The sequence below is a fragment of the Electrona antarctica genome (genome assembly GCF_951216825.1).
Source record: "Electrona antarctica genome assembly, chromosome: 1".
In the NCBI taxonomy this organism is placed as follows: Eukaryota; Metazoa; Chordata; class Actinopteri; order Myctophiformes; family Myctophidae; genus Electrona; species Electrona antarctica.
This window is the reverse complement of record NC_136806.1, coordinates 5,235,347-5,379,525: the sequence shown is the minus strand read 5'-3', so window position 1 is coordinate 5,379,525 and position 144,179 is coordinate 5,235,347. Positions and strand designations below refer to the sequence as shown.

Below are 144,179 nucleotides of genomic sequence, written 5' to 3'. Positions count from 1 at the left end.
GGCATGGACACTTTCAAAGAAATTAGAGAAACTGTTGGATGGCGCTTACACCCGCCTTCTAATGAGAGCAAAATCTCTAGCTTGGAATAGCCACCCATCGACTAATCTAATATATGGCAACCTTCCCCGTGTTCCTTCACTAGTCCGATCCAGAAGAACACAGTTTGCCGGCCACTGCTACAGAGCTGACAATGAGGTTATATCTTCCCTTCTCTGGAATCCTGCCTCAAAGCAGACCAGAGGTAGAAAACTGTCGCTCCCTGATGTCATCGCTAGGGACACATGCATCAGTAAGCAGGAACTGGGGATGGCAATGAAGGACCGGAAAGTCTGACGTGGCATTGTGAAATCCATGATCTCGACCGCGGTCGAAAGAATTATGAATACATTTTTACTTTACTTTTACATTTTAATGGACAATTTACTTTCTGGGCAAGACCTGTTGAGCATGACTACATGCTTGATGGGCAAGTGCCTCTGAGACCACCTGTGTCAACCCTTGTGTCGGCTGTTAATCCTCTTCCATTATGGATGTGTCCATTTGCTAATTATTGCAATAAGATGGATTTTCTTCTACGGGTATTTCTTTCCACTAATATTGAGATGGCAAAGCATGGAATTCATGACATTTCTCTCATCTGGGAACTAAAGAGTCCAGCAATGTAATAGCCTCGGTCCCAGGCTCACTTAACTGCGAAAAAGAAGAGCCTGGTCACAACCTAAGGCAGAGAAGCTATCGAAAGGCGGGACTTCCGCCGTGTAACCCCCCCCCCCCCCCCCCCCAATCGCAGCGTTGTGTTCCCGAAAATGTATTCCCGCTGAAATGATCATTGGGTGGGGACTAGTAAACACAGCCGCACCGCGTGACGTAGTTATCTTACACGCAACACTTCCGCCACTTCCGATGATAGTCTTTCCAGCGTAGTTCTTGGCCAGGGTGGCAATGTAATGATAAACAGGAGGAGACAAAGCTCCACCATAGGAAAGTATAAATACTTTAGTTTACCATTCAGTATTTCGACTTATGTATGGTGGGGCTGTGTGGAACGAAGCTCACAATCTACTTTAGGTATACAAAAAATATATAAAAATGTACCTTTATAATTATTTGATCGGCCCAAAACATTGTGTTTATTGTCATGATTTGTCACAAGAGTTGGCTTTGTCCGACTTTAAATAAATACTTTTTGAAAAGTCTATGGGGAAAGTTAATGGGGAATTCTCTTCCGGGCCTGCGATGGGGGCGGGACTGCGACGCTCTATAGGGTTCGTCTAGCTCAGAGGTTCTCAAAGCAGAATCACTTGAGTTTTCAGCCTACTACAAAATGTCTCTCAACATGACGCGTCGGGAGCTTGTAGATCGGCTAATTTTGGTGAACGCCAAAATAAAGATGCTGGTGGTTATTTGTTAAACAGCCAAGTATAAAAGTTATTTTCAAAGTTATTTTCCTAATGGAAACACATTCTCTATATATTTTCCTCGTGACATTGTATCTTAGGGGGAAAGATTTACATCATTTGACATAAATGTAAAGTTCTGTCAATTCAATTTAATTCAGGGCTGCCGTGGATTAGTGTTGACTTCGTCGACTAAAACTAACAAAACATGTTCGGCGACTAAAACGAAGTAAAAACAAACTAAGCTATGATGAAACTAAGACTAAATATACTGACAATTTTGTCAACAAATATAAACTAGATTCAAATGAGAGGGACTAGTGGGGAAGAGATCCAGTAGAAGACTAAAGTCATTTTATGTTTGGTTGCATGCTGAAAATAGCAGATCTTTGCACTAGGGCCGGCTAGGGGATACAGACAGTTTGCACTAGGGCCTATAGGGGATACAGACAGTTTGCACTAGGGCCTATAGGGGATACAGACAGTTTGCACTAGGGCCTATAGGGGACACAGACAGTTTGCACTAGGGCCTATAGGGGATACAGACAGTTTGCACTAGGGCCTATAGGGGATACAGACAGTTTGCACTAGGGCCTATAGGGGATACAGACAGTTTGCACTAGGGCCGGCTAGGGGATACAGACAGTTTGCACTAGGGCCGGCTAGGGGATACAGACAGTTTGCACTAGGGCCTATAGGGGACACAGACAGTTTGCACTAGGGCCGCTAGGGGATACAGACAGTTTGCACTAGGGCCGGCTAGGGGATACAGACAGTTTGCACTAGGGCCGGCTAGGGGATACCCTAGCCGGCCTAGACCTAGACCTATGTGTTGGAAAATAACCATCTTTGTTGTTATTAGTCAAGCGGACACCATATTTTTGTGTGTTTCTGAGGATGATGTGGGTCATATTTAAGAATATAATGGTAGCAACCAACCAAATCCTGTTCTGCTACTTACCCCTATGTGTCAAGATACTCCATGACCAATTTCAGACCACCATGTCTATTTATGTAATTTTAGTGAATTAATATTTGCCTTTACACAATTTCGCCAGAGCCATATACCTAAAAGGGGGTTTTGAGGTAGGTGGGACATTTTGACAACTTTTTATCATAACTCATCATTTTCAGCACATTTTTTCCAATAAGAAAACACTGATTAGAAGTATAATTCCGGGGGGTGCATGATACCCCCTTCCAGTGACTAGACTAATAGGGGATACAGACAGTTTGCACTAGGGCCTATAGGGGATACAGACAGTTTGCACTAGGGCCTATAGGGGACACAGACAGTTTGCACTAGGGCCTATAGGGGACACAGACAGTTTGCACTAGGGCCGGCTAGGGGATACAGACAGTTTGCACTAGGGCCTATAGGGGATACAGACAGTTTGCACTAGGGCCTATAGGGGACACAGACAGTTTGCACTAGGGCCTATAGGGGATACAGACAGTTTGCACTAGGGCCTATAGGGGACACAGACAGTTTGCACTAGGGCCGCTAGGGGATACAGACAGTTTGCACTAGGACCGGCTAGGGGACACAGACAGTTTGCACTAGGGCCTATAGGGGATACAGACAGTTTGCACTAGGGCCTATAGGGGATACAGACAGTTTGCACTAGGGCCTATAGGGGATACAGACAGTTTGCACTAGGGCCTATAGGGGACACAGACAGTTTGCACTAGGACCGGCTAGGGGATACAGACAGTTTGCACTAGGGCCGCTAGGGGATACAGACAGTTTGCACTAGGGCCTATAGGGGATACAGACAGTTTGCACTAGGGCCGGCTAGGGGATACAGACAGTTTGCACTAGGGCCTATAGGGGATACAGACAGTTTGCACTAGGGCCTATAGGGGACACAGACAGTTTGCACTAGGGCCTATAGGGGATACAGACAGTTTGCACTAGGGCCTATAGGGGATACAGACAGTTTGCACTAGGGCCTATAGGGGACACAGACAGTTTGCACTAGGGCCTATAGGGGACACAGACAGTTAACACACTTCAGACATTCTCTGCAGACGTTTAAACTCTGCACAAGGACTTAACAGAACCGTGGATCTACTAGAGCGGTGACCGTTGGGCACTGGTCTACTTGGAACGATGCAAGTTGGAAGTGCATGCCGCACCCACTTATTATGTCTGTGTGCCTTCTGTGCCCATATATGGAGTTATTTGTCAGGCATGCCCAAATATGGAGTCTTGTCAGAACATATTGACCCTCATTTATCAACCGTGCGTACGCCAAAATATGGGTGTACGCCGAAATTACCGCAATTTTCGGCATTTACGATTTGCGCCAACGTTTGATTTTGATCTTGTGCCAAGACAAAACTCACGTCTGGTCGGGAGCTGTCGTACGCTTTGTCCTCACCTGTTTTTCTGTCGTAGAACAGCGGAGCAGCATTGTTTGACCAGCTGAGAGGCTGTCACAGGCATCGAAACATATGTATTCACTCCTAAAATGTTTATATAAAACTGTATGTATATGGGCTAAATGTAAAAAAGAAAAAAAAAGTAAAGGAATACATCAACGATGTGTCTTTGTGTCATATGAAATTAGTAGGAGATTTCCAACTTTACAAGCAAGCAATTAAAATCGCGCTTTTAAAAACAATGTTGCAAGTTAGATGCGTAAGCCATTTAAACAGTGTTTTGCATGATGAGCGCATACATGCGAGGATTTGGGCTGTCTGTGCTGAAATATTTCCATGACGGGACGTTGGAGATTATAGTACAGCGCTGCAGCTGCGGAGAGTCCCAACATGGGTAGCCTACTGTAGCCTAATCTACAGCAGGCCGATGTCTTTCTGGAGTTACAGTATGTGCAATCTCCTCCTCGTTTAATAAACCCGACGCGTCGCTCGAATGCCAAATGTGTCGTGCCAGCGCAAGTGGGAACGCATCGGAGATAGTATAGGCTAACCCAGCCTGCAGCCCACCACCACCACCACCACTACTGTCCAGTGCATGCCACATGACATGAGGCTACGGTTTTGGCTTCAATATTCATATAATTGATTTGACAGTTGACAGCCCAACCACTGCAGCGACTGCGAGGCAATTTAAATCGTCGAACGTGCTGGTCAGTTGATCACGGTGTCACGGACGGACCACAGTGATAGAGAGAGACAGGGCTCCGTTCTTTTGGCAAATCTAGAACTTCCTGCCAGAGAGCTAGCAAATTTAAGACATCCGGTTGCTTTCAGAATAAAAGCGTAGTTAATTAAATAATTATTACATTACATTATTAGTATTGTTATTACATTACAGTTATTGTGAAGACACACATTATGTTTCTGTGTAAAAATAAGTAATTAAATAACGTAAAAAAGTTATCTAAATGGATAAATGCCCAAGTCCATGCACTGGAGTGCCCAAGTCCATTCACTGGAGTGCATGGACTTTATAAAGTGGACACTGGACAAAAATCCCTGCTATGTATCGACTAGTGTGACATACGCACATGTCCGGGGAGACCTCCTCTACAACACCACACTGTCCGCTAAGCACCAGAGGTGTAAATATTTAATTGGCACACCATACAGCGAGGTGAAAGGTCAAAAAACATCCCATTTCCAGACTAAAGTCAACTAAAGTGGACACTGGACAAAAATCCCTGCTATGTATCGACTAGTGTGACATACGCACATGTCCGTGGAGACCTCCTCTACAACACCACACTGTCCGCTAAGCAGCAGAGGTGTAAAACAAAAATTGGCACGCCATACAGCGAGGTGAAAGGTCAAAAACTATCCCATTTCCAGACTAAAGTCAACTAAAGTGGACACTGGACAAAAATCCCTGCTATGTATCGACTAGTGTGACATACGCACATGTCCGGGGAGACCTCCTCTACAACACCACACTGTCCGCTAAGCAGCAGAGGTGTAAAACAAAAATTGGCACGCCATACAGCGAGGTGAATCATAAAAAAATGTCCCATTTCCAGACTAAAGTCAACTAAAGTGGACACTGGACAAAAATCCCTGCTATGTATCGACTAGTGTGACATACGCACATGTCCGTGGAGACCTCCTCTACAACACCACACTGTCCGCTAAGCAGCAGAGGTGTAAAAAATTAATTGGCACACCATACAGCGAGGTGAAAGGTCAAAAAATATCCCATTTCCAGACTAAAGTCAACTAAAGTGGACACTGGACAAAAATCCCTGCTATGTATCGACTAGTGTGACATACGCACATGTCCGTGGAGACCTCCTCTACAACACCACACTGTCCGCTAAGCAGCAGAGGTGTAAAATAAAAATTGGCACGCCATACAGCGAGGTGAAAGGTCAAAAACTATCCCATTTCCAGACTAAAGTCAACTAAAGTGGACACTGGACAAAAATCCCTGCTATGTATCGACTAGTGTGTCATACGCACATGTCCGTGGAGACCTCCTCTACAACACCACACTGTCCGCTAAGCAGCAGAGGTGTAAAACAAAAATTGGCACGCCATACAGCGAGGTGAAAGGTCAAAAACTATCCCATTTCCAGACTAAAGTCAACTAAAGTGGACACTGGACAAAAATCCCTGCTATGTATCGACTAGTGTGACATACGCACATGTCCGGGGAGACCTCCTCTACAACACCACACTGTCCGCTAAGCAGCAGAGGTGTAAAACAAAAATTGGCACGCCATACAGCGAGGTGAATCATAAAAAAATGTCCCATTTCCAGACTAAAGTCAACTAAAGTGGACACTGGACAAAAATCCCTGCTATGTATCGACTAGTGTGACATACGCACATGTCTGGGGAGACCTCCTCTACAACACCACACTGTCCGCTAAGCAGCAGAGGTGTAAAACAAAAATTGGCACGCCATACAGCGAGGTGAAAGGTCAAAAACTATCCCATTTCCAGACTAAAGTCAACTAAAGTGGACACTGGACAAAAATCCCTGCTATGTATCGACTAGTGTGACATACGCACATGTCCGGGGAGACCTCCTCTACAACACCACACTGTCCGCTAAGCAGCAGAGGTGTAAAACAAAAATTGGCACGCCATACAGCGAGGTGAATCATAAAAAAATGTCCCATTTCCAGACTAAAGTCAACTAAAGTGGACACTGGACAAAAATCCCTGCTATGTATCGACTAGTGTGACATACGCACATGTCCGTGGAGACCTCCTCTACAACACCACACTGTCCGCTAAGCAGCAGAGGTGTAAAAAATTAATTGGCACACCATACAGCGAGGTGAAAGGTCAAAAAATATCCCATTTCCAGACTAAAGTCAACTAAAGTGGACACTGGACAAAAATCCCTGCTATGTATCGACTAGTGTGACATACGCACATGTCCGTGGAGACCTCCTCTACAACACCACACTGTCCGCTAAGCAGCAGAGGTGTAAAACAAAAATTGGCACGCCATACAGCGAGGTGAAAGGTCAAAAACTATCCCATTTCCAGACTAAAGTCAACTAAAGTGGACACTGGACAAAAATCCCTGCTATGTATCGACTAGTGTGTCATACGCACATGTCCGTGGAGACCTCCTCTACAACACCACACTGTCCGCTAAGCAGCAGAGGTGTAAAACAAAAATTGGCACGCCATACAGCGAGGTGAAAGGTCAAAAACTATCCCATTTCCAGACTAAAGTCAACTAAAGTGGACACTGGACAAAAATCCCTGCTATGTATCGACTAGTGTGACATACGCACATGTCCGGGGAGACCTCCTCTACAACACCACACTGTCCGCTAAGCAGCAGAGGTGTAAAACAAAAATTGGCACGCCATAAAGCGAGGTGAATCATAAAAAAATGTCCCATTTCCAGACTAAAGTCAACTAAAGTGGACACTGGACAAAAATCCCTGCTATGTATCGACTAGTGTGACATACGCACATGTCTGGGGAGACCTCCTCTACAACACCACACTGTCCGCTAAGCAGCAGAGGTGTAAAACAAAAATTGGCACGCCATACAGCGAGGTGAAACATAAAAAAAATTCCCATTTCCAGACTAAAGTCAACTAAAGTGGACACTGGACAAAAATCCCTGCTATGTATCGACTAGTGTGACATACGCACATGTCCGTGGAGACCTCCTCTACAACACCACACTGTCCGCTAAGCAGCAGAGGTGTAAAACAAAAATTGGCACGCCATACAGCGAGGTGAAACATAAAAAAAATTCCCATTTCCAGACTAAAGTCAACTAAAGTGGACACTGGACAAAAATCCCTGCTATGTATCGACTAGTGTGACATACGCACATGTCCGTGGAGACCTCCTCTACAACACCACACTGTCCGCTAAGCAGCAGAGGTGTAAAAAATTAATTGGCACACCATACAGCGAGGTGAAAGGTCAAAAAACATCCCATTTCCAGACTAAAGTCAACTAAAGTGGACATTGGACAAAAATCCCTGCTATGTATCGACTAGTGTGACATACGCACATGTCCGTGGAGACCTCCTCTACAACACCACACTGTCCGCTAAGCAGCAGAGGTGTAAAACAAAAATTGGCACGCCATACAGCGAGGTGAAAGGTCAAAAACTATCCCATTTCCTGACTAAAGTCAACTAAAGTGGACACTGGACAAAAATCCCTGCTATGTATCGACTAGTGTGACATACGCACATGTCCGTGGAGACCTCCTCTACAACACCACACTGTCCGCTAAGCAGCAGAGGTGTAAAAAATTAATTGGCACACCATACAGCGAGGTGAAAGGTCAAAAAACATCCCATTTCCAGACTAAAGTCAACTAAAGTGGACACTGGACAAAAATCCCTGCTATGTATCGACTAGTGTGACATACGCACATGTCCGTGGAGACCTCCTCTACAACACCACACTGTCCGCTAAGCAGCAGAGGTGTAAAACAAAAATTGGCACGCCATACAGCGAGGTGAAAGGTCAAAAACTATCCCATTTCCAGACTAAAGTCAACTAAAGTGGACACTGGACAAAAATCCCTGCTATGTATCGACTAGTGTGACATACGCACATGTCCGGGGAGACCTCCTCTACAACACCACACTGTCCGCTAAGCAGCAGAGGTGTAAAAAATTAATTGGCACACCATACAGCGAGGTGAAAGGTCAAAAAATATCCCATTTCCAGACTAAAGTCAACTAAAGTGGACACTGGACAAAAATCCCTGCTATGTATCGACTAGTGTGACATACGCACATGTCCGTGGAGACCTCCTCTACAACACCACACTGTCCGCTAAGCAGCAGAGGTGTAAAACAAAAATTGGCACGCTATACAGCGAGGTGAAAGGTCAAAAACTATCCCATTTCCAGACTAAAGTCAACTAAAGTGGACACTGGACAAAAATCCCTGCTATGTATCGACTAGTGTGACATACGCACATGTCCGGGGAGACCTCCTCTACAACACCACACTGTCCGCTAAGCAGCAGAGGTGTAAAAAATTAATTGGCACACCATACAGCGAGGTGAAAGGTAAAAAAACATCCCATTTCCAGACTAAAGTCAACTAAAGTGGACACTGGACAAAAATCCCTGCTATGTATCGACTAGTGTGACATACGCACATGTCCGGGGAGACCTCCTCTACAACACCACACTGTCCGCTAAGCAGCAGAGGTGTAAAACAAAAATTGGCACGCCATACAGCGAGGTGAATCATAAAAAAATGTCCCATTTCCAGACTAAAGTCAACTAAAGTGGACACTGGACAAAAATCCCTGCTATGTATCGACTAGTGTGACATACGCACATGTCCGTGGAGACCTCCTCTACAACACCACACTGTCCGCTAAGCAGCAGAGGTGTAAAAAATTTATTGGCACACCATACAGCGAGGTGAAAGGTAAAAAAACATCCCATTTCCAGACTAAAGTCAACTAAAGTGGACACTGGACAAAAATCCCTGCTATGTATCGACTAGTGTGACATACGCACATGTCCGTGGAGACCTCCTCTACAACACCACACTGTCCGCTAAGCAGCAGAGGTGTAAAACAAAAATTGGCACGCCATACAGCGAGGTGAAAGGTCCAAAAATATCCCATTTCCAGACGAAAGTCAACTAAAGTGGACACTGGACAAAAATCCCTGCTATGTATCGACTAGTGTGTCATACGCACATGTCCGTGGAGACCTCCTCTACAACACCACACTGTCCGCTAAGCAGCAGAGGTGTAAAAAATTAATTGGCACACCATACAGCGAGGTGAAAGGTCAAAAAATATCCCATTTCCAGACTAAAGTCAACTAAAGTGGACACTGGACAAAAATCCCTGCTATGTATCGACTAGTGTGACATACGCACATGTCCGTGGAGACCTCCTCTACAACACCACACTGTCCGCTAAGCAGCAGAGGTGTAAAACAAAAATTGGCACGCCATACAGCGAGGTGAAAGGTCAAAAACTATCCCATTTCCTGACTAAAGTCAACTAAAGTGGACACTGGACAAAAATCCCTGCTATGTATCGACTAGTGTGACATACGCACATGTCCGGGGAGACCTCCTCTACAACACCACACTGTCCGCTAAGCAGCAGAGGTGTAAAACAAAAATTGGCACGCCATACAGCGAGGTGAAACATAAAAAAATGTCCCATTTCCAGACTAAAGTCAACTAAAGTGGACACTGGACAAAAATCCCTGCTATGTATCGACTAGTGTGACATACGCACATGTCTGGGGAGACCTCCTCTACAACACCACACTGTCCGCTAAGCAGCAGAGGTGTAAAACAAAAATTGGCACGCCATACAGCGAGGTGAAACATAAAAAAATGTCCCATTTCCAGACTAAAGTCAACTAAAGTGGACACTGGACAAAAATCCCTGCTATGTATCGACTAGTGTGACATACGCACATGTCCGTGGAGACCTCCTCTACAACACCACACTGTCCGCTAAGCAGCAGAGGTGTAAAACAAAAATTGGCACGCCATACAGCGAGGTGAAATATAAAAAATGTCCCATTTCCAGACTAAAGTCAACTAAAGTGGACACTGGACAAAAATCCCTGCTATGTATCGACTAGTGTGACATACGCACATGTCCGTGGAGACCTCCTCTACAACACCACACTGTCCGCTAAGCAGCAGAGGTGTAAAACATTAATTGGCACACCATACAGCGAGGTGAAAGGTCAAAAAACATCCCATTTCCAGAATAAAGTCAACTAAAGTGGACACTGGACAAAAATCCCTGCTATGTATCGACTAGTGTGACATACGCACATGTCCGTGGAGACCTCCTCTACAACACCACACTGTCCGCTAAGCAGCAGAGGTGTAAAACAAAAATTGGCACGCCATACAGCGAGGTGAAAGGTCAAACACTATCCCATTTCCTGACTAAAGTCAACTAAAGTGGACACTGGACAAAAATCCCTGCTATGTATCGACTAGTGTGACATACGCACATGTCCGTGGAGACCTCCTCTACAACACCACACTGTCCGCTAAGCAGCAGAGGTGTAAAACCAAAATTGGCACCAGGTCAGATGTAAAAAAACTTTAAAAAACGTCCCATTTCCAGACTACAGTGGACTAAAGTGGACGCTGGACAAAAATCCCTGCTATGTTTCGACTAGTGTGACATACGCACGCGTCCGGGGAGACCTCCTCTACAACACCACACTGTCCGCTAAGCAGCAGAGGTGTAAAACAAAAATTGGCACCAGGTCACAGGTAAAAAAACATAAAAAAACTTCCCATTTCCAGACTACAGTAAACTAAAGTGGACGCTGGACAAAAATCCCTGCTATGTTTCGACTAGTGTGACATACGCACGCGTCCGGGGAGACCTCCTCTACAACACCACACTGTCCGCTAAGCAGCAGAGGTGTAAAACAAAAATTGGCCAGCGTCCACTTTAGTCCACTGTAGTCTGGAAATGGGACGTTTTTTTATGTTTTTTTACATGTGACCTGGTGCCAATTTTTGTTTTACACCTCTGCTGCTTAGCGGACAGTGTGGTGTTGTAGAGGAGGTCTCCCCGGACGCGTGCGTATGTCACACTAGTCGAAACATAGCAGAGATTTTTGTCCAGCGTCCACTTTAGTCCACTGTAGTCTGGAAATGGGACGTTTTTTTATGTTTTTTTACCTGTGACCTGGTGCCAATTTTTGTTTTACACCTCTGCTGCTTAGCGGACAGTGTGGTGTTGTAGAGGAGGTCTCGCCGGACGCGTGCGTATGTCATACTAGTCGAAACATAGCAGGGATTTTTGTCCATCGTCCACTTTAGTCCACTGTAGTCTGGAAATGGGAAGTTTTTTTAAGTTTTTTTACATCTGACCTGGTGCCAATTTTTGTTTTACACCTCTGCTGCTTAGCGGACAGTGTGGTGTTGTAGAGGAGGTCTCCCCGGACGCGTGCGTATGTCACACTAGTCGAAACATAGCAGGGATTTTTGTCCAGCGTCCACTTTAGTCCGCTGTAGTCTGGAAATGGGAAGTTTTTTAAAGTTTTTTTACCTGTGACCTGGTGCCAATTTTTGTTTTACACCTCTGCTGCTTAGCGGACAGTGTGGTGTTGTAGAGGAGGTCTCCCCGGACACGTGCGTATGTCACACTAGTCGAAACATAGCAGGGATTTTTGTCCAGCGTCCACTTTAGTCCACTGTAGTCTGGAAATGGGAAGTTTTTTTATGTTTTTTTACCTGTGACCTGGTGCCAATTTTTGTTTTACACCTCTGCTGCTTAGCGGACAGTGTGGTGTTGTAGAGGAGGTCTCCCCGGACGCGTGCATATGTCACACTAGTCGAAACATAGCAGGGATTTTTGTCCAGCGTCCACTTTAGTCCACTGTAGTCTGGAAATGGGAAGTTTTTTTTATGTTTTTTTACCTGTGACCTGGTGCCAATTTTTGTTTTACACCTCTGCTGCTTAGCGGACAGTGTGGTGTTGTAGAGGAGGTCTCCCCGGACGCGTGCGTATGTCACACTAGTCGAAACATAGCAGGGATTTTTGTCCATCGTCCACTTTAGTCCACTGTAGTCTGGAAATGGGAAGTTTTTTTAAGTTTTTTTACATCTGACCTGGTGCCAATTTTTGTTTTACACCTCTGCTGCTTAGCGGACAGTGTGGTGTTGTAGAGGAGGTCTCCCCGGACGCGTGCGTATGTCACACTAGTCGAAACATAGCAGGGATTTTTGTCCAGCGTCCACTTTAGTCCACTGTAGTCTGGAAATGGGAAGTTTTTAAAAGTTTTTTTACCTGTGACCTGGTGCCAATTTTTGTTTTACACCTCTGCTGCTTAGCGGACAGTGTGGTGTTGTAGAGGAGGTCTCCCCGGACGCGTGCATATGTCACACTAGTCGAAACATAGCAGGGATTTTGTCCAGCATCCACTTTATTAAGTCCATGCACTCCAGTGAATGGACTTGGGCACTCCAGTGCATGGACTTGGGCATTTATCCATTTAGATAACTTTTTTACGTTATTGAATTACTTATTTTTACACAGAAACATAATGTGTGTCTTCACAATAACTGTAATGTAATAACAATACTAATAATGTAATGTAATAATTATTTAATTAACCACGCTTTTATTCTGAAAGCAACCGGATGTCTTAAATTTGCTAGCTCTCTGGCAGGAAGTTCTAGATTTGCCAAAAGAACGGAGCCCAAATCTAGTGAGCAAATATAAGACTTCCGGTGGACGATCTCTTCAAAATAAGAGTACCCTCTAGAGTATTGAAAAAAAGTTTAATTTGCACATTAAAACTACAAATGAAGCATTTAAATGATGCTATATGATGCTATAAGACACACATTATGTTTCTGTGTAAAAATAAGTAATTAAATAACGTAAAAAAGTTATCTAAATGGATAAATGCTATTCACTGGAGTGCATGGACTTTATAAAGTGGACACTGGACAAAAATCCCTGCTATGTATCGACTAGTGTGACATACGCACATGTCCGTGGAGACCTCCTCTACAACACCACACTGTCCGCTAAGCAGCAGAGGTGTAAAACAAAAATTGGCACGCCATACAGCGAGGTGAAACATAAAAAGATGTCCCATTTCCAGACTAAAGTCAACTAAAGTGGACACTGGACAAAAATCCCTGCTATGTATCGACTAGTGTGACATACGCACATGTCCGGGGAGACCTCCTCTACAACACCACACTGTCCGCTAAGCAGCAGAGGTGTAAAAAATTAATTGGCACACCATACAGCGAGGTGAAAGGTCAAAAAATATCCCATTTCCAGACTAAAGTCAACTAAAGTGGACACTGGACAAAAATCCCTGCTATGTATCGACTAGTGTGACATACGCACATGTCCGTGGAGACCTCCTCTACAACACCACACTGTCCGCTAAGCAGCAGAGGTGTAAAACAAAAATTGGCACGCCATACAGCGAGGTGAAACATAAAAAGATGTCCCATTTCCAGACTAAAGTCAACTAAAGTGGACACTGGACAAAAATCCCTGCTATGTATCGACTAGTGTGACATACGCACATGTCCGTGGAGACCTCCTCTACAACACCACACTGTCCGCTAAGCAGCAGAGGTGTAAAACAAAAATTGGCACGCCATACAGCGAGGTGAAACATAAAAAATGTCCCATTTCCAGACTAAAGTCAACTAAAGTGGACACTGGACAAAAATCCCTGCTATGTATCGACTAGTGTGACATATACACATGTCCGGGGAGACCTCCTCTACAACACCACACTGTCCGCTAAGCAGCAGAGGTGTAAAACAAAAATTGGCACGCCATACAGCGAGGTGAAACATAAAAAGATGTCCCATTTCCAGACTAAAGTCAACTAAAGTGGACACTGGACAAAAATCCCTGCTATGTATCGACTAGTGTGACATATGCACATGTCCGGGGAGACCTCCTCTACAACACCACACTGTCCGCTAAGCAGCAGAGGTGTAAAACAAAAATTGGCACGCCATACAGCGAGGTGAAACATAAAAAATGTCCCATTTCCAGACTAAAGTCAACTAAAGTGGACACTGGACAAAAGTCCCTGCTATGTATCGACTAGTGTGACATACGCACATGTCCGTGAAGACCTCCTCTACAACACCACACTGTCCGCTAAGCAGCAGAGGTGTAAAACAAAAATTGGCACCAGGTCACAGGTAAAAAAACATAAAAAAACTTCCCATTTCCAGACTACAGTGGACTAAAGTGGACGCTGGACAAAAATCCCTGCTATGTTTCGACTAGTGTGACATACGCACGCGTCCGGGGAGACCTCCTCTACAACACCACACTGTCCGCTAAGCAGCAGAGGTGTAAAACAAAAATTGGCCAGCGTCCACTTTAGTCCACTGTAGTCTGGAAATGGGACGTTTTTTTATGTTTTTTTACCTGTGACCTGGTGCCAATTTTTGTTTTACACCTCTGCTGCTTAGCGGACAGTGTGGTGTTGTAGAGGAGGTCTCCCCGGACGCGTGCGTATGTCACACTAGTCGAAACATAGCAGAGATTTTTGTCCAGCGTCCACTTTAGTCCACTGTAGTCTGGAAATGGGACATTTTTTTATGTTTTTTTACCTGTGACCTGGTGCCAATTTTTGTTTTACACCTCTGCTGCTTAGCGGACAGTGTGGTGTTGTAGAGGAGGTCTCGCCGGACGCGTGCGTATGTCATACTAGTCGAAACATAGCAGGGATTTTTGTCCATCGTCCACTTTAGTCCACTGTAGTCTGGAAATGGGAAGTTTTTGTAAGTTTTTTTACATCTGACCTGGTGCCAATTTTTGTTTTACACCTCTGCTGCTTAGCGGACAGTGTGGTGTTGTAGAGGAGGTCTCCCCGGACGCGTGCGTATGTCACACTAGTCGAAACATAGCAGGGATTTTTGTCCAGCGTCCACTTTAGTCCGCTGTAGTCTGGAAATGGGAAGTTTTTTAAAGTTTTTTTACCTGTGACCTGGTGCCAATTTTTGTTTTACACCTCTGCTGCTTAGCGGACAGTGTGGTGTTGTAGAGGAGGTCTCCCCGGACACGTGCGTATGTCACACTAGTCGAAACATAGCAGGGATTTTTGTCCAGCGTCCACTTTAGTCCACTGTAGTCTGGAAATGGGAAGTTTTTTTATGTTTTTTTACCTGTGACCTGGTGCCAATTTTTGTTTTACACCTCTGCTGCTTAGCGGACAGTGTGGTGTTGTAGAGGAGGTCTCCCCGGACGCGTGCATATGTCACACTAGTCGAAACATAGCAGGGATTTTTGTCCAGCGTCCACTTTAGTCCACTGTAGTCTGGAAATGGGAAGTTTTTTTTATGTTTTTTTACCTGTGACCTGGTGCCAATTTTTGTTTTACACCTCTGCTGCTTAGCGGACAGTGTGGTGTTGTAGAGGAGGTCTCCCCGGACGCGTGCGTATGTCACACTAGTCGAAACATAGCAGGGATTTTTGTCCATCGTCCACTTTAGTCCACTGTAGTCTGGAAATGGGAAGTTTTTTTAAGTTTTTTTACATCTGACCTGGTGCCAATTTTTGTTTTACACCTCTGCTGCTTAGCGGACAGTGTGGTGTTGTAGAGGAGGTCTCCCCGGACGCGTGCGTATGTCACACTAGTCGAAACATAGCAGGGATTTTTGTCCAGCGTCCACTTTAGTCCACTGTAGTCTGGAAATGGGAAGTTTTTAAAAGTTTTTTTACCTGTGACCTGGTGCCAATTTTTGTTTTACACCTCTGCTGCTTAGCGGACAGTGTGGTGTTGTAGAGGAGGTCTCCCCGGACGCGTGCATATGTCACACTAGTCGAAACATAGCAGGGATTTTGTCCAGCATCCACTTTATTAAGTCCATGCACTCCAGTGAATGGACTTGGGCACTCCAGTGCATGGACTTGGGCATTTATCCATTTAGATAACTTTTTTACGTTATTGAATTACTTATTTTTACACAGAAACATAATGTGTGTCTTCACAATAACTGTAATGTAATAACAATACTAATAATGTAATGTAATAATTATTTAATTAACCACGCTTTTATTCTGAAAGCAACCGGATGTCTTAAATTTGCTAGCTCTCTGGCAGGAAATTCTAGATTTGCCAAAAGAACGGAGCCATGATGGCAAGCATAATCTGGTTACATCCGGTTGGACCACATCCTGTTATAGCTATCAGAGTAAAGGCATTACAGCTAACACCACATCTCCCTTTCTAGTAAGCTATAACAGACTGTAACAATTACAGCTCTAACTCAGATAATGCAGAATCTGGAATCCTCTGAAAACCCTTGCATGAAACTGAACACATATATATTTACTCAAAATAGAATAATGCACTCCTAAGGCTTCTCAAGAAAAATAACAAAAATAAACACTGTCAGGCAATATCTGTGGAGGCAAATAGTGTGAACATCAGAACACAAAACATTCAACTTTCATCTTCTTTTTCACATCTTTTCTTTTTCAGGTTATTTTCTCTTTTTTTCACATTTCACATTTGTCAGGTTAGTTTCTCTTTTCTTTTCTTTTTTTTTTTTCAAACAGTTCACAAGTCCAGTCTGTGAGGTTTTCTCACCCTTCTGCCACACCTAGTGGTAGGACCATGTGTGTGTGTATGGACGGGTGTGTGTGCCTTGGGAGCCTGTGTTTGAGGTGACTCGGGGCGGTCTGGATAATCCAGTGTAGGCTCACCTGGTCGGGGTGGTGTGCCTGGTGTTGGTGTGTGAGGTGTGTGTGGAACAGTCTCTGTAAAAGGGACAAGATGGTGTCTATTCCTCCGAATAGTGCCGGTAGGGCCGTCCACAATGTATGAACGTGGAGCTGAGTGGGATGAAACCACAGTGCCTTGAGACTTTGTATCTGTAATCCACACTGGTTGACCTGGAGTGAGTTGACTCAGATCTTTCACACGGTGTCAGTTGTTGAAATTTGCAGTGTCCTTTTCTCTCCTCTCCCTTTCCTTAGTTGCAACGACGGTGCTGTCTGGAAGCTCTGGAGTGAGAAGAGATGGATGCTGGGGCACCGGAGTGCGCAGTCTCCTGCCCATGAGGAGTTGAGCAGGACTGTAGCCATTTGCGAGTGGTTTAGCTCTATAGGCCAACAGAGCCAGATATGGATCTTTAGCCTTCTTTAGCAGCCTTTTCACAGTCTGCACGTGACGTTCCGCCTCTCCGTTACTCTGAGCGAACCTAGGGCTGCTAGTGGTATGAGTGAACCCGTAAGCTGCTGCAAAGTCCTTAAACTCTTGACTGGAGTACTGAGGGCCGTTGTCGCTAAAGAAAATGTCCGGGACTCCGTGCCTAGAGAAGAATGATTTGAGATGCACAATAACATCCTGAGATCGTGTGGGAGTTAGCTTGGCAATCTCTACAAACCTAGAGTAGTAGTCCACTACTAGTAGGTAGGTGTCTTGGTTGAGTGAGAATAAATCGGAACCTACTTTTTGCCATGGTCTCTCTGGGAGCTCTGTGGACATTAATGGCTCCACAGGGTTGGCACGTTCCTTGATGCATGTGTTGCAATTTCTCACCAGCTCGTTCAGTTGGCCGCTCAAGCCAGGCCACCATACAGCCTCTCTGGCCCGCTCTCGGCATCTGGTCATTCCCTGATGTCCCTCGTGTAGTGCGTCGAGGACAGAGTTGCGCATTGCTGTGGGAATAACTAGTCTGGAGCCCTTGAGCAGTAGTCCATTGTGTACTGTAAGTATGGCTCTACTAGGCCAGTAAGCCTTCACTGGACCTGTGAGCTTGCTGCGGTCAGGCCATCTTTTCTGACAGTATGACATGACCTCTGAGCAGACGCTGTCTTCCTGCAGTTGATCTCTCAGTTGTACCATGTATGTCGGGCTGGCAGGCATGCTAGTGACAACTTCATCCACGTAGATGTTTGTGTCTTCCATCAAGTCTCTGTCTGTCAGTTTCGAACTTGGGTTTTGACTGACAGGTGAGCGTGAGAGTGTGTCGGCTGTAAACAGTTCTTTGCCAGGGGTGTGTGAGATAGTGTAACTGTACCTCATAAGTCTGAGTCGGAACCGCTGGATTCTGGGAGGAAGCTCTGTGAGTGCCTTGTGACCCAGCAGGCTGATAAGCGGCTTGTGGTCAGTCTCCATGGCAAAATGTCTCCCAATAAGGAAGTCTCGGAAACGCTCGCACCCCCATGTCAATCCTAGCGCCTCCTTCTCCACCTGGGCGTATCTCTGTTCTGTCTCTGTCATGGAGCGTGATGCGTACGCGACTGGTTTCCAACGCTCTCCCTCCTTCTGTAGGAGGACTGCGCCCAATCCGTATGAAGAGGCATCCGCCGACAGTTTCAGCTCTTTGTTGGGGTCGTACAGTGTCAGCACTGGAGGAGATGTGAGATCATTTTTCAGCTGATCAAATGCTCTCTGTTGTGCACATCCCCAGACCCACTGATTCTTCTTCGAGAGAAGGTCTCTCAACGGCTTGTCTTTCTCAGCTAGACCTGGAATGTACTTTCCCAGCTGGTTTAACATTCCCAGGAAACTGCGAACTTCTCCTGTGTCAGACGGCTCTCTCATGGACATGACAGCCTTGACCTTGTCCGGGTCTGGCTGCACACCGTCAGCTGACAGAATGTGGCCTAAGAACTTGACTTCACTTTTGCCCAGCTCACACTTCTCCATGTTTAGTGTGACCCCGGCTTCCTGGAGTTTGTTGAGGACTGTGTGTAGTCTGATGTCGTGCTCGAGTCGGTCTCCTCCCCATATAAGAACATCATCCATGTGGCATACGACTCCCTGCAGCCCATCGATAATCATAGACATGCGCCGCTGAAAATGTTCTGGGGCCGACGCTATGCCGAAGGGCAGTCTGTTAAAGTAGAAGCGGCCAAATGGGGTTATGAACGTGGTGTACAGTGACGACTCAGGGGACAATGGGATCTGCCAAAATCCTCTGTTAGCATCTAACTTGCTGAAGATCTTCGCCCCTGCCAGAGAACCAATTGTCTGCTCCACTGAAGGCAGTATGTATTTCTCTCTGCAGACCGCTTCGTTGAGGCGGGTGAGGTCGACGCAGATGCGTACTGAGCCGTTTTTTGTAGGCACTGGAACCATGCCTGAACACCAGTCAGTTGGCTCTTCCACTCTGGATATGACTCCCATGTCCTCCATTTTCTTGAGTTCCTCTTTTACTTTGCCTAGTAAAGGGATGGGGACTCGTCTTGGTGTGGCCAGGGAATAAGGATTGGCGTCTGGCCTGAGCTTAATAGTGTATGGCTGCCGCATCATTCCTAAACCCTGACACAATTTTGGGTAGGACTCTTGCATGTCAGACTTGTCTATGCTGTCTGCTCTGTAGACTAGTTTAAGCTTAACACTTGCTGGTCTGCTTAACAAGGCTACATTTAAGTCATTGACAACATAAATATCTTCCTGTATCACTTGCTCTCCTTTGCATAGTGACTCTCTGTACCTGCCTAAAACAGATAGAGGCATGCGACCTGGGCCAAACAGTGGTCTGTCAGGTTTGGCTAACTGTGTGTCGCCCTCTGTAATGGCATAGTAGATCTGGGCTGGGATAACTGAGACATCGGCTCCTGTGTCGATCTTAAATCTGACTATATGGTTTCTCACAGTCAAATCAGCATACCATGGGTCTAAGCCTGCATCTACTGAGCCTAGGAACAAGGGACCGTCAGCATTACGTTCTGTCTCTACAACATGTACTGTTTTGGTAGATCTACATACTTTACTGTAATGGTCTCTCTTTCCACATGTGTGACATGTGACCTCTCTGGCTGGGCACTGTGCTATGGCATGACCAGGGGACTTTCCACATCTGTAGCATGTCTTGCGGTCAGATGATGGATGTGGCTTTGCTGATGATTGCTTTTGGTAATGAGGGGTCTTAGGTGTGAATGGTTTTTGTCTTCTGCCTTTTGTTATAGCATCAATGTCCATTCTACCCCCTCCTCTGAGGTCTGTCTGCTGCCTCTTGATCGCCTCTGACTGTCTTGCCATGTTGACTGCTTTTTCCAGCGTCAAATCCCTGTCTAACTGCATCCTCTCAGCTAGACTGTTGTCTCTCAGCCCCACCACGATGCGATCTCTTATTAACTCGTCGTGGAGTGCTCCGTATGTGCAATGTTCAGCCAGGGCATGCAGTGCAGTAATAAAAACATCAACGGCCTCGTTTGGTTGCTGCACTCTCTGATTAAATCTTGCTCTCTCATATATCACGTTCTTTCTGGGCACAAAGTATGTTTCCAAGGTGGCTCTTACCGAGGTGTACTGCTGTCTTTGTGCGTCGGTTAAATCATGACCGCGCAGGATGTCGTCTGCTTCATCCCCCATGCAGTAGATAAGAGTGTTCGCCTGGTTAGCTTCTGTGCTAAGATTGAGGTTGCTGGCCAGTCGGAATCTCTCGAACCTGCGTATCCACCGTTCCCAATCCTGAGGCTTTGAAAAGTCGAACGCTTCAGGTGGTTGTATGGAGAACGTAGCGCCCGGAGGAGCGTTAGCATTAGCCGGTAGCTGTGGAGGTTGTTGCTGCAGTGCTGCATGTGCAGCCTCGCCGCCGCCGCCTTGAGACATCTCGTCCCTCGCTGACGTTAAACTCTCCTTTTTTTTCGCTCCAAAAGTTGCTCTTTACCGCTGCCCAACTTCTGGCACCATGTGGAAGTATGGGTAATAAGATGCAGACGGTTTATGGCAATGCAATATATTTATTCACATAAGATCTCCGTGTAGCACAACTGGTCTGTTATGATGGCAAGCATAATCTGGTTACATCCGGTTGGACCACATCCTGTTATAGCTATCAGAGTAAAGGCATTACAGCTAACACCACAGTTTCCAGGTCGTATTGCAGTTGTTCATGTCGCAAAAACGAGGGCGAGGCTTGATTTCATAGGGCGTGCCAGATAGATTTCAGCCGTCACATTTATTAACGTCGGAACGAAATTAAGGAAGAAACAGCTGTCTGCGATCACTTTGTAAATGCCGACCCGACGTGGGTGTACTACGAATCCTACACTCGAATTTGGGGCAGATTTTACACTCGATTGATAAATGAGGGCCATTGTGATGCCAGAACAGGCCAGCTCCATATATGGAGAACTAGGACCTCTGTCCAGAGTCTGCAGGGCAGAGGCCGTTCTGGACAACCGTGGGTCCGATCTACTCATGGCCGGGAGCTGCACACCCTGTGGTGGTGTGGAACGTGTGTGGCGAATTTGATTACAGAGGCACGCACGCACGCACACACACACACACACACACACACACACACACACAGACTTGCTGCATGTATAGATAATATAGATGGCAGTGGATTAATTCCCCATATTATAAAAATCACACTTGTGTGGAGTGATCGAGGGGCGCCCACTGTATTCACACCGGCCACATGCTGTCTTACGTCGTCATTTAGTGCCTAAACAAACAATAACAATCCCATAGACTTGGCTGCCATATATAGCGCTTTCATCAAATGTGCTTTTCATAGATCGTTCATTACATTCATCCATTTAATTCACACACACATTCATACACCGATGGCGGAGGAAACCATGCAAGGCACCAACCTGCTCATCGGGAGCAATTAGGGGTTCAGAGTCTTGCTCAAGGACACTTCGACACTAACTCTCGACACTAGCCCACAGGGATCGAACTTGGAACGTCATGGTTTTCCCATCCGGCTGCTCTACCAGCCACTCTATACCCCTGAGCCACTGCTGCCCCGTTGCCCCAGAAACTCTGTGATATGTGTGATGTCACGTGTATGTGATGTCATATGTGTGTGATGTCACAACACAGCCCTGGTCACTATATAAGCTGCCTACATATACGTGTTGAGACAAAAAGAGAGGCAGAAAGACAGAAGTGGAGTGACACACTTAGACAGACATGTTTCACTACACAGTGGTCACTTAGACAGACATGTTTCACTACACAGTGGTCACTTAGACAGACATGTTTCACTACACAGTGGTCAAAAGCGAAGGACCAAGTTTAATCAGTGCTGCCGTAGCGATTGGACATAAAGTTTACGCTTTTTCTCATTACTACAACAGCAGACGTCACATGGGTGTGCACGTCTACAACACAGTGGCTCTACGCTGGACGGAGGTGTGTCCAGTGTCACCTGGAAGAGAAGGTCTTTTTGAGGTTCCATACAGCCGTGTCGGCTACACAGCTGTGCTGCTAGGAGACATCGTATACATCTGGGGAGGGTTGATCGACAAGTTCGACAACATTCTTTATGCATTCGATGTGGACACCCACCGATGGTTCCAGCCCAAGGATTCTGGGACCGTTCCACAGGAGAGGTGGTTCCACTCAGCCTGTGTCTTGGGGAAGGTCATGTTTATCCATGGAGGAAGCCAGCCAGGAAGCAATCTTACTGAATGCTATAATGACATCTGCAAGTTGGACACCGCCACAATGGACTGGACTTTAATTAACACTGGAGGCACTTCACCTGTTTCATCACGATATCACTCTGCCAACATCATCGGGACAAAGATGTTCGTGTTTGGGGGCACAGGGCACTGCCAACGGCACCAGGACAACAACATCAGGTTGGTCTCTGTGTTTGACACAGAGACCAACCTCTGGCTGAGCTCTACCACACAGCTTCTGCCAGAAAGACGCTGGCGGCATTCAGCCTTTGCTTACAACAGAGAACTGTACTTATTTGGTCGGAACCGCCAGAAGGTTGATGATCTGTGGAAATTCAACCCAGAGACCTTCTCCTGGAAGAAGGTTAAGCCCAAGGGGAATGGCCCATTAACGATGGATGGTGGCTTCTGTTGTGTTGTGGGAGATCGCATCGTCTTAAGTCAATACAGTGGCCTGTTCATCTTAGACTTGAGTCCTAGTCTGAAGACATTATGCAAACTAGCAGTTATTCAGTACGGACTGGATCAGTCTGAACTCCCACACGACATCAGGTGGGAACTGGCAGCCATGATGAACAAGAAACCCCAATAATCAAGGTTAGGTCATTTACTGTAGGGGTCAGGGTTAGACCATTCTAACTGGAGGGTCAGGATTATACCATTATAACTGATGGGGTCAGGGTTAGACCATTCTAACTGGAGGGGTCAGGGTTAGACCATTCTAACTGTAGGGGTCAGGGCTAGACCATTATAACTGTAGGGGTCAGGGCTAGACCATTATAACTGTAGGGGTCAGGGTTAGACCATTCTAACTGGAGGGGTCAGGGTTAGACCATTATAACTGTAGGGGTCAGGGTTACACCATTATAACTGTAGGGGTCAGGGTTAGACCATTCTAACTGTAGGGGTCAGGGTTACACCATTATAACTGTAGGGGTCAGGGTTAGACCATTCTAACTGGAGGGGTCAGGGTTAGACCATTCTAACTGTAGGGGTCAGGGTTAGACCATTCTAACTGGAGGGGTCAGGGTTAGACCATTCTAACTGTAGGGGTCAGGGTTAGACCATTATAACTGTAGGGGTCAGGGTTACACCATTATAACTGTAGGGGTCAGGGTTAGGGTTTCTCAACGTTGGTTGACCGAGGTAGGAAATGGTGAAACGGTAAACCACAAATCATGGCGGTCCCGACCCACAGGTTGAGAACCACGAAAAAAAGTAAAGAAAACTATGTCGACTACATTTTTTTCACCAAGGAAAACTAAATAAAACCGAACTAAAAACTAAGCTATGGAGCCTAAAATTAAGACTAAATATATAATATTGAGAATTTCGTCAACAAATAAAAACTAGCCCTAAATGGGCTGGCCCGAGGCCCGGCCAGGCCTTTCTAATTAGCATACATTTTACTCCCTACCCGGCCCGAAAACAATTAATTAGTCAATTAATTAGTGTGTTTATTTGATTCTTATAAAGGCACAAATATGTTATGTATGTCTTTCAAAGTTTAAAGAGAACGGGTTGATGAGTGGCTTTTTTGAGGGGCCCTAGCCCCTCCAATATACAGTTTTAATTTTTGTCTATAGTTCAATGTTTGTTTTGTAAACGCCATTGACAATGATTTACGTCATAATGTAACTCATTACGTCATATTGTCTCTATTGTTAATGGCGTTTAATGTTTGTGTTGGCACCTATTTTTTTTACATCACCATTACATCACCTAATCAACATGAGTTAGACTTTAATATAGGCTAGTGACCATATATTTGTATATGCCACATAGGCTAAATGTGGATATATATGAGCTATACATGACAAATATATTTCCTATAAATCCACATACTGTATAACTATATTCACATATATGAACCTGAATATGGCATCTATGCTATATTTGCCATATATACCGGTAGGGTAATATATTGGCATACTATTTCCTTTCTGTGTGGGGAGTTGGAAAACACCCCTATTTTAAATTAAATGCATTAGACCAGTTGCAATTAGTGCCTCTTGAGTAGATGTTATATTGTACCTTAACATCCAGTCCATGTGTAATGCTAATAAGGGGGACTGCCCCCTTAATAAAATACATCTTTAACAGTTGTGCTAGTTGAGTTTTTGAATGCTATGTTTTAACATTAAACATAAAATAGCAATTCGTCCCATGTTTACTCTGTTGTAGAATCTCCCCCCGCCCCCCCCCCCCCCCCCTCTCTCTCTCTCTCTCTCTCTCTCTCTCTCTCTGAACAGAACTAACGCGTCGCGATGCGCCCCCTCCCCTCTTTTAACTGCCTGCGCTTGCGCGCGCGCGCACACACACACACACACACACACACACACACACACAGGAGCCAACTTTGTCCTGTGCGCTCCGGCACCGTTCCTCAAGCCTCACGCAAGAGACGCACCGTCCGTGACACCACCACGATTATTCATGATTATTCATGTTTCAGGGCTATGGTCTTCCAAGAAAAAATATTTCGAAGCAATGTTTTTTACTACTCTGCTTGGCTCATTTCCATGCGTCACGGCCAGGGACCCTGCTGACGATTTGGGAGCAGTGAGAGCGAGATTCAGATGGACGATGACGCACGGACTATTAAAGGGAAATGGAAATAGGACGACAATGGAAATGTAAAAGAAACATATAGCCAGCCTACTTTGGAATGAAAACAGTTTCGAAAGTGGGTGGGATATTCATATTCAAGGACCAACACAATGTGGGAAAGTGATCGGAGTCGGAGAGGTTAGTTTTATTAATCACATTTCTTCCATGATGTAGCCAATGTTTTGTAATGGCATCATTATTGTGTCAATTATTACTTGCCTAGTGTGATTGGTAGATGTGGGGAATTGGGTAGTTTCAGAGAACCGGAGTCAGTGAGTGTAGGCTACAGGTGCGTGTGATTTCGAATCAAGAAGAGAGGGGCACAGTGGCTGGCTCCTTTCCGGTTTCTTCTCATACGCTGACGGACTCAGCAAGAACTACGGCGTGAGTTCACATTCACAACATAATCTATCGGCATCCTAGCCTTTAATAAACTATATTTAAGTAATATCGTTATGTGTATAACTGAATCCCCTTCTATCGGGCATTGTGTTTATTTGTCCATTTTAGGCTGTACATATGCAAGTTCAGTGGTTGGAGAATTTATCCCGGGCATGGCCGCTTGTACGTCAAAACCAACGACGAGGTGAGCCCTCTTCTCTTGTAAACGAGTGTCATGCTTTTTTGGTTGTCCACTCACTGTTAACACTAACAGTCTTTGTATTGAGTTGTGCTTGACATGTACTGTAATATAGATTATATTAAAGAACCTTACATTAAAAATGTAGCGTAAATACACTGGATTTAGCATAGCCCCAATACGTTCCCTCAGTCCCTCCTCGAACTACGGTCATTCGAACTACAGAATGAGCGTAGGGACCGAGGGAACGTATTGAGGCTAGATTTAGCAGAGATGCTAATTTCCATCCGTAGTCCCTGGACATTAAAGTTGAACACTGAACAAGACATGAGAGGACAGCTGAGCATACAATTGACACCGGGCAATTACTCTTGTCTATTGCCTTTGTTTTAAGTTGACTTTTATGGTAAACTCAAGCAACGTTTGATAGACGTTGGCTTAGTTAGCAGCCAAGAGTGTTAATGAGGGCTAACTAACTGCTCTGAACTGCTAGCTACTTCAAACTGCTGATGCTAACGTATCTGTGTTGGATCAATAGTGGATAACTCACCCCTTTATTACCATGTATAATAAGAATAGATGTAACTATATTTAAGCAATGGATACTTTCTGTTTGGTTCTCGACAGCACAAAAGTAATGATGAGAATTGTAGGTACCACTGGACAGTATTTGTCTAAATTGTCTTTGTTCCAATAAACATGCATTTGCATAAAAGCAAGCAAATCTGCCAGACTGCCACAGTACAATACATTCAGTGATGTTAGTCTGGCCATGCCAGTCTAGTGGTCTCCAGCTAAATGATGGAGAGTTGGTAACCAAATGGACCCTGATTGGCTCTTTAACTCTTGAGAGTGTAAATGAAACCAAATGAACCCGTTATGGGTCCATTTGGTTTCATTTTACGCTCAAGAGTTACATTATTGATTAGGCTGTTAGATCTGCATTACTTAATTAACAAAGTAGAATATAGAAGAATTGTTATTTTGAACAACATTGGAAAAGAGTTATTCTGTTACTGTATGAAATGCAGTGTCCACATTTCTTTAATTTCTTTTTTTAATTTATTATTTTTGGGAGGAGGAGGATGGACCCTTGAGATGCAGCATCTCGTTGGGAGGAGGATGGACCCTTGAGATGCAGCATCTCGTTTTAGAGGGGTCACTACAACATTACATACAGACAGGATGGACCCTTGAGATGCAGCATCTCGTTTTAGAGGGGTCACTACAACATTACATACAGACAGGATGGACCCTTGAGATGCAGCATCTCGTTTTAGAGGGGTCACTACAACATTACATACAGACAGGATGGACCCTTGAGATGCAGCATCTCGTTTTAGAGGGGTCACTACAACATTACATACAGACAGTGGGAGGATGGACCCTTGAGATGCAGCATCTCGTTTTAGAGGGGTCACTACAACATTACATACAGACAGTGGGAGGATGGACCCTTGAGATGCAGCATCTCGTTTTAGAGGGGTCACTACAACATTACATACAGACAGTGGGAGGATGGACCCTTGAGATGCAGCATCTCGTTTTAGAGGGGTCACTACAACATTACATACAGACAGTGGGAGGATGGACCCTTGAGATGCAGCATCTCGTTTTAGAGGGGTCACTACAACATTACATACAGACAGTGGGAGGATGGACCCTTGAGATGCAGCATCTCGTTTTAGAGGGGTCACTACAACATTACATACAGACAGTGGGAGGATGGACCCTTGAGATGCAGCATCTCGTTTTAGAGGGGTCACTACAACATTACATACAGACAGTGGGAGGATGGACCCTTGAGATGCAGCATCTCGTTTTAGAGGGGTCACTACAACATTACATACAGACAGTGGGAGGATGGACCCTTGAGATGCAGCATCTCGTTTTAGAGGGGTCACTACAACATTACATACAGACAGTGGGAGGATGGACCCTTGAGATGCAGCATCTCGTTTTAGAGGCGTCACTACAACATTACATTCAGACAGTGGGAGGATGGACCCTTGAGACGCAGCATCTCGTTTTAGAGGGGTCACTACAACATTACATACAGAAAGTGGGAGGATGGACCCTTGAGATGCAGCATCTCGTTTTAGAGGGGTCACTACAACATTACATACAGACAGTGGGAGGATGGACCCTTGAGATGCAGCATCTCGTTTTAGAGGGGTCACTACAACATTACATACAGACAGTGCAAGTACACGGTACAAAAACACAACATGCAACATAACATACATGTACAGCTAGCTTGCTAACTATCTCCTCCTTCCATCCAGGCATCCCCTCGCAGCTTCCAACACCTTGATGTTTTCTGACTTGGTTTGTATATAGGCCGTGCAATTGATGACGACCATCATTGGCCTTGACACTCCCTCCCTTTCTGCTCTAACCCTGCTCACCATTATCTCCTCCCTCCTAGAGCACCCAGCTGGTCCTGTGTAGTGTCACCATTATCTCCTCCCTCCTAGAGCACCCAGCTGGTCCTGTGTAGTGTCACCATTATCTCCTCCCTCCTAGAGCACCCAGCTGGTCCTGTGTAGTGTCCCCCACCACAATGCACACACTTCTCCTAGCCTTTCTTTACATTCCTCCTCTTCACATTTGTCCTCCACATCTCCTGCTCTTTCATATGGCCTAACCCTACAACACATGTAACTGGGGTACAATCTCTGGGGTAGCACATCTCCTGCTCTTTCATATGGCCTAACCCTACAACACATGTAACTGGGGTACAATCTCTGGGGTAGCACATCTCCTGCTCTTTCATATGGCCTAACCCTACAACACATGTAACTGGGGTACAATCTCTGGGGTAGCACATCTCCTGAAAACGTCGACAAACCGACCCACTCGTTTCCCTTCTCTAGATCTGTACTTTCTTTTTGCCTCACAAACTCCATCAACAATATTCACAAATGCTTGTGACTTTACTGACAATGACACTCCACTTATAACTCCCTTGCTCTGTTTTCCTTCAAGGTGGAAGGTACTCACATGATACTTCCCATATTTATAACTATTCATAGCATCACAAACCTGATCGGCGTTATCACACTAACAAATCACCAGTCCACGCCTAGTTAGACGGCATTTTCAATGATCAGCATGCTCTGGGAAAGTTTGTTGACAGAAAAGTGGGAAGAATCTAATCCTTGAAGATTACTGCATCTCTCTTATCCCAACAATGTATCACTTTCTGAATTGTTTGATCCCATTGTTTGATGCCCTCATCACAAATGTGATGAGGGCATCACATTTGGGCAAGTGGCTATGGACGAATTTAGCAGTGTTCTTCGTGCAAAACTAATGCTTGGAATGGATTCTGATTTTTTTTTTAAAACCCCAGTTTGACATGTCACATGCTACTTAAAGCATAATGAAATTTGGAAAATGTTGCCTTATATACTGTAGGTTGTCTATGATGTGGTCACATATAACTGGCAGACAGACATCGACAACCTTCTCAAACCCGTTACCCTACAGGAATACAAACATTTTACGGTCACCTTAGGTGGTACCAAAATCTGTCTCGGCCTCTAGACTATATCAGAATCATCCTCTGCCGACTGCATTTCAAACCCTCCGTCGCCCTCACCCCACCACGTCTCTAACGTAAACCGTCCTGTAATGTATTCCACAACATTGTATTAAGTAACCATTGTTATTGAAATGGCGTCCACATGTCCATCCATCTTCAACCGCTTGCGTGCACATGCATCTGGTCATAAGTTACTTGTTGTCATGCAGTGCTGTTGTGGTTACATTTCTCTGTTTTCTTCAGAAACGCCATTTCTTCTCGAAGAAATGCGAGGCGTTTTACCGGAGGAGCATCAGCCCCCAAAAGCTCAACTGGACGAAACTGTACAGGAGGAAGTACAGGGCGAACAAGGGCGACAGGAAGGAAGTAAGTTACATGCTGTGCAGCTTATATATTTGCCACAAAGTGTCACAACAATTGAATACAAATCTAAACATGCTGGTCAACATTGAGTTATGTACTATTATTTGGATAATTCACGTCCATGTTTAGCTGTGGGTGGATGGTGTGCATAGTTTTGGTGTGTGTTATGTGCTCTGTTTTTTTATCATGCTTTACAAATCAAAATAACATCTGTGCTAGAGCCGTAAAAATCTTCTCTTATGGGGGGTCCCTGGCATATCTTTTCAAATGGGTGTCCGCTGGCTAATTAGTGTCAATTTTGGGGTCCTTGACATGGAAAAGTTTGGGAACCACTTCTAGTCAATGTAACTGTTTAACCCGATTATAGGTGAGTAACCCAACCCTTTGTTCCTTCTCATCTAGATTGTGCCTATTGACTACATGAGAATTGGCCAGGTAAGCAAATAAATAAATAAGACCAGTCTGAAGCAGGTGGTGCAACAGCACCCCCTATTGGTACTCTAAACATCGGGACATAGTCACATAGGTTGGGACATAGGGACAAAGCTGTTCCTTGGAGTGGTTGCACCACTCAAAAACCAATGAAATTTGTCATTGTCCTCCATAGAATTTCGCCGCCCTTCGGGCGGCTCATCCTAGAGTTACGTTTCAGCACAATATGGGAAGAAGGAAATTGCGGGATTTGACAGACCTACAAGCTCGTAGCGCGGCACTCTGTGCCGCACTATGAGCCGCGCTATGAGCCGCACTATGAGCCGCGCTATGAGCCGCGCTATGAGCCGCGCTATGAGCCGCGCTATGAGCCGCGCTATGAGCCGCGCTATGAGCCGCACTATGAGCTTGTAGATCTGATATTTTTCAATAGCTAAAGTATAACATAATGCTTGGAACTGCTTCACCCTTCAGGTCAGAAAAAGAATTGTCTCACAACTAATCCTTCCAATAATAGACTACGCTGACATTGTTTATCAAAATACTTCTGAAACACACCTCTATCCTCTTAATGTAACGTATAATAACCTCTGCAGATTCATACTAAGGTGTCCTTATATGACCCATCACTGTGTCATGTTTGAGACCCTCAACTGGTTAAATCTCAAATCTAGAAGGCACTTTCATTGGCTCATATTCATCTTCAAATGTATTCATTTTAACTACCCTGAATATTTAAAACAGTATCTGCATCCCTTTAGCTCACCATATAATCTGAGGAACACAGAGTATGCCTACTTCACTGTCCCCTCCAACATCAGGACCTTACCTCATTGTCCCCTCCAACATCAGGACCTTACCTCATTGTCCCCACCAACATTAGGAAAGAAGTCGTTCGACGTGCTTTCAAATACAAAGCTCCGGATGACTGGAACAATCTCCCCAGTTCTCTTAGATCAATCAACTCCTTCAATATCTTTAAAGTCTCTATCCTTACGTATCTTCAAATACCCTGCTCCTGCTTCTGATATGCCTTAGTTTGTTTCTAACATACTAATCTGCAAATATACTGTAATTTGACATCTATGCATGTGCACGTTTGTAATTCTGTATCTATCTCGTTAAAGCCTTTTACTGCATGTGCATACAGTATCTGTAATAGTTTGTTTTTGATTTTTGATTTCTGATTCTTGATCCACTATATGAGTACCTTGATGCATTAAGTGCCTCATTTTCAGGGCGATTAGGTGGGGCGGGAGCGGCCAGCTTGGGAGAGCTTTCTGTTTTGTTTTGTAATGTATGCATGGATGTATCTGTTGTAACGTTTCTGTCTATTGTATTGCTCTGTATTTGCTGTATGTTGTTGGACCCCCTCGAAAAGGAGATGTGACATCTCAAGGGGATATCCTTTCTCAATAAAAGGTTCATATAAACACAAAGGGGTTCCCGCCCAGAATGGATTGAACGCATATAGCAAATCTTTTAAGTAAGTGACCTTTAAGTAAAGTGACAACATTCTTTAATGGTAATGTCTATCAAATATTTTCCTGACAGGATCCGGCAAAGCGGAGGAGGACTAAGAAGAAGCCCGTTCTCCATCCCATGCAGAAGCGGCTGCAGAGGTCGGGCCTACAGGAACAGGAGGCCATCAGGTAAGATTTGTATTGTGAATGTTTTCAATGCTTTATCTTTTTTGGAACATGAACGCCTATAGAGACACACTGGGACTACACATTTAATTTACCACTTAAATGAGTTACCCATAATGTTAACGGTAATAATGTTAACTTCCACTAGTTTTAGTAATCATTTCAGCTATTGGCCCAAAGCAAACATGGGAGAAACACAATGAACAACACAAAAAATACGTTTATTGCACAACTTGGCAGAAATGACCACGTAGATAAACATCATTTTAATGTTAAAAAAAGTTAAAACATTTTTCTTTTTTCTGGGAATTATTTCGGGTACCCCCTGGTCCGCGGACCCCACTTTAGGAACCGCTGCTCTAAGGCACCCGTAGTTCTCGCTCTGCCTTCATATTAGCTTACCGTTCACTGCAGAAAGAATGCCTCGTATCTGCTCATATAGGTCCTCATTCACAAAGGAGAAATACGCCAGTGTAACGGAAGCGTAAACAGATGCGGGAAATTCCGTCCGATCACGCTACGTTGTTTTGCCGTGCAATTCAAAGAGCGGTGTGTACCACAGGTACGCAGGTGTATGTCATAAAGAATGCGAGCGGGTTCCAAATGATCGGAAAATCACCGGATAACTTAATTTGCATTGATCCACGCCCCATTTCACACCATAAAAGGCCTCAAGCATGACTCAGCAGTTTGTGAGATCACCATGGCGGCGAGAATAAAAAAACGAAATTACAATTGAGGTAATGTTAGACGGCGTAGAACGCCACAAAAATATATTATTTTGCAGTGTGAGCAGTGGCTTCACCAATTTCAACAAATCAGATTGTTGGAAAGAAATTACCCAGCAAGTGAACTCCGTCAGTGCTGTGGAGAGGTATGAAATATGAATATAGGCCTACAGCCCGTTCTATTAATTTGATACACGCATGGACCACAAACAAGGCCTTTATAGGGCTTTTATGTATATCATTTGCACCATTGTATTATCGTAGGCCTAGGCTTATTTACAAACCGACACTGTTTATTATTCAATCTATTAAAGGACAGCGAAGGAGGTTAAAAAAAATGGAGTGATTTGAAACTGGATTGCAAGAGGAGGCTGACCAGGCAGCGCCAATCCACCGGAGGGGGCCGGGCGACACACCACCACCTTCGCCCATGGACGAGCGAATCCGTGCCATAATTGGTACCAGTCTACTTTTTTATAGCCATATACCGTTACATTTGTGCATGATTGTTGTTTATTTTCTATATGCCTACCATTAAACGATACACAATTCTTATAGGAGAGGTGTCGTTGTACGGCATCGAAGGCGTGGTGGGGATGGACACCGATGCGCTGGATTTAGACCTCCAGCTGGACACATCTGATGGTATTTAAACTATTAGGCCTATAGGCTTGCATTTAATCAACACATTATAGACTTGAACTGTCCTGCTTCTCCTTTGATATTGAGCACAACACAGGCTACACACACTCGATTCAAGCAGCATTGCTCCATAACTAAATGTAGATTCATATACGATGTTGTTAAATAAGGAAAAAGGCACAATAAATAATTGTAAATAATTTTTAATGATGATCTTATTTTTTTTTAACAGATGATGCTTCCGTGGCGTCCGTGTCCTCGCGGCGCTCCAGTGCCTCCACCACCTCGCAGGAAGCTCGGTGCCGCACTCTGTCCTCGACCACCACCACCACCTCCCAGGCCTCGTCTGCAGGGCCATCCGCTCAGCCTCGGACTCAGCGCTCCACCACCACCTCCCAGGCCTCGTCTGCAGGGCCATCCGCTCAGCCTCGGGCTCAGCGCTCCACCAACACCGGCCCTGCCCCTGCTGCTCGCAGGCCTCCACCAGAAAACGAGGTGCCCTCTACCTCGGCTTCTGCTCCTGGTTCTGCAAGAACCAGAGTTAGGCGAGCCTCGGAGCCTGCCCCCGTGGCTGACCGGGACGCCCGGGTGGAAGTGGTATCAGCCGAGGATACCACTCCACCCACCACTCACTGCAGACCATCAAGAGGAGGAGATGGAGTCCCTCCCCCCCCCTCCCACCACTCACTGCAGACCATCAAGAGGAGGAGGTGGAGTCCCTCCCCCCCCCCCCCCACCCACCACTCACTGCAGACCATCAAGAGGAGGAGGTGGAGTCCCTCCCCCCCTCCCACCACTCACTGCAGACCATCAAGAGGAGGAGATGGAGTCCCTCCCTCAGATGGAGTCCCTCCATGTTCTGTGTTTGTTTATTTTGTTTTTGTTTTTCAGTTTTTAATTAAACTGTTTGTTTGTTTGTTTTTCAAATCAATGTGAGAGCTCATTTGTCAAGTGTTTGACAAGTCCCCCCCCAAAAAATATACCCCCCCCCCCCCCCCCCAGCCATGTTCTGTGTTTGTTTTTGTTTTTCAGTTTTTAATTAAACTGTTTTTTTTCTTCAAATCAATGTGAGAGCTCATTTGTCAAGTGTTTGGAAAACTACACAAGGTTTATCGGCTTACACTATATAATTCTGGTGCAGTACTTAGTTTAGACAGTACTTAGTTTAGACTAGTCATTTGGTTAAACCAGTCATTAGTCCTACAACTACAACCTATCTCAAACCCTCACCCTAACCTCAACCCATGTCTAACCAATGACTAGTCTAAACTAAGTATGCACCCCTATAATTCATGTGTGAAACCTGCTCAAATGTTTAAAAGAAATCCAGACTATATACCGATGAGAATACATTTTCTTGTTAATGGATGCACTCAACTAGACACACTGACCACAATAAGCCCATCTGTTTAATTATTACAAAATGTGATCTCTCAAATGGTTCTATCCAGTTATATCAATTGGTCATTTTAATAAGGTAGTTTGAATGTAAAGCTGAGAATTATGAAGATGCCTAATTTTTAATTAACAGCTTTTTAAGCATTTGTAAAGATAAGACTGACCATGCATTTAGACAAAGTTGAATTATTGGACTCAGTCACTTTGTCAAATATCAATCTATGAAACCCTAAATGGGAGCAGATGAGGACACAGGAAAAAGTAATTAAGAACTAAAAAACAAAACATCGCTAGGATGCAACTGGGACGTATCCTCTGATGTATCCCAAGGTCCTCAGGGTTTCGGGTCTTCCAACATCACTCGGGTGACCCAGCCGGGGTGATCAAGTCCCGACTTACGTCCCCCCAGTAGTTACCCTCGATCAGCCCCTTAGGGAAAAACCAGGGACACACAATCCACTGCTCCAGAACTACTCTGCCGGTACTGGGCGGAGTACTGGCGCGTGGAGGGACTAGGCACTGTGGGTTGACTCCATTCAAAATGAATGTAAGCAGTAACAAAAGAAAGAAAGGTATGTGTTAATGAGTGCAAAGCAGAAAGATTATATAAGTTGGCAGTTAGCCTGACACTGGCTAGGTGAGAAAAGAGATGCATAATTTAATATTTATTTGATTGTTATAAAGGCACAACTATGTTTGTCTTTCAAAGTTTTAAATTCTTTAACATTGGGTGAACCTCATGTGAACCTCTAGTGTTTACTTGGGGTCATTACAAACCTATGTCGGATCACATGCAGTTAATAATCATGATAAATGTGTGCAATTATTTTCTACACGGTCTGTGTCTCATAGGAGGGCTGTGGGCAGTTCAGAAACCATCCTAAAGTGACATCATCGATGGGGAATACAAGCTAATAGAAACTACAGGCTTTCTAGTCCTGAAAATGGAAGCCATGGTTCTCACGATAATGAAAATCTAAACATTTTTGTAAAAAGAAAAATCTGCCTAATGTCACTGGAGGACGGTTTCTAAACTGCCCACAGCCCTCCTATGAGACCGACTGAGTAGTTTTTATCATGATTATTAGTGAGGACCTATTATATGAATATAGGTTGAAAAGTGGTGAAGTGGTCCTTTAATGATATCTGAGGTATCAGTGGTGGGAAGTAACAAAGTACTGTACTGTTTTGAGGTATTTGTACTTTGACAAATATTGTACTTTTACTCCACTACATTTATTCCAGTAGAACTAAAAGAATAAAGCCATTTTATGTTTGGTTGCATGCTGAAAAATAGCAGATCTTTGCACTAGGGCCTATAGGGGACACAGACAGTTTGCACTAGGGCCTATAGGGGACACAGACAGTTTGCACTAGGGCCTATAGGGGACACAGACAGTTTGCACTAGGGCCTATAGGGGACACAGACAGTTTGCACTAGGGCCTATAGGGGACACAGACAGTTTGCACGCTTCAGACATTCTCCGCAAACATTTAAACTCTGCACAAGGACTTAACAGAACCGTGGATCTACTAGAGCGGTGACCGTTGGGCACTGGTCTACTTGGAACGATGCAAGTTGGAAGTGCATGCTGCACCCACTTATTATGTCTGTGTGCCTTCTATGCCCATATATGGAGTTATTTGTCAGGCATGCCCAAATATGCAGATGTCAGAACATATTGTGATGTCAGAACAGGCCAGCTCCATATATGGAGAACTAGGACCTCTGTCCAGAGGCTGCAGGGCAGGCCGTTTGTGGCGGGTCTGCACAACCGTGGGTCCGACCTACTCACGGCCGGGTACAGCACATGCTGTGGTGTGTCTTACGTCATAAGTACTCTATAAACAAACAATAACAATCCCATAGACTTGGCTGCCATATATAGCGCTTTCATCAAATGTGCTTTACATAGATTGTGCATTACATTCATCCATTTAATTCACACACACATTCATACACCGATGGCGGAGGAAACCATGCAAGGCACCAACCTGCTCATCGGGAGCAATTAGGGGTTCAGAGTCTTGCTCAAGGACACTTCGACACTAACTCTGGGGGAGACCCGGATCGAACTGGGAACTTAATGGTTTTCCCATCCAGCTGCTCTACCAGCCACTCTATACCCCTGAGCCACTGCTGCCCCGTTGCCCCAGAAACTCTGTGATATGTGTGATGTCACGTGTATGTGACGTCATATGTGTGTGATGTCACAACGCAGCCCTGGTCACTCTATATAAGCTGCCTACATAGAACAGAAGTGTTGAGACAAAAAGGGAGGCAGACAGACAGAAGTGGAGTGACACACTTAGACAGACATGTTTCACTACACAGTGGTCACTTAGACAGACATGTTTCACTACACAGTGGTCAAAAGACACACTTAGACAGACATGTTTCACTACACAGTGGTCACACTTAGACAGACATGTTTCACTACACAGTGGTCAAAATCGAAGGACCAAGATTAATCGGTGCTGCCGTAGCGATTGGACATAAAGTTTACGCTTTTTCGCATTACTACAACAGCAGCTGTCACATGGGTGTGCACGTCTACAACACAGTGTCTCTACGCTGGACGGAGGTGTGTCCAGTGTCACCTGGAAGAGAAGGTCTTTTTGAGGATCCAAACCGCTGTCAGGGCTACACAGCTGTGCTGGTAGGAGATATCGTATACATCTGGGGAGGGTTCACCGACAAGTTCGACAACATTCTTTATGCATTCGATGTGGACACCCACCGATGGTTCCAGCCCAAGGTTTCTGGGACCGTTCCACAGGAGAGGTGGTTCCACTCAGCCTGTGTCTTGGGGAAGGTCATGTTTATCCATGGAGGAGGCAATCTTACTGAATACTATAATGACATCTGCAAGTTGGACACCGCCACAATGGACTGGACTTTAATTAACACTGGAGGCACTTCACCTGTTTCATCACTATATCACTCTGCCAACATCATCGGGACAAAGATGTTCGTGTTTGGGGGCGAAGGGCGCCACCGACTGCACCAGGACAACAACATCAGGGTGTTTGACACAGAGACCAACCTCTGGCTGAGCACAGCTCCTACCGCACTTCCAGAAAGACGCTGGTGGCATTCAGCCTTTGCCTACAACAGAGAACTGTACTTATTTGGTCGGAACCGCCAGAAGGTTGATGATCTGTGGAAATTCAACCCAGAGACCTTCTCCTGGAAGAAGGTTAAGCCCAAGGGGAATGGCCCGTTAACGATGGAGCATGGCTCCTGTTGTGTTGTAGGAGATCGCATCGTCTTAAGTGAATACAGTGGCCTGTTCATCTTAGACTTGAGTCCTAGTCTGAAGACATTATGCAAACTAGCAGTTATTCAGTACGGACTGGATCAGTCTGAACTCCCACACAACATCAGGTGGGAACTGGCAGCCATGATGAACAAGAACCCCCAATACAAATTTAATTTCTATGCTTAATAAAAGTTTTTTATTAAGCATAGAAGAGGGGTATGGACAGGAGAAAATGCAGTACATATGTTCTATATACATATCTTTTTCTATTTTTGTACATACAATTACAGACAGAAAACAAACAGGACGGTTCTGCTACTACATGAACAGAGTTGTTTTTGAGTTGATTTAAATGGTTGCAAAACTGAAACAAAACATAACAAAACAAAACAAAACAAGACAAGACGAAAACAACCCCACACCCTCCCACTTGGAACTTTGACACCTTCTCCTTTCACCGTATAGGTTTTTTTAGAATAAAATAAATAGTAGTAATAGCCAGCAAGGAAGTGAATGGTGAGATAAGGACTCCATGGTGTTGTAGGAGAGAGTGGCAGAAAGAGATAAGGAGTACTGCTGTTTGTTTTGGAAGTAGATGGGGAGAAAGTCGGAGAAGAATGGAAAGGAATGAGTGGGTTAACTCATCCATCGCCACTAGGGGGCGCCAAAAGGCCCTGACCGCCACCATATATATTTTATTTTATTTTATATATTTTTATTTTTTTCAAAAAAAAAGTCTAAAAAAAAACATTTTTTTTTTTTTTTTACCATGTTATAAAACACGAAAAACACGTCCTTGGCGCTCCAGGACATCATGAAAAAGAAGTTAAATAAGTCCTTGGCGATGGATGAGTAGAGAATGAGGTTGGTGTGCGGAGTAGGAGGGGAACACCTTGGTTTATAACTAATAAAGAAACCCCAATAATCAAGGTTAGGTCATTTACTGTTTAGGGTTCAGGGTTAGACGATTCTAACTGTAGGGGTCAAGGTTAGACCATTCTAACTGTAGGGGTCAGGGTTAGACCATTCTAACTGTAGGGGTCAGGGTTAGACCATTCTAACTGTAGGGGTCAGGGTTAGACCATTCTAACTGTAGGGGTCAGGGTTAGACCATTCTAACTGTAGGGGTCAGGGTTAGACCATTCTAACTGTAGGGGTTAGGGTTTCTCAACGTTGGTTAAACGAGGTAGGAAACGGTGAAACCACAAATCATGGCGGTTCCGACCCACAGGTTGAGAACCACTGAAAAAAAAAGAATAATAACTAAATATAAACGAGGTAAAAACTAAGCGATGGTGACTAAAATGAAGTCACACAGCACACACAACCCTGTTAGCCTACATGTATTTTTCAGAATTAAATGGACACAATTATTATATTTTTTTAATACAGCATGAGATCATATTGACATCGGTAATATCGGTTATCGGCCATAACAGCAATTCATTATATCGATATCGGCCAAAATGTCTCATTGGCACATTCCTACCCTATTTACATTTGGAACATTTGAAAATAGCCAATCTACATCACTAGTGTGAGGTGGGAGATGACTGATGTTGTGCCTTGATCAAGTCCATGCACAACAGGTGCGCAGCCACACCCAGCTCTGAGTCCAGTTCTAGTTTGACTCAGGCCAGGTGTGACTGCTTAAATCAGTCATCCTCCACCTCACAATCAGTTATTTTCAAAAATATAGGCCTATACATTTGAAAACTTGAAATATGGGACCTTCTGCATAATGAGAACTTCTGCTTTAGGTACCTTTTAAGTAGATTTTGATGCCAGTGGGTAATGCACTGATTTGAACTAGAATGTGTGTTTCAGATCACACGGTGACACTGACACTAGTTAGGTAAAGTTAGCTGAAGTTGTGGCAAATCTGCAAAAAAAATGCTTACCACTAGCTTTCTTCACAGATGTGTTCATAAAGGTGTCTACTATCACAGAAACAAATGTTCCAAACGAACTCCCTTGGGAAACTTTGTGACAGCTGCTGAAAGTTGGGGTACAATTATCAACCAATATAAGGCAAAACATGCCATCATACTTTAAGTAGCATGTGACATGTCAAACTAGGGGGTTTTCAAGATTCTGAATCCATTGCAAGCATTAGTTTTGCACAAAAAACACTCCTTTGCCTAAAAATGCCCATAGCCGTCATCACAAATGTGATGAGGTCACACAAGTGGCTATGGCTGAATTTAGCCCAAGGAGTATTTTTGTGCAAAACTCATGCTTGGAATGGATTCAGCATCATGAAAACCCCCTAGTTTGACAAGTCACATGCTACTTAAAGTATAATGAAATTTGGAATTATTTGCCTTATAGGCCTATTGGTTGATAATGGTACCCCAACTTTCAGCAGCTGCCACAAAGTTTTCCAAGGGAGTTGGGTTGGAACACATCTGTGATAGTAGACACCTTTATGAACACATCTGTGAAGAAAGCTAATGGTTTGATTGATTGATTGAAAAATGTATTAATTACAGTACATTTCAAGCACAAACTCAATACAAAGGCTGTTAACTGTGAGTGGACGACCCAATTAAGCATTACACTTGTTTCCAATAGGGTCCACATTGTTCAATTCATCAAAAACATTTAGAGACGTACAAATAGACACTTCTATATAGACAAAGGTAAGCATTTCTTTTGCAGATTTACCTCAACTTAATCTAACTTTACCTAACTTCCCCTACAGGGGTCATCCCTATGTTCCCCAGGTTCTATGTTCCCCACTTACTTCAGTGTTTTGTACTATACAATTGTATGTATAAGTACAGAACAAAGAATGTTTGTTTTTGCCATGGCCAAGAGTCTGAGCAATTATGTTTTAGTTTATTTTATGCCAGTGTTAATTTTTAGTTGGCTAAGACTAGATAGTTTAAGTAGCCTAGGCAGGCCTAAAGTTCAATGGATTGTTCAAAGACTGAGCTTAAATCAGAATTTGCTACTAAAAGTAACACTAAGACTAAGTTGCTAAAATGACTATAGGTTAGGTTTCTGGTTTAGGTTTATTCTAAGTGGGGAACAAAGAACCTTTTTTGCATGATGGGGACCATAGAACCTGGGGAACATAGAACCTGGGGACCATGGAACCTGGGGAACATAGGTACGCTCCCCAGTCCCCACCCACATACTGCCCATTAGTTATTATAGTCTTGCTTCATTCCCTGCAGTGTCATTGAACAGTAACCTGACTCCGCCAGATGGGGCAGCAGAGAGTACACTGGGTTCCCCCCTCACCCAGTGTACTCTCTGCTGCCCCATCTGGCGGAGTCAGGTTAATTGAACAGGGGATTCAAGTGAAAATCCCCCGATAATTCCCAGTAGGTTACTTACCATGCATGAATGCATACAGGAAACATAAGAGATCACTAAACAGCCTTGAATCACAAACATAAGACCCTAATGTCTATAGAAATAGTGTTAACACTGCCTATGAAAGCCTATGTCTATACGAATTATAAACAGAGCAATAATTAATTAGGTTTATGTAATGACATTCATCAAGGTGTTTTGTATTGTTCTTGCAATTAATGTTATAGTTTCTGTAAGAGCCATTATGACCTAATGTTTTGCTGATTGACAGTGTCACTGCAGCTTGGTCAGTGTCTGGGTTGCCAGTGGCAGATGGCAGAGGCTAACAGTTTTCTACTGTGTTCAGGAGGGCTGGTCGCCTGTGTTTGTTACCGTTTCTTTCTTATTATTTTATCTGTATGTTCTATAGGAAAATGACTGCAGAGAATAAAGCAAAGTTAAATTCAACGGACATGTTTTGGAGATCAGTTTGTACTGGCACACGTAAGAACTTCCACCTGGCCGTCGGCAACCAGTAGTGCCATTAAGTATAGGACTTTAGGCACTACATAAGTAGAAAACTACCTCGTTTCAACGGAAGCTGATTTGTTTTATTGGGAAGCAAATCAATTGAACCAGCGGGACGACGTGGCGTGTGTTGGTGGAGTGTGGACAGATGGACACGACAGCAGCTGTGTGCAGCGAATGTGATCTTCTGCAAGGGTGTTCTGCCTGAAGATCAGATGATCATTACAACCCGCACAGAACTATAGGGGTTCTTACCAGGGACATCAGCACAGCGATCTTCTGAAAGCTACTCCTGCTGTCATTGGAGGTGATCGATTGGCGATTGCCACCCGGTCGGAGCCATAGGGGCGCTTACCGGGGGAATTCAGCAGCAGCAGCCAGCACAACAGATCATCTGGGCCGGATTGGACCGCGCCCGGCAGACCCAGATCTTCAACACTGACCAAACATCGATGTGCGGTATGTTCAGCGGCGCAACGCCGACACAAACGGATCCACGCCACAGAAAGTTTTCATTCAGAATCAGAACAATCCTATCTCTCCTACACAACAATCACTACATCATCCTGTTTGTGTTATGTGGGCAGTGGGCATGGAGCAGAGCAATGTCTATGACTGGGGGAAAGGGGCACACCGAAGCTGGCCTTTCCATAGGGGAGAGGCCTGTTTTTGGTTGCCTGTGCATAGGGCATGAAGCCAGAACTTGGACAGGCCCGCATTGGGCGCACTCCTCACAAATACAACCCAAGAGGAAGGAATGGGGATTGGTGGAGATGCCAAACTGCCAAAATCAGAACTTTTTGCATTACATCATCAACTTGTATCTTGCGGCCATACAGGGGCTGGCAACAATGACATGATTACCATCTGTGCTGTTCTGAACAGCTGTTGAACAAGTTGTTGAACATTGAAACCTGTAGGCTTAGGCTACCTATAAGAATCTGCCTTTTGTGTGAAGGTCCAGATTAAAACAATTTGAGTTTTGCAATTATATTTGAGTTTTGAAATGTGCAATTATGAATATCGCCTGTAAAAGTGTATGTATTTGTTTTGTTTTTCATGGCTCTTTGTATTTATGTTTTTAGAATTGCTCTGTTGTTTTTTCACAAGTAGCAATTAGGGGCTGGTGTAAGAGCCATTATGACCTAATGTTTTGCTGATTGACAGTGTCACTGCAGCTTGGTCAGTGTCTGGGCCAGCCCAGGTATTTAACCAGGCTGCTAATCAGGCACAGGTGTTGCCAGTGGCAGACGGCAGAGGCTAACAGTTTTCCACTGTGTTCAGGAGGGCTGGTCCCCTGTGTTTGTTACTGTTTCTTTCTTATTATTTTATCTGTATGTTGTATAGGAAAATGACTGCAGAGAATAAAGCAAAGTTAAATTCAACGGACATGTTTTGGAGATCAGTTTGTACTGGCACACGTAAGAACTTCCACCTGGCCGTCGGCAACCAGTAGTGCCATTAAGTATAGGACTTTAGGCACTACAGTTTCATTGGTAACAAGACAACTCACCCCTTTTGCCACTTTTGGTGAGTTGTCAGGACAACTCACCCCGAACGTCCGGACAACTCACCAGGGGTGAGATGTCTTCACTTTCGGGGGTGAGATGTCTTCACTTTCGGCCACTTTCGGGGTGAGTTGTCTTCACTTTCGGGGTGAGTTGTCTGACTGAATATGTAGCCTTTGAGCTCTTTTATATACTTTACTGAATATTGCACAATAATCCTTGTCCTTAATATAATCTAGATTCATTCAACCTTATCTTCGTGTGTGTGTGTGTGTGTGTGTGTGTGTGTGTGTGTGTGTGTGTGTGTGTGTGTGTGTGTGTGTGTGTGTGTGTGTGTGTGTGTGTGTGTGTGTGTGTGTGTGTGTGTGTGTGTGTGTGTGTGTGTGTGTGTGTGTGTGTGTGTGTGTGTGTGTGTGTGTGTGTGAACTGAACCCCTCCTAATTTGGTTACTCCAGATGGCTGAATGGTTATATAAGGTCACTTGTAATTTCTCACATGCTAATGTATGTAGCAGTAGCCATATCATCATCGTTGTTGGGGGGGAGGGGGGGTCAATATTTTTTTGCTATTCAGATGTAATTCAGTCAGTATAAGTAGGCCTATTGGAACTGTGATTGATTGATCATGCGTCCGTTGGGAGTGCAGTATAATTAGAAACTTTGTACAGCCGTGAGACTCTGCCCCCCCCCCCCCCCCCCTCAATGCTGCATAGAGAGTGAGAGAGAGAGACGCTCTACTCCTTACTTACAAGTGTTTCACCGGATTTTACTGTTAAATAAATAAATAATTAGCCGTGACTGCGCACGTCTGTAGGAACCGATAGTTAGATCCGAAATTGCATTAGGCCTACTGTAATGGGTGCCATGGAAAGTACAGACAACTCACCCCGCAATGTCAGAGAGTGAAGACAACTCACCGGGGTGAGTTGTCTGGACTTTCGGGGTGAGCTGTCCGTACTTTCTCGCCCAACTCGCCCCAGCGGAAAGTACAGACAACTCACCCCGACATGTCAGAAAGTGAAGACAACTCACCTGGGTGAGTTGTCCAGTATTCCATTTGGCCAGAGCCACACATACGGACCACGATTTGACGAGATTTAGCCTTGCAGACGCAAAACGAATTGAAAAATATGTCCACATTTCCATGCTGTTTATAGGAGTCATATTTTGATGGCAGTAACTGCCTGTCATGTCACCCCCGTCCCTAAGTATTGGACCTTCCAGACCATTCATGGAAACCTGCACTTTCAGGATCATCATCACATGAAACCTCCAAGACAAATCTGTGTATCCTGAGAAGAACGTATTGTCCCCTGCCAGGCCTGCCTGTAGCCTGACATTTATTGATTGGTGAGTCGTGTTTCTTTGTTTTTGAGCAGCTGATATGTTTGTTTGGTCAAATGGACCGTGTGTCGTTCACTGACTATTTGGATTTGATCTGTAGTCATTTTAAGCCCACTCACTTCAGCCCTCTAGTAGTAGATCTGCTATCTTCTAAAAAGTAAACTATACATTTGAAAACTTGAAATGGGACATTCTGCATAATGAGTGGGCCTACTTTTACTTTTGGTATAGGCCTACTTCAAGTACATTTTGATACCAACACTTTCATACTTTTTACTCAAGTACATTTTGAATTCCGGACTTGTACTTACATAGCTGTCTATAGGAGTGGTTGCACCACTCAAACACTAAATTAATACTCAATAAACTCCCCCTTTGCCTCATACCCTCATCATAATACCTCACAAACACCACCAACTGACCATGCACTGGTATCATCATAATGCCTCACAAACACCACCAACTGACCATTACCACTGGTGTCAGTGGACTTGTCCACTGCTGGGGAAATGCATTCCGCATTTTGTATTCCCACAAAGTTGTTTGGACAAATCACCATCCAGTAATTCAGTACTTCTGGTTGCTGTGGAATCTGAGTGGGATTTGCTTTATTTTAGCTGCCATTTCCTCCTTTTCTAAACATGTTGTTCATCACTTCATTATGAACAAAAACAATGCCGGTGGTGTAACGATTATTTATTGCGGGAGGACCTATCGATATATATCACAATATCGATATTTCAGCACACCCTTACTTGTAAGTAAGTGATACTTTTACTTAAGTAAAAACCTTTCCCACCACTGCCTCCGCTCTTTGGAGTCATTCCCTAACTCAGTGCTTCCCAAACTTTTCATTAAGGACCCCTAAATCGACACTTATCAGCCAGCGGACCCCCATTTCAAAGCATATGCCAGGGACACCCATAAGAGAAGATCTTTATTACGGTTCAAGCAGTGATTCTCAACCATTTTCATTTCAAGCACCCTGAGTTGGACCTACATTAGTCTACGGACCCCCCATTTAATGGCATTTATATCTCTGGGACCCCAATTAACAGTTAAAATCAATGTTAATTTCACTCTGAGAGTGTACAAATGGAACCAAAGGGTCCATTTGGTTCCTAACTATCATTTAGGTGGGGACCCTCGTGAACTCCCTCAAGGACCCCTGGGGGTCCCCGGACCCCCACCTTGGGAACCACCGCCCTAACTAATAGATACATCAGAGACGACTGACATGATCATTATAATAAATAATACATTTTATTTATATTGTACATTTGAAACAAACCTCAAAGTGCTACAGCACAGAATAAAATCATTTGCATAAAAAAAGTTTAAAAAAAAGAACCATCTGAAAAACATGGGGGGGCAAAAACAACGGACCGAACGCTTCATTAAAAAGGAAAGTCTTTAGTCCGAGGAGCTCTTAGCTCTGAGTGAGTGAGTGGGTGGGAGCAGGGTCCGTACAAACGTGTCCGTCTCAAAGACTTGCCCTTGTCCGTGGGGGGGGGGGGGGCTATTTTGCCTTTATTGATAGGTAAAAGCTTGACAGGAAAGGGGGAGAGACACGGGGGGGGGGGGGGGGGGGGGGAGAAGACTTGCAGCATAGGTCGTCTGGCTCGGAACTCGAACCCGCGACGTGCTGTCAACATGACAGTGCGATTACCGCCCGGCCTAGGTGCGTTCGATTAGCGGCCTAGGTGCGTTCGATTAGCGGCCTAGGTGCGTTCGATTACCGGCCTAGGTGCGTTCGATTACCGGCCTAGGTGCGTTCGATTAGCGGCCTAGGTGCGTTCGATTACCGGCCTAGGTGCGTTCGATTACCGGCCTAGGTGCGTTCGATTAGCGGCCTAGGTGCATTCGATTACCGGCCTAGGTGCGTTCGATTACCGGCCTAGGTGCGTTCGATTACCGGCCTAGGTGCATTCGATTACCGGCCTAGGTGCGTTCGATTACCGGCCTAGGTGCGTTCGATTACCGGCCTAGGTGCATTCGATTACCGGCCTAGGTGCCTGGACCACTCAGCCGCGGCCCAGGTCTTAGATTCTGTTTTACACACCATTTATTTTGATCATGAGACCCAATTACTTAATGTCAAGTCTCCAAGTTTTCTCATAATTCTAAATATTATGTATGACACTTATTTACTATGATATCATGGCACATTATCAGTCTACTGGTACTAGTGGTTATCCCCATAACTCATACAAATGACCAGTGGCGTGCACAGATAGACACTAGGGGGTGCTAGAGCACCCCCTGCCCTTTTGGCAATGTGCCCTTTTGAGAAAAAAAAGAAACCTTTTTTTTTTTATATATTTTTCAAAAATAGCAGACCTACAAGCTCGTAGCGCGCCACTCGGTGGCGCGCTATGAGCTTGTAGATCTGCTATTTTTCAATAGCTAAAGCATAACATAATGCTAACACCAAAAGGGGTTCCCGCCCAAAATGGATTAAGGCAACCGGCCGGTTCCACGCGCTGCACAAGGTGCACTTTTTTAACTTGAGTACCTGCCCCTCTAAATGTCTGTGCACGCCACTGGATATCATGGCACATTATCAGTCCACTGGTACTAGTGGTTATCCCCATAACTCATACAAATGACAGACCTGGTACAGTATGGTCATCCAGGCCTATAGCTAGATCTTTATGTATTTCCCCTAATATTATTGTCCACTCATTTGTTTTGTTATGTCTGTGGCAAAAATGGAATTTTGACCAAAAAAAAGTGCACCACAAGCCAGCATGGCATTGGTGGGAGGTATAGTTATCCAGAGTGGATCGAGGTTTGTGGCTTGAGCAGTTCCTTGAGCTAGGAGGATGCGCACAGTTCTGTGTCTGGGAGGAGATATGGGTGTGATGATGTACGCACTCTCATCAGGATCCTAACATCATGGATGCCTTCACACAGGCTGACCACATGAAGTCTGACATCCACACTTGTGCCACGCCGTTCCCGTGTGGATCCTGATAGCCATGCGTGATCAGTATTTGTATTACGCTAGAAGATTGCGCGACTGTAGCGCGATCACGTCTTAACGCCACGCGTCTACGTGGCATTGCGGTCTGAGTGAGAGACACACACACACACACAAACCGTACATTTTGAACGAAGGCAGACAGCAATTTATCTTTGGTCACTGTTTTTTTCCCGTGCTTGTAATCGACCAACCGCATCACAGAAAGGGAAACTGCGAACACCCACAAAGCTGGGTAGTGCAGCAGGTTACTGAAGCGATCGTTCACTTGGTGGTACAAGTGCTTCAGAACCTACTCTCTCAGAAAAGTACGTTGTCCACTTGAAAAATAAATTGGCCACATCACATCACAGCCACAAAGCACAGGCGTAAACGGCACTTTCTGCATACTCCACACATACCGGTAAGTCTATGACTTGGCCAACCGAGCAAAGTGTGCTCTTCTTATAGATGATCACACACGCCTGCCCCACACAGTCAGTCAGTCACCTCTTCGGGCAGACGTTGGACAGGAGAACGTCCATCATGTTCTTGACGATGGGGGGCTGTGGGTGCAGGCTGTGAGGCAGGCTGTGTGCCAGCGTCATCTCCCAGGCGTCCACCAGGACCACGCGACTCGGCAGGCCCTTGAACATGGCCCTGAGCACCCTGAGGTGCTGCAGCGAGTACCAGTCGCTGTTGGTCAGGGTCTCGTAGAGGGTCAGGGCTTTGAGGTTGGGCGTGCGGACCACCACCAGGGTCTCGGGGGCCCTGTCCAGGAGGCGCACCACCGACCTGAAAATAGGGATGGTGACGAATACGATTAAAACCCATTTAGACCTGAGGACGATTCTGCAAATGCCTTCTAAATTTGTGACAGTTTTCTGGAAAACCCTGTTTCTATTGTTCCTGCAGGGACCCCCCCGAAGCAAACCCTATGTTTCTATTGTTCCTGCAGGGACCCCCCTGAAGCAAACCCTATGTTTCTATTGTTCCTGCAGGGACCCCCCTGAAGCAAACCCTATGTTTCTATTGTTCCTGCAGGGACCCCCCTGAAGCAAACCCTATGTTTCTATTGTTCCTGCAGGGACCCCCCCGAAGCAAACCCTATGTTTCTATTGTTCCTGCAGGGACCCCCCCGAAGCAAACCCTATGTTTCTATTGTTCCTGCAGGGACCCCCCCGAAGCAAACCCTATGTTTCTATTGTTCCTGCAGGGACCCCCCCGAAGCAAACCCTATGTTTCTATTGTTCCTGCAGGGACCCCCCCGAAGCAAACCCTATGTTTCTATTGTTCCTGCAGGGACCCCCCCGAAGCAAACCCTATGTTTCTATTGTTCCTGCAGGGACCCCCCCGAAGCAAACCCTATGTTTCTATTGTTCCTGCAGGGACCCCCCCGAAGCAAACCCTATGTTTCTATTGTTCCTGCAGGGACCCCCCCGAAGCAAACCCTATGTTTCTATTGTTCCTGCAGGGACCCCCCCGAAGCAAACCCTATGTTTCTATTGTTCCTGCAGGGACCCCCCCGAAGCAAACCCTATGTTTCTATTGTTCCTGCAGGGACCCCCCCGAAGCAAACCCTATGTTTCTATTGTTCCTGCAGGGACCCCCCCGAAGCAAAACCCTGTTTCTATTGTTCCTGCAGGGACCCCCCCGAAGCAAACCCTATGTTTCTATTGTTCCTGCAGGGACCCCCCTGAAGCAAACCCTATGTTTCTATTGTTCCTGCAGGGACCCCCCCGAAGCAAAGATTTGTGTTGAAAGAATATTATATTCAAAGATTTGCGCCACATTTTAACGATTTTTCAAAAAATTAGCAGATCTACAAGCTCGTAGCGCTATTAGCTTGTAGAGCTGCTATTTTTCAATAGCTAAAGTATAACATAATGCTTAAAACACCAAAAGGGGTTCCTGTCCAGAATGGGTTAAACCGTTACTATCATTTATCGTGATATGAAACGCTCACAATGATCGTTGTCCTCCGTCATACACGCTAGGATGGATTAGCATTATTTTGTTGAGCTGCAAATTCAGCAGCACTTAAACCCCTCTGAAACGGACCTGTAAAGAGCACATTTGGCACACTCTTATTTCACTCGACACAAAGAGATTTGTTAAAAATAGCAGATCTGGGCCCGGACGGTTAGCTCAACCGTCTGGGCACCTATAGGCTGCCAAGCCAGCCGGACAGCGTGCCGCGGGTTCGACTCCCAAGCCCGACGGCCCGCTTGTCTCTCCCCCTTTCCTGTCTAATTACTGTACCCTATCAATAAAGGCAAAGAACGCCAATTTAAAAAATATATATATATATATATATCTTTAAAAATAGCAGATCTGCAAGCTCACAAAGCGGTGCAACACAACGCGTTGTGAGCTTGTAGCGCGGCTGTTTTGGGCGAACATTCCCCCAAGAATAGGGATGCCTGGGGTTCAAAACAAAAGTGACATTTTAAGTTTTAAGCATTATTTTGATCGTTAATCGCAAAAAGAAATTGCCACAATAATTGCCATATCGTCTCTAGGGACGGCCCGATCAGTTGTTTTTTTTTGCTCCTGATCCGATTCGGATCATTTGATTTTGAGTAGGCTATCTGCCGATACCGATTTTTCCCGATCCGATATTTATATTTTTTATAGAACACTTATGCCATATCACAATAGTACAATATCCGAAATCACAGACAATATCCAGTCTAATATCATCATATGGATATAATATTGATACTAGGGATGTCCCGATCACGATTCAGATCATCAGCCCATTCTGGACGGGAACCCGTTTTGGTGTTTTAACTAAGCATTACGTTATACTTTAGCTATTGAAAAATAGCAGATCTACAAGCTCATAGTGCGCCACCGAGTGGCCCTCTACGAGCTTGTACGTCTGCTATTTTTGAAAAATCGTGAAAATGTGGCACAAATATTTGAATATAATATATTCTTTCAGAAGACTTTTTTATTTATTTCGACGTCAGGCCTAAATCGGTTAGACAATGACGTGATCGGCCCTGATTTCCGGCGATCACGTGATTCGGATCGGGTCAACCCGAATATCGTCCCATCCCATGCATCCCCAATATACCTGCGAATGCCCCGCAGCCGGCGGATGTAGACCTCGACGGGGAAGGTGCTGAAGTGGGACCAGACGCTGAGGACCACCACGGTACCGGGACCCCCCGCCAGGCCGTCCAGCTCGTTGGCCACATAGCGCAGGTCGCTGGTGGGCACGGTGGCGAAGCGGAGCGGCGGCCCGTGGCAGCGGTAGGTCACCAGGATGTTGTGTCCCGTGTCCACCGCCATGAACGGGCCCACCTGCTTCAGACTGTGCAGGTCCATCTCCTTGAGGTCTGGAAGGGACGGAGAGATTGATTGATTGATTGATTGATTGATTGATTGATTGATTGATTTATTAACACATTTAGACCAGGGAACGCATCTGTGTTACCTTAGCTTTTAACCACTTTAGAAATGGGGGTCCGTACACTAATATGCATGTCAAACTGGGGGTCCTTGAAATTAAACGGCTTAAGAATCACCGCAAGAGCCGTAAACATTTTCTCTTATGGGGGGTCCTTGGCATATCTTTTCAAATGGGGGTCCGCAGGCTAATTAGTGTCTGACTGCTTTAACGCATTCTGTACGGGAACCCCTTTTGGTGTTAGCATTATGTTATGCTTTAGCTATTGAAAAATAGCAGATCTACAAGCTCATAGCGCGGCACCGAGTGCGCTATGAGCTTGTAGATCTGCTATTTTTCTGACATAGAAACATAGCTTTTTCAGAAAACTGTGAGGATGTAGAAGACATTTTTTTAATCTGATCTCAGGTCAAAATGGGCTAGGCGACTAGGTGAATTGTGACGACAGGGCTTAGGCTACCTGGTAAAGACTCAGTGAGGTACTCGAACCACTGCCTGGCGGTGGAGTCTCCGTACATGTGCACGGCCTTGTTGCTCAGGCACTGCGTGATGGCGGAGGCGTTGTTGAACTGGTGCACTGTGCTGCCGCCGGCCAGGGCTCTCCACACGCCCTGGTAGTAATACCCAGACGCTCCGCCAGGGGGCAGCACGCTGCCGCAGTTGTCTACTGTGAACACACGACAAGTAAAACATTAATTTAAGTGGTATAGAAAGTAACTAATTACATTTACTCAAGTACTGTACTTAATTATTTTCCTTTTTTTTTTTTACTTTATATGAATATTTCCCATTTTCAGTAGGCCTACTTTTAATTCTACTCTATGTAAAGCGCCTTGGATAAAGGCGCTATATAAATGCACCATTTACCATTTACCATTTACTCCACTACATCTCAGAGGCAAATATTGTATTTTTTACTCCACTGCATTTATTTGAAAACTATAGTTACTAGTTACTTACTTTGTATATTTGGATTATTATTATTATTCATTCATTCATTGGTTCATTCACCTGTTTCCTCAGGCAACACTGTGACACTGTCAGGCCCTGAAGCTGTCACTGGGACTTTCATGTTGATCACACTGGGGAGAAATACACACAACAACATGTATTTACTAGTATTGAGAAAAACCACAGATGCAAAGTAACCAAGTATACATGATTGTACTCAAGTACTGTAGCCTAATTTAAGTACTATTTTGAGGTATTCCTTTCCCCAATTTTCAGTAGGCCTACTTTTACAGTCTCTAGTCTACACTACATCTTTGACAAATGTTGTAGCGTACAATCAATCAATCAATCACATTGTGAGCTTGTAGAGATGCTATTTTCAAAAGATTTTCTTTATTGAAAATTTGTGAAATGGGACATTTTGCGCATGTTCGAGCGCTAATGCTCAGTCGGAATGCCCAGATCCCCATTTTGCATATTGAATACTTTTACTTTTGGTACTTGGTAAGTTGGTATATTTATATGCCAATACTTTTGTACTGAAGTAATTTTTGATTAAACAGACTTGTACTTGTAACTTGAGTGTTTCTACTACAGATTAGTATCGGTACTTTTTTCTGCACCACAAGAAGAAGAAAATAATCAGAGAAAACAAGAACTCTTGTTTTCCCCGGCCCCTTGCTTACCTCTGAAAGAGTGTCTGCTCATTGGCTCTGATGTTTTGGGTGAAGCCTCCCTTGGCGTGGGTGACGCGCGCGTCACAGCCCAGCTGCTTGGGCTCGTAGCAGTACCACGGCTCGCCCGCGCGGGGGTCCGTGTAGTTGCAGAGCCGCGGCTGCTGCCGGCTGGGCGCCAGACACACGTTGCACACCGTGGTCTCGGAGAGCGAGCCCGAGAGGTAGGTGCTCTGGAAGAACACCCTGTCCGGCTGCTCGCGGGTCAGCCGCCGCAGCACGCTCACCGCCTCGCTGGGGTGGACCAGCGTCACCTCCACGCGCGCACGGCCCTCCCACAGCAGGGGCAACACGGCGGAGTAGGAGCCGTTCAGGTGGTCGACCACCTGGGGTATAGAGGACAGAAGAGTACAGCACAGTGTTGTTTTCGTCGACTAAAACTAAGACGAAAAATGTTCGTCGACTACCTTTTTTCACTGACTAAAACAAAATAAAAACGAATCTATGATTTGATGACTAAAACTAAGACTTCGGAAATAAATAAAAACGAGACTAAAATGTTAGGGAAGGACTAGTGGACAAGAGATCCAGTTTTATGCTAGGTTGCATGCTGAAACAATCTACTAGCTCACAACGCGTGTGATGTGATCAAACTCGTCAGGCTACATACGACTTGGCCTTACTCCCAGAACCCCTGCCCATTTTGATAGGCTGGAATGGCTTATAGGGTTGACGACAGAGTACAGCAACTTGCCGTTGCTTGGCCTCGTCTACAAGATTCACTATACACCACACATACATCTACCTGTGAAAATACTTCCTTAATGTCAAAGAAGTCCATACGATCACAACACCAGTATAGGAGTTCAACAAACCACGTGCAACCCAGATTCGGCTCAAACAAAAGGGGTAAAATTATGTTCGCTCCTATGCCACTAAAACGTGGAACGCCCTAGCAGCCCTACCACAGCCGTTAAGAAATGTGAATCCCTATAGCCTCCTTCAAAACCGCTCTCAAAGAGCGCTTTATATGGGCGGCTGCAATTCCAAACTGGCCCCAGTAAAAAGTCAAAACCACCCCTCCCCACCTTTACAGTACATATTATTTAGTTTTGATCTCTAACCGTTTTTATGATGTTACTGTATATTGTATCTTCATTAAACGTTTTGATTAATTGACTATGAAGGACCCCAAAGGAAACAATGAAGAGAAGAGAGTGGGCGACCTTCATCAGGTGGCCTTCATCAGCCTTCATCACCTGATGAAGGCTGATGAAGGCCACCCGCGGTCGAAACGTTGTGTCTTATACTATGGTGTTTTAAATAAAAGAAAACACCATTGGAGCAAACCTGTGTGCGGACTCTCTTCTCTTCACTGTACTTACCTTAGTCCAGCACCAGCCAGGAACTGGATGTACGCAAGCCACCTGCTTTTTAAACCCCAATGGAAACAAGCTATAGGCTTTCTTGGGTTTAAATCCTCTTAGCAGACCTTGTATTGAACTGTACTTTCCTGTGCTTTTCCCCCCTGCAAACCGCTAATAAAGTATTCAATCAATCAATCAAACCTGGCCCGCCACGCCGGCCCCGAGGGTCGGCTCGTGCAGCCGAGCGAGCAGGACGTCTCCCCCGTAGCGCTTGGGCCGGCCCTGGAAGTCGCGCATTTGGATGAGTGCCCGCAGATGACCCCCTACGTGGTACTCTACTCCACCTCCCTCCGCTGGCGGGAGGATGGTGAAGTGGCTGTGCGCGGGGTCGCTGGTCTGCCTCAGGTACACGCCCGCGGGGAAGCGTGGATGCTCAGGCCAGTCGATGGCGTCCAGGAGGGAGCGTTCCTCCCGGGCGTCCTGGGGCGACAGCGTCTGTCCCGGGCAGCGCCACAGGCTGCTGAGGTTGTGGCCTTGAGGAGGAGGAGACGCCTCAAGGAGGAGGACGGTGTTGAAGTTGATTTGAAGCGTGATCTGGCGCGTAATCTGAGGAGGGTTGAAATGAAATGAAATGAAATGATTACTATATTTACCCAGGGTATCTGGGCTAAGCTCAAGAACTTGTTTCCAGCCAGGCCCTGCTCATAGAACACATTTCATCGTAGTGGTTCAATGCCTTGTTCAAGGGCACTTCAGCAGTGGTAATTTTAACGTGTCGGACAGCTGATTCGAACTGGCGACCTTCCGGTATCAAGACCGCTCCGCTATCCGTTCGGCCACCGCTGCCACAAAGAGAGGAGAGAGGAAGAGAGGAGCTGAACAAACATTATAGCAAGAAAGAGCGACAATACAAATATCACTTTGAATTCTTAAGTTAAAGCACTAGTTCACCCAAAAAAGGACTTGTTTTCTATACATTTAATACCGTACGCACCATAGTTATAAAGGACTAGTCCTTATAGAGTTATAAAGGAATAGTCCTTACCCGTTCTGATATATTTCAACTTGTATAATATATTTGTGTGTGTTTTTGTAATGAATAAAAACAGCAGTATAACATGAAAGTATTCTTACAAATGCATGGTAGGGAAACGTTTTCATGGAAAGGACCGCAACATTTACACTTATTAGCCCACAGACCCCTATTTGAAAAGTATCAAGGACCCCCAGTTTGACATGCACCACAGAAAGTATGGACAGTCGCACAGGTACTCCCAGATATATTTGGTAAGTCGCACAGATCCAATTGCAGGTGCATTTGCGTCCAAAATGGTGTCAATGTTGAGCTTTGGCTTGAGAGAACTTGCAAGCTGTGATGTTGTGAGCTTGTAGATTAGCCGTTTTCGCCGGAGCGTGTGTAGCCACTTCACGCTGAGTGTGTGTGTGTGTGTGTGTGTGTGTGTGTTGGGGGGGTGGGAGAGGGAAGACAGTTGTATCTTGTGTTGTGTTTATCCGCACGAACTGAAGACGGTTGCATCCCCAGTCAAAAAATGTGCACTTGGCCAGGCGTACACACACGCACGCACACACGCACGCTACACAGAAAATGTGCGCTTGTCCACGTGTGCACACACGCACAGTACACACGCGCTGACACACACACACGCGCACACACAGCGAAAGTAGTTTGGAAAGTTGACGTGGGCTGTTGATGTCGGAAGTGGTGGAAGTCAACATGTGAAAGCAGCAGTGGGTCCAGCGTGATGCCGCAACACAAGATAAGCAAGGGGCGCCAGCGTGTGTGTGTGTGTGTGTGTGCGTGTGTGTGTGTGTGTGTGTGTGTGTGTGTGTTGTGTGTGTGTGTGTGTGTGTGTGTGTGTGTGTGTGTGTGTGTGTGTGTGTGTGTGTGTGTGTGTGTGTGTGTGCGTGCGTGCAGATAGGCAGTCTGAGCATACTCTATGGTCTGAGCGGTGGGCCAGGGCTTTGTTAAGACCTCCATATTTTATGGTCAACATGCCTGTGTGAAAAGTGGGAGTGATTGGTGCAGGCAGTGAGGAGGAGCTTACCCGTTGTGAGATATCGCATTTTTAATGCACTAATAAATTCATTATTAATCTATAATTTGTTAAATTGGAAAAAGGGCTTTGTTAAGACCTCCATATTATTATGGTCAATTATGTGTGAAAAGTGGGAGTGATTTGGTGCAGGCAGTGTGGAGCTATGTGAGTGTTTCTGACACACAGACACACAGACAGACATTCAGACATTTGCCGACATTTGCCTAATTATTATAGTTTGATTGATTTGATTATAGTTTGATGATGATGATAGAGGGCGGACCTGGCAGCGACAGCCTGTGGTCAAAATGTGGAGTGCTCAATGTTAAACCCCAGCTGGCTGCGTGGGGTTTCCTCGTGCTAAATGCAGGGGCCCCGCCTGCAGTTCCAGATTTGACCTGTAGGCTCGGCGGCTTCAGCGTTGGCCAGCCGTTCTAGGGGCTTGGGGTACGCACCCCACGAAGGCTTGCATTCACAGAGATTTATTTTATTTTTGTCTAATGATTTGATGACCGACAGGGTCTCTTTTTGTTTAAAGTATTCTAAACAAACAAAAACTCCATAGACTTCATGGCTGCCGTCACGTTTAGTGCTCTAAACAATCATTACAAGTCCATAGACTTGGCTGCCCTCTATGTTTGTTAACCCATTAAGGACACTGAACGCACCTTCACTTTTAACCACTTTAACGATAATTTTAAACTTTAGCTGTTGGAAAATAGCAGATCTACAAGCTCGTAGCGCGGTACCGAGAGAAATCGTGAAAATGTGGCGCAAATCTTTGAATATATATTCTTTCACGGTGAACGTTTTTAACACAAATATTTGCTTCTGGGGGGGTCCCTGAAGAACACATTTTCAGATGTGGGTCGAAGGCCAATTAAATATACGTTTTGGGGTCCTTGACATGAAAATGTTTGAGCACTGATATGTTTTTCCGAAAGTCATAATTTGGAAGACATTTTGTAGAATCTGATCGTAAACGTAAAATGTCAAAGGCCAGACGTTGGGAGGGTCTTGCGCCCCTCAAATATCTCTATGAATTCAAGGCGTCATGGGGGTGTGTACTTGATAGAAAATGAGTAATTTTATTGGGTGAACTACCCCTTTAAATGGGGAAGGGAACCCGGAATGTTTATAGAGTTATGCAGGCCGGGGTGCATACTTAGTTTACCCATGCAGGCCTGCTCTGCTCTGCTCTGCTCTGCTCTGCTCTGCTCTGCTCTGCTTGCTGCCTGCCTGGCCGGGGTGCATACTTAGTTTACCCATGCAGGCCTGCTCTGCTCTGCTCTGCTCTGCTTTGCTTGCTGCCTGCCCGGCCGGGTGCAGTACTTAGTTTAGACAGTTTTTGGTTTAGACTAGTCATTGGTTAGACCAGTCATTAGTCCTACAACTACAACAACCTATCTCAAACCCTCACCCTAAACCTAACCTCCCACGGGGCAGCACACCTAAAACTAACCTTAACCCATGTCTAACCAATGACTAGTCTAAACTAAGTATATGCACCCCGGCCGGGCGGGGTGCACCAATGACTAGACTAGTCATTGGTTAGGGTGAGGGTTTGAGATAGGTTGTAGGACTATAATGACTGGTCTAAACTAAGTATATGCACCCCGGCCAGGCGGGGTGCACCAATGACTATAGGGTGAGGGTTTGAGATAGGTTGTAGGACTATAATGACTAGTCTAAACTAAGTATATGCACCCCGGCCAGGCGGGGGTCATTGGTTAGGGTGAGGGTTTGATATAGGTTGTAGGACTATAATGACTGGTCTAAACTAAGTATTGTCTAAACTAAGTATACTGCACCCGCCTGGCCGTTTAGAATTGAAATGCCATCGAAAAATCTCCAACTCAACATGATCCCAAGTTCTCACCTGAAGAGTGTGGATGTTGCGCAGCAGAAAGAGCAGAGCGGACAGCGCCAGGAGCAGGAAGATGAACTTTGGACAACGATGCATCATCATCATCTTCACCTCGAATTCTCCAGATTCCTCTTCTCTGTCACCACCACCATGGCACACGGTGGTGTGTGGCGCGGTCACTGACAGTTCCTGTTGGTGACCGAAAAAAAGGGAAATGAGAAATAAGGAGCAGTTTAGACCGTTTGGTCCAAATGCAAGTCTATTGTGTGCTCTGTTGGCAGCAACTGTGTGTACTGTGTACTGTATAAATACGTAGAGTCTCGTTTTGTAACTACGGGAAAAAAGCTCTGCCCAGCCCACCCACTTACAGTGCCAAACATGATTTAAACGCAATTACCCAAGCATATACACAGCAAAGATCCTGAGTGTCACTATAAAACCCTGAAAGAAGGGGACCTGTAAAGGCTCAAGACGAGTTAAACCAACACTCAGGATATTAGTGTGTGTCTATTTATATCCAGGACGACCCTCTGGCAGGCAGCGAGAACAACATGAGGAAACAGCTGTAACCGGCCAAGCCTATTTCTGGGCACACGGTTCAGCCGTGTGACCATTAGTTGCCGGGGTCCCTTTGACAGGTCCGCTCTGCAGTCGTTAGACTAGACAAGACAAGACAAGACGAGGGACCACTTAGCCGCCGCAACACCTCAAGCCTAATGACTCCCTTTCAGTTGAGCCTGGATGCTTTTATTTGTGTTATACTTACAGCCCTTTATATAGCGACTATAGGGCAGCAAGCAGCAGAAGGACACCGTTCGAAACTGGCTTAATAACTGAGCGATACAGCAGGATACACAGTATCCTGCATGCGGTGTCCGTTGCCTGTGGCGTGGAAGAAGCCTAATATCACCCGAGATCATGTAAGAAATGTCCTATTCACAGGCATAATGTTGCTTTTAGAAGGTCGCCATGCGCATAAATGTCTGATATGACTGTAGACTAGAGGTACAGTATAGCCAGATTAAGCACTGTAGTAGTATATAGACTCCGTGTTATGGCTGGGGAGTGGCAGGAAACTCAACTTACAGTAGATTGAATCAAGTGCAGTTTATTGTGGTATGCTGTGGCTCGATATGATATGAGAGAAGACAGCACCGTTTTTTCTTTTTTTTTCCTCTTTTTTTGCTGACCAGTTGTCAAGAGATGCTTTACGGTCGTCAAGAGATGCTTTACGGTCGTCAAGAGATGCTTTACGGTCGTCAAGAGATGCTTTACGGTCGTCAAGAGATGCTTTACGGTCGTCAAGAGATGCTTTACGGTCGCCAGAAGTTCAAAAAGATAAAGAACGAGAGTAGGTCTTTATGCATATTTTAAGGAATATTTGAATATCTTTTTAGGTGCTGTATTATACCTTTTTTTTTTTTACATGGTTTGAATTACAACAAATAAGTAAATCCTTTACGATAGTAGTATTGTTATACACTGTAGTATAGCATAGAGCTTGTACATTTATGATGTTTTAGTGAAATACATGACTTAGTAAACTTGACAGGTTTTATATTTAATGCCATCACAATGGCATTACATATAACAGTCAGTTTTATGTTATGTTGTATACACAGATGTTAACAATTACCGTGTGAACACAAACAAGACATGCGTATCAATCTTACCTTTGATGTTCATTTTCTTCCCCCTTGCACACTGTTCACACTGTTCACACACGGCCAGCTTATTTATGTCCCTGCTGTACTGAAAACAATTCTCTCGCATGCTCAGACCTTAGGCAGCTTGAGAGAGAGAGGGCTATAATTCCAGTTCCACAACTACATAACAAGTGGCTTATGTCTGGAGGGAGGAAAGCCTCGCTCAACAAGCGCATGCATGCAGGCCTGCAGAGTGCAAAAGTGTGGCAATAATGCTCTGAAAATATCTCAAGGTTACGGTAAATCAGTATAAAGAAATAATCCTTTAGCTGTATACTGTGCACTGAGACAAATTACACTTTCTTCTAAAGGAATAAGTGTGTCATAATAATCAGTGTTTCACATACCAACATTTACTGGTACATTTTAGTATTTCAGTATGATGATGACTCCCTGTGTGTGAACTCTCTCTCTCTCTCTCTCTCTCAGTATGATGATGATGACTCCCTGTGTGTGAACTCTCTCTCTCTCTCTCTCTCTCTCTCTCTCTCTTGACTCCCTGTGTGTGAACTCTCTCTCTCTCTCTCTCTCTCTCTCTCTCTCCACCAAGTCCAGTGTAGTGAGTTAACCAACCCACAAAAAGTTCTGAGCCATCACACGTCGACCAATCAGGAAAGGGGGGAGGCGTGGCTATGGCGCAGCAGCCAGGACGGTTGCTATGGTGAAACAGGTGGTTGCTATTTGCCGGGGAGTTGTTTCCTTTTGATGTGCTTGTGTCCTGGCAGATTGTAATTATGTTGCATTCAATCATGACTGTAGGTTTTCCTGACCATCTCTAAACAAGCCTCTGCCTTGGTGTTCTCCATGTCAGTGGTCCCCAGAGTGGGGTCCGGGGACCCCCAGGGGTCTCCAAACCAAAGGACATTTAAATATATTGAAATCACTGTCTTTATACAACTCAAGCTTTGAAGCTCGAACGGACGGGTCCCTGGTTCCATTTGTACACTAACTCTCAGAGTTAAATTAACATTGATTTTGCAATATAAATAATTGGGGGTCCCAGAGATAGAAATGGCATTAAATGGGAGGTCCGTAGACTAATGCATGTAGAACTGGGGGTCTTTGAAATTAAACGGGCTGAGAATCACGTCCGTAAAAATCTTCTCGGGGGGGGGGGGGGGGGGGTGTGGTCCCTGCATGCCGTATCTTTTCAAATGGGGGTCCGCGGGCTAATTAGTGTCAATTTGGGGGTCCTTGACATGAAAAGGTTTGGCAACCACTGCTCCATGTGATGTCAGCAGTGGTGGATATTTTTGAGCGGTGCCTCCGCTCCATTATGCAGCTATGTGTGCCCCTGTGTCTGTCCGAGCATGGAAAGCTGCAACACGGTAACTCTGTCATTTCTCGACCGTTTCGGACGTGGGAAGGCTCGCCGGAACCGGGCCGGCCCCCTGCGGGCGCGAGCGTTCCTGGGGGTCTGGATGTTCCAGGGACCCCCCCCCCCCCCCCCGGGGGATCCCCCACACGACATTTCTCGAAAATTCTTTCCAAAAATAATCAAGTACAGTACAGAGCACAGTACACTGCAAGTACAATGCAGTTCAGAGCACAGTACAGTACAGTAACTATAACCTGAGCGCGTGCACGCATCCGCCTGGGTGACGGCAGACTGCTGGGCGAGCGCTGGCGCTTTGGCATGGGGGGGTCAGATCAACATATGGAATGAATTCTGTACTGGCCATATATGGAGCGTGTCTTGGGTGTACAGGGTTTGATGAGGTCAGATCAACATATGGAGATATAGAGGTTTGAGGTTTGCTCCATATATGCAGATCTATAGGTGATGATCCAGTCTTCTCCATGTATGGTGGTTATCCAGTAGAGGGTTTGATGATGTCACAGTGACATGTGGAGCGTGTCACGAGGCGTGGTGTCACAAGGCGTGATGGACTGACAACCATATATGGAGATCTAAGGGTCTTCATGATGTCACATGATGTCACGAGGCCTGACCATATATGGAGACGCCATGTCACGAGGCGTGACCATATATGGAGGCGTGGGTGACTAACTGACGGACGGATGGACAATGGGAGATGCAGGTTTTCATAGTAAATGCGACCAAATGCGTTTGGTCGCAACAATACATGTATAGTATGTATATATAAGCTGGAGGTACCTTCACTAAAAACGCCGGGACAACGCTCCACACGTCCCAAACTCTTCTCCCTTCTGGCTCCAAAACTATGGAATGCACTTCCCATCACAGTCAGAACTGCAGCCTCACTCCCAATCTTCCGCCGTAGTCTGAAAACCCACCTCTTCAGACTCCACCATGGCCCGTAGCACTTGCCCTAGCCTAGCCCCTTAGATAGCACATTATGTAGACTTAGATAGTATTTTAAACAGACCTATAGCTTGTTACGTAGACAGCTCTAGAATTGCACTTTATGTAGTCATAGCACTTTATAGTACACATGTATAATATATTATATAGTATAGTATGTATAGTTAACATAGATACTCCACTGTTACGTTCTTAGTTTATGATTCATGATAACTACTTTTTATATATGTGATGTATGCCATGCTTTTGTTATTGCTTAATGTAAGTCGCTCTGGATTAAGAGCGTCTGCTAAATGCCTAAATTGTAAATTGTAAATTGTATAGTTGCACCGCTCAGTTCACACAGGTGTGATTTTAACTTTCTCCAGTATTTACAATTTTCAATACTTTTACTCCACAACATGTATCTGCAAACTTGAGTTAGTTATGTAATGGCAGCTTTCGATGTTACTATAAGTATAAAGTAAGTAAACAAATGAAGAAGATGCAGGACTCAACCATCAACGATTCAAACTCCATTATGTTATTGTGTGTCATCACACCGGAGAGAGACTAGTGTCTCCCTCCAGAGCTTCCCCCCCAGCACTCCCTACACACATGTCCCACACATATTTGATACTGTCAGGAGTACAGAGAGTAACAAGAGATGGTCATTCCTTACATGGACTCTATTCTATAGTTGACTCACACAGTTTGAAATAGGTTTACATGAGTCGGCAGTCTCTAATGGTACATGGTGCATTTATATAACGCTTTACAGAGATTGTGCATTACATTCACCCACACATTCATACACCGACGATGGCAGCAGAAACCATGCAAGGCACCAACCAGCACATCGGGAGCAATTAGGGGTTCAGTGTCTTGCTCAAGGACACTAACTCTGGGGGAGCCCGGGTTCGAACAGGCAACCTTACGGTTACCATCCAGCCACCGCCGCCCATAATGAGTTTGTCAATGAAGAACAGGTGGTAATTAGAGTGTTAAGTATCATCTACTATAGGCTTCATTAAATTAATCAATACCATAGTGTTATATGCATTTTCTCCACCACAGTTATTTTGTAGATTTTGATTATTATTACAAAACACACTAACCACTTCAGCCAGCTATATTTTGGTCCATTTGGAAATAGCAGATCTCCAAGCTTTTGAACTTGTGAAATGGGACATCCTGGGTCATCCTGCACATTACAATTATTGATGCCGATACTTTTGTACTTTTACTCTTAAAACACACGTACATTTAAACCCAAAACGCTCAAGAATACTTCTACTTGTAACAGAGGGCGGCTGTGGCTCAGGGGGTAGAGCAGGTTGTCCAATGATCCCTGGGTTGGCGGTTGGAATCCTGGCTCCTCGAGTCCTGTCTAGTGTGTCAAAGTGTTGTTTTAGTACAGTTTATTTGAACATCTTCACAGAACAGAATCAAGGAGGCCTACAACGTTTACATCAGCAAAGAAAAGAAGAAACAGCCCTGTGAAGGTGATCAAAAGGCATGAAGGGCTGAAGCTAAAAGCTTATAAGTGCCCATCCATGTCTAGCCCAAGTGTCCTTGGGCTAGACACTGAACCCTACGTTGCCCATCCATGTCTAGCCCAAGTGTCCTTGGGCTAGACACTGAACCATACGTTGCCTCCAGTGAGTCGGTCGGTGTGAGCTCGCCACCGTTGGTGTGTGAATGTGGGAAGTGAGGACGCTGCATGGCGTCGACTCCCAATGAATGAACCATTGTAAAGCGCTTTGAGCACACTTGGAAAGGCGCTATAAAAATGCATTTGCATTATATATAGACTATACATTGCAGTATTGACTCTTGTAATACGTGTGATATTCATCATCACCACGTTATCCTGGAACTTTAATCATTGGTATGTTCAGTAATAACACACATTTAATCCTGTGCGTGCGTGCGTGCGTGCGTGCGCCTAAAGGGTGGTACTATAAAAACCCCGTGCTTTACAGCCAATCAGACCATTTCTCAGAAACCTTGTGACTTTAAGACAAGACACCACAATGTCCAGTGTTTAGTACACAGCCCTGAGGGCTCCCATCATAGTTACTCTCCTATACAGTCAGTAATAATTGCTCTGTCAAATCTTTAACTTGGAGTAAACAAAGAGTGCTTTCAAAACACTTCACAGAAGGCCTATACATTACTATATTGATAAATAATGCATTATCAGTTGTTACTATGCCAGTCCTGTCTGTGTTCAGTCAAACAGAATGTGTAACTTTAAGTTAGTCATGTGAACAAGTAGACCTATCCAAGTTAATCCAACATTTCTGTCAAACAGTCAAACAATAGGCTTCAAAAGCGGATATAAATATAAGAAAGAGGAGTGCTATAAGGCAGTGGTTTTCAATCCTTTTCATTTCAAGGACCATTATTTATTCGTCCTTTTGAGCTACGGACCACTAGCACGGACCACCACATTTAGCCTGTCAGACCCAAAACTAAATGATATTTTGTTATCGTTGGATACAATTTTGTCCACATTTCTATGCTGTATTGATGTGGTACCAATGGTATTGGTACCAATGGTATTGGTACCAATGGTATTGGTACCACATCAATACAGCATAGAAATGTGGACAAAATTGGTACCGTACCATATAGGAGAGACACCATGCAAATGTTGTTTAAAATAACAGTTATCTGTGTAGACTTCTTGTAAATGAAGTAGCCTAATGTGGATGTTTAACAAAACAATTAACTCTTGAGAGTGTAAAATGAAACCAAATGGTTTGGTTTCAGTTTACACTCTCAAGAGTTAAAGATCCATTTGGTTAACCAACTCACCATCATTTAGCTGGGGACCACCTGGAACCCCCTCAAGGACCACTGGTGGTCCCCGGACCACTGGTTGAAAAGCACTGCTTATAGGGGGGGGGGGGTGGAGGTCATTCCACAGCGTGAGAGAGCCGTGCAGCCCGGCAGGGCGGATAAGAGTCAAGGACGCCTGGAGCATTGTCCAGGCGTCCTTGTAGGGAGGCGGGAAGGGTGTGTGTGTGTGTGTGTGTGTGTGTGTGTGTGTGTGTGTGTGTGTGTGTGTGTGTGTGTGTGTGTGTGTGTGTGTGTGTGTGTGTGTGTGTGTGTGTGTGGATGAGGACTGCTGAGGAATGCGTATACAGAGAGAACGGAAGGCCCCTGCAGGTCCACACACACACACACACACACACACACACACACACACACACACACACACATACAGCTTGAAGTGTCGCCTGGCCTGAGCAAGACTCTTAACCCTGAACGCACTGTTCACAAAGCAAACTAAAACACACTTTTAAACTCGACATACTATCCGGGCAATGTTTAATTAGCTTGTAGAAGGAGAATGAAGATACTAACTGTTTTGATTAATCTATTGATTTTATATTTTATTACATGACATTTGTACACTCAGAGTTAAAATAACTGATTGATTTTACAATTATAAATTGGGGTCTCAGAGATAGAAATGCCATTAAATGGGGGTCCGTAGCCTAATGCATGTCAAACTGGGGGTCCTTGAAATGAAATGGGTTGAGAATCACTGCTAGAGCCGTAAAAATCTTCTCTTATGGGGGTCCCTGGCATATCTATTCAAATGGTGGTCCGCGGGGCTAATTAGTGTCAATTTGGGTGTCCTTGACATGAAAAGGGTTTGGGAGCCAGTGGTCTAGTGACTGTAGATCCACAGCAGCTCCTGAATCGCTGCCCTCCACACTCTCCTCTCTAACAGGGCTGTTTTAAAGGTGCTTAGAGAAGCACTTATAGCAGCAGGATGTGGATTGTGGCGTTTATATGTCTACCCAGCGCAGCCTCTGTAAATTACGTGCACACATACGTGTTTCTCTATATAATGTTGTGGCCACGTGCACACGTACAACGTGTACAAATGAGAACCTTCACTTTCAGAAATGCAAGCTATAGATACTATTAACTGGCTACGGTTATTTCTGTGCTCTTAACCGGGGGTTCATCTCCATGTTGGCTTCTGGTGGATATTTTTGTCAAAATGTATTTTTGAGTGGTGCAACCACTCCAACGAACAGCAATGTCCGTGTTCAACTATGTTTGTGACTATGTTTGTGACCAGTACCAATGAGTACCAAAAGTGGTGCTGTTGTGCCAGAAACGGAGAGATAGTGCTGCATGTTGCCTGCTAATGAGAGAGAGAGAGAGAGAGAGAGAGAGAGAGAGAGAGGGGGGGGGGGGGGGGGGGGATTTGCACCACTCAGTTCACACAGGTGTGATTTTTACAACATGAGCAGACAAGAATATTACCAGAACACACATAAAGAGAACCTGTAGTGACCATAACAGGTCTGTAACTCTGAGAGTGTACAAAATACAAATGGAACCAAATGGATCCGTTTGTACACTCTCAGAGTTATGGGGGTCCCTGCAAAGAAACATCTGAGAACCACTGTCTACTGTACGGGAACCACTGTCTACTGTACGAGAACCACTGTCTACTGTACGAGAACCACTGTCTACTGTACTACATACTACATCTGAAGAAAACCTGGAGACTTTCTGTAATTGGGTCTTATGATCAAAATAAGAACATTATGGGGGCACGGTGGCACAGTTAGTGCTGTCGCCTCACAGCTAGAAGGTCCTGGGTTCGATTCCCGCTCGGGAGGCTGTGTGTACTGGCGGCATGTTTCCTCCTCCGCGTCATCAGTGCCCATACCTGAGGCGGGGTTGGCGAAAGGGCCTTTCTGTGTGGAGTTTGCATGTTCTAATAATCCTGGTCTCTAAACTGCCTCCCCCTGGCCAGCCGGGGCGCCTGATGGAGGGGAAAGTAACTGGTTGGAATAACGTGTTCCTCCCATATGCTACGTCCAACCAGGGAAACTCCCCCCTGTCAGGTGTAAAGGAGCAACTTGGACACTCAGGCATGAAGGAAGCATGAGTTCAAGTCCGTTGCTCTCCCCATGTCCCCCATATATGGGGACTAGGTTGGTGGAGGGTGTGTAGACATTACACACATTAGATAATTGACACGGGTGAAAAATGGGTTACTAAATCGTGGGATAAAAAATATATAAAATATATATCGATATATATCGATATATATCGATGACCCCCGCTCTTAACATGTTGTGCCTTATGATAAAACACCTTTTTTGTTGTGTGTTGTAGGCCATGGGTTCCCAAAGTGTGGTCCGGGGACCCCTAGGGGTACTTGAGGGAGTTCCAGGGGGTACCTTAGGAACTAAATAGGACCACATTTTACAGTGGTTTTATAATATAAATTGGGGTACCAGAGATAGAAATGCCATTAAATCGGGGATCCGTAGCATAATGCGTGTGAAACTGGGGATCCATGAAATTAATATGTCTCGGAATCAGTGCTAGAGCCGTAAGAATCCTCCCTTATCGGGGTCACTGGCATATGTTTTCAAATGGGGGGTCTGTGGCCTAATACATGTTGATTTGGGGGTCCTTGACACGAACAAGTTTGGGAACCACTGCTGTGTGTTGTAGCCTACAGTCTGACTACAGAGATGAACCACTGCTGTGTGTTGTAGCCTACAGTCTGACTACAGAGATGAACCACTGCTGTGTGTTGTAGCCTACAGTCTGACTACAGAGATGAACCACTGCTGTGTGTTGTAGGCTACAGTCTGACTACAGAGATGAACCACTGCTGTGTGTTGTAGCCTACAGTCTGACTACAGAGATGAACCACTGCTGTGTGTTGTAGCCTACAGTCTGACTACAGAGATGAACCACTGCTGTGTGTTGTAGGATACAGTCTGACTACAGAGATGAACCACTGCTGTGTGTTGTAGCCTACAGTCTGACTACAGAGATGAACCACTGCTGTGTGTTGTAGCCTACAGTCTGACTACAGAGATGAACCACTGCTGTGTGTTGTAGCCTACAGTCTGACTACAGAGATGAACCACTGCTGTGTGTTGTAGTCTGACTACAGAGATGAACCACTGCTGTGTGTTGTAGTCTGACTACAGAGATGAACCACTGCTGTGTGTTGTAGGCTACAGTCTGACTACAGAGATGAACCACTGCTGTGTGTTGTAGGCTACAGTCTGACTACAGAGATGAACCACTGCTGTGTGTTGTAGGCTACAGTCTGACTACAGAGATGACAGTGAGAGTTAGCAGCCCTGCCACAGACAGGAAACCTTGCTCTCTCTCTCTGCTGCTGGTGACAAAGCACAACAGAAGAGACATAACTCTGTTATCAGAGACAGCAGACGTACGGCCTCTCTGCAGAGCTCTAGATAAGAGCAAGAATTGTGTTAGTTAGACAAATCGCCATATTCATTATGACGTCTATAAAGACAGACTTCTCGCATCATTCGCATGTATAATTTGGAAGTGAATTTGACAATGAATGGAGAATTTTACTTCATAGTGTCTGAGCAAATAGAGTCTATTTGCTCAGATTCTATACTTGATTGATTGAAATATTTATTAACAGTTTGCAGAATTACAGTACATTTCAAGCACAAACTCAATACAAAGACTGTTAACTGTGAGTGGACGACACCATAAAGCATTACACTTGTTTACAAGAGGGTCATTAGACATAGTGGGCTATATCTTGCGCCACCCCTTAACCCTTATCCCTAAACCTATTTGCCATTTTTTACTATTTTAAAAAACCTTTTCAAATAGTTCAAATAGCTGATCTACAAGCTCACAACGTGTAGATGTAAATCGGCTTGATTGAAAAAATTCGGCTAGTGTAAGGCCACCTTAAGCATGTTCTTAATGAACTGCAGTAACCCCTTCACACCCCGACCCTAACCTTCTGTCAGTACACATTGTTCTCTTCCCCGTTGCCCGGCTCCTCCTCGCTTGTGAAACAATCGCACGCACGCACGCACGCACGCGCGCACGCACGCACGCACGCACGCACGCACGCACGCACGCACGCAAGCAAGCACGCACGCACGCACGCACGCACGCACGCACGCACGCACGCACGCACGCACGCACGCACGCACGCACGCACACACACACACACACACACTATTGATCCATAATATATAAATGATAGATAAGGGTTCAGGACAACGAGGCCTATTCGTGGAGGGGTCAGTCTGAAATTTGGACTTAGACTGTTTTTCGTCTGTGGTACTTATTTATGAAGCGATGCAGAAATGAGTGCAGGTGATGAAGGAAACACATATAGGGCTTATTTAAAGGTTCTCAATTCTCATCTAAAATAAAAAACAAGAAGTTTAATAGTTGAACATATACTGTAGTAATCAAACACAAGACAATCAAATTGAGAGTGAGCGCGTTTGTTCATACTGAATTACCACCACTTCAGATTTCTCCAGTCCGGAAATGGCAGTTGACTGAATGATGAGGGTTGTGCATTTTAGGTTTTGAAACTAGCTGCCGCAGAGGATGTGGCCAAGATTTCACACATATTCACAGATGTGCATCTTTTAACCTCTCTGCAACAAATTGGAATGGAATGGAAAGTTCTGTTTTCTATGTCAACTGTAGAAACAGTATGAGCAGTTATTGTCTTCTTGTTCTTGGCATGTGGGTGTGTATAAGGACTCAAGGAGATATTTTGTCATTACTTAGTGTATAATCTGGTGAACAAATGCAAAACTTGCAAGCATGTTTTGGATACTAAACCGTTTTCTGTAATGGTGACCACAAATTTGCATATTTAGAACTAATTAGCACTATAATTACAATAAGAATTCTGTAATCACATTGTCTAACCCTCAGAACATAGATATGGACACTTTTGCTTGCCTCAGTTTTCCTTGCCTTGTTACAGAGCTATTGAAGAAATACTTCAAAAATTGGCAACCATTTTGTTATGTAAATTAAAAGGTAAAAAACCTTTCTGATTCACCCTTGAATTATGTAAAATGACCTGCATGGTTGCCCACTTTTACCCCAAAATGCCCCTAACCTCTGAAATCCCACCATCACAAAAGCTGCTTGTTTGGTTATTTGTAATGATGGTTAATGATGATTTGTAATAAACACCCTCAGGACCGTGACTGTGCATCTTCACAACGGATGCTCTCAGTAGTAAGTGGATAATGGACAGTGTTTAGTCCTTCCATGTCCTTCTGCCTTTTTTTTTCAATTCATCAAAGGAGATTAGAGTTAGGCAGATATAAATGAAGGCGTATGAACGTGAATTACGAGAAAAATAATTGTCTCATGATTGCCTACGACCCCTACGTCCTACCTAGATGACGGCAGATAGTGATTTCTTATTTATTCTTTCCTGAAAACCTTAAAAATATTACTTAGGCAATTATGCTATGATCGAGTGTCCGGTTGAGTGTCCGCCCTGGGACTGGGTCGGAGGCTGGGGTTCAATCCCCAGCCGGGTCATACCAAAGACTCTAAAAAATGGGACCCAGAGTGCCTCCCTACTTAATTGGCACTCGGCATCAAGGGTTGGATTGGGCGTAAGTCCCTGCGACATACTAGCGTCATGTCCAGGGGGTGTACTTGTACATCAAGCTGCCTCACGCTACAGAAACAGGAGATAGGCTCCTGCCCTATGGGCCTCATGGCTACAGAAACAGGAGATAGGCTCCTGCCCTATGGGCCTCATGGCTACAGAAACAGGAGACAGGCTCCTGCCCTATGGGCCTCATGGCTACAGAAACAGGAGATAGGCTCCTGCCCTATGGGCCTCATGGCTACAGAAACAGGAGACAGGCTCCTGCCCTATGGGCCTCATGGCTACAGAAACAGGAGATAGGCTCCTGCCCTATGGGCCTCATGGCTACAGAAACAGGAGATAGGCTCCTGCCCTATGGGCCTCGTCATGGCTACAGAAACAGGAGATAGGCTCCTGCCCTATGGGCCTCGTGGCTACAGAAACAGGAGATAGGCTCCTGCCCTATGGGCCTCATGGCTACAGAAACAGGAGATAGGCTCCTGCCCTATGGGCCTCATGGCTACAGAAACAGGAGATAGGCTCCTGCCCTATGAGCCTCATGGCTACAGAAACAGGAGATAGGCTCCTGCCCTATTGGGGCTCATGGCTACAGAAACAGGAGATAGGCTCCTGCCCTATGGGCCTCGTGGCTACAGAAACAGGAGATAGGCTCCTGCCCTATGGGCCTCATGGCTACAGAAACAGGAGACAGGCTCCTGCCCTATGGGCCTCATGGCTACAGAAACAGGAGATAGGCTCCTGCCCTATGGGCCTCATGGCTACAGAAACAGGAGATAGGCTCCTGCCCTATTGGGGCTCATGGCTACAGAAACAGGAGATAGGCTCCTGCCCTATGGGCCTCATGGCTACAGAAACAGGAGATAGGCTCCTGCCCTATGGGCCTCATGGCTACAGAAACAGGAGATAGGCTCCTGCCCTATGGGCCTCATGGCTCGGGCAAGGCTACTTTACTGACTCAATTATGCTATGAGGCTAACGATGAGTCGATATGAAATCAATCACTGTCCATAATTTTTGAGTGGTGCAAACCACTCCAACAACCAGCTTTGTCTGTATGTTTGTGTACCTGTATACCTACGTGTCCGTGCACAGGTGAGCATGGTTACCATGGTCACTGACATTATGTCAGACCACAGCTGATCAGGCTATATAAGACCTTGCACCACTCAGTTCACACGGGTGTGATTTTTATTAATGAGTGACTGCATATAGCAGCACTTGAAATGTTTAATATTATTACAATTTAGGCATTTAGCAGACACTCTTAATCCAGAGCGATTTACAGTAAGCAAGGGCAACACATGGTAATACATCAAATGCATAGAAATTGTCATCTAGGTCTAGGATCATACTATAGGTAAACAAAGCTTATCATCTATATCAGTGGCTAAATGATGGAGAGTTGGTGACCACATGGAGCCTTATAGATCTTTAACTAGCGGCATGCATGCATCACACATGATCAAGATTCTTTACTATAGATTATTACTTAGTTATATATATTACTTTCAATAAGATGGATTTACAATTACTGTATGTAATGTTTTATATATTTTTTTGTATTATAATATATTGTTCTACAATATATGTAAAGGTAAGAAGGGGGCCGGACAATATAAGCATTGCTTCTCTCTGTCCCTTCTTGAACAAATAATGGTATGATTGATATTGTGTTGATGTACTGTTATTTGTACTTTTTATGTTCAAGATAAATAAAGATCAAATCAAATCAAAGATTCAATTCAAGATTCAATACTTTATTTCCATGTCAACAGAGTTGATTGGAATTTGTTTCAGTGACATTCATTGCAGTAACGGGGGATAGAGACAACAATAGAACTACAGTAAGGGGGATAGAGACAACAATAGAACTACAGTAAGGGGGATAGAGACAACAATAGAACTACAGTAACGGGGGATAGAGACAACAATAGAACTACAGTAAGGGGGATAGAGACAACAATAGAACTACAGTAAGGGGGATAGAGACAACAATAGAACTACAGTAAGGGGGATAGAGACAACAATAGAACTACAGTAAGGGGGATAGAGACAACAATAGAACTACAGTAACGGGGGATAGAGACAACAATAGAACTACAGTAAGGGGGATAGAGACAACAATAGAACTACAGTAACGGGGGATAGAGACAACAATTGAACTACAGTAAGGGGGATAGAGACAACAATAGAACTACAGTAACGGGGGATAGAGACAACAATAGAACTACAGTAAGGGGGATAGAGACAACAATAGAACTACAGTAACGGGGGATAGAGACAACAATAGAACTACAGTAAGGGGGATAGAGACAACAATAGAACTACAGTAAGGGGGATAGAGACAACAATAGAACTACAGTAAGGGGGATAGAGACAACAATAGAACTACAGTAAGGGGGATAGAGACAACAATAGAACTACAGTAACGGGGGATAGAGACAACAATAGAACTACAGTAAGGGGGATAGAGACAACAATAGAACTACAGTAAGGGGGATAGAGACAACAATAGAACTACAGTAAGGGGGATAGAGACAACAATAGAACTACAGTAAGGGGGATAGAGACAACAATAGAACTACAGTAACGGGGGATAGAGACAACAATAGAACTACAGTAAGGGGGATAGAGACAACAATAGAACTACAGTAACGGGGGATAGAGACAACAATTGAACTACAGTAAGGGGGATAGAGACAACAATAGAACTACAGTAACGGGGGATAGAGACAACAATAGAACTACAGTAAGGGGGATAGAGACAACAATAGAACTACAGTAACGGGGGATAGAGACAACAATAGAACTACAGTAAGGGGGATAGAGACAACAATAGAACTACAGTAACGGGGGATGGAGACAACAATAGAACTACAGTAACGGGGGATAGAGACAACAATAGAACTACAGTAAGGGGGATAGAGACAACAATAGAACTACAGTAAGGGGCATAGAGACAACAATAGAACTACAGTAAGGGGGATAGAGACAACAATAGAACTACAGTAACGGGGGATGGAGACAACAATAGAACTACAGTAAGGGGGATAGAGACAACAATAGAACTACAGTAACGGGGGATGGAGACAACAATAGAACTACAGTAAGGGGGATAGAGACAACAATAGAACTACAGTAAGGGGGATAGAGACAACAATAGAACTACAGTAACGGGGGATAGAGACAACAATAGAACTACAGTAACGGGGGATAGAGACAACAATAGAACTACAGTAAGGGGGATAGAGACAACAATAGAACTACAGTAAGGGGGATAGAGACAACAATAGAACTACAGTAAGGGGGATAGAGACAACAATAGAACTACAGTAAGGGGGATGGAGACAACAATAGAACTACAGTAACGGGGGATAGAGACAACAATAGAACTACAGTAAGGGGGATAGAGACAACAATAGAACTACAGTAAGGGGGATAGAGACAACAATAGAACTACAGCTGCAGCTATATTTCGGCGCTGCCCTCAGCTTCATTGCATCAGAAAAAGAAAACAAAGAAGAGGTGGGGGGATATCAGTATGATATTGATAGGATGGATTGGGCATATATATCACAGACTGGACAGTAGGTAGATGATGGTAAATAGGCCTACAGGACAATTCCCAGTTCCATCTCCCATTTACACAGATTAATCAAACAGCTCTGAATATTATGCCAATCACATTTGAACAATATTATGGGCATCTAAAATGGCAAAATAAGTTTGGGGATAAGGGATAAGGATGGCGCAAGATAGGGCTTGCGTGTGTGTGTGTGTGTGTGTGTGTGTGTGTGTGTGTGTGTGTGTGTGTGTGTGTGTGTGTGTGTGTGTGTGTGTGTGTGTGTGTGTGTGTGTGTGTGTGTGTGTGTGTGTGTGTGTGTAGGCATATATATTTTTTTTATAATAGAAATCCAATCCTATAGCGACCCTATCTTACCGTACCCCACATATCCCTAAACTCTTTTGCCATCCACATTTTAAAATAGTTCAAATAGCCAATCTACAAGCAACATGTTAATGTAGATGAGCAAGTTGAACTATTTCAAAATGTTTTTCAAAATAGTAAAATATGGCTAATAAAAGTTTAGGGATAAGGGAAGGTGGCGCTCAAGATAGGGCCCTCAGCCTACATTACGGCGCACAGGGACAATGCGGCCTTGAGCATTTAAAATAAATCTTAGCAGTCGCACCGATCCTGCATTTACTCTCGCGACTTCACGTTGGATGACACCCTGGAGATAAGCCATGTTGACCATCCGGTTGTCCAGCCATTCCGTGTTGCGCTGCTGGTTTACATTCCGCAGTCGCGCGTTCAGAATCGTAGGATCGTTGAGGATCCTCGTCTCCGCCAGCGTCGCATCGTCGCATATGTAGACGGTGATGTCGGAGAATGGTCGTATGTTTCTCCTGTGCTCGTTAAGTCTGTCTAGTACAGGCCTGTTGGTCCTGCCGATTTTTAATATCCCGTCTGGGCGAGTGAAGCAATAGATAAAACCTGTTTGAACACTGTCCGAGGAAGACGAAGGAAAGTATTCACTATCTGAACCACTGTTGTCACTAGACGGAGACGGAGACCGAGACCGAAACGGAGACCAAGACCGAGACCAAGACCGAGACCGAGACCGAGACCGAGACCGACTACTACCGTTCACAAAGAGCACCTGTTGTAAAAGAATAAGAGAAAATATAACAGCTAGTTTCTTTACTGAAAACATGTCTACTCTGCCTCTACACGATCCCTACAATCTCCAGTTGAATTAAAGATGTTAGGAGGCAGGAGCGCAAAGCACCAGCAGGCCGGACAGATGTATGGAGAACTGGGATGACTGGAAGCAGCGATGGAGGGCTCGTCTGAGGACGACCTAGAGAGAGAGACCACCTTGATGGGAGAAAGAAAAAAGGAAAATATACAGTGAGGGGGACTTTCTTATTATGCCTAAACATTTTAGACATTCTTACTATTTTGAAAAACATTTTAAATTGTTAAAATCTACATCGACATGTAGTGAGCTTGTAAATCGCTTCTGCATACCTGTAGGGTTGACACAATTCTTACATAATCGTCTAATTGCAATTATTTTAGATAATCGCAATTGTTTTGTCATAATCATCATAATCGTTTCCATGTTGAAGGATGTTCATAACAAAAGCAGAAATAGCAGATCTATACAAGCTTACAACACGTCACTTTAAGACCATTGTAAGCTTGTAGATCAGCTATTTCCACTATTTGTACCTTTTTAATGTATAAACTGTATAAAAATGCCAGTGATTTCTTGGTATATTTCAGTTATTTGTCATATCTCATATTTCATTACGAAGCCTAAAAGGCTAACAGAAATTCATATTATATGTTCCAATTTCCAATGCCAAAAACACAATTAGATTCCTAATAGCAATTATTTGTGTGACAATTAATCTCCAACTTAAATGTGGTGACAGCCCTAAACATACCTGAGTTCCACGTAGATAGTGGAGATTAGAGGTGTTGTGGTGATGGTTCCAGATGTCAGGAGATAGTGGTGTTGTGGTGATATGGTTCCAGATGTCAGGAGATAGTGGTGTTGTGGTGATATGGTTCCAGATGTCAGGAGATAGTGGTGTTGTGGTGATGGTTCCAGATGTCAGGAGACAGTGGTGTTGTGGTGATATGGTTCCAGATGTCAGGAGATAGTGGTGTTGTGGTGATGGTTCCAGATGTCAGGAGATAGTGGTGTTGTGGTGATATGGTTCCAGATGTCAGGAGATAGTGGTGTTGTGGTGATGGTTCCAGATGTCAGGAGATAGTGGTGTTGTGGTGATGGTTCCAGATGTCAGGAGACGGAGATGTTGTGGTGATGGTTCCAGATGTCAGGAGACAGAGATGTTGTGGTGATGGTTCCAGATGTCAGGAGACAGAGATGTTGTGGTGATGGTTCCAGATGTCAGGAGACAGAGATGTTGTGGTGATGGTTCCAGATGTCAGGAGACAGAGATGTTGTGGTGATGGTTCCAGATGTCAGGAGACAGAGATGTTGTGGTGATGGTTCCAGATGTCAGGAGATAGTGGTGTTGTGGTGATATGGTTCCAGATGTCAGGAGATAGTGGTGTTGTGGTGATATGGTTCCAGATGTCAGGAGATAGTGGTGTTGTGGTGATGGTTCCAGATGTCAGGAGGAAGAGATGTTGTGGTGATGGTTCCACAGGTATCTGTCCGTAGGAGACAGTGGTGCTACGGTGATGGTGGTACCGTATTTCCACATGTTTTATACAATTCTGGCATCACCAGTTCGGAGGAAGGGGCTGCTGTAAGTCATGCGAAGATGACGAAGGAGTAAAGAAGGACACACCCCGGCATCTGCACTACTCTCTATTGAAGGAAAGATAAAAAAGAGAGAAGTATGACTATGTGTTACTGAAGCGGTCACTTTTATCAGCAACTTCATGTTGAAATGTGTTGTTTGTAGATCGTATCACACCTCGAGCACTCTGACCCTTGTCTAGTTGCCTTCTTTTTTATAGCTCATAAAAAGTTCCTCTTTGTGAGGGGCCTTTTTGGTTCAACTTCTGAAGTTCAAGGTCTGGCTCTGAAACACAATTAGTCTGCCAGTGTCTTGGAGACCCATTTTAACTTGGGACCAGAGCCTTGTGGACCAGCACACCTTGTGGACCAGCACACTCACTCCAGAGGGCCACTATAGTTCCACACTCACTCCAGAGGGCCACTATATTTCCACACTCACTCCAGAGGGCCACTATAGTTCCACACTCACTCCAGAGGGCCACTATAGTTCCACACTCACTCCAGAGGGCCACTACGGTATTTCCACACTCACTCCAGAGGGCCACTATATTTCCACACTCACTCCAGAGGGCCACTATATCTCCCTCACTCCAGAGGGCCACTATAGTTCCACACTCACTCCAGAAGGCCACTATATTTCCACACTCACTCCAGAGGGCCACTATATCTCCACACTCACTCCAGAGGGCCACTATATTTACACACTCACTCCAGAGGGCCACTATATCTCCACACTCACTCCAGAGGGCCACTATATTTACACACTCACTCCAGAGGGCCACTATATTTCCACACTCACTCCAGAGGGCCACTATATATCTCCACACTCACTCCAGGGGGCCACTATATCTCCACACTCACTCCAGGGGGCCACTATATCTCCACACTCACTCCAGGGGGCCACTATATCTCCACACTCACTCCAGAGGGCCACTATATTTCCACACTCACTCCAGAGGGCCACTATATCTCCACACTCACTCCAGAGGGCCACTATATTTCCACACTCACTCCAGAGGGCCACTATATTTCCACACTCACTCCAGAGGGCCACTATATATCTCCACACTCACTCCAGGGGGCCACTATATCTCCACACTCACTCCAGGGGGCCACTATATCTCCACACTCACTCCAGGGGGCCACTATATCTCCACACTCACTCCAGAGGGCCATGCACATTGCATATGCTGTCAGGCAGAAACGTCTGGAATAGTATAGTGATAGTATTAACCTGCGGGCAGTGTCATGGTGGAGTCATACTGAAGACAGATGCCTCCATAGCTTGGCGGCTGGGCTGGATTTGGGGTAAGTCCCTGCATGCGACATACCAGCATCATGTCCAAGCTGCCGCACACTGCATAAACAGCAGATAGGCTCCTGCCCTACAGCAGTTGTCCCCAAAGTGGGTCCGGCCGTCCGGGGACCCCCTACTCCTTGAGGGAGTAGGGGGTCCCCTGCAGCTAAATCATAGTTTGGAACCAAAGGGACCCTTATGGGTCTGTAACTCTGAGAGTGTAGGCCTATATGGAACCAAATGGACCCGTTCCATTTTGTACACTCTCAGAGTTAATACATTGTGTGTGTGTGTGTGTGTGTGTGTGTGTGTGTGTGTGTGTGTGTGTGTGTGTGTGTGTGTGTGTGTGTGTGTGTGTGTGTGTGTGTGTGTGTGTGACTGTGTGTGTGTGTGTGTGTGTGTGTGTGTGTGTGTGTGTGTGTGTGTGTGTGTGTGTGTGTGTGTGTGTGTGTGTGTGTGTGTGACTGTGTGTGTGTGTGTGTGTGTGTGTGTGTGTGTGTGTGTGTGTGTGTGTGTGTGTGTGTGTGTGTGTGTGTGTGTGTGTGTGTGTGTGTGTGTTTGTGTGCGCGTGCGTGCGTGCCTGCGTGCGTGTGTGTGCGTGTGTGTGTAAGCTTTACATTTAGAGAAGATGTCAAAGGAGTAATAGGGGACACACCTCAGCATCTGTACTCTATTGGGAGGAAAGATAAAAGAGAAGTATACGACTAAGTTACAGAAGTGGTCACTTTTATGAACGTCATGATGACATGTGTAGATGTAGATTAGAGCCAGAAGTAGCTGACACCCGGCCCTTTTGTTTGAACGCTGACCCTGAGAACCCTTTTTACCCGACGAGAAAGCCACACAAGAAAACCATATAGATTGGATATCTGGTCCGGCCAAATAGCAGATCTACAAGCTCAAGACACGACTCACACCACAATGTTTTGTGAGCTTGTATTGGCTAGTATTTTAAGCCAACGTTAAAATATATAGGGCTAAAGTGGTTAATGAATGAATGTTTTGTACTAATAGTCAAAATCCACAAAGTAACAAGTTAATATGGTTTTCAAATAATTGTATTCAGATTCAGAGGCGAATTGTAATATTCGCCTCTGAGATGTAGTGGACATTTTCAGTTTTTCTTTTCCCCTTTCTTTTTTTAATTATCTTTTTGACCTAAATTTAGGCAGGGGGCCTCCAGCCTGGGGGGGGGGGGGGGGGCTGAAGGGCCCCAGGAGCCCTTGTCAGGGCCTCAAACCCAGTACCGCGCATTCCAGTTTCCACAAAGGGCCCCTGAGAGCCAATTAAGGGCCCCTGGGTCCTGGCCCCACCGGCCCAATGGCTAATATGGCCCTGCATGGCAGTATATTACAACACGACACATTCTGAAGTTTAATAGACACACAGAGAAATATATACAGATACAGTACTGTGGAATCGTTTCGTGCGCATATATATAATCTTTGAAATGTTTTGTGTTTTAGAAATATTTCGTCCATAGACCACTTTCCCCCACATGCATTTATTTATTTATCTGTTTATTATTTCCGCTAAAATGTGTGAGAAAAAATGTAAATAGGCCTACAATACACAATCATGAATCATTGGTCTTCTTCACTGCCAAGTTCATATAATATTCTGTAATAGATCCAGTGTTTGAATTGTGACATAACACAATTCAGATTAATAGGCCTATACTTTCTTGCTGCCACCATAGGCCTACTTTCTTTCTTTTCTTGTTGATTTGTATGCAGCAGCAACCCGTTTTATACCCATTAATTGAGCACAAAGGACCCCAATTGAAACAGATTTCTTGGAGGTTTACTTTATTCCATGTTCTGAACGGTATACTTTCCTGTGCTTGTCTTTGCAAACTGTAGTAAAGTCAACCAGATATGGGAGGAAAAAGGTTTGTAGCGCTCTCTAGTGGTAAATAAATGTAAAATCCAAGAAAGACTGAATGACACGGTACATTAAAGGACCACAATCCTTTAATGTCCCAAACCAGCAAGTCCAGAAAACCGTATATTGTTTTATGAATGTCATGAATTACTGCTTGACCCAGTGGTGACCATATTGATATCCATGATGCACACAACATACATCAGTGGGGTCCGGGGACCCCCAGGGGTCGTTTGGATCCAAATGGACCCTTATGGTTATGGGTCTGTATTCTGAGAGTGTACAAATGGACCCTATAACCAACACCTTAACGAGTCCATCTGGTTCCATTTGGTCTCAGATTGATGTTGAACATCAGCAAAACAAAATTCATGTTGTTCTCCAGAGCAAAACAAATCTCCTATAGGCTAATGACATTTGCATATCTTCTATGAATGGAGTTGATATCGAAAGAGTCACATAGTATAGATATTTTGGTATTTGGATTGATGAGAGACTTACTTTTAAACACCATGTAGAGGTCCTTCTCGCAAATTAAGTAGTAGAAGTATAGAAATAAAGCCAGTTTTCCTGTCTATAGCAGAAAGAGGGTATAGTTGAGGCAGTCTTCCTTTCTGTCTTGGATTATGGAGACATAATCTATAGACATGCAGCAGCACTATTACATTTACTATTTATGATGAATTCCTGTTCTGTCTATAGAAGTGTCTATTTGTACGTCTCTAAATGTTTTGATGATTTGAACATGGTGGACCCTATTGGAAACAAGTGTAATGCTTAATTGGGTCGTCCACTCACAGTTAACAGCCTTTGTATTGAGTTTGTGCTTGAAATGTACTGTAAATTCTGCAAACTGTTAATAAATTCTTCAATCAATCAATCAAAACATCCCTAGACTCTGTTTATCACTCATCGATTCGTTTTATTACGGGTGATAGGCCTATATGGTATAATGGTACTCACCATTGTATCTTATATAACAAGGTTGGATGGTCCTCCCTGACAGAGAGACGAGAACTGCATCGGCACCTGTTCTTGTATAAAGCTATGCTTGGAGATTGTCCTAAATACATCTCATCTTTCCTGAAGTGGGACTCTGAGCCGGTCAGGTGGTTTCCCCAAATTCAAGGTACCAAAAGTTAATTCTGAACTTGGTAGACTGCCTTTAGCAAGGCAGTCTAGAAAGCTAAATTCTAAGAAGCTAAGTTTAGCTTCTGTGGCCCTATGGAATGACGTGCAAACGACATTAAAATTCACCACATTGGTACCCTTCAGTCGTTTTAAAACCTTGGTGAGCATAGACTCCCGCAATATGTAACTGTTTTTTGAAATTTGTCTTAGCTTTTTATTTGTAAACCTATGAAATTCACATGTATACCTTTTGATTTTCTTTTCCTGATCTTCTGATGTGATTGTATTACTCGACGAGTTTGATTACTGTAATTTCAAGAATAAATAAAACTTGAATGAATGAATGAATGAATGAATGAATGAATGAATTGTGCCATTTTATCATGATCATTAGTGAGGACCAATTATATGAAGATAGGTTGAAAAGTGGTGAAGTGGTCCTTTAAATTATCAACGTTTAACTAACTGCTAAATAATGTTTAGTCATAATGATTTTATTGTACTTATTAAACTTAAAAGATCCCCCCCCCCAGTTTAGGAAGGACACAATATAAAATTAATAATAAATAACCAATAAATAAATATAATTTTGAGTTATTGTTGTGTGTGTGTGTGTGTGTGTGTGTGGGGGGGGGGGGGGGGGGGGAGATTGGGCCTCAGGAAGTGCAAGTTTGTTGGTCGCTGCTGTGCGCAGGCGCAGATTGATTGTTGTGTTTTAGCCTCCATGCTAGCTACTAGCTTAGCCTCCTGAACCAGAACCAAACCCTCTGACACTCTGGGCTGTCCTGTGTCGTTACAACTGTACTGGAATGGAAACATAACAAGGTACATGTTCTGTTAATAATAGCACTGCTAACTACACGCACGTGTAGGACGTGCTCTGTTCGTTTGGCTGGATATTACTTTGACTTCTGTCATTTAGTTTAAACATGGTTTGGTGATGCTATGCTATTATAGCTATAGACCGTCCATCCATCCATCCATCCATCCATTCCCAGAGCCAGTATACAGTATCTGGGCCTGATGATGATGGTGATGATGATGATGCACAGATTAAATAACATATGCGTTTCATTCACTGTGTTCCACTGCGTTAGGTCGGGTTTACTTTGTATTCCCGTGCACGTCCATCTATCTGTTGACATGTAATGGAACATGGTGTACACGGCCATGGCTCACAGACCGAGGCAGACAGTACAGTGTGCCAAATGAACCGCGTCGGGTCTGTTCTGGGTCACGTTTTATTATTAATAATGTAACTGTAGTACACTGTCGGCAATAAGCCTCTGCATGGTCTTCTAGCGTTAACGGTTAACATGAATAGTGAATGCAGTTACATTTTGTTTAGGTGACAACTAAAGTCTTTTAAACTTTTAACTTGAGGATCTCATCACTTGCTGTGACTGGTTAACGTGCCGTGGCTCCGTCTATTTGCTGGAAGGGGAAATCTATATACTCCTGTTATAGTCTATAGTCTTTCTTAAATACTAGGTTATTATTATAGGTTATCAGGCGTTATTGTTGTTGTGAGATTGTATACCTGCTTTTGTCGGCAAAAGAGGCCTGGTGTAGATGGAAGGAAAAAGGAGCAAACCAAGTACAGAGCCATGAAAGGTCAACTTTACTTATTGATTGATTGAAGTATTGAGGGTTTTTAAGTGCTGATGAAATGTCTGAAATAAATCAAAAACAAACAATATACATTTTCACACCATTGATGAAGTCTGGAATCTATAAGCTATCTATCTATGAAATCTGCGAAAAGGTTTTTTATCTGCAAACACAATTGTAAACAATGGCCCTGCTTCATCACCCCTTATCTCTGTTAAAGGGATATTTCACTTAAACAAAAAAACGTGTGGTCATTTTATCGTCTACTCAGAGTCTCAGACAGGCTTATGTGAACACCCGGGACAGTTTTTAAGTTGCTTGATTCAGTATTTTAGATATTTGATTCAGTCATTTTACCCGCCCCCTTCCTATACAAACCCATTGTAACTTCAAACTCCATGGCATTAGGCCTGACGTCGAAATAAATAAAGAGTCTTCTGAAAGAATATTATATTCAAAGATTTGTGCCACATTTTCACGATTTTTCAAAAATAGCAGACCTACAAGCTCGTAGCTGGTAGCTTCAGCTTGTAGATCTGCTATTTTTCAATAGAAGTATAACATAATGCTTAGATAAAACACCAAAACGGGTTCCCGTCTAGAACCATCATGATAGATTCATCGAAAACACCCGTCCTTTTTGAGTGGTGCAACGTACCACTCCTACAGGGAGCTTTGTGTGTCCCTGGCTGCCTGGCTGTGTCCCTGGGTGTGTCCCTGGGTGTGTCCCTGTGTCCGAGCACGAAAATAGCGTTTGGTTGGTTTTCAGACACGTAGACACTCACTCACCACTCACTCACTCACTCACTCTCACTCACACACACACACACACACACACACACACACACACACACACACACACACACACACACACACACACACACACACACACACTGTATATGATGATGTCTGGTGACTGATATTGTACTAATACGTATGGGGGCCATATTTTTTCATTTACTGTTTGCATGGAGGTGTGACTTTGTAGTCCAGGAAGGAAGTGAGACCACATTTTCAAGGCAGGTCTTTGGTCATGAACATGAACATGGGGTCATGACTAAGATATCTAAAATAAAAAAACATATCACACACATGAAAACCCCCAGGAAAGTGTTTCTTGTGTCCTAAACATCATTAACCCATTCTGGGCGGGAACCCCTTTTGGTGTTTTAACTAAGCATTATGTTATACTTTAGCTATTGAAAAATAGCAGATCTACAAGCTCATAGCGCGCCACTCTGAGCTTGTAGGTCTGTTTTAAAAAAAAAGTCATGATCTTTGAATATATATTTCAGAGCGAACATTTTTAACTAAAATATTGGCTTCTGGGGGGGTCCCTGGAACTACATATTTTGAGATAGGGGTCCGTGGCCCAATAGAGAAACATGGGTTTTTCAGGAAAAAAATTAGGATTTAGAAGCCTTTTTTTTTAATCGAGCTCAGTCCAAAATGGGTTAAAATATTAAGTTAAGTTTTGCCATAACCATTGATTTTGCCATAAATCAGGTAGCTTTAAGGTACGGCCATGACAGCAATGGTAGGAAAAAAGACATATAATATTAATAGTTTTCGGCAAACTGTTTCCTATATTCGGTTTCGGCTAAGAATTTCCCTTTCGGTGCATCCCTACTTTTTAAGTTACAAATGGATACAGTACAAAACACAGAATTTAACGTACCATGATAGGTTGACAAAGTTAGTAACTTTGACATCTTATTTTGCGGTCTGTGAAGGTTGACGACACTTGGTGGGGGACTAAATATTGCTCTTCAGTGCATGGACGCAAAGCCAATGCGCAGGTATGTGAAATGAAAACAACCCGATTTATAAATATTTCATTCCTTATGCCAGGGTTCCCCAATTAATTTTCCTCAAGGGCCATATTTTGACTAGGGAACCAGGCTGGGGGCCGAGTCCGCACGCGCGGAAAATTGGGTTTTTAATTTTTTCATGAATTAATTAAAATTTGTTCTCAACCAGTGGTCCGGGGACCACCAGTGGTCCTTGAGGGGGTGCCCAGTTTGACATGCATAGGCTACTGACCCCCATTTAATGCCATTTATATCTGGGACACCCCCCCCCCCCCCCCCCCAAAACAAAACAAAAAACTTTTTTTTTTTTTTTTTTTCTTACAGGGGCCACAAGGGGGCGCTCCGCGGGCTGCGAATGGCCCGCGGGCCGCCTATTGTTGAACCCTGCCTTATGCTTTAATAGCATCATCATCACTGGCATTAATCATTAAAGGGATATTTCACTTTCAAAAAAACTTTTGGTCATTTCATCATCTACTCAGGCTCATGTGAACACCCCAGACAGTTTTTAAGTTGCTTCAGTCAGTATTTAGATATTTGATATTCATTTGAACTGCCCCACCCCCTTCCTATACAAAGCCATTATAACTTAAAACTCCATTTTAACCATGATAGATTCATCAAAAACACCCAACCTATTTTCTGTTGACTGATAATGTCCTTCTAATATGTGAGAGGGCCGTGGTTTGTCATTTACTGTTTTCATTAATGTTTTAATAATTATTTTTGATTCTGTGAGGTGGAGCTGCAGCTGAAGCTACAGGGCAGCAGGAGGTTATTTTCCAAAAGAATTATTAAAAATAAATTAAAACAGTAAATGACAAACCACGGCCCCTCATGTATTAGAAGGACAATATCGGTCAACAGAAAAGAAGTTTAGGTGTTTTTGATGAATCTATCATGGTTAAAATGTTTTAACCCATTTTGGGCGGGAACCCCTTTTGGTGTTAGCATTACGTTATGCTTTAGCTATTGAAAAAATAGCAGATCTACAAGCTCGTAGCGCGGCACCGAGTGCCGCGCTACGAGCTTGTAGGTCTGCTATTTTTGAAAAATCGAAGAACGACTGACAGAAACATAGCTTTTTCAGAAAACTGTCAGGATGTAGAAGACATTTATAGAATCTGATCTCAGGTCAAAATGGGTTAAGTTATAATGGGTTTGTATAGGAAGGGGGCGGGTCAGTTAAAATGAATATCAAATATCTAAATACTGAATCAAGCAACTTAAGAACTGCCCAGGGTGTTCACATAAGCCTGAGCAGACGTTAAGATGAACAAAAGTTTTTTTGAAAGTGAAATATCCCTTTAACTTTGGATTTTTGCTTTGGCAGATATAGCATAGCAGATATACAAGCTCACAGCATGACAGTCTTGGTGCTGCGCTGCAGGCTTGTACATGTGCTATTTTTCTTTTTAACCCATTTTGACCTGAGATCAGATTAAAAAAATGTCTTCTACATCCTGACAGTTTTCAGAAAAATCTATGTTTCGATGTCAGTGGTTCTTCGATTTTTCAAAAATAGCAAATAGCAGTTTGCTATTTTTCAATAGCTAAAGCATAACATAATGTTAACACCAAAAGGGGTTAAACTGACAAAGTTTCTTTTTAAAGTGAAATATCCCTTTAACTTTAGATTTTTGCTTTGGCAGATATAGCATAGCAGATATACAAGCTCACAGCATGACACTTGGTGCCGCGCTGCAGGCTTGTACATGTGCTATTTTTGGACATTTTCTTTTTTAAATCATGAAAGTTAAATTGAGAACTACAGCTCTAGAAGGCATGTGTAGCTTCAGGTTTTAATGGGTTATGGCCTTTCCATCCAACCGGCTCTCAGTATTGTTTTTGGACCCCAGGAAGAGTAGTCTTCACTGTAGTGAGCACTAACGGGGATCCGTAATAAACAAATAATAAATAGCAATGTCTTCCAAACAGCCAATGTTGACTCATTTAGGCCTGACGTCGACATTTAAAAAAAATGTCTTCTAAATTCTGACAGTTTTCTGAAATACCTATGTTTCTATGTCAGTGGTTCTCAATATTTCATGTCAAGGACCCCAACATTTTTCTGTATTTGGCCGCCGACCCCCATCCGAAAATATATTGTTCCATGGACTCTCCCAGAAGCAAAGATTTGAGTTAAAAACGTTGGTTCTGAAAGAATATATATTCAAAGATTTGCACTACATTTTCACGATTTTTCTAAAATAGCAGACCTACAAGCTCGTAGCGCGGCACTTGGTGCCGCGCTATGAGCTTGTAGGTCTGCTATTTTTCAATAGCTAAAGTATGACATAATGCTTAAAACACCAAGAGGGGTTCCCGTTCAGAATGGGTTAAAGTGTTGTGTACAGAATGTATCCAATGTTGAGGTCTGGTCTCAGATCAGGTTTTCAATACTAGACGATGCCAGATTTATGGGTCCGATCCCGACTTTGGAGAACCTAGACCTAGACCAAAAATTAGCCCTTCCCTAAGTCCCTCCCCAACCTGTCCTTGTCCAATAGACACGTTAGCAGCGAGGAGACAGGGCAAGCTGTCCTTCTCCCCCATAGAGATGCATGTTAAATAACCGGATTTCTCCATATAAATAATCGATCATTTCAGTAGCAAGATCATCAAAATGTGACTAAATTTGACTGAGGGACTGCCATTGGATTTTTTTGAATTTTCGTTTTTTCATGTCATTTGAAAGCAGGGAATCATAGCTTCAAATTGACATTGGTTGTTCAGTTTGACCCACCGGTTTTGGTGATATGGCTTATAGAGTAATGTCTTGCAGAAAACAGCGAGTTGAGAAAACAGGCTTGAAAGGTTCACTTCTGTGGTCTCTAACATTACACCTAGCTAGCTACATGTTTGGGCATTTATTTCATATTTACATGTCGATTTCAGCTCTGACACTTATTTCAGACATGCTCTAGTATGTGAAGAGGGCCTATGATATTAACTCATTAACTTTGTCTCTGGTGAAAAGCTGTAATTTGCAGCTCTCAGTCAAATCTGGTCACAAATGTCTTCTAAATCTAGTCAACCAGGCCTGCAGTAGGCTATGCACTGGGACATTGTGCATGACATTATTTAAAATAAACTAGAAATACGAGGAAATGACAGAGGGAGAGAAACGGTATCCAACATCAACCTTAACGACCGCCCGACAGGAGCTTTCATGTTGCACGGTCAGACTACGGTCATTAGTATTATTGCCGTCACCTGGGCGGGTCAGTCGTGTAACTTTCCCGACGTTAAAGGTGTAGTGAAATGAAAAATACGTTTTTCACACTTTTAGACCATCTCCGTGGTCATCATATGAGCATACCTAACAATGGATGCCAAAAAAATGGGAAAATTCTCATTTTTGTGTGTTTTTATATCAAAAGTCTATAAAAATATTTGTTTTATTACTTCCTGAAAACGAAAACGTGCTGCGTGATGACGTGTCGAGGCCAACATCGATAAAAGCCAATAAAAATGAAGCTCACCCGTATCCTCTCCATATGTGCGCATCCGTGCAGCACAGCTGCTATTGATTACAGAAATCCTCCGTTTTTATTCCCATTCCAGATAACATCCAGACAGTGTATTACTCGGTTTCAACTTAATCATCACGCTAAAATATGTATCTGAAAACATTATAGGGTAGAAATAAGCCACATAACAGTAAACTGGTAGAGTTGGCCGTCTATTTGATTTGTAAACAAACACACACCACGCTGCTGCGTATAGCATAGCAACAGTCCCTAGCTACCGTCCCAACGCCTGAAGGGATGCGACGCTCTGATTGGTTCAGAAACTTCAGACCGGTGTTTCAACTTGAAACCGTTTGAAACTTCATAATAAAATGTCCACCATTTCCGTTTCATTACACCTTTAAGCTACCTATGTGTTCAACAACACAGCCATGCAAAATAACACTGACAGCTATGAGGTGGCGAAAGCTTGTCCTGCATAGCAACAGTTGCTAAACTATATGGATTGGCATTGGACAATCGCTTTTTGGGGTGGGGTTTAGCGAAGGGCTAATTAACGATGTTCTGACAAATATTGTCATTAAATGCAATGCAACATTTTCTAAGCGATTTGAAAATCTTAGATTTGATTAGTGTCTATTTTTAGGACATTTAATTTAAAATAAATACAAATAAACGCATAACTTTTTATTTGACCACTTGAGCCTTCATATTTTAAATAGATGATCTACAAGTCTCACAATGCGTTGGAAAAAGTCTAGTCCCCAGCCAAAGGTCAGGGGTTGATCCATTACTATTAACCCATTTAGGGTTAGTCGAAATAAAATAAAAAGTCTTCTGAAAGAATATTATGTTCAAAGATTTGTGCTGCATTTTCACGATTTTTCAAAAATAGCAGACCTACAAGCTCGTAGCGCGCCACTCGGTGGCGCGCTATGAGCTTGTAGATCTGCTATTTTTCAATAGCTAAAGCACAACATAATGCTTAGTTAAAACACCGAAAGGGGTTCCCGCCCAGAATGGGTTAAGTGCATTAAATATGGCAGAATGTTTGTTTGGTCAGTATATCTTAAATATCTTTTCAGTTTGTCTTTATTTCCAGCCAGCACCACCAGGCTGTGAGGCGAGCTGTGAGGCGAGCTTAGTGGATAAATCATCAATACATACAACATGTTTATTCAAGTCTTTTCTCAGAGATCAAACGCTGGCACGATTAAGAAGTCACTGTGTCAATGAAAAGAATCCTCTCCTCAGCCATTCAGACCGACTGGTTTGTCAGGACTTGTGACTTCTTCCACAAGCCTTTTAGATTGACTGGAATGATGATTACGAGATGCCTTGCATTTCTGAAAGGTGCTTTCACTGCTTTGTTAAAACTATTTAACCTGCGTAGTAGGTTAAATATGTCTTCTGTATGTGCCGAGGGCGGCACGCAAGGGAAATGTGGTTGATGGCATGAATAATAGTATAGGATAGTGGCTCTCTGGGCCTTTCTGTGTGGAGTTTGCATGTTCTCCCCGTGTCCCCTAGGGTAGGTACCCTAACATGTTCTCCCTGGTGTCCCCTAGGGTAGGTACCCTCACATGTTCTCCCCGTGTCCCCTAGGGTAGGTACCCTCACATGTTCTCCCCGTGTCCCCTAGGGTAGGTACCCTCACATGTTCTCCCCGTGTCCCCTATCGTAGGTACCCTCACATGTTCTCCCCGTGTCCCCTAGGGTAGGTACCCTCACATGTTCTCCCCGTGTCCCCTATGGTAGGTACCCTCACATGTTCTCCCCGTGTCCCCTAGGGTAGGTACCCTCACATGTTCTCCCCATGTCCCCTAGGGTAGGTACCCTCACATGTTCTCCCCGTGTCCCCTAGGGTAGGTACCCTCACATGTTCTCCCCGTGTCCCCTAGGGTAGGTACCCTCACATGTTCTCCCCGTGTCCCCTAGGGTAGGTACCCTCACATGTTCTCCCCGTGTCCCCTAGGGTAGGTACCCTCACATGTTCTCCCCGTGTCCCCTAGGGTAGGTACCCTCACATGTTCTCCCCGTGTCCCCTAGGGTAGGTACCCTCACATGTTCTCCCCGTGTCCCCTAGGGTAGGTACCCTCACATGTTCTCCCCGTGTCCCCTAGGGTAGGTACCCTCACATGTTCTCCCCATGTCCCCTAGGGTAGGTACTGTGGGAGCTATTAAGTGTTTTTTGCTAATTCAGTATTTTCTATATAATGGTTTAATGCATTTATTATTTGTTTATTTTGCTTGGTTTGTTTAGAGTCATTATTTCAGTCTACATTTTGTGTTGCAGCTATATGCTTTTATTTTGAAGGTGATGGGCAGTTTGGGGCACAGCTGAGGTTACTTAATTAATGAGTACACACAGTCAGTCAGCAGAGCACCAGGAGGGCATATGGTTTTTTACCAGTAGGTTAGGGATGAACCTGAAACATTTTCCATCTTTTGCTGTCTGGACCAAAAAGCTGAAAATAAACACCACTAAACTTGACTTCGCTGCCTGTCTGGACTCATTCCTACCTCTGCGTAAGATTCGCTACCTGGTGCCCTTAGTGGCTTTTTTAAGTTTTATTGTTGGTGTAAATTAGCCACTACATAAAGTAAAAAACCTCGCTCACTGAAGCGGAAACTTTTATTGTTGTTTTGGATTTTTCGTGCACCGATGTTTGGAGTTGGATGGATCGACGCACTTGCACTTTCAAACAATTCAAACAATGGAGCCACCAGCCATGCCGGCACACCCGCACAATGCACTGTCACTTTGAAGTTTGGATCATGCTGTTAAAGACACGAATGGAGGACCAAGCAGCTCAAATGGATCACACTCGCACAAAGCTATGCAGCAACAACATTGGTATGTGAAGAATAACTGTCAGCCTTATTGGAAAGAGGCAAGCTCATTGGAGTGACTGAATTATTGTCCTGTTACATGTTGATGCATAATAGGAGTTTGTTGGACGTGTGAGTCATCCATTTTTTTGATTCTCCAACGTGAATTAATTACACATTGCTTGTGTGAATCACATTCAGAAAAATGGATCCAGTTGTGACAAACGAGACAGTGGCTGTGGCTGATTCAAATGTTTCAAGTGTGGAGAATGTTGCTCAGCCCGAGCCCTCTGCAAAACGGGACATCAAGTTCACAGCAAAGGGATTGGAGTTTTATATACAAACATGCCAAGAAAAAAGATCTGCTAAAATCAAACAGGCCAAGAAATACATTGAGCCAATACGTGTGTTGATGAAAACTACTGACAATGTGAAATCTGTGCAAAGTAATTTGTGTAACTTCATCAAATGTTATGAGGAGGCTATGGATATGCACAAGTCTTTCATAAATATGGATTTGCCTGAGGAGGAGGTCAAAAGGCAAAATGCATATTTCAATGCAACAATGGTGAAATTGTGTCATTTCACTGAGGATGTCAAGGGTTGGTTGTTTGATGCAGGGCACCCTCATGTGGTCTCAATTGAAAATGATGTTGAAAATGAGTCTGAAATAAATGACAATGTTGACAATGATGGTCTTGAGACTATAACTATACAAAGTACTATTATTGACGATATCAATCCAGAGGACAGTGCCTCCAACATTTCATGTCCAAGGGAAAAAACACACTCTAATGTATCTAGGACCTCCTCTACTGCATCTGCCAGGATAAAGGCTGAGGCTGACAAAGCAGCACTTGTGGAGCGCATTCATGCATTAAAAAAGAAACATGAGTTGGAAGCAAAGGAGGAGGAATTAAGGAAGGAAACAGAGAAAATAAGGAAGGAAACAGAGAAAATAAGAAAGGAAAAGGAACAGTTGGCTCTGGAGAGTGAGCTAGCTGCAACAAATGCCAAACTCAATGTGTTGGAAACCAGCTCAAAATGCAGCTCCAGAAGATCAGATGGAATGAACTCATACCTGGAAAGAAACAAGGCTCAAAATTGGATGACAAGCCAACTCAACCCTCGAGCTAATCAATATGTCCCACAGGGAGATGACAAAAATGACATGCAAAATGTATCTCACCCTGAGGCCCAGGCTGTCACTGTAAGGCCAAAGACAACATCACAGACCATCAGGTTTATGGATACAAGACAAAGGGCAACATTGCAGACAAACCTCAGACCACCTACCAATAACACTCAAGCACCAATAACACAAATGGTTCACAATGCTCCACAAACAGGACAGGCATCCACCTCAAACATGACATCTAACAATAGCACCCAAAATGACATTGTGAACATTATGCAACGCCAAACTGAAATTACTAATATGTTGGTACAGCAACATTTAGCATCTTCCCTACCAGTGAGAAACATACCCATTTTTGATGGTGATCCCCTTCAGTATCATTCCTTCATCAGATCTTTCGAAAATTGTGTTGAAGTTAAAACTGATAATGCAAGCGATCGCTTGCACTTTTTAGAACAGTACACCAGGGGGCAACCAAGAGACCTGGTGAAAAGTTGTCAGCATCTACCCTCTGTTCAAGGCTACCAAAGGGCCAAATCCTTGCTTTCTGAACATTTTGGAAATGAATACAAAATTGCCTCTGCTTATATGGACAAAATTCACGATTGGCCTATGGTTAAAGCAGAAGATGTAAAAGCAATGCAATCCTTTTCTCTTTTCTTGAGGGAATGCTCAAATTTAACACAACAAATCACACACATGAGTGAGTTGGACACCCCATCAAACCTCAGAAATATTGTTATGAAGCTTCCTTATAAAACGAGGGAGAAATGGAGGAGTGTTGCATGTGATTTACAGGAGCAACGTGGTTGCAGAGCACTTTTTATTGACCTTGTGAACTTTTTTGAAAAGGAAGTTAGAATTGTTTCTGACCCACTGTTCGGAAATATTCAGGATCCAAAAAATACCAGCTACAACAGGCCACCCCCCACTGTCAGTCAACCAAGGCAGAGGAATCAGGGCACCTTTGCCACCAGTATCACTGCAGTGAAAGAGGGAAACAAAAGTCACATAAAATGTTGTTTATTCTGCCAACAAACCAGTCACTCACTTGACGAATGCTCACAGTTTGAGTCCAAGACACAAAAAGACAAAGTAGATTTCATAAAGGAGCATGGGATTTGCTTTGGATGCCTGAAAGTGGGACACACAAGCAAATTTTGTATGAGTAGATTGTATTGCGGCGTGTGTCAGAAAAGGCATCCGTCAGTTCTGCACATTGAGCATAATGAAGCTCATGAACCTGGGAGTGATGCATCTCATGAGTCTCAGACATGTGGCCATATAGGGGCTGGAGACGAGGACAATGCTGTATTTTCAATTGTGGCAGTTAAAGTGAAAAGCAAAATGAGTGACAGAGTTGTGCAGACATATGCATTTTTGGATCCGGGGAGTTCCGGTACCTTTTGCACTCAGAACCTTGCAAAGAGACTGGGGCTAAGTGGCAAGCCAGCCAGTATTCTATTGCGAACAATGGGGCAAAAGAAAATTGTGAGTACCAGTGTGTTGTCTCACTTGGAAGTATCGGGCATGGATATGAATGATTTTATTGAACTGCCAAATGTTTTAACCCAAAAGGCTATGCCAGTGTCACGAGTGAACATTCCACGACAGGATGAAGTGGACAAATGGCACTACTTGAAGAACATAAAGCTGCATGACTTGGATGCAGATGTGGATATGCTCATCGGAACTAATGCAGCAAAAGTGATGGAACCATGGGAGCTGATCAATAGCCAAAATGAAGGACCATACGCAGTCAGAACAAGAGTTGGCTGGGTCATCAATGGACCACTCAGGAGTGGAACTAAGAGCAGAGTTAAAACTGGCTGCTCTGTTGTCACAACAAATCACATATCTGTTGAACATCTGGAAGAAAAGCTCATTAAACAACACAACCATGCTTTGAATGAAAAGACATCAGAGGGGCAATTGGAAATGCCCAGAGAGGACACTCAATTCACGATGAGAACCGAAATGAAAAATGAACATTACGTTGACTTACCTTTCAGAAAAGAAGATCCGGTCTTGCCAAGTGAATTGCAGCAACTTCAAGACCCGAAGAGGAAAGGCCCAGATTTGCTTGAAAACGAGTGGCCTATGCTGGAAATGGAGTCAGTTATTCCCATCGATGACCCAGAGGTCAAAAGAGAAGCAGCAGCCATCGTTAAGGACTCATCTTGGAAGAGTAAAATGTCTGTCGCCCGATTCTTTGAACTTAAAAGGCTTCTGAGTCAAAAGAGAAAGGAACTTAAAGCCACCAAAAGTGACAATGATGCTGGAGTCAAAAGTATTGAACAGAATCATCACAGCTTCAAATGCACACTGTCTGGAAAACATCTCACTCCAGAAGATTGTGATGAAGCAGAGAAGGCAAGCATTCCTTTTGTACAGAAACACAGGTTCAAGAATGACATTGCCTCCCTCAAACATGGTTCAAATATCATCTCCAAGAACAGTCCACTGTACATATTAGACCCCATACTGGAGGAGGACATCCGCAGAGATGGAGGTAGTTTGCAAAAGTCTGCATTAGCATCAGAAACAAAGCGCCATATTCATTTCAAAGACTTGCATCTTTCCCCGCTCATTTTACATCACATCCATCAACAACTAGGACACGCTGGGAAGAACCACATGTTGGACAGAACCCCCACAAAAGCATCTGACGACCCCCATGACCTCGAGGCCCTCACCCCAAACCACATTCTCCTGCTGAAAGGAAAACCCATCTTTCCCCCAGGACTCTATGAAAAGAGTGACCTGTACATCAGAAGAAAATGGAAGCAAGTACAGTATATTGCAGAGCTGTTTTGGAAAAGATGGACATCTGAATACTTACTTGTGATGCAGGAAAGACAGAAATGGGCAGCTCCAAGAAGAAACTTCTCCCCAGGAGACATTGTCAGTATAGCCGACGCTTCAGCTCCAAGAGGATCCTGGAAGATGGGTCGAGTATTGAGCACCAAGTCCGACTCCAAAGGATTGGTCCGCTCTGTGTGCATCCAAACCAAAACCAGCGTTCTGGAGAGACCTGTGACAAAGATCTGCCTGCTGGTGGAGGCCACAGAATAAGACTACAATCTCAATCTATTTTCTCTTTCTATCCTGTCTTCTCTCCATCTGCTTATTTTTCAGTGGCTACAGAGAAGGAGACAAAGAAGTACATGGATAGAAATAATAGCTCCCTTACATGTTTAAAAAATATAATTGTGATTATCACAATTAGGGGCCGGAATGTGGGAGCTATTAAGTGTTTTTTGCTAATTCAGTATTTTCTATATAATGGTTTAATGCATTTATTATTTGTTTATTTTGCTTGGTTTGTTTAGAGTCATTATTTCAGTCTACATTTTGTGTTGCAGCTATATGCTTTTATTTTGAAGGTGATGGGCAGTTTGGGGCACAGCTGAGGTTACTTAATTAATGAGTACACACAGTCAGTCAGCAGAGCACCAGGAGGGCATATGGTTTTTTACCAGTAGGTTAGGGATGAACCTGAAACATTTTCCATCTTTTGCTGTCTGGACCAAAAAGCTGAAAATAAACACCACTAAACTTGACTTCGCTGCCTGTCTGGACTCATTCCTACCTCTGCGTAAGATTCGCTACCTGGTGCCCTTAGTGGCTTTTTTAAGTTTTATTGTTGGTGTAAATTAGCCACTACAGGTACCCTCACATGTTCTCCCCGTGTCCCCTAGGGTAGGTACCCTCACATGTTCTCCCCGTGTCCCCTAGGGTAGGTACCCTCACATGTTCTCCCCGTGTCCCCTAGGGTAGGTACCCTCACATGTTCTCCCTGTGTCCCCTAGGGTAGGTACCCTCACAAAAACATGCAGTAATCCTGGTCTCTAATAAAACTGCCTCCCCCTGGCCAGCCGGGGCGCCTGATGGAGGGTAAAGTAACTGGTCGGAATAACGTGTTCCTTCCACGCGCTACGTCCAACCAGGGAAACTCCCCCCTGTCAGGTGTAAAGGAGCAACTTGGACACTCAGGCATGAAGGAAGCATGAGTTCAAGTCCGTTGCTCTCCCCATGTCGCCCATATATGGGGTTGGCGGAGGGTGTGTAGAGCCCAGGATCACATTAGGTAATTGACACGGGTGAAAAAATGGGTTACAAAATCGTGGGATAAAAAAAAAAGGATAGTGGCTCTGTGGAAGTTATTTGTAACACATGAATGATCATCATGAAGACATAGTATAGTTATACACCGTACCTGGAAAAAGTGAGCATTTAATTTCTCCATGGACTCAACGGTACAGTGCAGTACTTATTACAGGAAACGAGCACAGGTGACCCCCTTAAGCCTGATTTGGTACTTTGTGGTGGTGTTTGCTTGTAGATCAGTTATTTTCTAAATTTTAATGTGTTTTGAAAAGAACTCTGTATGTATAGTGACACATTGGAACAGGTCAAACTAGCAATATAGAGGGTATGCGCGTGACATCATCATCAAACCCGGAAGTTATGCAGGAATGCCTACTGAGTGGCAAAAAACTACTTTCTGGCCTTGACAGCCCATACATCCACACAGAAAAGTCCTATCTGATTGCATTAAACCACATTAAACAATGTTAAACTCACTTTGCTTGTTGCTTTGCCACTCACTTTGCCACTCTATGTGCCATTCACTTTAAGCATGCACAAACCCTCTATAATACTGTTCTATATACCTGTACCTGTGTTGTTTTTCTGCAACACATAATGTAGATGCTAGATTTTGCCATTTTTGTTATTTTAGATAAAATGTAGCAAAACCAATATTATCGTCACAATATCGATAAATACTGTATGCGTTGCATTTGGTACTTGTCCATATATATATCGCCCAGGCCCTTAATAAGAATATTCTCCGCTGTGATTCAATGACCCACATTCAGGGCCACCAGCGCACGCCAAGACGTCACCGGAATGGACATCACCAGCCGCTGTACCCTGGGGGACCCCAACAAGCTCCCCGAGGGGGTCCCCCAGCCCGCACGCATGCCCTACGTCTCCGACAAGCACCCGAGGCAGACCCTGGAGGTGATCAACCTGCTGCGGAAGCACCGGGAGCTCTGCGACGTGGTGCTGGTGGTGGGCTCCAAGAAGATCTATGCCCACCGCGTCATCCTGTCCGCCTGCAGCCCCTACTTCAGGTAGAGACCAGTGCTTCTTCTCAAATGTCTTTGTCCCATTTTGACCCTGAGGACGATTCTACAAAATGTCTTCTAAATCCTGACAGTTTTCTGAAAACCCTGTGTTTCTGTCAGTCGTTCTCAAACATTTTCATGTCAGGGACCCCCAAAAATGTATGTAATTGGCCGCCGACCCCCCCCCATCTGAAAATATGTTGTTCCAGGGACCTTCCAGAAGCAAAGATTTGAGTTAAAAAACGTTCGCTGTGAAATATATGTTCAAAGATTTGCACGACTACATTTTCACGATTTTTCAAAAATAGCAGACCTACAAGCTCGTAGCGCGGCACTCGGTGCCGCGCTATGAGCTTGTAGATCTGCTATTTTTCAATAGCTAAAGTATAACATAATGCTTACAACACCAAAAGGTGTTCCCGCCCAAAATGGGTTATTTCAAAGACCGCACGCGGGATGAAGGCCACTCACGGCCGAAACGTTGTGTCCAAAATTCCAGTGTTTTAAAATAAATAACAATAAACACTGTTGGAGCTAATAAGGCTGTGTGCGGACTTCTCGTTTCCTGTACGCGTCTACCTTTTGTCCAGCACCAGCGAGGAACTGGAGGTGCGCAAGCCACCTGTTTTTTTTAAACTTTATTTCAAAGACCCCCATAACTCTTGAGAGTGTACAACATGAATCAAATGGACCCTTATTCCTAGGGGTCTGTTAGTGCTGCACGATTCTTGCTCAAATGTCAATCTCGACTTTCCTCCACGAGAATTGAGATCACGATTCTCACACGATTGTAACTTTTTCCATGAAAACATGTATTGTCTTTCAAAGTCTCTCTCTTGTAGCAAAATCACAAGAGTAACTAAAACTAGAAAGGTCGCAATTTTAAAAAATTGCAAAGTGTGGTTGCCGCAGTGGCTTACATATGCCCCTCCCACTGATATTGCCAGCCAATTACAATGTTGCGTCACCCCTGCGATCATGCGTAAGTAATTCGGAGGGGATTTATCCCCCAAAAATCATGTTTTTGCGACAAACGGTTACATTTCTCGCATTTGCGGCGCCCCCTATGGATGGAAATGGAATTGCTTTTGGAACTTGGTTTATTGAACCACCCGCGACATGCGATTAAAATTTGGGATGGATTGGACATTCCGTTCGTGATTTATGGCATTTTTTGTAAAATAGGCCCCTCCTACTATCTTCGGACGACGATTACGGCCGAACGATACGCAGTACCAAAATTCTGCAGTTGGTGTTTTAATCGGATGGGTCCGGAGATCATGTGTGCCGATTTTTGTGAGATTTGGACAAAATCTGTAGGAGGAGGAGCCAAAAGTGTGTTTTGGAGAAAATTCAAATTTGCAGGATTTTTTTTCCCCAGGTCGAAAATGGGCGTGGCCTATATGTGGAAATGCATCATGACCCAAGGAATCCATGGAAAAATAAATTTTGATTTTACGACTTACGGTTCAAGAGTTATAGGGAAAAACGCAAAATCATGTTTCTGCAAGAAACGGTTACATTTTTCGCATTTGCGGCGCCCCCTATGGATGAAAATGGAATCGCTTTTGGATTTTGGTTGATTAAACCACCCGCGACATCTGGACATTCCGTTTCTTGATTTTAGGAATTTTTTGTAAAATAGGCCCCTCCCACTAACTTTAGGCGACGATTAAGGCCGAACGATACGGACAAAAAAAATTCAAAAAATCTGAAATTGAAACGCAGTCCGATAGGTCCAGAGATCATGTGTACCGATTTCTGTGAGATTCGGACAAAATCTGTAGAATCAGAAAATAAAAGTGTGTTTTGAAGAAAATTCAAAATGGCGGAAAATCTATCCTAACACAAATGGGCGTGGCCTATATGGGGAGATGCGTCATGACCCAAGGAATCCAGGGCAACAACAATTTTGATTTTACAACCTATGGTTCAAGAGTTATAAGCCAAAACATAAAGTGGGCTTCCCCATTATAAGTCTATGGAGAACTAAATAATTAATCATCAATTAAACTATACAACGGATCTCTTAGCAAAATACAAGCACACGATTCCCGATGAAGCCGGTCGATTTGACATATGGCTCGAGTGTGTGCGGCAAAAACTGTGGGAGGAGTAGTGCGTCAAAGTATCCAAATGTACAATAACAATAGTGTGGGCAACCACACTAATGAACTGGACAGCCAACTAGTGCTGCACGAATCTTGCTCAAATTTAGAAATGAGATCGTATTGGTGTCTGAATCTAGATCCCCCGCTTCACCCGAAATAGCTGTTCTACAAGCTCACAATGTGTCGCATTGCGAACTGGTAGACGTGCTGTTTTCGCTGAATGTTCACCTACTGCGACATGCCGAGAATAGGGTTATAGATGATAGGGTTATAGATGATAGGGTTATAGATGATAGGGTTATAGATGATAGGGTTATAGATGATACTAGGGTTCACGTGTTTAAATAAAAATACTTCCTTGATCCCGTCGTTCTCAGGGCGATGTTTACGGGCGAGCTGGCGGAGAGCAGGCAGACGGAGGTGGTTATCCGGGACATCGACGAGAGGGCCATGGAGCTGCTCATTGACTTCGCCTACACGTCACAGGTAATCCTGTGGTCTTTGTGCTGCTCATTGACTTCGCCTACACGTCACAGGTAATCCTGTGGTCTTTGTGCTGCTCATTGACTTCGCCTACACATCGCAGGTAATCCTGTGGTCTTTGTGCTGCTCATTGACTTCGCCTACACGTCACAGGTAATCCTGTGGTCTTTGTGCTGCTCATTGACTTCGCCTACACGTCACAGGTAATCCTGTGGTCTTTGTGCTGCTCATTGACTTCGCCTACACGTCGCAGGTAATCCTGTGGTCTTTGTGCTGCTCATTGACTTCGCCTACACGTCACAGGTAATCCTGTGGTCTTTGTGCTGCTCATTGACTTCGCCTACACGTCACAGGTAATCCTGTGGTCTTTGTGCTGCTCATTGACTTCGCCTACACGTCACAGGTAATCCTGTGGTCTTTGTGCTGCTCATTGACTTCGCCTACACGTCACAGGTAATCCTGTGGTCTTTGTGCTGCTCATTGACTTCGCCTACACGTCGCAGGTAATGTCGTGGCCTTTGTGCTGCGTTGTATGTTTGGACAGGAGGATACACCTGTCCTGCAGCTGCCTTAAGTTCTGATGAACATGATGATAATATATAATATATGTAATGTATGCCAAAGAAGGATGATAGTCATGATAATATTATTTTGTAATCTTGCCTTTTCCAACATAAACCTCATACTGTATGTCCAAAACTGTTACTTTCCAGGATTCAAATTCGAAAGTGTCAAAAGCAGCAGTTAGATCAACAAGCTCGCGTCTCGTTTCAAGCTTGTGGATCTGCTACTTTTGAGTGGAGGTTGTTCATTTACAAAAAACACAAAAAGTTAGAATTTGGAGAGGTTTCTGCCCGACAGCGAAAAGGACATGACTTCTGATTGCCTATAGGGTGTACCAAAACTCCTGGAGGGGGCGTCAACATATGTGTCACGTGGTATACTTGCTGGCTTGTCTGGTTTGTTTACATTGAGCGACTATCCGTGTGCTTGTATACGTTCTTTTTTTAAACTGACCTCACAATGGTGCAGACTTGCTCAGTAAATAAGTGCCACAGCAGGTCACGTCGAGGGAATGAGCCAGAAAACGGAATTAGATTTTCAGCTTTCCAGCATGGAGACGGCATCAAGGAACCCAGATTGACGAGTTTACAAAAAGACGTAGAATGGCTTGGATCTCGGCTGTACGGCGCACGGGCGCAGAGACATAACGTTCAACAAAGTATCTAAGCACAGCCGTGTTTGTTCGCAACATTTTCCTTGTCCTTGTAATGTATTTGGGCCCGACGTTCTTTCTATCCATCCTGGTGTTGGTTCACTATGTTGTCGCCAAGAACGAGCTCAATATTTACAAAAACATACCACCGTCACTCTATTCTGAGTGATGTGGGCTAGAATTTAATGCCCACGAGAGGGCCGTCCCTAGCTTTTCAGACGCCGCCCCCCTCTTGGTGACGTACACGTTTTCACACGCTATAAGAAGAATGAGGTGTAATCGACGATAAGGAAAGAACTGCTACTTCTCTGTTCCGTGTATTACTCAGCCTGATTCATAGTCATAATTGTACCGCTAGGCATGCAACGATATGGAAATTACACGTCACGATTATTTTGGCAACAATAATTGAGATTAACTAATTAATTGGTTATCACGATAACCAAAATATGCTTAAAACTTAAAATGGCGCTTTTGTCTGACCACTTGAACCCCCAGCATCCCTATTCTGGGGTGAACGTTGCAACGCGTTGGGAGCTTGTAGATTGGCTATTTTTGGTTACTGAATTTGCAGCTCACTAAAAGCTCATTCCTAGGACGACGGAGGACAATTTCAAGATAAATGAAAAAAATCTCTGCGATAAAATTTATTACGAGCGGTCTTTTATCACGATAAACATTTTTTTGTTCCCGATCCAATCATTTGATTTTGAGTATCTGCCAATCCGATATTTACATTTCACACTTATGCCATATCACAATAGTACAATATCCAAAATCACAGACAATATCCAGTCTAATACCATGATATGGATACTAGGGAATGGGATGTCCCGATCACGTTTTTTTTGCTCCCGATCTGATTCCGATAATTTGAAAATGTCGTGATCGGCCCCTGATTTCCAATCATGTGATCGGATCGGGACAACCCTAATAACAATAATAATAAGGATTAGTGCTGCCAGAATTGGCTAAAAATGATATTCGAATATTCCTTTTAAAACACCACATGTTTTCAAAACAATGTTCGAATGATTTCGAATGTCGAATGTATATGATTTTAATATGAATATGATATGAATATTGCAGAATAATATGCTGTAAAACTTTCTCTTTCTTTATCTATATGGTCCGGTCTGTATGGGCCGTGGTTGGTGCTGAGAAATGCACTCTCTTGAGTCTTGCGAGATCAAATGAATGATTCATAATTATCTGAATAGCCTCATTTTTGTATAATGTTTTAGCTTACGTGGCACAGAGTCTCGCCAGAACTCACACACTTTTTTAATTCGAATCTTAATTTAAAATATTCGATTATTCTTTTCTTTTTTACATTCGAATATTCATTTGAATATGGAATATTCGTTGGCAGCACTAATAAGGATCATGGTTCCATCCCTAACGTATCCCCTCCCACCCCTCCCCGGTGCCCCCTGCAGGTCACGGTGGAGGAGGGCAACGTGCAGACCCTGCTCCCCGCCGCATGCCTCCTGCAGCTGGCTGAGATCCAGGAGGCCTGCTGCGAGTTCCTCAAGAGGCAGCTGGACCCGTCCAACTGTCTGGGCATTCGGGCCTTCGCAGACACGCACTCCTGCCGTGAGCTGCTCCGCATCGCAGACAAGTTCACCCAGCACAACTTCCAGGAGGTACAGTACCGTAGGAGGGGTCGTGCATGGAGCCTCGCTCGCTCTGAATTGTTTAGATTTCAGTCGGTGGGTGTGGATCGATCCGAGATAGACAAGGTTCTATCAGTCGTTTTGTCGGTGGTCTGACTCCATCTAGGTATTTATATCTGTGTCTCTGCTTGTCTTGGTCTTTCTTTCTGCCCAAAAAAGAACTTCCTGGTGGTGGTACATAGGTTATATATACCTCCCATATAGCCAAGTCATCTAGAACAGGATATGATTGATTGATTGATTGAAATATTTATTAACAGTTTGCAGAATTACAGTACATTTCAAGCACAACTCAATACAAAGACTGTTAACTGTGAGTGGATGACCCAATAAAGCATTACACTTGTTTACAAGAGGGTCCATCTTGTTCAATTCATCAAAACATTTAGAGACGTACAAATAGACACTTCTATATAGCCAAAGAACAGAACAGGAATTCATTATAAAGGAGGTAAAAAAGGGAAAAGAAACATATACAGTGAGGGGAAAAAGGGGTGGGTGGTGGGGGGAGGGGATTCAGATTCTACGGGGGCCAGTTTCGATTGGCAGCCGTCCGTAGGTGCCCTTTGAGAGCGGTTTTGAAGGAGTCAAGGGATTTGCATGTCTTAATGACTGTTGGTAGGGCGTTCCACATTTTGGTGGCATATGTCTCCTCAAAAGTAGACCAATCGCAGCTCATTCTCCCACACAAAACAGAACCATGCCTGTCCAAGTGAAAAGTGAAAGATGGTGTTTTTTTTTCTTCTTTTTGTTTAATTGTCTCACCTCTACAAGCTTGTGGATCTGCTACTTTTGTGTGACGCTGTAGTATGATCAGGTAGGGCCAGTGGCGGCTCCAGACCATTTTTACTGGGGGAGCTATAAGGGAGCTTGACTAATAATGGAGGTGCTATGTTCCGCTATGCGGGACGATTTTTTTGTTGTTAGGCCTACCATTAGGAGAGATAACAGGCCATGTTGATCAAAATAACATGTTTTCTAAGTTATCTAATTGTGTAGACTTAAATTAACTTAAGTAATGCAGCTGTTTAACAATTATTCAACTCTTGAGTGTAAAATTGAACCAAATGGACACACTTGGTTTCATTTTACATCATTTAGCTGGGGACCACCTGGAACCCCTCAGGGACCGCTGGTGGTCCCCGGACCACTGGTTCAATCAGAACCACTGCTTTTCAAGTTTTAAATACTCTTATCAACCTGGGAGAATGCTTGCTTTATTGCAAATGCCATGGAAGAGGGAAACAAAATCATAAACTCAACTCAACACACAGTCTCACACACACACACCCAGGCGAGAGCTCTCTCTCCTGTAAGCACGCACGCAGTCAGGCTGTCAACATTAGCTTTAGCATTAGCATGGTCTGTGTAGACTGTGTAGCATCAAGCTATCACAACTGACTGCTATGTTTGTCAACCAAAACTGCCAGAGTTTTGCTTTTGCCCAATTCAAAGAGCTTCTGATCTAACACATTGTAGAGCAAATTAATGAATAACGAGCCCAAGGAACGCGACGACTCGAGTGCTCACAGCTCAACTGCCCAGCCCACACTGGTAGGCTACACTCTGCGCACCGGTCCTGCACAGGCTGACGGACGAGTCACTGGGAGAGAGGCGGGGCTCACTGACTGCCTGCATTCACATGAATGCGTCTCTCAACCATTCTGTCAAACTTCACCTTGCGTTAATCGCGCGTTAAGTGGGGGGAAAATGTACATTTTGTTTGAGAATTTCTTGGGGGTGCTACAGGGGTGCTATGGGATTTTTGGAGGTGCTATAGCCCCCGCAAGCCCCCCCCCCAGCGCCGCCCCTTGGTAGGGCGCTAATGTCGCCTGCCGGCGCTGATTCGAGGAGCTTTTCGCAGAGCTCTCGTCTCTGCTGCTGCTCGACTCGACTCCGTTTCACTCTTCCGGGTTCCTTTCCAGACCTCCTGCCTAACGACGTACAGGCGTAATGGGTCTAAACGCGTTAAAGCAGCTCTTTTGTTCTGACCAGGTCACTGTTCCTTCTGCAAACAACTCTGAAACGAGAGAGTTCTGTACGTGTGTGTGTGTGTTAAGGCTGTCCCCAAACATTCAAGGTTCGAATGTTCGCTCGTTAGGGTTGGCACTCGAATCTTAATTAATGGGCTTGAACCATTCGTTTCTTTTTTGTTTGTTTTTTAAAACAAAAATATTATTTTTTTCCTTTTTTATTAACTCGAAAATATATCTCGGCGAGAATGCGATATGAGCATGTAAAAAAAAAAGTAGGTTTCTAGTGCATTCCTGTCAGAAGTTATTTTTAAGTTTTTTTTAAAGAAATATCTCCTTGTCTTCTGTCCCTCTCCAAAGTCTCCCGTGCACAACTGCACATTCATTTGGTGATTGGCCTGCAGCTGAGGTGATTGACCTTTCTCACCTTGTTCTGTGAGAACAAAAGAGTTCCATTGAATGGAATGTCTGACGCGTCTCACTCACTCACTCACACACACACACACACCAGCATGATCGCTGATAGAGGGAACCGTTCTTAGCATCCATAATATATTAGCATATGCTCTCTAGCATCACATAGCCTATTGCTAAAAAGAAGTGAACTATGATCATTGTTAAGCAAAACGGTCACGGTGACAGAGGTTCTGCTTTTGCCCTGTGCCCACTTCAATGGGCTTCTAGTACACAGGTGGAACAAATGAACGAGTGACAGCTAACGAGCAAACTACGCTGTCGTCTGCCAGCAAGCTCGCAGATCAGCAGTTTTCGCGGAGCCACAGCCACTTGACTGTGTGTGTGTGTGTGTGTGTGTGTGTCACAGTGTGTGTGTGTTGGGAGAGACGAGAGAGATTGATAAAGAACGGGGGAGACGCGCTGCGCTCTGATCGAGACGCGCTGCGCTCGGATATCTCAAAGGTTATTTTTTAAATTAATTAGAAACAAATGGTCCGGAAGTTCGAGTCCTAAAAAAAGGGATAGGGTACAGCCTTTGTGTGTGTGTGTGTGTGTGTGTGTGTGTGTGTGTGTGTGTGTGTGTGTGTGTGTGTGTGTGTGTGTGTGTGTGTGTGTGTGTGTGTGTGTGTGTGTGTGTGTGTGTGTGTGTGTGTGTGTGTGTGTGTGTGTGTGTGTGTGTGTGTGTGTGTGTGTGTGTGTGTGTGTGTGTGTGATTACTGCACTTATTTCAGTTTTAATCGCTGTGCTCTTTCTTTTCCTTTCACGCGTAGGATTTACTCGTGTTTGTTTGAATAATGAGGGAGGAGTTTCTTTCAGCATTCCTGCAGGTCATTAGTTTATGTGATTGTGTCTGTGTCTGACAACATGGGCCTGTCTCCCAGTCAAAGCCAACATGGGCCTGTCTCCCAGTCAAAGCCAACATGGGCCTGTCTCCCAGTCAAAGCCAACATGGGCCTGTCTCCCAGTCTAAGACAACATGGGCCTGTCTCCCAGTCTAAGCCAACATGGGCCTGTCTCCCAGTCAAAGACAACATGGGCCTGTCTCCCAGTCAAAGACAACATGGGCCTGTCTCCCAGTCAAAGACAACATGGGCCTGTCTCGCAGTCAAAGCCAACATGGGCCTGTCTCGCAGTCAAAGACAACATGGGCCTGTCTCGCAGTCAGAGCCAACATGGTCCTGTCTCCCAGTCTAAGACAACATGGGCCTGTCTCCCAGTCTAAGCCAACATGGGCCTGTCTCCCAGTCTAAGCCAACATGGGCCTGTCTCCCAGTCTAAGCCAACATGGGCCTGTCTCCCAGTCTAAGCCAACATGGGCCTGTCTCGCAGTCTAAGCCAACATGGGCCTGTCTCCCAGTCTAAGACAACATGGGCCTGTCTCCCAGTCTAAGCCAACATGGGCCTGTCTCGCAGTCTAAGACAACATGGGCCTGTCTCCCAGTCTAAGCCAACATGGGCCTGTCTCCCAGTCTAAGCCAACATGGGCCTGTCTCCCAGTCTAAGCCAACATGGGACTGTCTCCCAGTCAAAGCCAACATGGGCCTGTCTTGCAGTCAAAGCCAACATGGGCCTGTATTGCTGTCAGAGGCAAAGACGTGTGTCAGGCACATGCATGTTAGCCTGGCTAATAAGCCAGACCGAATCAGCCGTTGGCAAAAAATAAATTGCCTGCCGGCGGATTACGGTCTGGAGAGGCTCAATTGTACGCCCATTTCCTACACCAGAGAACGTGTGGCCAATCGGGACACGGTATGCAATATGGGCGGGCTTTGGTACAGTGACGTTCAATGCTTGAGACCTTTGACTGACAGTAGCTCTGACCAATTGTGTCAAAGAGAAAATGTTTGAACCCGCCCCCCGGGAAACAAGATCCATACACAGCATCTCCAGACTCAAATACCACACGACAGTGTGATTTGAGTCTGGCTTATTAGCCAGACTACATGCATGTGACTGTAAAAACATGACAAAGCAGAAACTCCAGTCCAGCTTGTCTCTTGAGTATTCAAACCACCATTTGATTTCTGACCTGTTACTATCACTTTCTAATCCCTGTCTGGAAACGTGTTGGCCATCGTAAAAGGACAATGGCTAATTGATTGCACTGGTGTTAAAATCGACTGGTGTGGAAGGCTTGTAACAATCGGCCTTTTACATTGAAAGGATAATTATTGCTAAAGGAAAAAACAGCGGGATCGTCGGGTTAACTCTGTGGTATTTTATATAGAAGCCACCAAAGGATGTCGTTGAGCAAACAGAATGGCAATACATACACACAGTTTACATTGGGAAACAACCAGAATCAACAATCAATAATCACAACTCAACCCCCCTCCCAACCCAAATGAGTCCCAGTCCCAGCCAAACGTAAAAATAAACACAGTTCATACGGTGCTAGCGGCACGCTACCGCTCGCCCACAGTATTATGAATAGCACCCGCGTCGTTCCTCTTCTCGCCGTGCACGCGCACTATAGAGCCTTTTAAAGTTCCTCGTAATCCACACAGAATGAAAAGACCGCTCCACGCTGAACGGCGAGTTCGGGGTACTATAATCCAACAAGGACCAAACGTTTGGAATGATCTCACCAGTATTGACGTGACGTCTCTGACGCTGTTCGCCTCCACGCACACTGTGATTCCAAGCGATCAATATCCAACGGCAGCAACAGCGCGTTCCTGTTCCCGATGGCTCGATTGTCCTTTGCCTTGGCTGCAGATACTACGCGTTAAACCTTGGATAGTGGTTTAACCGGTAGCCCTATCTGGCGCCTCGGAGCTCCTCTTTATCAAATGTGCACCCTGGCACCTAGGTTCGTTTGTCAATTCGATCCCCTTCCCTATGTCACTTCCTCTATAAATAAAGTTGGGTGACAGCATCAATCATTCAATTACCCCCTGTATCAGACCTGTTACCTCTCATGTGAACCAGAAATGTTAGAATTAACTGTAAAGTCACTTCACATGTACTTACATCACACGTACATAATAACATGCATAGGTCCAGCAGATAAATACAAAAACATTATGTGCATTTGTCACAGGCTGTTAAAAGTAGCTTTTACTGGTCAGAGATAATGGTATTTCAATTCATCTTTTAGTACTGTCTTCTAAATATTCATATGTTGTCTCTGTCGGGTGGAAACCTCATGTCCTAAACATGTTACTTTTCAGGATTTAATCCATTTTGGGCGGGAACCCCTTTTGGTGTTTTAAAGCATTATGTTATACTTTAGCTATTGAAAAATAGCAGATCTACAAGCTCATAGCGCGGCACAGAGTGCCGCGCTATGAGCTTGTAGATCTGCTATTTTTTGAGAAAATGTGGCGCAAATCTCTGAATATAATCTTTCAGAGCGAACGTTTTAAACTCGAGTCTTTGCTTCTGGGCCGTCCTTGGAACAACATATTTTCAGATGGGGGGTCGACGGCCAATTACATATATTATTTTTGGGGGTCCTTGACATGAAAATGTTTGAGAACCACTGACAAACATGGGTCTTTCAGAAAACTGTCAGGATTTCGAAGGCATTTGTAGAATTGTCCTCGGGTCTAACCCATTTTGGGCGGGAACCCCTTTTGGTGTTAGCATTATGTTATGCTTTAGCTATTGAAAAATAGCAGACCTACAAGCTTGTAGCGCGCCACCGAGTGGCGCGCTATGAGCTTGTAGGTCTGCTATTTTTGAAAAATCGAAGAACGACTGACATAGAAACATAGCTTTTTCAGAAAACTGTCAGGATGTAGAAGACATTTTTAGAATCTGATCTCAGGTCAAAATGGGTTAAATGGGTTTTAAGCCAGAGGTTCACCATGTTACTCACACAGTGATGGACGAGGAGTGGAACATTATTGACTTACTGTCTCACAGACAAAGGCTTGTGTTTATAAAGTGCCTAAACAGAAAGACATTGTTGTCTCATCAGGGTGGAAGGGCAAACCCAGTAGTCGGTCTGACTGGCCGAGGGATATCTTACAAAACGGTGTCGGTTGTTAGTCCATCAGTGTGTCCATTTTTCTACGTCCGTCCGTCTGTCTCGGCCTTTGGCAGCCAGCCAGAAGGACAGCTCCGTGGGTTCCTGGACCTTTTTAACCCATTTTGACCCGAGATCAGATTCTAAAAATGTCTTCTACATCCTGACAGTTTTCTGAAAAAGCTATGTTTCTATGTCAGTCGTTCTTCGATTTTTCAAAAATAGCAGATCTACAAGCTCGTAGCGCGCCACTCGGTGGCGCGCTATGAGCTTGTAGATCTGCTATTTTTCAATAGCTAAAGCATAACATAATGCTAACACCAAAAGGGGTTCCCGCCCAAAATGGGTTAACTAGAGAGTCGAGACCCACACACATTGTTGTCTACCCGGGACCCGGAACTAGTAGAAAATAGCAGATCTACAAACTTGTAGATCGACTATTTTCACTACTTCGTAAAGGTGTTCTTAATTTTGTTTCTGTGAGTTCTTTTGAAATGTTATTTTTAAATTCATGTAAAAATATGAATTCTCTGGGATTTTTTTGGAAATGTTTTAAAATAATGATAAAACACTAAATGTAGAATTGGGAAAAAAAGAAGAAAGATATTTACTTCCAACCCAGAGATTCCCAATCCAGTGTTTTGTAATCAATGGGCTAGCTAACTGACTGACTAATGTTGATTTTGCCAGAAATCTTTTATTTAGTTTTAGTCAGTCTTTTGAATAATATTCCATTTAGTTTTAGTCATATTTTAGTCATATGAAATGTTTTCAGTTTTAGTCTAGCTTTAGTTGACTAAATCTACAGCTGATTTAGTCGACTGAAATGTATTTTAGCAGGCCTTGATGGTGTCATAATCGCAGATTTTACACTTGGTTGCATGCTGAAAATAGCAGATCTACAAGCTCACAACGCGTTGCAGCACTGGTCCCTCCCTAACATTTTAGTCTAGGTTTTTATTTGAAGAAATTGTCAGTATATTTAGTCATACTTTTAGTCATCATAGCTTAGTTTATATTTTGTTTTCGTCAGTGAAAAAGGCTAGTCAACGAACATTTTTTCGTAATTTTGTGTTAACCCATTTTTGGCGGGAACCCCTTTTGGTGTTAGCATTATGTTATGCTTTAGCTATTGAAAAATAGCAGATCTACAAGCTCGTAGCGCGCCACCGAGTGGCGCGCTACGAGCTTGTAGGTCTGCTATTTTTGAAACATCGAAGAACCACTGACATAGAAACATAGCTTTTTCAAAAAACTGTCAGGATGTAGAAGACGTTTTTTACAATCTGATCTCAGGTCAAAATGGTTGAAGACAAAATGAACACAGTAACTGACTGACTGACTGTCTGGTTTGTGTGTCCTAGGTGATGGAGAGCGAGGAGTTCATGTTGCTGCCGGCCAACCAGCTGATCGACATCATCTCCAGTGACGAGCTGAACGTTCGCAGCGAGGAGCAGGTTTTCAACGCCGTGATGGCCTGGGTCAAATACAGCATCCAGGAGCGCAGGCCCCAGCTACCACAGGTTAGTGACTGGGTCAAATATAGGCCCCAGCTACCACAGGTTGGTCTAATGACTGGGTCAAATAAAGGCCCCAGCTACCACAGGTTGGTCTAATGACTGGGTCAAATATAGGCCCCAGCTACCACAGGTTAGTGACTGGGTCAAATATAGGCCCCAGCTACCACAGGTTAGTGACTGGGTCAAATGCAGGCCCCAGCTACCACAGGTTGGTCTAATGACTGGGTCAAATATAGGCCCCAGCTACCACAGGTTGGTCTAATAGCTACCACAGGTTGGTCTAATGACTGGGTCAAATACAGGCCCCAGCTACCACAGGTTGGTCTAGTGACTGGGTCAAATACAGGCCCCAGCTACCACAGGTTGGTCTAATGACTGGGTCAAATACAGGCCCCAGCTACCACAGGTGGGTCTAATGACTGGGTCAAATATAGGCCCCAGCTACCACAGGTTAGTGACTGGGTCAAATATAGGCCCCAGCTACCACAGGTTGGACTAATGACTGGGTCAAATACAGGCCCCAGTTACCACAGGTTGGACTAATGACTGGGTCAAATACAGGCCCCAGCTACCACAGGTTAGTGACTGGGTCAAATATAGGCCCCAACTACCACAGGTTGGACTAATGACTGGGTCAAATATAGGCCCCAGCTACCACAGGTTAGTGACTGGGTCAAATATAGGCCCCAGCTACCACAGGTTGGACTAATGACTGGGTCAAATACAGGCCCCAGCTACCACAGGTTGGTCTAGTGACTGGGTCAAATACAGGCCCCAGCTACCACAGGTTGGTCTAATGACTGGGTCAAATACAGGCCCCAGCTACCACAGGTGGGTCTAATGACTGGGTCAAATATAGGCCCCAGCTACCACAGGTTAGTGACTGGGTCAAATATAGGCCCCAGCTACCACAGGTTGGACTAATGACTGGGTCAAATACAGGCCCCAGTTACCACAGGTTGGACTAATGACTGGGTCAAATATAGGCCCCAGTTACCACAGGTTGGACTAATGACTGGGTCAAATATAGGCCCCAGCTACCACAGGTTGGACTAATGACTGGGTCAAATATAGGCCCCAGCTACCACAGGTTAGTGACTGGGTCAAATATAGGCCCCAGCTACCACAGGTTGGACTAATGACTGGGTCAAATATAGGCCCCAGCTACCACAGGTTAGTGACTGGGTCAAATATAGGCCCCAGCTACCACAGGTTGGTCTAATGACTGGGTCAAATATAGGCCCCAGCTACCACAGGTTGGACTAATGACTGGGTCAAATACAGGCGCCAGCTACCACAGGTTGGACTAATGACTGGGTCAAATACAGGCCCCAGCTACCACAGGTTGGTCTAATGACTGGGTCAAATACAGGCCCCAGCTACCACAGGTTGGACTAATGACTGGGTCAAATACAGGCCCCAGCTACCACAGGTTGGACTAATGACTGGGTCAAATACAGGCGCCAGCTAACACAGGTTGGTCTAATGACTGGGTCAAATACAGGCCCCAGCTACCACAGGTTGGTCTAATGACTGGGTCAAATACAGGCCCCAGCTACCACAGGTTGGACTAATGACTGGGTCAAATACAGGCGCCAGCTACCACAGGTTGGTCTAATGACTGGGTCAAATATAGGCCCCAGCTACCACAGGTTGGTCTAATGACTCGGTCAAATACAGACCCCAGCTACCACAGGTTGGTCTAATGACTGGGTCAAATACAGGCCCCAGCTACCACAGGTTGGACTAATGACTGGGTCAAATACAGGCGCCAGCTACCACAGGTTGGTCTAATGACTGGGTCAAATATAGGCCCCAGCTACCACAGGTTGGTCTAATGACTCGGTCAAATACAGGCCCCAGCTACCACAGGTTGGTCTAATGACTCGGTCAAATACAGGCCCCAGCTACCACAGGTTGGTCTAATGACTGGGTCAAATACAGGCCCCAGCTACCACAGGTTGGTCTAATGACTGGGTCAAATACAGCGTCCAGGAGCGTAGGCCCCAGCTACCACAGGTTGGTCTAATGACTGGGTCAAATACAGCGTCCAGGAGCGCAGGCCCCAGCTACCACAGGTTGGTGACTGGGTCAAATACAGCGTCCAGGAGCATAGGCCCCAGCTACCACAGGTTGGTGACTGGGTCAAATACAGCGTCCAGGAGCGTAGGCCCCAGCTACCACAGGTTGGTGACTGGGTCAAATACAGCGTCCAGGAGCGTAGGCCCCAGCTACCACAGGTTAGTGTCTGGGTCAAATACAGCGTCCAGGAGCGCAGACCCCAGCTACCACAGGTTGGTGACTGGGTCAAATACAGCGTCCAGGAGCGCAGACCCCAGCTACCACAGGTTGGTGACTGGGTCAAATACAGCGTCCAGGAGCGTAGGCCCCAGCTACCACAGGTTGGTGACTGGGTCAAATACAGCGTCCAGGAGCGCAGACCCCAGCTACCACAGTTTGGTCACTGGGTCAAATACAGCGTCCAGGAGCGCAGACCCCAGCTACCACAGGTTGGTGACTGGGTCAAATACAGCGTCCAGGAGCGCAGACCCCAGCTACCAAAGGTTGGTGACTGGGCAGTGACGCACAGTAAAGTTCGTCGGGATCGGGACTCGAACCCGCGACACACGTGTCATGCTGGATTACCAGCCAAGGTGCCTTAGATCTGCTATTTTCAAAAGTTCTATGTATACAGTATATAGGTTTAATCCATTCAGGACGGGAACCCCTTTTGTTGTCGGTGCCGCGATATGAACTTGTAGGTATGCTATTTTTGAAAAAACGTGAAAATGTGGTGCAAATCTTTGAATAATAATATTCTTTCAGAGTGAGCGTTTTTTAACTCAAATCTTTGATTCTGGGGGGTCCCTTGGAACAACATATTTTCAGATCCACGGGGGTCCACGGCCAAATACAGATAATTCTGGGGGTTACATGGGTGAAAGTGCTCTACAGTGGCCTTTCTGGGGGCTAGTTTTCATAGACCTGATTGCTTATTTCTCTCAAAAATTCAGGAGGTCATGTACTGTGCTCTCTGTGTGACTCAGGAGGTCAGGAGGTCATGTTCTGTGCTCTCTGTGTGACTCAGGAGGTCAGGAGGTCATGTTCTGTGCTCTCAGTGACTCAGGAGGTCATGTGCTGTGCTCTCTGTGTGACTCAGGAGGTCAGGAGGTCATGTTCTGTGCTCTCTGTGACTCAGGAGGTCATGTACTGTGCTCTCTGTGTGACTTGCAGGTGTTGCAGCATGTCCGGCTGCCTCTGCTCAGCCCCAAGTTCCTGGTGGGCACAGTGGGCTCTGACCCGCTCATTAAAAGTGACGAAGAATGCAGGTGAGGGGGGGGGGGGGGGGGGGGGGGGGGTGTGTGTGTGAGAGAGACTTGTTAACAGTGGGGCTGAAATTCTGAGAGCTGTGTAACTTGTTTTTAATGAATAAATCAAATGTAAATTCGTCAGGTCTGTATGGTAGAGTATGTTAACACAAACATACTCTAACATACTGGTAGATCGCGATCTACCAGTAGATCACAAAGGCTGTGCAGGTAGATCACATGACATGCCCCTAAAGAGTATTTAATTTAAATATATTGAAGAAAAAAAACGATAAAAAAAACAAAAACATTTCTCCCCCTAATATACAATTGGGGTGGTTGTATTTGGTCTCCCTGCTCTTCTAGTGAGACATTTAGATGGTGTCAAAGGGCGTGTAATAGAAATTTGATTTGAAATTTTTAAGTGGATTTTCTTTGCCCATGAAGTCCGGCGAAAGTTCCCCTTGCATGACTTTTTCTAAATGTTCGATTCAAATCATCTCTGGGTTTTTTTTCATCTGAAACGTTTTGTAAATATGATTTTAGGCATGCTTATACCTACTATATCTGCACTTATTCGGTCAATTTGAACGCCGTCCCCCTTTCTCCCCCGCAAGCAGTGAAGTTCACACCTCCCTCCCGGCTGGAGACGGGCATTGTTCAAGCTAATGGGTCATTTGCATTCCAACTACTTCCACATGTAGGCAAACTTACATTACGAATGCACTCACAACATAGACTAAATGTTGTTTTAGAGGTTATATTTGTTATATGCGGTTTGCAGAAATAACAATGTCTGACTTTATTCCGAAACGGAAAAAATATATATGGTGAAATATGGTGTGTTGACTGACTGGCGTATTGTTTCCACCAAGCGATATAAATAGATATAAATAAATGTTGACTATACACGCCATCTTTATAGCATAATTATGTAAGGTGGTGATGATAAAAATAAATAAATTATCCTGGAATAATAAAGTTTATAGCATCGTGACTATGAGCTGTGCATGGTCTGTTTGACCCGACCGACATTTCCTTTCCTTGGAGCGAGAATGCTTGCCGATGCGCGATTCCAAATAAAAATGACAGTGTTTGAAATCAGTCCAACCCGATATACGTCCCGAACCTCTAAATGTTTTGTCAGTCAAAAGATAACAGTTCTGTCCGTCCTTCTTTGTCTGTAAACTTTTCTGCACGCGACCAGTGGAACTGATTTGCACGCATCACGGCTCTATTTTTTTTCTCTCTCCCTCTCTCGCGGAGAGGGAGAGAATATGTTCATGAATCCAAGTAACTGACGGTGAGGTATGTGGAAGTGCATTTTAGATAACGCTGTAGCACTATTTGTGGCGGTGATGCGTCACATGACTTGATCTATCCTATGGTATATAAACCGTGCTGCTATAAACCTCAGCTGCTGCTGAGATGCAGACCTCTGGCGCTGGCACAATCAATCAAATGTATATTAATTACATCGATGCGCCCTTGCCCCTTACCCATACACATGTAGCCTATAATGTCTCCCCCTCTATATAAAAATGACAATATATAACTCTAATGTCGTATTTCGTCTGACTGGACAATGCGCCTGGCTCTGGCTGTGGTATTTTATTGGCTCAATACAAAGTCGGACAGTGTTTTATCCGTTCCCAAACTGTGTTGGACCCTTAGAGTATAAGGTTGGACCCCTGTTACCTCCTGGCCGAGCTGACGCACCCCCAACTCCCAGTATTGTATTTGTTATTTGGTCTAAAATGATTTTTATATATAATCCGTTAATCACACAATCAAAGACCAAATAATTTGCAGGCAGTTGGCGTTAATTACCTCGCGCTGCGCAAGGGTATTCAATATAGCGCTCACACCGTCACTATAATTATAGTTTGGTAAACTGGAATGAAAAAGAAAAAATAAGTCGAGTTGTCCTGTCGAGTTGAAACGCCGCCTTGAATTAGTTGGAATGTGACATTTAGAAGACAATGGCAAGTCGTCAACCCCCCCGCAGCGGGGGGGAGAGGTGTGAAGAGCATTAGAAGAGATGCAGGGAGAGAGTGGCCAATGGAATTGCACGAAAAACACGGTCATCATGACCGTTAGCCGTCAGAGTAGTAGTGAGTTTAGTTCAGACACGCTAGTGTTAAAAGAGGAGATCCGCACAGCGTTTTAAAAGCTCCCAAAACAATGTATTGACAACAGAGCGGAAAACATTCAAACGTTTCGGCCTCAGGGGCCTTTGTCAGGTACCTGACGAAGGCCTTCCTTCCTTGGTATTGTATTCAAGTGTGTGTTTGTGTGTGTTTATTTGCTTCAGAGACCTGGTTGATGAAGCAAAGAACTACCTGCTGCTGCCCCAGGAGAGGCCCCTGATGCAGGGCCCCAGAACTCGGCCCCGGAAGCCCATCCGCTGTGGAGAGGTTCTGTTTGCAGGTCGGTATCTCCTGTCCTACAAGCTTGTAGCGCGGCACTCGGTGCTTGTAGGTCTGCTATTTTTGAAAAATCGTGAAAATGTGGCACAAATCTTTGAATATATATTCCTTCAGAGCGAACGTTTTAAACTCAAATCTTTGCTTCTGGTGGAGGTCACTGGAACTACATATTTTCAGATGGGTGTCGGCGGCCAATTACAGATATTTTTGGGGGTCCTTGACATGAAAATGTTTGAGAACGACTGACATAGAAAACATGAGGTTTTCAGAAAATTGTCAGGATTTAGAAGACATTTTGTAGAATCGTCCTCAGGTCTAAATGGCTTAAAATGGGCTAATCTCTCTCTTGTCTTTCTCCCTCAACTGCTCCCCCTCCTGGCAGTGGGTGGCTGGTGCAGCGGCGACGCCATCTCCAGCGTGGAGCGCTACGACCCGCAGACCAACGAGTGGCGCATGGTGGCGTCCATGAGCAAGCGGCGCTGCGGCGTGGGCGTCAGCGTTCTGGACGACCTGCTGTACGCCGTGGGAGGCCACGACGGATCGTCCTACCTCAACTCCGTGGAGAGGTCGGGAGTCGTTACAATTTACATTTTAGGCATTTAGCAGACGCTATTACAAAAAAGCATGGCAATACATCATATACATAAAAAAGTAGTTATCATGAAACATGCGTAAGCACACAACAGTGGAATATATCTATATAATGAAACTATATGTATAAGCTATACATATATAATATACTATACTATACCATATACATATATACTATACAGTGCTATGACTACATAGAAAGCTATTCTAGTGCTGTCTACGTAACATGCTATAAGTCTGTATAAAATGCTATCTACGTCTACATAAAGTGCTATCTAAGGGGCTAGGGCAAGTGCTACGGGCCATGATGGGGTCTGAAAAGGTGGGTTTTCAGACTACGGTCACCTCTCGTACTTTCTTTCAGTCTGCCCCCGGCCCCCCCCTCCCCCTCCCCCCCCCGCCTGTCTGTAATGTTGGTCACAAAGGAGATCAGAGTTCTCATGGGTCGTGGAATTTCTGGAATGTGATGGAATTTTGAAGTCTGTTTTTGCCAAATCTTCGCCTTACTGCTAAGTAAAGTGAAATTAATTAATTCGCTTAGAATAGATTTAGAACAGTGGTTCTCAACCAGTGGTCCGGGGACCACCAGTGGTCCTTGAGGGGGTTCCAGGTGGTCCCCAGCTAAATGATGGAGCGTTGGTAACAAAATGCACCCAATCTTTAACTCTTTGGGTGTGTAAAATTTATTCATTTTCAGGGCAAGACCCCATTTGAAAAGATATGGCAGGGCTCTAGATTCTCATGATTTTAATTTGAAGGATGGACCTGGTCCATTTGGTTCCATTTGTACACCCTCTTATCGCACACACCATACCTGTGACTTTCATTAGCCACAAAAAAAGATATGACCCCATAATGGTGACATGTGGTTTCCATGTCGTCCCCAGATACGACCCCAAGACGAACCAGTGGAGCAGCGATGTGGCGCCCACCAGCACCTGTCGCACCAGTGTGGGCGTGGCCGTCCTGGGGGGCTACCTGTACGCCGTGGGGGGGCAGGACGGCGTCTCCTGTCTCAACATCGTGGAAAGGTGAGTGACCAGCGACGGGGATGGATTCCCCATTAGCCGTTCTCTTACCTTATCCCATTCTTGGCGGGAACCCCTTTTGGTGTAAGCATGATGTTATGCTTTAGCTATTGAAAAATAGCAGATCTACAAGCTCATAGCGCGCCAACGAGTGGGTTAAGGCTTAAACGCTTATTTTGACTGCTAAAAAAAAAATATTATTCTCTCCACATCTGTCGTTCATAATCACCAAAGTCGTTGCACAGTGTTACCACCACACCGCAGTCTAAGTGTTAAAGGAGAATTCCATGCTAGAAGGCTTTCTTACCTTTATTTGTAGTTGTTACGTCCCCACCAAAGAGGTCCAGGTGTTATTTTGTGCAAAAGTGCATTATTGGCTATTTCCCCTACCATAAGCCCTCAATGGGGGTTGGGTTTTTGTGCTAATTCGCTTATTTCCATCGAAATAAGTAGTAAAGTGTGCCGCTTGGGATACTATTTACATTATGAAGAGAGCAAAAACATTTTTTTTGAGCAATGAAAATAAGCGAATTAGCACCCCCATAGCCCCATTCAATTAAATGCCATGAAATGCAATTCATTGAGGGCTTATGGTAGGGGAAATAGCCAATAATGTGCTTTTGCACAAAATAACACCTGGACCTCTTTGGTGGGGACATAACAACTACAAATAAAGGTAAGAAAACCTTCTAGTATGGAATTCTCCTTTAATAAAGAAGTCTATCTTGAAGTTTGTCTGTGGAAACATTCTCTCTCTGTGTTTTTAGTAGTACTCTGACTCACATCGTGTGTATTTTTAGTAGTACTCTGACTCACATCGTGTGTGTTTTTAGTAGTACTCTGACTCACATCGTGTGTATTTTTAGTAGTACTCTGACTCACATCGGTCCTCATTCACAACGGCGTTTACGCTCATAACGTTACGTAACGTGAGCGGAGCGTGAGCGGACAGGCATTTACGTGGATTCCCACATTACGGGGGAATTCATGAAGTTGAACGTGAACTTGACGGTGACGTTGTTTGGTCGGAAACTCCGCTATAAGCTGCGCCAGCTCTCATGGTCGTGTACTGCTTGCGTAGATTTATTCAGAAGGCTTTAGTCTTCATGCTGACTCAATTAAAAGTCCCCAAACCTCAGATAAAATATGTAGGCATGTGTCAACATTGGTCAGCACATAAAAAAAATTATAGCTTATATAAAAGCCAAGTATCACTTGTATGCCTAAATGCAAGCATTCTAGAGGCAGGTTAGCCTAGAGTCCCATACAGAAACTGCCCCTGCAAGCCCGACACCTTTTTATTTATTTATTAGGATATTTCTAGCATGCGCGATTGCGCTGCTCACTTGACAGCTTTCTACTCGCAGTGCAACGCGTTGTGAGCTTGTAGATCGGCTCTCGCGGACTCGCGCTGCATGTTAAAAAACAAACTCACAATTATTATAAGAACATACACTTATCTGCATTCTGCACTGTACGAATCCAACGTTGTTTAGTGTAGTAATGCCTGCAGTAGGCCTATTGAAATTGTTTTGTTACGGAGCTCCTTTGAGTCACACTGTCGGTGTGTGTGTGTGTGTGTGTGTGTGTGTGTGTGTGTGTGGACAGTCCAATCTGGGTGAAATTCACATTGGAAAATGAATATAACGGCGAGCCTGGCCCGGACAGAACAGATTATTTCTATGGTTCACAGACATGCCGGTCTGACAGACAGACAGCAGTCACGAGGGCTAATTAGCCCTATAAAAATATAGAAGTCCACATTATTGCATCAGCGCGTGCAATTCGGCCAGTCATAGTTTTAAGCCAGTGCACCTTAATTAATTATAATATGGGGAACTTATAGCTAGGCTGTAGGCTATTACATTGATCTCATCATGAGATCAATCAAGTTTGGTGCCAAATGTCCCGTGCATCATTTTAATATGACGACATCATGAAATTAACCTGCACTTAGATCTGACAAAGAGGAGGCTACCCGCCGTATATGGTTGAAAATTGAAATAGCTATAGGCCTATGCCTACGTGTCCATGATCAGAACAAATCCATTCTCCACATGGCATTCAGACAGATGACAGTGAGATGATATTAATCTATTCCCCGCATGAATCAATGCAGCTCTGATAAAAATATCGGATATATGTTTTACCTCTGCAAAGGTGTGAGTGAGCAATTGTTCAATAGAAAAGAAAAGGCTTTATAATATAATTGCCAAGTATAGGCTAGCTTGCTGCCTTGGTCCCGAACTTAAATAAATAAATGGCCAAGCTGCATTTTATACCGTAAGTCAGCTTGCCATTGCTGTAGCGGTGCGGAGCAGCGTTCACCGTTTTGTAAGCTTGGGAAAATTATTTATATAGTTTAATGGTAGGCTATAGACAATATAAAGAATCACGCACAAATGTAATGGTATATGGATGTAAAAAAAGAGACGTGGTGGTCGTCGCTCCGGCGCTTGACATGGTCAGTTCATTTTCTTTTAATTTCCTGTCCTTTGATGGATTGAGTGTCAGTTTGTACAGTTTGTATGGTAGGCCTATAGTGGTATACTTTATACAATGGTGCAAAAACTTGTTTGTGGTCCTGTGGAATTAGGAAATTAATAGAGGGCTATATTCATGATATATCTGCACAGCACTGACTGACCGCGGCAGTATAGCCTAATTTCTTTCCAGCAATCATTTTTATTTTAATTTGTGAAGCCACTATACTAGAAAATATCATTATTTTGTTGCATTCCGTCAGGAGGACCTCTATTTAGTTTGAGCTGTAAGGCCTATAGTTCTTTTTTGTTTTTTTTACTGCTGTCTGCTGAGTCATGCTTGACGCCTTTTATGGTGTGAAATGGGGCGTGGATCAATGCAAATGAAGTTATCCGCTGATTTTCCGATCATTTGGCACCCGCTCGCATTCACCTGCGTACCTCACAACATACACCTGCGTACCTGTGGTACACACCGCTCTTTGAATTGCACGGCAAAACAACGTTGCGTGATCGGACGGAATTTCCCGCATCTGTTTACGCTTCCGTTACGCTTCCGATACACTCTGGCGTATTTCTCCTTTGTGAATGAGGACCATCGTGTGTATTTTTAGTAGTACTCTGACTCACATCATGTGTGTTTTTAGTAGTACACTGACTCACATCGTGTGTGTTTTTAGTAGTACTCTGACTCACATCGTGTGTATTTTTAGTAGTACACTGACTCACATCGTGTGTATTTTTAGTAGTACTCTGACTCACATCGTGTGTGTTTTTAGTAGTACTCTGACTCACATCGTGTGTATTTTTAGTAGTACTCTGACTCACATCGTGTGTGTTTTTAGTAGTACTCTGACTCACATCGTGTGTGTTTTTAGTAGTACTCTGACTCACATCGTGTGTATTTTTAGTAGTACACTGACTCACATCGTGTGTATTTTTAGTAGTACTCTGACTCACATCGTGTGTGTTTTTAGTAGTACTCTGACTCACATCGTGTGTATTTTTAGTAGTACACTGACTCACATCGTGTGTATTTTTAGTAGTACTCTGACTCACATCGTGTGTATTTTTAGAAGTACTCTGACTCACATCGTGTGTATTTTTAGTAGTACTCTGACTCACATCGTGTGTGTTTTTGGCGGTACACTGACTCTGACTCACATTGTGTGTGTTTTTGGCGGTACACTGACTCTGACTCACATTGTGTGTGCGTTCCAGATACGACCCCAAGGAGAACAAGTGGACGCGCGTGGCCTCCATGAGCACCAGGAGACTGGGAGTGGCGGTGGCTGTCCTGGGAGGGTTCCTCTACGCAGTGGGAGGCTCGGATGGGACGTCGCCCCTAAACACAGGTAGGCTGTCCTGTCCTGGGAGGGTTCCGGGGGCTCAGATGGGACGTTGCCCCTAAACACAGGTACGGTACTTATTGGAACGGGTGGACAAACCTTTTCCGATTTTATTTCGAATAATTGTTAGCGAATGAATTGATAGTTTCAGCCCTATCTTACAGCCACTGTGGCGAGGGGGGGGGGGGGGCATGGACATCACACTCTGCTATTCTGGGGTTAAAAAAGGGACTGGTATTTAACGTGGGGGGGGGGGGGGGGGTAAATGGTAAATTAAATTGTCATTCACTGCCCACGTTTTCCTTTTATCTTCTTTGTACATGATATTGTTTTGTATCTTTTGATGACATGTATTAGTATTGTTATTTCTTTAACCCATTTTGGTCGGGAACCCCTTTTGGTGTTTTAAGCATTATGTTATACTTTAGCTATTGAAAAAAAGCAGATCTACAAGCTCATAGCGCGGCACCGTGCTACGAGCTGGGTTAATGCATACGACCACAATCTACAGTCACACTGTATCCCCTGTTTGAATTCGGTTTGAATTCATCTTTTTATTATTATTCTCCGTCTCCTCTTTCCATTCCATCTCTCTCTCTCTCTCTGCGTGCCAGTGGAGCGCTACAACCCTCAGGAGAACCGCTGGCACACGGTGTCGCCCATGGGCACGCGGAGGAAGCACCTGGGCTGTGGGTTAGGGTCTCTCACTCTCTCTCTCTATCTCTCTCTCTCCCCCTCTCTCCCAGTGGAGCGCTACAACCCTCAGGAGAACCGCTGGCACACGGTGTCGCCCATGGGCACGCGGAGGAAGCACCTGGGCTGAGCATCTCTCTCTCTCCCCCTCTCTCCCAGTGGAGCGCTACAACCCTCAGGAGAACCGCTGGCACACGGTGTCGCCCATGGGCACGCGGAGGAAGCACCTGGGCTGATCTATCTCTCTCTCTCCCCCTCTCTCCCAGTGGAGCGCTACAACCCTCAGGAGAACCGCTGGCACACGGTGTCGCCCATGGGCACGCGGAGGAAGCACCTGGGCTGATCTATCTCTCTCTCTCCCCCTCTCTCCCAGTGGAGCGCTACAACCCTCAGGAGAACCGCTGGCACACGGTGTCGCCCATGGGCACGCGGAGGAAGCACCTGGGCTGTGATCTCTCTCACTCTCTCTCTCTCTCTCTCTCCCCCTCTCTCCCAGTGGAGCGCTACAACCCTCAGGAGAACCGCTGGCACACGGTGTCGCCCATGGGCACGCGGAGGAAGCACCTGGGCTTATGGGTATCTCTCTCTCTCTCCCCCTCTCTCCCAGTGGAGCGCTACAACCCTCAGGAGAACCGCTGGCACACGGTGTCGCCCATGGGCACGCGGAGGAAGCACCTGGGCTGTGGGTTAGGGTCTCACTCTCTCTCTCTCCCCCTCTCTCCCAGTGGAGCGCTACAACCCTCAGGAGAACCGCTGGCACACGGTGTCGCCCATGGGCACGCGGAGGAAGCACCTGGGCTGTGGGTTAGGGTCTCACTCTCTCTCTCTATCTCTCTCTCTCCCAGTGGAGCGCTACAACCCTCAGGAGAACCGCTGGCACACGGTGTCGCCCATGGGCACGCGGAGGAAGCACCTGGGCTGTGCCGTCCATCTCTCTCACTCTCTCTCTCCCCCTCTCTCCCAGTGGAGCGCTACAACCCTCAGGAGAACCGCTGGCACACGGTGTCGCCCATGGGCACGCGGAGGAAGCACCTGGGCTGTGGGTTAGGGTCTCACTCTCTCTCTCTATCTCTCTCTCTCCCCCTCTCTCCCAGTGGAGCGCTACAACCCTCAGGAGAACCGCTGGCACACGGTGTCGCCCATGGGCACGCGGAGGAAGCACCTGGGCTGAGCATCTCTCTCTCTCTCTCCCCCTCTCTCCCAGTGGAGCGCTACAACCCTCAGGAGAACCGCTGGCACACGGTGTCGCCCATGGGCACGCGGAGGAAGCACCTGGGCTGATCTATCTCTCTCTCTCCCCCTCTCTCCCAGTGGAGCGCTACAACCCTCAGGAGAACCGCTGGCACACGGTGTCGCCCATGGGCACGCGGAGGAAGCACCTGGGCTGATCTATCTCTCTCTCTCCCCCTCTCTCCCAGTGGAGCGCTACAACCCTCAGGAGAACCGCTGGCACACGGTGTCGCCCATGGGCACGCGGAGGAAGCACCTGGGCTGTGCCGTCTATCAGGACATGATCTACTCTGTGGGCGGCCGCGACGACACCACCGAGCTGAGCAGCGCAGAGAGATACAACCCCAGGACCAACCAGTGGTCGCCTGTGGTCGCCATGACGTCCCGACGCAGTGGGGTGAGCAGGCTACCGCCGTCGCACTGTGTGTCTGTGGGGGGGTCTTATATGGTCATATTCCTTAACGGTCTCCTATAACCATTTCTATACGAGGTTCCAAATAGATGTGTGTGTGTGTGTGTGTGTGTGTGTGTGTGTGTGTGTGTGTGTGTGTGTGTGTGTGTGTGTGTGTGTCCTGTCCAGGTGGGTCTGGCTGTAGTGAACGGTCAGCTGATGGCGGTGGGAGGCTTCGACGGGACAACGTATCTCAAAACCATAGAAGTATACGACCCTGACGCCAACACATGGAGGTATGGAACGCTAGTCCCTGGGGGGGTTCCAGGTGGCCCCAGATAAATGATGGAGACTTGGTAACCATATGGACCCTTATAGATCTATAACTCTTGGAGTGTAAAATGAAACCAACTGGACCCGTATCATTTTATGCTCTGAAGACTTAAATTATTGTTAAACATCTGCATTACTTAATTTACACAATTAGAGAATGTAGAAGAATTGTTATTTTGATCGTTTGCTTGTCTCTACTAATGGTACCACATCAATCAATACAGCATGGAATTGTGGACAAAAGCATATCCAATAATCATAATCTATTCTTGACAATATCAGTCTTGGGTCTGAGAGGTTAACTCTCATATATCAGTCTTGGGTCTGAGAGGTTAAATCTCATCAAATGGTGGTCCGTGGCTCAAATGCCCAGTAAAGAATGGACCTTGATATGAAATGGGTGGAAGGACGACTAACGAATAAATAGAACGAAAATGTTACAAAATTCAATACAATGTCCAATTGGTTGGATGAAGTGACCAAGCTTTGTTATATTGTTGTGATACCCTTCTAGATATCGCCATTATTGCCCTTTTTAGCGTGCTCATGCCATCTAGTTGTACAATTCTGCATTATACAAACTGCCTCCCCCTGGCCAGCCGGGGCGCTTGATGGAGGGGAAAGGAACTGGTTGGAATAACGTGTTCCTTCCACGCGCTACGTCCAACCAGGGAAACTCCCCCCTGTCAGGTGTAAAGGAGCAACTTGGACACTCAGGCATGAAGGAAGCATGAGTTCAAGTCCGTTGCTCTCCCCATGTCCCCCATATGTGGGGACTAGGTTGGCGGAGGGTGTGTAGAGCCCAGGATCACATTAGATAATTGACAAAATGGGTTACAAAATCGTGGGATAAAAATTATTGTCAAAGTACATAAACTGTAAAAAACAAAAAAAAGTTGTCAAACATTCATATTCCTCACTGTGTCTCTTTCTTTCTGCAGGCTTTATGGAGGAATGAACTACCGCCGGCTAGGAGGAGGGGTGGGCGTCATTAAAATGACTCACTGTGAATCCCACATATGGTGACCCCTCCATCCATCCCACGACCCCCCCGTCCCCCCTCCCCTCCACCAGAATGGATGCCTCCACTCGCTCATTCACCCCTGTGCCTCCAACAGACACATTTAGTCATATCATGAAGGAGGGAGGGAGAGGGAGGGAGGGGGGAAGATGGACCGAGGAGGTGGACAGAGACTTTGTATTGACTGTTGACATCTCACCCCCACCGCCCCCCTCCGCCCCCAACCCGGCCATGAACTTGACCAGCAAAACGAGAGCCCATGTCTTCAGTGACGAGGCTACTGTTGGACTGTATTTATGAAAATGTACTAACGGCAGGATTCTATCGTCTTGTGTGTCATTGTGTCGCCACTCCCTTCACACACACACACACACACACACACACACACACACACACACACACAATTAACACGTTGATCCGCATTGACCCAAATGACCTGAAAGGCGAAATGGGCCAAAGTGTGGAGATTCTACGGTGTTCTTGGGACACGTTGACGAGTTTGAATCTGCGACTAGGCCTTCTAAAGATGCTGGGAATGCCCTCCTCCTCTGGAACACAGCTTCGTTAGCCTTCAAATTCCTGTTCAAGACGCCTCCTCCTCCTCCGTCCTCTCCCGGCTCGTCGTCGTGACTGAGTGAGTGAGTGCTGCGTCGTGGTCATCGGCGGTCTTTCATTCATTCTCTGGACTGTGCCACATTGAGCTGTGTAGCACTGTGGTTCTCAACCAGTGGTCCAGGTGGTCCCCACCCAGCTAAATGATGGACCAAATGGACCCTTATTGGATCTTTATCTTTTTCCAAGAGTTAAATTATTGTTTTACTCAATTCACAAGAAGTCTACAAATTAATTGTAGAATGTTGGAAGAATTGTTATTTTGATCAACGTTTGCCTGTTATCTCTCCTTGGGTCAATTAATACAGCATGGAATTGTGGGCAAAAACAACGTATCCAACAATAACAAAGTATTCTAAGTCTTGGTTGGGTCTGAGAGGCTAAATCTCATCAAATGGCGGCCCGGCCCGTGGCTCAAATGTCCGATAAATAATGGAGCTTGAAATGAAAGTGGTTGAAAACCACTGCTATAATGTAACCACCAGAGCAGCCCCCCCCCCCCCCCCCCAGTGCGGGAGCGCACCCGCCTATTAGTTTGCATTGCACGGTGCGCTCAGTGCGCTATTTCCGAACGCGCCCATTGTGTCAGTGGGTGCTTCAGCCCTCAAGCACCCACGGACTCGATGCCGCTGCACCAGAGAGAGAGAGAGAGAAGGAATCACTGACCAACCAGTCACACTAGAAGGCCACGCTGTCAGAGGAGGATGGTAAAAACCACCACTCTTCCTTTGGCAACGCTTCCTTCCCCCTGTTACGAAGATGAAGACTCCTGTGCGCGGCGGTGGCTGTCGTGCACGGAGAAACGGAGTTTCGCTCTGCGGCGCGTGCCGTCGGATGAGGGGGTCTGGCGGCCCTCCAGTATTAACGTCGAGGTTACAATTCAATTTACTTAAAAAGTGAAGTTAAATACATTAAGGAATGGTGATGGCAACAGAAATGGATTTTAAATGCAGGAATGGCCTCTTTATCGGGGGCTGAAGATGGAAGCAAGGCCTTTTTGAATGTGAGACATTTTGAAAGGTTGTGTCACCGTTTCAAACAAGGCCGGTCATGGATGATGACAAAACAGGGTTTTTTTTTTTTTTAATCTGCAGACATTTTGTGGTGAGCTGAACTAACATCGCTTTCTTGTGCTATGAATCTGCTTGACATGCCTGTTGGTTCTCTGGATAGATTTCTATTGTATAGAAGAAAAAAATCATCTTTAATTCTTTATCTAAAAGTGAATTCAATCAATTTTGCCATAACTGCCACGTGTTAGCTGCTCTGCCTTGACCAGACACCCACCCTGACCCTACCAGGAGACATGGCTCTGGTCACCCACCCACCCTGACCCTACCAGGAGACATGGCTCTGGTCTGGCTGCCTTGACCAGACACCCACCCTGACCCTACCAGGAGACATGGCTCTGGGCCTTGACCAGACACCCACCCTGACCCTACCAGGAGACATGGCTCTGGGCCTTGACCAGACACCCACCCTGACCCTACCAGGAGACATGGCTCTGGGCCTTGACCAGACACCCACCCTGACCCTACCAGGAGACATGGCTCTGGGCCTTGACCAGACACCCACCCTGACCCTACCAGGAGACATGGCTCTGGGCCTTGACCAGACACCCACCCTGACCCTACCAGGAGACATGGCTCTGGGCCTTGACCAGACACCCACCCTGACCCTACCAGGAGACATGGCTCTGGGCCTTGACCAGACACCCACCCTGACCCTACCAGGAGACATGGCTCTGGGCCTTGACCAGACACCCACCCTGACCCTACCAGGAGACATGGCTCTGGGCCTTGACCAGACACCCACCCTGACCCTACCAGGAGACATGGCTCTGGTCACCCACCCACCCTGACCCTACCAGGAGACATGGCTCTGGTCACCCACCCACCCTGACCCTACCAGGAGACATGGCTCTGGTCACCCACCCACCCTGACCCTACCAGGAGACATGGCTCTGGGCCTTGACCAGACACCCACCCTGACCCTACCAGGAGACATGGCTCTGGGCCTTGACCAGACACCCACCCTGACCCTACCAGGAGACATGGCTCTGGTCTGGCTGCCTTGACCAGACACCCACCCTGACCCTACCAGGAGACATGGCTCTGGTCTGGCTGCCTTGACCAGACACCCACCCTGACCCTACCAGGAGACATGGCTCTGGTCTGGCTGCCTTGACCAGACACCCACCCTGACCCTACCAGGAGACATGGCTCTGGTCTGGCTGCCTTGACCAGACACCCACCCTGACCCTACCAGGAGACATGGCTCTGGTCTGGCTGCCTTGACCAGACACCCACCCTGACCCTACCAGGAGACATGGCTCTGGTCTGGCTGCCTTGACCAGACACCCACCCTGACCCTACCAGGAGACATGGCTCTGGTCTGGCTGCCTTGACCAGACACCCACCCTGACCCTACCAGGAGACATGGCTCTGGTCTGGCTGCCTTGACCAGACACCCACCCTGACCCTACCAGGAGACATGGCTCTGGTCTGGCTGCCTTGACCAGACACCCACCCTGACCCTACCAGGAGACATGGCTCTGGTCTGGCTGCCTTGACCAGACACCCACCCTGACCCTACCAGGAGACATGGCTCTGGTCTGGCTGCCTTGACCAGACACCCACCCTGACCCTACCAGGAGACATGGCTCTGGTCTGGCTGCCTTGACCAGACACCCACCCTGACCCTACCAGGAGACATGGCTCTGGTCTGGCTGCCTTGACCAGACACCCACCCTGACCCTACCAGGAGACATGGCTCTGGTCTGGCTGCCTTGACCAGACACCCACCCTGACCCTACCAGGAGACATGGCTCTGGTCACACAACACAGCAGACATTGACCAGACACCCACCCTGACCCTACCAGGAGACATGGCTCTGGTCTGGCTGCCTTGACCAGTCACCCACCCTGACCCTACCAGGAGACATGGCTCTGGTCTGGCTGCCTTGACCAGACACCCACCCTGACCCTACCAGGAGACATGGCTCTGGTCTGGCTGCCTTGACCAGACACCCACCCTGACCCTACCAGGAGACATGGCTCTGGTCTGGCTGCCTTGACCAGACACCCACCCTGACCCTACCAGGAGACATGGCTCTGGTCACACAACACAGCAGACATTGACCAGACACCCACCCTGACCCTACCAGGAGACATGGCTCTGGTCTGGCTGCCTTGACCAGTCACCCACCCTGACCCTACCAGGAGACATGGCTCTGGTCTGGCTGCCTTGACCAGACACCCACCCTGACCCTACCAGGAGACATGGCTCTGGTCTGGCTGCCTTGACCAGACACCCACCCTGACCCTACCAGGAGACATGGCTCTGGTCACACAACACAGCAGACATTGTCGTCGTGGCGCGTCCAGCTACGAGTGCAACAAATGCATGGATTTCCCCACTCGGTTTCAGAAGATGGACGAGATTATTAACCCATTTAGACCTGGGAACGATTCTACAAATGTCTTCTAAATCCTGAAAAAGCTATGTTTCAGTCATTTTTCAAAAAAATAGCAGACCTACAAGCTCATAGCGCGCCACTCGGTGGCGCACTATGAGCTTGTAGATCTGCTATTTTTCAATAGCTAAATTATAACATAATGCTAACACCAAAATGGGTTAAATTCACAGCGGTTCCCTAGTTGACGCTGTCCTCCCCTACCTTCTACTGATTATCTAAGATTAGTGAACGGTTTCTGCTGTACTTTGGGGGGATGTTTTTTTTAGTTTTTTTTTTACAGCTCCTATTCCATAGCATTAAGCCGCACACCGAAGAAGCTGCGTGCCGAAAATAGCCCATCTAGAAGCTCACAGCGTGTTGGGATGCGACGCTGCCATCAGCTCATAGATTGGATATTTCCTTTCGTTGTAAAACATAGAATAAATCAGGCATTTAATAATATACAGCAGCACGATTGATCACACACCCCTTTTACTTTTGTTGGAGAAGTCAGAGTGGCACCATGACGACACCTGCTGGAGAACGACGGAACAGCCGCCCTACAGCCACTACTACAGCAGTGGTTATTAGAGAAATGCTTGGTCTCACAATGAATGGAGGAGCATAAGTTTGGCTTTTCTTTTTGAATACACTAGGCTTCTCGTCTTTTATATGGAAGCAGCAAGTCTCAGACGATGGAACCGGTTGGTTGTCCAGCTGATGTTGAATGCACTGTGATTGGCATTGTGTTATATTTTATATTAATTACGTGGCCACTGAGCATTACTTTGGATGTTCAGCGTTTCGGACATTGTGTGTTCTTGGAGTGAGTGAGTGAGTGGGGTGGCTGTAATGCGTATGACAAAAAGATGCAGTGAAAAGTACTGAACATTTTTTCTTTTCTTTTTTTTAATTTTTTCGCCCAGCATGTGGTAGAGCAGGGGTGGGCAACTGGTGGCCCGGGGGCCACATGCGGCCCCCACCTTCACTTAATGCGGCCCTCAGGTTAATGTCAGGATACTGATATAATATTAGTTTCAGCTGTTTACAATTCCACAACATGCAAACACGACCCGCTTTAATTACCTCAGTCTAAATTAGTAACACGTATAATTAAAGGCATTTGAAATGACATAAAAATGTTAATTTTCAGGATTCCAATTCAAAAATAGCAAAAAAATAATTCAAGATTTCAATTTGAAAAGTAATATATGGCCCTAGGGAGTGAGTGTGGAAATATAGTGGCCCTCTCCATCGTCAAAGTTGCCCACCCCTGTGGTAGAGGAACCATTCTTATCTGGGATGCAGCGGTTCAGTCGTGTTATCATCATAGGAAATGTACCCACCCGGCCGCCACTTCTAACGTGTTCTGTGTTGCGAACAAATGCATTGTTTTAACAGTAGACAATACAAGCAGCTCAGTGGGTTATGCTTTATTTTATTATTATACCTGGTATCTGCAATCTGACAGCATGTCATATTGACCGTACATGAATGGGTTTGGGTTTATTTTACCGATTGACATCTTGCGTAAAAATCTTAACCCATTTAGGCCTGACCTCAAAATTTAAAAAAAAAAATCTTCTAAATCCTCCAATTTTCTGAAATAAATATTTTCACGATTTTTCAAAAATAGCAGACCTACAAGCTCGTAGCGCGCCACTCGGTGGCGCGCTACGAGCTTGTAGGTCTGCTATTTTTCAATAGCTAAATTATAACATAATAATGCTCAAGGGGATCCTGCCCAAAATGGGTTAAGGTGGGGTGGGATTCAAGATGCAGGATTGCCCAGTTTGATAGACTGAGGGTACAGTTTCAGGATTCAAGATGCAGGATTGCCCAGTTTGATAGACTGAGGGTACAGTTTCAGGATTCAAGATGCAGGATTGCCCAGTTTGATAGACTGAGGGTACAGTTTCAGGATTCAAGATGCAGGATTGCCCAGTTTGATAGACTGAGGGTACGGGGTGGGATTCAAGATGCAGGATTGCCCAGTTTGATAGACTGAGGGTACAGTTTGGGATTCAAGATGCAGGATTGCCCAGTTTGATAGACTGAGGGTACAGTTTGGGATTCAAGATGCAGGATTGCCCAGTTTGATAGACTGAGGGTACAGTTTCAGGATTCAAGATGCAGGATTGCCCAGTTTGATAGACTGAGGGTACAGTTTCAGGATTCAAGATGCAGGATTGCCCAGTTTGATAGACTGAGGGTACAGTTTCAGGATTCAAGATGCAGGATTGCCCAGTTTGATAGACTGAGGGTACAGTTTCAGGATTCAAGATGCAGGATTGCCCAGTTTGATAGACTGAGGGTACAGTTTCAGGATTCAAGATGCAGGATTGCCCAGTTTGATAGACTGAGGGTACAGTTTCAGGATTCAAGATGCAGGATTGCCCAGTTTGATAGACTGAGGGTACAGTTTCAGGATTCAAGATGCAGGATTGCCCAGTTTGATAGACTGAGGGTACAGTTTCAGGATTCAAGATGCAGGATTGCCCAGTTTGATAGACTGAGGGTACAGTTTCAGGATTCAAGATGCAGGATTGCCCAGTTTGATAGACTGAGGGTACAGTTTCAGGATTCAAGATGCAGGATTGCCCAGTTTGATAGACTGAGGGTACAGTTTTGCAATGTTGTCGACCTGTTAATTGTGGGTGTCATGATGCATGCATATACGGTCATTTTCAAAGACTATTTAATGCAAATTCTGAAGAAAAACCTTGGCTCTTGGGAATGCCGTGATAGCATGAATATGACATGTCGTCTGTCGGGCGGAAACCTCATCTGTCTGAAACTGTTCAGGCTTCACGTCCAAAAGTGGCAGATCTGATGCTTTTGTCATTCATGAAAAGTTAAAAAATAAGAGCTTTCTGCCTGACAGCGATGATAACCTGCTTCTTAAAACCTCCCCATTCTTTATAACATGTTAGCGTTTCTCACTGCCACGGAGTAGTAAAGGAGTGCCACTCGATTTAACATTCAATACCTGTCAGATTCTGGTCAAAGACAGTTCAGTCACCATTTGTTGAAATATGTATAGTTTGTTGAATTTACATGTGATGTTATCAAATGTAAGTAAATAAAACGCCATGAAGGCAGAATGTTTTAATTTACCATCCCAAATTTGTTTTTTTTATGCTGTGGTAGTTTCACACTAAACCACCAAGTTATGTATTCAATTATCTCTACACCACCCCAACCTGTTATCTAACTCAGGGGTTCCCAAACATTTTTGGACCAGGTACCCCTTTTAGGGTAGACATTTTTCCAGGTATCCCCTCATCTGAAGCAGCCGCAGAAACATTTCAAGTGTCCTGAGTCTTTTTGTTGTTTCTGCAGCATGCGTCCTGCTGTTACTGTTTGGGGTCACGACAGGTTGACGGATGTTGTAGTTTTAGTAATCATGTCAGCTATTGGCCCAAAGCAAACATGGCAGAAACACAATGAACACACAATAAGTTTATTGCGCAACTTGGCAGAAATGACCATGTAGATAAACATCATTTTAATGTAATTCTTTTCTGGGAATTATTTCGGGTACCCCTAGGGGTCCGCGGACCCCTAGGGGTACCCCACTTTGGGAACTCACCTTAACCCATTTAGACCAAGACCAGATTCTACAAATGTTCTGACCGTTTTTGAAAAGCCTGTTTCTATATCAGTGGTGCTGAACCTTTTTCATGTCGAGGACGCGCAGAATTATCTGTATTTGGCCACAGACCCCCATCTCAAAATATGTTGTTCCAGGGACCCCCCCCCCCACCGCCCCAGAAGCAAAGATTTGAGCTAAAAACGTTCGCTCTGAAAGAATATATACAAAGATAGATGCAAACATAGAAGCTTGTAGCGCGGCACTCGGTGCTGCGCTATGAGCTTGTAGATCTGCTATTTTCCAATAGCTAAAGTATAACATAATGCTATAAACACAAAGGGGTTCCCGTCCTGAATGGGTTTAATATTACAGGTTCTGCTAGTGGCCTCTAGGAGATCATGGATTAAGACCAGAAGAATGATGCATTGTTGTGATTATGAACCACAGTGGGAACTTTATTACTATTTATGTACATGCTGAATATCATACAAGGCTGTGCTTAATCAAATGTTGGTCCCGCTTAAACACCTTTGTTTCAGTTGTGACCACTAACCCTGGACAGATATTAGTTATGAATCAGGATGAAATACTAAAATCCCTGGAAACATTGTTCATCTTTATTTTGAAGGTCTATGAATTGTATTAAGAGACCATACAGTATATATACACACACACTAAATTGAACATTAGTACTTACGGATTTACATGAAATGCACTGGTTTGGTCATTTCTCTTTGATCTGTAGCATCAAAATATTAATGCAAATTTAAGTTTTCCTTAAAAGCCACATAAAAGAGCACCCCGGACAGATTTTAAAAAAACATATTGAGACCATAATTGTGGTAAGATTTCAAAGTCTTTTCTTCTCAGATTGGCATTTTCAGCAAAGCCATCTCTGTGAGCAGTGTCAGGGTGGTGATCAGGTACTTCTTGTTCTTGATCTGTCAACAGAAAGACAGGAACACATGGATTAAAACACAACTAAATCTCACGTGAAAGGATCCCTCCCTCCCTCCCTCCCTCCCTCCCAGGAGTTCCAGGGGGTCCCCAGCTAAATGATAGTTTGGAACCAAATGGGTCTGTAACTCAGAGTGTACAAATGGAACCTAATTACGTTCCATTTGTACACTCGGAGTTAAATTAACATTGGTTTTACAATATAAACTGTGGTCTCAGAGATAGAAATGCCATTAAATGGGGGGTCATTATGGGGGTCCTTGACATGAAAAAGCATGGCATAAACAAGCAAAATGTGTAAAATAATGTGTTGGTAGCCATACATTAAAGCCAGTTGAAGAAATTGCTTTCAGTTATTTGACCTTAGCTTTTATGAACGATCCAAGAACATCTTTCCGAGAGGTTTTCTGGAAGATTGGACAAGTATTTTATAGCTAGTTTGACCAGTTCAAAACTCTTTAATCTTAAAATAACAAATAACCGGGTATAGTTAACCTCTGTGGTGGCGGGCAGGGACGCCACATGTCTAACCGGGTATAGTTAACCTCTGTGGTGGCGGGCAGGGACGCCCCATGTCTAACCGGGTATAGTTAACCTCTGTGGTGGCGGGCAGGGACGCCACATGTCTAACCGGGTATAGTTAACCTCTGTGGTGGCGGGCAGGGACGCCCCATGTCTAACCGGGTATAGTTAACCTCTGTGGTGGCGGGCAGGGACGCCACATGTCTAACCGGGTATAGTTAACCTCTGTGGTGGCGGGCAGGGACGCCACATGTCTAACCGGGTATAGTTAACCTCTGTGGTGGCGGGCAGGGACGCCACATGTCTAACCGGGTATAGTTAACCTCTGTGGTGGCGGGCAGGGACGCCACATGTCTAACCGGGTATAGTTAACCTCTGTGGTGGCGGGCAGGGACGCCACATGTCTAACCGGGTATAGTTAACCTCTGTGGTGGCGGGCAGGGACGCCACATGTCTAACCGGGTATAGTTAACCTCTGTGGTGGCGGGCAGGGACGCCACATGTCTAACCGGGTATAGTTAACCTCTGTGGTGGCGGGCAGGGACGCCACATGTCTAACCGGGTATAGTTAACCTCTGTGGTGGCGGGCAGGGACGCCACATGTCTAACCGGGTATAGTTAACCTCTGTGGTGGCGGGCAGGGACGCCACATGTCTAACCGGGTATAGTTAACCTCTGTGGTGGCGGGCAGGGACGCCACATGTCTAACCGGGTATAGTTAACCTCTGTGGTGGCGGGCAGGGACGCCACATGTCTAACCGGGTATAGTTAACCTCTGTGGTGGCGGGCAGGGACGCCACATGTCTAACCGGGTATAGTTAACCTCTGTGGTGGCGGGCAGGGACGCCACATGTCTAACCGGGTATAGTTAACCTCTGTGGTGGCGGGCAGGGACGCCACATGTCTAACCGGGTATAGTTAACCTCTGTGGTGGCGGGCAGGGACGCCACATGTCTAACCGGGTATAGTTAACCTCTGTGGTGGCGGGCAGGGACGCCACATGTCTAACCGGGTATAGTTAACCTCTGTGGTGGCGGGCAGGGACGCCACATGTCTAACCGGGTATAGTTAACCTCTGTGGTGGCGGGCAGGGACGCCACATGTCTAACCGGGTATAGTTAACCTCTGTGGTGGCGGGCAGGGACGCCACATGTCTAACCGGGTATAGTTAACCTCTGTGGTGGCGGGCAGGGACGCCACATGTCTAACCGGGTATAGTTAACCTCTGTGGTGGCGGGCAGGGACGCCACATGTCTAACCGGGTATAGTTAACCTCTGTGGTGGCGGGCAGGGACGCCCCATGTCTAACCGGGTATAGTTAACCTCTGTGGTGGCGGGCAGGGACGCCACATGTCTAACCGGGTATAGTTAACCTCTGTGGTGGCGGGCAGGGACGCCACATGTCTAACCGGGTATAGTTAACCTCTGTGGTGGCGGGCAGGGACGCCACATGTCTAACCGGGTATAGTTAACCTCTGTGGTGGCGGGCAGGGACGCCACATGTCTAACCGGGTATAGTTAACCTCTGTGGTGGCGGGCAGGGACGCCACATGTCTAACCGGGTATAGTTAACCTCTGTGGTGGCGGGCAGGGACGCCACATGTCTAACCGGGTATAGTTAACCTCTGTGGTGGCGGGCAGGGACGCCACATGTCTAACCGGGTATAGTTAACCTCTGTGGTGGCGGGCAGGGACGCCACATGTCTAACCGGGTATAGTTAACCTCTGTGGTGGCGGGCAGGGACGCCACATGTCTAACCGGGTATAGTTAACCTCTGTGGTGGCGGGCAGGGACGCCACATGTCTAACCGGGTATAGTTAACCTCTGTGGTGGCGGGCAGGGACGCCACATGTCTAACCGGGTATAGTTAACCTCTGTGGTGGCGGGCAGGGACGCCACATGTCTAACCGGGTATAGTTAACCTCTGTGGTGGCGGGGCAGGGACGCCACATGTCTAACCGGGTATAGTTAACCTCTGTGGTGGCGGGCAGGGACGCCACATGTCTAACCGGGTATAGTTAACCTCTGTGGTGGCGGGCAGGGACGCCACATGTCTAACCGGGTATAGTTAACCTCTGTGGTGGCGGGCAGGGACGCCACATGTCTAACCGGGTATAGTTAACCTCTGTGGTGGCGGGCAGGGACGCCACATGTCTAACCGGGTATAGTTAACCTCTGTGGTGGCGGGCAGGGACGCCACATGTCTAACCGGGTATAGTTAACCTCTGTGGTGGCGGGCAGGGACGCCCCATGTCTAACCGGGTATAGTTAACCTCTGTGGTGGCGGGCAGGGACGCCCCATGTCTAACCGGGTATAGTTAACCTCTGTGGTGGCGGGCAGGGACGCCACATGTCTAACCGGGTATAGTTAACCTCTGTGGTGGCGGGCAGGGACGCCCCATGTCTAACCGGGTATAGTTAACCTCTGTGGTGGCGGGCAGGGACGCCACATGTCTAACCGGGTATAGTTAACCTCTGTGGTGGCGGGCAGGGACGCCACATGTCTAACCGGGTATAGTTAACCTCTGTGGTGGCGGGCAGGGACGCCACATGTCTAACCGGGTATAGTTAACCTCTGTGGTGGCGGGCAGGGACGCCACATGTCTAACCGGGTATAGTTAACCTCTGTGGTGGCGGGCAGGGACGCCACATGTCTAACCGGGTATAGTTAACCTCTGTGGTGGCGGGCAGGGACGCCACATGTCTAACCGGGTATAGTTAACCTCTGTGGTGGCGGGCAGGGACGCCACATGTCTAACCGGGTATAGTTAACCTCTGTGGTGGCGGGCAGGGACGCCACATGTCTAACCGGGTATAGTTAACCTCTGTGGTGGCGGGCAGGGACGCCACATGTCTAACCGGGTATAGTTAACCTCTGTGGTGGCGGGCAGGGACGCCCCATGTCTAACCGGGTATAGTTAACCTCTGTGGTGGCGGGCAGGGACGCCACATGTCTAACCGGGTATAGTTAACCTCTGTGGTGGCGGGCAGGGACGCCCCATGTCTAACCGGGTATAGTTAACCTCTGTGGTGGCGGGCAGGGACGCCACATGTCTAACCGGGTATAGTTAACCTCTGTGGTGGCGGGCAGGGACGCCACATGTCTAACCGGGTATAGTTAACCTCTGTGGTGGCGGGCAGGGACGCCACATGTCTAACCGGGTATAGTTAACCTCTGTGGTGGCGGGCAGGGACGCCACATGTCTAACCGGGTATAGTTAACCTCTGTGGTGGCGGGCAGGGACGCCACATGTCTAACCGGGTATAGTTAACCTCTGTGGTGGCGGGCAGGGACGCCACATGTCTAACCGGGTATAGTTAACCTCTGTGGTGGCGGGCAGGGACGCCACATGTCTAACCGGGTATAGTTAACCTCTGTGGTGGCGGGCAGGGACGCCACATGTCTAACCGGGTATAGTTAACCTCTGTGGTGGCGGGCAGGGACGCCACATGTCTAACCGGGTATAGTTAACCTCTGTGGTGGCGGGCAGGGACGCCACATGTCTAACCGGGTATAGTTAACCTCTGTGGTGGCGGGCAGGGACGCCACATGTCTAACCGGGTATAGTTAACCTCTGTGGTGGCGGGCAGGGACGCCACATGTCTAACCGGGTATAGTTAACCTCTGTGGTGGCGGGCAGGGACGCCACATGTCTAACCGGGTATAGTTAACCTCTGTGGTGGCGGGCAGGGACGCCACATGTCTAACCGGGTATAGTTAACCTCTGTGGTGGCGGGCAGGGACGCCACATGTCTAACCGGGTATAGTTAACCTCTGTGGTGGCGGGCAGGGACGCCACATGTCTAACCGGGTATAGTTAACCTCTGTGGTGGCGGGCAGGGACGCCACATGTCTAACCGGGTATAGTTAACCTCTGTGGTGGCGGGCAGGGACGCCACATGTCTAACCGGGTATAGTTAACCTCTGTGGTGGCGGGCAGGGACGCCACATGTCTAACCGGGTATAGTTAACCTCTGTGGTGGCGGGCAGGGACGCCACATGTCTAACCGGGTATAGTTAACCTCTGTGGTGGCGGGCAGGGACGCCACATGTCTAACCGGGTATAGTTAACCTCTGTGGTGGCGGGCAGGGACGCCACATGTCTAACCGGGTATAGTTAACCTCTGTGGTGGCGGGCAGGGACGCCACATGTCTAACCGGGTATAGTTAACCTCTGTGGTGGCGGGCAGGGACGCCACATGTCTAACCGGGTATAGTTAACCTCTGTGGTGGCGGGCAGGGACGCCACATGTCTAACCGGGTATAGTTAACCTCTGTGGTGGCGGGCAGGGACGCCACATGTCTAACCGGGTATAGTTAACCTCTGTGGTGGCGGGCAGGGACGCCACATGTCTAACCGGGTATAGTTAACCTCTGTGGTGGCGGGCAGGGACGCCACATGTCTAACCGGGTATAGTTAACCTCTGTGGTGGCGGGCAGGGACGCCACATGTCTAAACGTTTAACCCATTTTAGGGCGGGAACCCCTTTTGGTGTTTTAAACATTGTTATAATTTAAATAAACTATTGAAAAATTGCAGATCTACAAGCTCATAGCGCGCCACTCGGTGGCGCGCTTTGAGCTTGTAGATCTACTATTTTTGAAAAATCTTTAAAATGTGGCGCAAATCATTGAATATATATTTCAGAGCGAACATTTTTAACTAAAATATTTGCTTCTGGGGGGGTCCCTGGAACTACCTGTACATATTTTGAGATGGGGGTCGGTGGCCCAAAAGAGATAATTCTGGGGGTCCTTGACATGAAAAAGGTTGAGCACCACTGACATAGAAACATAGGTTTTTCAGAAAAATGTTAGGATTTAGAAGCCTTTTTTTTTTTTTAATCGACCTCAGTCCAAAATGGGTTAATGAAATAAAAACTTAGTGGTTATTAACGATCTTATACTGCAGTGCAGACATGGTCATTTTCCACTTGTTAAACCAATTATCTATTATTATATTATTTATTACCTTGATTCTGCCGCTGCACTTGGCCGTTCCCAGGGCGGTGGACACCTGGCTCAGTGTCCCAGCGGACAGGTGCGTCTTGAAGTGTCTGTAGAGATGTCCCTCCAGCATCTCAAAGAACCTCTTCACTTCTTGGACATCGACAGCATCGTCAGCCCCTCCTCCTCCTCCTCCTCCTCCCACGCCTCTGTTCTCCTTCTCGCCCTCCTCCTGCTGCCGCCGTCGATGCTGCTCCCTGGCGAGGCTCCACAGCCGCCAGGCGTCTTGGGCGAACAGCGCGTAGGTGATGTTGAGCGGCGGCGTGGCGGGGACGACGTACTGAAGGTGGAGCTGCATTATGTCGGCCTCGGGGTGGCAGTTGGTCCACAGCGCCGCCAGCCACTGCAGCACCGTGGCGTTGAGCTGCAGCCGGCCGAAGCAGCAGTCGAACGTCCTCTGGAACCAGGCTTTGACCAGCGAGGTGAGGGCCTCGCTGCCGCCGCTGCACAGCAGCGGCAGGCTGACAAAGTCCTCCGGGAGCGTGTGCAGGAAGTCGGGGTCGGCGTTGACGCACGTCAGCCACCCGCTCCACGCCACCTTGTGGGCCTCGTCCGGTCTGGCGAACACCGACTTGGACTGGATCTGTGTGGCGATGAAAGAGAGAGAGAGAGAGAGAGAGAGAGAAAGAGATGAAGAGAATGAGAGGATATGCCAAGAGGCTTGGCATAAATATCAAGACACCAAAAGATCAGAGCATTTCTTACTTTAAAATAACACAAATCTCTAATGTGGTTTCTGCTACAATCTATCTCTTAGATCTATAGTACCAGCAATGACATTTACACTGATGTATTTGCACTGTCCCCTTCTTTCCTCTGTTGCGTAGCAGCTGGTGGTTGGTGGGGTGGCTGGAAGTGGGTGAGCAAACTGTCTGTGTGTGTGTATATTATCTGTGTACTGTATGTTTCTATCAGGGGATCCCCCTTGAAAATGAGATGCTGTATCTCAAGGGGCTGTCCCCTTCAATAAAACTGAAATATTCTGCGTCTGGAGGCACAATGAGACTGAAATGGCTCTTAAAAAGGTGTGGTGTGTCTGGTTTTCTTCCTCGTTGTAGTGGTGGCATTGTGTCTCTGAGACTAAAGAACTGTTCATCGTCACCAGGGTTACCGACCTGTATGAAGACGGTCTCGGCATCGCTGCCTCTCTCCGCCATCCCCTCTACCACGGAGAAGGTGACCTTGAAGCCGCTCCCCGCCGGGCCCGCCTCCTCCACGAAGCCTTGCTGCTGCTTCTCGGACACGATGAACTCACGGAGCATCCTGGAGTAGCTCTTCAGCTGGGCGTGTCTGAACCTGTAGAGCGGCGTGACGTACGACAGCTGCCATTCCCTCTGCACCAGGAGGGCCAGCTGCTCTGCGTCCACCTTCTCCTGGAACACAAAACAGTCAAAAAAAGTAAAATCTCGACATATATATGTATAAAACAACTCACGTCGTACCAAATGCACTGCTTTACAGGTCAATATAAACGGCAAAACGGAAGAATCGATAATAAAACAACAATCATATTAGTCAGTGAGTAGAAAAAACATTAAAAGGAGCAAAGCAGATTCTTTCTTTTTAACAGATTTTGTGACCCATTTTTTCACCCGGTGCCAATTATCTAAGGTGCTACTCTGCCAACCTGGGGAGAGTCCCGAACTGAGCTCATGCTTCCATTAATGCATAAGGAGTGAGCAGGCCGCTTCAAACCATTCTTAACACAATGGGACAAAACTAAATCAGTCACCGACTTGTGAATATAGAAGAGTTTTCACAGCCTGGATTTAAATTAAAGACTGGAGGGGGGAAAGAGAGGTGAAGTTAAAACCAAAGTTACATGATGTTCTGTTGTCTTTTCATCCCCTACTGGTTCCACTCACTGTGATGTCGCGTCGTGTCGAGGCTCTCCTGCTGGTCGTCAGCCTCCTCGCAGCCCGCCCTGCTCCAAAGTACGACGTACCGTTGACGCTGCGGCCGTACGACTGGCGGTAGCTCTTACTCCCTCTGCGCGGCGACGTCGGCTCACTGACCACGTCCAGCGGAGGTTGGGAAAAACCAAAGAGTGGGTCGGGTCAAGGGTTAGGTGGTGAATACATACAAACTGGAATACAATGATTAGGTGAATACATACAAACTGGAATACAATGGTTAGGTGGTGAATACATACAAACTGGAATACAATGGTTAGGTAGTGAATACATACAAACTGGAATACAATGGTTAGGTGAATACATACAAACTGGAATACAAAGTACTGCAATTGAGTATTTAGCAGATGATCATCTTCTTATCCAGAGTGACTTACAAGTGCAAGATCTGAATAAGCATGAATTCTAGTCATTAAACAATAAGGTCAATAATAGTCGCTCACATTTACAGTGATGTAAACAGGTTTTCAATGTAATGAGTCCCGGGATGGTCTTTAGATGAGTCCCAGGGACATTTTATGAGTCCCACTTCAACGATGTCATATTGCCACTTATAAATTGCAGCATTTAACTCCCATTCCATTTTATATGTATAATGTGGTTATATTCATGTAGAAAAAAGAAGAAGAAATGCTTATTATAACTAAAGCTAGCAAATAAACTAGAATAAAAAAATCAGTACAGTAGTGCATCCCGTGGATGCAGAGGTCGTTGTTTTATTCCCTTAACTATAAACTGCGTTTTGGGATGCACAATGCACCCTATTTTAATCTCTGCATTAAGTAGAAAATATAATGCAGAGAACACAATGTAATGCCTCATACAAACCATTAACAATCAAATGAATCCAGCACCCGCCTTAAGCAGTGGTTCTCAAAGTGGGGTCCAAATGGTTAGGAACCAAATGGACCCACACCAGTCAACTCTCAGACTCAAGAGTGTACAAATGGACCCATAACAGTCCATTTGGTTAGGAACCAAATGGACCCACACCAGTCAACTCTCAGACTCAAGAGTGTACAAATGGACCCATTTGGATCAACAAAGAAAACATGAGTGACCAAGATAACTCTGCATAGTACTAGTATCTGGATTCAGGGAGAGGTGAGTCTTCAGATTGAAGTGGGTACATTTCAAACGAAAGTCAATATAAAAACTGCTACGAGGATAAAACCAGCACTTGTTTAAATCAGGGTCCTCCATTTTCAATTAATCAGAACATAACATGATAACATGATGGCAGGATGATTAGAAGAAGAGAACATGTTAGACAAATGTTCCTCATTTCATATTGCAATAATTGCATCCCTTTTTCCAGCCCTATTCCAAGTATACCATACACTACAGTGTAGTGTACACACAGCCATGGATCACTCCTATGCTATGCCCTCCTCCTGTCGGGGAATGAGGCACACACAATGACACAAGTGTGATTAATTACCCGTTAATTAGCCGCACCAATCGCAGACCCAATAACGCACCTGTCAAAAATCGCAAAAGGTCAAACTCGATAGAAAATACATCTATGACAGTCTAAAGGCTAGTGGAATTAGTCTGCTAAAACACACCTTTTCTGCCACAACTTTCAAATGGACATATGCATAATAATGCACCTAACTTTGACTAGAGGATTATTATCTGACTCCAAGTCGCAGAGAGAAAGTGCATTATTGGGTGAGTTTAAAGTGTTTAAAGGACGAATCCATGAGATGTTTGTATATGATGATAATATCACAGCCATTCTAGGACTAAACGACTAGCTCTGTCTGGTCCGTGTAGCGTTAGGAGTTCTCCTGTCATGGTGGTAATAGTCATCACTCATTGTTACAGCTTGGTATGCATCGTAAAATAACCGTGTTGTTGATGTGTTGTTAACTAAATAACTCTCTTAGTTGTGTAGGTTGTTGTTGTTGTTGTAAGTGGCAGCGGTGGCCTAACGGATTGCGGAGCGGTCTTGATACCGGAAGGTCGCCAGTTCGAATCAGCGGTCCGACACGTTAAAGTTACCACCGCTGAAGTGCCCTTGAACAAGGCATTGAACCACTACGATGAAATGTGTTCTATGAGCAGGGCCTGGCTGGAAACAAGTTATTGAGCTTAGCCCAGATACCCTGGGTAAATATAGTAATCATTTCATTTGTTGTCAACATTCACTTCACATCTCCGTAAACTATCCCTTTAGTGTATCTAGTCTCTTTCGACCCTTCTTGTTTAACAGATAAATAATAACGCCGCTGGTTTTAACCCCATGGTTTTTGATTGATTGAAGTATATATGTATTAACAGTTTGCAGAATTACAGTACATTTCAAGCACAACTCAGTGAGTGGACGACACCATAAAGCATTACACTTTAAGGTCCACCGTTTTAAATTCATCAGATCGTGTATTATATTGTATGTAATATTGTATATTCACCTCTCCCGTGGTTCCATGTCCGCAGTGTTGTTATAGATTGTGCAGAAGTCAGTGTTGTTGTTGCTCTATGTTGTTGTTAGCATAGCCTGTTACTGTTAGCATCATCAACAAAACATTCAAAAGCAGCCGGCAGCGCCGCGCTTTCCCATAATGCATCTCGACCGCGGTGTTGCCACATTGTGTGAGAGAAACAAGCAACCGGGTACTATGATAAACAAACAAGCCCAAAAGAAGACTAGGGCAGATCTACAAGCTCACAACGCGTCGCATAATAATAATAATAATAATAATAATAATAATAATAATAATAATAATAATAATAATAATAATAAAAACACAAATCTTGGCCCTGGCATAAAATATTTTCAGATGTGGGTCTGTCTGCACCTTAGAGTATACTATACTCTATAATAATAATAATAAAAACATATAGAGTATACTATACTCTAAGGTCTGCACTGACAAATTCATGATTATTTGGGACCGGGAGGTCCTTGACATGAAAATGTTTGAGAATCACTGGTTTAAACAAGTCCAAAATAAGCAACTACACACAGCGGTGG

General features: G+C 45.3%; 3 protein-coding genes across 5 annotated transcripts; 1 reads left to right on the top strand and 2 right to left on the bottom strand.

Moving 5' to 3' along the window:
- Positions 1–46,875: 46,875 nt before the first annotated feature.
- Positions 46,876–59,962, bottom strand: LOC306923482 (NXPE family member 3-like). 2 transcript variants are annotated; one of them, XM_079501607.1, is made up of 9 exons: positions 59,536–59,962; positions 57,875–58,051; positions 54,140–54,544; positions 52,584–52,957; positions 51,958–52,028; positions 51,407–51,610; positions 50,611–50,875; positions 47,661–48,323; positions 46,876–47,605 (listed from the first exon to the last, which is right to left on the bottom strand). In XM_079501607.1, the coding sequence occupies exons 2-8, from the start codon at positions 57,965–57,967 to the stop codon at positions 48,035–48,037; spliced, it is 1,701 nt and encodes a 566-aa protein (XP_079357733.1). In that variant the 5' UTR covers positions 57,968–58,051; positions 59,536–59,962; the 3' UTR covers positions 46,876–47,605; positions 47,661–48,034. The 2 variants fall into 2 exon arrangements, with proteins under 2 accessions (XP_079357733.1, XP_079357732.1); XM_079501606.1 differs by having other exon boundaries at positions 46,877–47,605; positions 51,407–51,613.
- A 21,661-nt stretch (positions 59,963–81,623) lies between these two features.
- Positions 81,624–127,296, top strand: klhl20 (kelch-like family member 20). Its single transcript, XM_079512112.1, has 15 exons — positions 81,624–81,695; positions 84,215–84,280; positions 96,619–96,876; positions 99,359–99,467; positions 102,120–102,326; positions 110,123–110,281; positions 113,513–113,607; positions 115,901–116,016; positions 116,398–116,581; positions 117,494–117,637; positions 121,339–121,472; positions 122,081–122,159; positions 123,639–123,786; positions 123,970–124,076; positions 125,055–127,296. The coding sequence occupies exons 2-15, from the start codon at positions 84,258–84,260 to the stop codon at positions 125,137–125,139; spliced, it is 1,848 nt and encodes a 615-aa protein (XP_079368238.1). The 5' UTR covers positions 81,624–81,695; positions 84,215–84,257; the 3' UTR covers positions 125,140–127,296.
- A 5,743-nt stretch (positions 127,297–133,039) lies between these two features.
- On the bottom strand, positions 133,040–143,778 carry cenpl (centromere protein L). Of its 2 annotated transcripts, XM_079504900.1 has the most exons (6): positions 143,692–143,774; positions 143,617–143,648; positions 141,152–141,296; positions 140,402–140,659; positions 139,252–139,869; positions 133,040–133,739 (listed from the first exon to the last, which is right to left on the bottom strand). In XM_079504900.1, the coding sequence occupies exons 1-6, from the start codon at positions 143,770–143,772 to the stop codon at positions 133,665–133,667; spliced, it is 1,209 nt and encodes a 402-aa protein (XP_079361026.1). In that variant the 5' UTR covers positions 143,773–143,774; the 3' UTR covers positions 133,040–133,664. The 2 variants fall into 2 exon arrangements, with proteins under 2 accessions (XP_079361026.1, XP_079361027.1); XM_079504901.1 differs by having other exon boundaries at positions 133,041–133,739; positions 143,617–143,778.
- Between the last annotated feature and the right edge of the window lie 401 nt (positions 143,779–144,179).

Excerpts from the sequence above, each read along its gene's own strand:
- LOC306923482 (XM_079501606.1), bottom strand. The coding sequence starts at position 57,967 with ATGATGATGATGCATCGTTGTCCAAAGTTCATCTTCCTGCTCCTGGCG. Across the intron at positions 51,614-51,957 it reads AGTGTTGCCTGAGGAAACAG|TAGACAACTGCGGCAGCGTG; the intron begins GTGAATGAACCA and ends GTGTGTTCACAG. Across the intron at positions 50,876-51,406 it reads CCTCACTGAGTCTTTACCAG|ACCTCAAGGAGATGGACCTG; the intron begins GTAGCCTAAGCC and ends CGTCCCTTCCAG.
- klhl20 (XM_079512112.1), top strand. The coding sequence starts at position 84,258 with ATGGACGCAAAGCCAATGCGCAG. Across the intron at positions 121,473-122,080 it reads GACGTCGCCCCTAAACACAG|TGGAGCGCTACAACCCTCAG; the intron begins GTAGGCTGTCCT and ends TCTGCGTGCCAG. Across the intron at positions 124,077-125,054 it reads CCTGACGCCAACACATGGAG|GCTTTATGGAGGAATGAACT; the intron begins GTATGGAACGCT and ends TTCTTTCTGCAG.
- cenpl (XM_079504900.1), bottom strand. The coding sequence starts at position 143,772 with ATGCATTATGGGAAAGCGCGGCGCTGCCGGCTGCTTTTGAATGTTTTG. Across the intron at positions 143,649-143,691 it reads CAGTAACAGGCTATGCTAAC|AACAACACTGCGGACATGGA; the intron begins AACAACATAGAG and ends TGCACAATCTAT. Across the intron at positions 133,740-139,251 it reads AGTGCAGCGGCAGAATCAAG|ATCAAGAACAAGAAGTACCT; the intron begins GTAATAAATAAT and ends TTCTGTTGACAG.